The sequence below is a fragment of the Prunus persica genome, chromosome G8, assembly GCF_000346465.2.
Source record: "Prunus persica cultivar Lovell chromosome G8, Prunus_persica_NCBIv2, whole genome shotgun sequence".
In the NCBI taxonomy this organism is placed as follows: Eukaryota; Viridiplantae; Streptophyta; class Magnoliopsida; order Rosales; family Rosaceae; genus Prunus; species Prunus persica.
This window is the reverse complement of record NC_034016.1, coordinates 8,634,369-8,778,547: the sequence shown is the minus strand read 5'-3', so window position 1 is coordinate 8,778,547 and position 144,179 is coordinate 8,634,369. Positions and strand designations below refer to the sequence as shown.

Here is a 144,179-nt window from a genome sequence, read left to right as displayed (position 1 = left end):
TGATTTGTGGGATTGGGAATCCCGGGATCTGCCCCCCTTTGAATGTGGAATGAAAGTGGTATTTATAGGGGGAAGGAAGTGAGAAATCTGAATTGAGTATGGCTATCACCTATGACACCCACTTACCTAACACACTAATGCAATAGAAAATCAGTTCATTTTCTTATTTGGCTATTGTACTTCACCAACAAATCCCACCAGAAACCATAGGTCATGCATAGCTCATCATGACCAAGCAACAATTAGCTCATCTTTAGGTCAGCATGATATGTAACTTCAGGGGCTCACGAATTGGGCTTCTCTTAAGCAATTTATGACGTGAACCAAATTGCTAACTTAGTCTGCACATTTTTGCACCATTTTGCATCTTTACCTATCCAAAGCCACCATTACTAATTAAGGCTCAATGAACTGAATAATAAACACAAAAGAGATTAAAAGCATAAGTTTAACTGAAAAACACAACCAAATCATAAGCTAGAATGGTACAAAATAATATACAATTATGAACAGATCAAATACCTCGAGACCTAGATTTTGCTAGTCCTCGAGCAAAACAAAACAAAACAAAACAAAGATGAAAACAAAATAAAGTTAATTAAACCACTTCTGCAGGTAACTCGATTGCATTGAGCGTATACAACAAGCATTTAAACCTCTAGGCATCCCTAGTAGGAGGAGGGAGGAGTTGTGTCTCTTGAGTGTTTAACAGAAATGATACCCACAAACGTTTTACTGACTCTACAATACAAAGTGGTTAGAAAAAAAAAAACTTAGAAATCAACTAATGAAAATGAAAGAAAACTTTAGTCATACCTCCAACACCGTAGAGTTTCCAAGAAAGGTGATCAATCAGTGTGTAAAGTGGAAGCTATAGCTCAAATGCACACAGCTTCAAAGCAAACACACTCAAACCTTGAAGAAAGAACATGCTTTGACTCTAATTCTCTCATATAGCACCCAATCACTCAGAACCTATGGTTTTATTCTCTCAAGCAAGTATAAGTGAATATATGAAATAGAAGCACAATTTTTGGTCAGATCTCATGAAGGGAATCAAATACTAAGAATAGAGATACACACATACATACTAGCACCCACTAATACATCCTCAAAGATTAGCTAGGTCTTTCACAAGGTTGTAATGAGAGGCTAAGGTTAAGGGAAATGGAAGAATTGGAAGGAAAACTAGTAACTTAAGAACATACCAAGGTTGCATTCTTCATTGATTTGCAAGGTATCATTGATTTTGAATGGCAGGCTACAAACTTCATTGTATCACCTAGCATCAACCTTACTCGTCACACTTAGATCAGATCAAAACACTTTCTCTTTTATCTTTCTTATTTGCTGATTTGATCTGCTTCTTCTTTAACATCATTACACATATTCACACCAATTTTCATTTAGGTACATGGCAGCAACTTCCTTCCTTCAAACTTTATCTTCGCACATCTTGGTGTATTTCTAAGCTATAGGTATGATTACAATAGGTTAAATATCTCAGATTGAGATACAAAGGTAGGGGAATTATGAGGGTGATAGAAGAAAAAGGCTTGAAGTGTTTGGCTGCAAGAGAGTTGATGGAACACACATATAGGTAGGGTGAAGAGGAAGCACATAGAGTGGTTATACACACACAGCCTAGCATCACTTCAATGAGTTCATTCATGAGTGGGAGCAAGCACATGATATCTACAAAAGAGAATCATCCTTAGTATTCAATCAAAATGGAATGATGAGATCATTTAGAGTGAATTGAAGAAAATAAGTAGAGATGAGAAATAGAAACACTTTAAACCCTCTCAAGAAAGCGATTAGGCTTGATATAGCTCACCAAGGTAGTCTCCGCTATTCTTCTTCAAAAATGTGAGCATGGTACTTTAACCACCAGAATTCTAAGAGAAAAAGCTTTGTGAAGTGTAAAATTGCTGATATGAAAACCTCAATTGCAGTTCCATAGCATTGATTGTATGACATTCTAAATAATAAAAAAATTGTGACAAATGAACGAAAATTGAAAACATAAATGAATGAAAATTGAAAACATAAATGAACGAAAATTAAAATCCTTCCCCCCCCCAGACTTGAATAGAAAATTGTCCTCGATGTTAAAGCGTAGTAAAGATGATTGAGAACATGTAAATGATAAAGCAAAAAGTTAAGAAAAGGTATAGAAAAACTCCCCCTTTATGCGATTAGGTCGACCGCTACCAATCACCTTCTTCTTGGGTTGCCTTCCAAGTAGCACCTTGATTAATGTCTTGGCAAGACATTATGCAAGTTATGATGAGTTGGGGGGTTTTGGATCAATCGTCTCCTTATTCATTAAAAAGATAGTTCACCCAGCTTCTTCTCCACTTCCTTCGCTTCCTTTGTTTTTTTTCTTTTCTTTTTCTTCATGTGTGCAAGGAGTGTAACTTTGAATATTTGGGTGACATTGGATGGTTCCAATTTCATAGAGAGTGGTCCAAGAGGCTTGAGTGGTGGCCTAAAAATTGGTGGGTATGGCTAGAACACTTCTAGGGCAGCTACCACTTCTTGGAACTCCAGTTCAACTTGATCTTCCTCTTCTTGTGAAATGACAACTTCTATAGCATCATTGGACTGTTTCTACAAACTCTTGGATGAAACTTCATCATTCACAACATCAATTGAAAAACAAGTACAAAGAGAGAAACAAGGTTGAGATGGAGGATCAAACACTTTAAATTCAACAATTTCACCAAACACAGTCATGGAGAGGGTGCCATCTTTCATATTGATAACTGTGTTTGTAGTGGCCATGAATGGTCGTCCTAAGAGAATTGGATCAACACGATCTCCATTTAGGTTGTCCTCCATGTCCATCACTACAAAATCAGCAGGGAGAATTAGTGTATTAACTTGAACTAGAATATCTTCTACAATACCTTTTGGATATTTGATAGAATGATCAGCTAGTTCTAGACGAATTGAAGTCTTCTTCATCCCTTCTAAGCCAAGCTCTTGTTAAACTGAATATGGCATTACATTGATGCTTGCTCCCAAGTCCGAAATGGCTCTTCCAACCTTGTTGTCTCCAATGTTAATGGGAATGTCAACGCTGCCAGGATCTTCTGATTTGGCCTTAGGAGCAGATTTGGATGTTTTGGGTTGTAGCCCTTCTATAGCCGTGGTCTCCTCCTCTTCATCTTCATCCTCTCCAAACACAACATCCTTTGACGTATTAGAATCAACTTTGTTATCTACTATCTTAACTGATCTGGGCACGTGAATGGCCTTGACTTCGTGGTTCTTTAGATTGATCATAGTTTGGCTTGGCCATTTCCCAGGTTCTCTTTGGTTTATCTCAGCAGCTACTTGGCCTATTTGAACTTCCAATTTGGCAACGACAGCTTGTGTAGTTTGTTGGAAATTGGATTCATTGATTGCCATTTGCTTCACTATATCCTCCAATGATGATGATTGTTGTGGCCTTTGGAATGAAGGGGGATTGGCTTGATTTTGGGTATTCCTCCATGAAAAGTTTGGATGATTCCTCCAACCTGGATTATAAGTTTAAGAGTGTGGATCATTTCTTGGACCCTGGTTGTAGGAATTTACCAACTTAGCTTGCTCTTGCACAAATTCTAGATATGCAGCCCTAAGTGGAAAAGCCATGGTAGGATGATCATGAGTTTCATAGATGCTACACAGTTCCTTCAGAGGGTTTCTTGAGTTCAATGCAAGAAGAGCATCTAGTTTTTGTTCCAGTTTTGAAATCTGCACACTAGAAGCATCATTAGAGCTAGGCCTGGCAATGGGTCGTGTCGTGTCGAGATTTTAAACAGGTCAAAAATGGTGAACCCGAACACGACCCGTTTAATAAACGGGTCAGAAATTGTCAACCCGAACACGACCCGTTTATAAACGGGTTGACACGACCCAACCCATGTAACCCGCCACCTGTTCATTTTTTATTATAACTAAATCAATAATTTTAATAGTTTGATAAAACTTCCCCCAAATACAACCTAAGTAAATAATTAAATAGAAATATATATTCATTAATTCAAGTTCAACTCCAAATTGAATAGAAAAGTTCAAGTTCAACTCCAAATTGAACAGAAAAGTTCAAATCAAGTTACAAAAGTGAAATAATTACAACACAAAATACAAATACATATTCATCAGTTCAAGTTCAACTCCAAATTGAATAGAAAAGTTCAACTCCAAATTGAATAGAAAATTTTAAATCAAGTTACAAGAGTGAAATAATTACAACACAAAATACAAATAAAAACCAACTTAATAATAATCAGTCTTCATCTTTCATTCAACCACATCAACTCTGTCCACCAACAGTGACTGTATTAGAGCCCCCTGCAGAATTTGTAGCATTTATTTCCATCTTGCTAATATCCTCAGTCAATTCTTCTAGGTTGGGTGCTAAAGTACAATTTTCTACAAAGTAAATAATAAGGATTAAGCTGATGTTGAAAAGAAACAGATACAAGAAATAAGAATTAAAGTTTGAGCAAATATACCTTCGCCAAATATCCAATCAAGCGTACAAACTAGTGCCTCAACATTTTCAGGCTTAAGAGCACTACGATACTGATCAAGCACTCTACCATCAACACTAAATGTTGACTCAGATGCAACTGTGGATATTGGAATAGACAATAAATCACGTGCCAAAATTGATAGTCCAGGATATCGAAATTGGTTCACTTTCCAGAAATCAAGAACATTCAACTTTGTCTTCCTATCAATTTTGGCCTCATCCAAATACAATTGTAACTGAGTCTTTTGGGCAGAAGTGGTAAACTCTTCACTTTCAAAGTTATCAAATTCCTATAAAAAAATAATAATAACATTAATATGAGCACAAACAGTCAAATCTGTATTAAACTTTTATGTATTCATATAAAAATAAATAGTTATTTACCTTCATAACATCCAAGCATTCTTTAGAAACCATGTCATCAACATAAGAACGAGCACCATTTGAGGCACTTGAAGTACCAGAAATAGATTCAGAAGAAGAATATATCCGAAAATATAAATCAAAGAGAGAAAACAATATATCATGAACTTTAGTCATTTCTTCGGAGTTGTAACCATACAACCTTTTATAACAAAATTCTACAAATTGAATTTTGTATCTAGGATTCAATATTACAGCAATTGCAAGGATCAAACTATACTCTTTCCAATTCTTATCGAACTTTTTCATCATTTGAGTTGCCATAGATTTCATGAAACTATCTGAATCAACCTTTGCCTTTCTCAAAGTATCTTCCACCACAAAAACTTGAGGAAAATATAGATTTGCTGTTGGGTATTTAGTTCCAGAAAACAAACAAGTCACATCATAAAACACCTTAAGAAACTTGCTAAGTTTTTCCAATTTCCTCACTCATCTTGAGAAAGAGGATGTTTGTAATTAGAATCACTCAATTGTAAATGCAGAAACACACGTTGGTAATAAAGTGCACTGTCAATCATAAGAAACGTCGAGTTCCATCTAGTGGGTACATCTTGACGCAATCCCCCTTTTTACATTCTAAAGAAACTTGTGCAGCACAATTTAGGAATTTCTGTTTCCTCCCTTGTGAACCTCTAGCATACTTAATGCTTTCCCTAATTTTCCCCACAGAATCATCAATGTGTTTCAACCCATCTTGCACTATTAAGTTCAGAATGTGAGCACAACATCGAATATGAAAAAACTTTCCATTCATTAATAATGCATCCTTTAAATTAAGTTGCCCCTTCAACAACTCAACAAAAGTATCATTTGAAGATGCATTGTCTAAAGTCATTGAAAAAAGTTTCTTTTTCACCCCCCAATCAGTCAACAACCTATAGATTTTCTCACACAATGCAACACCAGTATGAGGAGGAGGCATAAAACTAAAATTCAATATTATTTTCTCCCATTTCCAATTAACATCAATAAAATGGACAGTGAGACAAAGATAACCATCTGTGGTTATAGACGTCCATAAATCAAATGTCAAACAAACTCTTCCAGGAACTGAACCCAAAATTTCCTTAAGCTTAGCTTTTTCTCTATTATAAAGACTCAACACATCAGCCTTTGCAATATTACGAGATACCAATTTAATATCAGCACAAACATAATTAAACAGTTGCCTAATTCCAGCATACTCAACAAACTGAAAGGGTAGGTCATGCATGATAATTGCCATCAATAATAATTCACGAAACTTCATAGGATCGAACTTGGAAGACCTTGTTAAGATAGCCCCATCATATTTAGATAATAATAACTGGCCTAAATCACGAGTATCAGTTTTCACACAAGATTCAATATGACGCTTCAAATTCCCAGTACCATATCTACTATCACACAAATATTTTTGACCACATTTCATACACTTTGCTCGTTGCTCATTATTTTCATCTATAGGAAGAATTTCAAATTGAGTCCATACCGCTGATGTGAGTTTTCTACGCCGCTTACCAATCTGAGTTACCACTGCATTGTTGTTGTTTGATGGATCTGAATCAACCACATTGTTTCTAACTTCTCCAACTCCAACTCCACCTTTAGCACTTTCAGATATACCGTCAAAAGTATCCATTCCACCTATATGAAACATAATAATTTTATATTAAAAATAATAACAATCAAGCAGAATCTGTGCAACAAAACAACAACGAATTTAACAAAAAAAACACTTACAAAATTATAAATTCCAACACCTCCAATCGAACCTGAAATGAAATACAAAAGTCCAATACCATAAATAAATTAGAAATAGAACAACAACAAAACACTATTAATCTTGATGCTATTGTCTACCAGTACATTATTGATAGGTTTCGCGGCCTTTATTTCACCACTATCATCATATTCACAATCTAATATTATAATAATTAGTTTCTCTTTAACAACCCCAAAAAAAAAAATTCAGAAAACCACCAATCTAAGATTCTGAGACAACCCAAACAAAATAATCAGGAACCAATAGAATAAACGAAAACTAGAAAAGGAATTCCGTCAAATGCAAACTAAGCACAGGAAAAAGAACCAACCTTTGAATCTGATATGGGTATCGAGACCAACCCTCTTGTTATTTGTTGAGAGGTAGACGAGAGAGAGTCAAGAGGTAGACGGAGATGAGACCAAAGGAGAGGGAGTAAAGAGATGAGGCTTGGATTGGACTTGGAGAGGAGGGAACTGGTTTGGTGAGCACTGAGCAGACTAAGGCTAGGCGGCTGTGTGGAAACTGGAAAGGTCGTTCGTTTGTATCCAGAGCGTATGAGTGAGAGGCTAGGGTTATGAACTTATGAATATATATGCGTGTTAATTTTTTTTTAAGAAGGTATTAAATGATTAATAAGTATAGGGTTTTAGTTTTTTAGAGTTTGCAAATAAAATGAGTTAATGGGTTCGATGCGGGTTGACACGACCCGTTAAATAAACGGGTTAGATAGGTATTATAGCATGTTAGCGGGTTGACTCGAAACCCATCCGTTTATTAAACGGGTCAGAACGGGTTGACCCAAAATTGACCTTTTTTTTATCGTGTGGGTTGAACCCGCTAATTTCTCATGCAGGTTTCTAGTCGTGTATTGGGTCGTATCCGAAATTGCCACTCCTAATTAGAGCCACTAACCACCTGGAAAATTAGTGACAATATTATGTCTAGAAGGGGTTGGTCCTTTATAAAACATACGCATTTGAAGTTTCAAAGGAATCCCATGATGAGGATATTGATTGAGCAGCCCATTGAATCTCTCCCATGCTTCACAAAACGATTCATCATCTTGTTGTGCAAATAACAATATGTTGTCCCTAAGGATGTTGATTTTTTGTGAGGAGAAGTAAATCTCCAAGAACTTCTTTTGAATGGCAGCCCAAGTAGTGAGTGAACCAGGCTTCAAAGAATTCAACCAATACTTTGCCTTATCCTTTAAAGTGTACGGAAACACTCTTATTCGAAGTTGATCTTCCGTCACACCTGTCAAGGGAAAAGAGTTCACAACATTAAAAATATCCTTTATATGAGTTAATGGATCTTCATTAGGTAAACCATAAAAGAAGGCAACATATTATGATGAGAAGATTTAAGCTCACAATTTCGAGCTATGGTGGGCAGTAAAATGCCTGAAAGGGATGCTAGAATTGTTGGGATATCAAGGTCTCCCATGACTCATTGGCAGTCATCATTTCTTCTTCTTCTTGGTCTGAACTTGCTTCCGAATTTGAAGGTGAGGAACCTGGAATATCAGTGTGGAGAGCAAGACTTGTAAATGTGGCAAGAACTTGCCTTTTGCAGTTGACAACTCTCTTTCTAATCGGTTATGAATTTCAGAGATCAAACGATTGGGTTGCAACGATGGTCATGCATTAAATGACCTCGAACGTTGGAATGAAGATCTCACTTGTTGAAAGAATGGCCTTCTAGACATAAACTACCTGAAACAAAAAAAACTTGAATTAATTAGTAGTACTAAAAGAATAAGGTAACCTTGGGCACATAACTAGGGAAGAGCTTTCGTTCAATTCCCGGCAACGGTGCCAAAATTTTGTTTAATAATATTAACTCACAATTATACGGGCCAATTAGTAGTATAGCAAGACAAGTACGAGGTCGTAGCCATGAGGACTGAGAAGTTAAACTTAGTTATGTACTTAAATTACCGAATTCAAGAAAGCAGAACGTTAAGTCTAAAATAGAATTTAAAGCGAGAGTGATTGCGATTGTTGAACAAATGAAACAAAATGAAATTGCAAACAAAAGCAAAGCAAGCAATTGTAACAAAGGGTGGTTTTGTAAGGCTAGAAAATAGATTTTGAGGCTAGGGCATTCGATTCACCATAACAATTCAATTCTGGGTTATAAGGATTCAAGTGACAAGTCTAATTCAGATTCAAAGATTGATTCTAGCTAAAGTACGATTAAGCCATGGTGTTTGGTCCTAACCTTGTATTCCTAATTCCATAATTTGATTATCTGTTGTCTAACCTAAAATTAAGCATTAGGAATCCATTAAGCTTAGAAGAACATTTTAAACAACCAAGCATGTATCTAATCCCTGTTGTCGAATGTCAATACATACTCTTCCTATTCATAGTTCCATTTGAATTAAAGCATGGTGTCTACTCTTAATTCCAACCAAGATACACAAATCTGAATGGTAGCTAGGCATTCCGATTAGCATAGGTCATGCATAGCTCATCATGACCAAGCAACAATTAGCTCATCTGTAGGTCAGCATGGCGTGTAACTTCAGGGGCTCACAAATTGGGCTTCTCTTAAGAAATTTATGACTTTGAGCCATCCATCTTGAAGTTCAGAATGTCATTTTTCTAATCACATGTCTTGTGAGCCAATCCAAGGTCGGATGAAGATGTTAAGGCCGAAATGAATTTCTAACTCAGTGTGCACGTTTTTGCACCATTTTGCATATTTTCCTATCCAAAGCCACCATTGCTACCTAAGGCTCAATGAGCTGATTAACAAACACAAAAGAGATTAAAAGCACAAGTTTAACTAAAAAACATAACCAAATCATAAGCTAGAAGGGTACAAAATAATATACAATTTTGAACAAATTACGCTCTTGGTCATATACTTCTCCTCCATTTTCATCCATAACTTCTTAGCAAAAATTTCTTTCATATACAGGTATTTCAACTCCTTAACAAGGAACAATAGAATAGAGGCACAAGCATGAAGATTAATTCGTGTCCACTGCTTGTCATCAATATCTTCGGGTTTATCCTCTAGAACCGTATCCAGCTCTTGTTGATACAACACATCCAAAACTTCACATTGCCACATATTAGAGCCGACAAAGATGATGCCAACTCCTTCTCCTTCACAGGTTCGTCTTTATCTCCAGTCATCAAATCCACTCGGCACTATTCACGGCTACTGTACGTAGCACGCCAATTTCAAACGGAAACCCCAATCGAAATTGGAGCTCTAACACTACTTGTTGTGTAGAAGTGTCAACCAACAGTGAGTGAAACTAAACCACAATCATTGGCAAGAGATAAGAGGAACAATAACAACACCAACAAGAACACCAAGATTTATACTGGTTTGGCAATGCCTACATCCAATTTGGAGACGGCGGAGTATTCCACTATAATCAATGAGAACATACAATAGTGTTTATCATTCAATTTCCCAAAGACCCAATTAACCCAAGCTCAGACGTTCACAACAAGAAGAGAAAAACGATAATACAAACGTTCACAACAAGAAAAGAAAAACGATAATACAAAGCAAAGAACAATTTGAGAGAATTTTCTTCTCTCTGGCCGAATGGCTTCTTGCTGTTTTCTCTCCCACTTCTCCACCATTGCACTTCACATATGCTATCTCTTATATAGCTCAACAATATTGCCCCCTCGTGTAGTCCAAGAGGCAAAAGCCATATACTTATGATGAAAGTGTTGCCACTCACTTTGCTTTCCACCTTATATGCCAATTAGCTTTGTCTGCCAATCAACTTTGTCTAACATTAGTGCTCCAATATTAGCAATACAATAAGGAAACTATAGATTATGAAAATAAACAAAGACATCTGAAGCAAACATGCATGTGGGTACAATTTGTGCCAATCTGTCAACAATCTCCACCTTGGCTCAAAATGTACCAACCTTTTGTGATAATACTCCAATGGTCGTGTCCTAATCCCCCACGAGGCAATCAAAAATTTTTACAAATTCCAATCAAGGCTAAGCAATGCTTAAACTTGAGCAACGAAACTAGCTTCGTCAACATATCTGCAGGATTGTTGGCGATCCCAATCTTCTCAAAAAGAATATCTCCCTCGTCAATAATCTCACAAACAAAATGGAACCTTACGTCAATGTATTTTGTTCGTGCATGATGAACTTGATTCTTTGTTAAATAAATAGCACTCTAACTATCGCAATGAACATCCACATGGTCATGTTGGACCCCTGAGTCATCAAGCAACCCTTGAAGCCAGATGGCTTCCTTTATAGCTTCTGTTACCGCCACGTATTCTGCCTCAGTAGTTAACAAAGCAATAGTACCCTTTTCATAGATTATGTATACATCTACTGATAATACTAACAACTTATGAAATATCAAGCCTAGTACACACCATAGCATACATCAAACTACCAACATCACTTGCATATGGAATTTGAGCCATGTAATGACTCTCTTCATTAGTATTAGGAGGCACAAAAGCACTAAGTTTGAAATGAAAGGCAAGAGGTGTACTAACTGGTTTTGAATTTTCATTCATCCCGAAACGTGGTAGTACCTTATTCAAATACCGCTTCTGACACATACTAATGTTGCCCTTCACTCTATCTCTTTCAATTTCCATGCCCAGTATCTTCCAAGCTTTTCCCAAGTCCTTCATCTCAAAGTCATTACTCAGTTGAGTCTTCAACCTTTCAATCTCCACTTTGCTTTTACATGCTATAAGTATATCATCAACATATAAAAGCAGATAAATGGAGGTTCCATCTTGTAGCTTGCGAAAGTATACACAGTGGTCATAATGACTTCTTGTGTTCTTCTCCCCGATCATAGACCTATCAAATCGGTTGTAGCATTGGCTTGGAGACTGCTTCAAGCCATACAATGATTTTTGCAATTTACAAACCCAATTTTCCTTGCCAGCAACCTTAAAACCTTCCGGCTGAGACATATAAATTTCTTCCTCCAAATCACCGTGTAAGAATGCCATCTTGACATCAAGTTCGAGGTCAAACTGCACAACCAAAGCCAACAAAATACAAATAAAAAAATGTTTTATTACAGGAGAAAATACCGCACTATAGTCAATGCCTTCCTTCTGAGCATAGCCTTTATCTACCAATCTGGCTTTGAATCTTACATTTCCTTTTCCCAAAGATTCTATCTTCTTGGCATAAACCCATTTGCAACCAATTGCTTTCTTCCTCTTCGGAAACTGAATCAGCTTCCAAGCCTCATTTTAATGAAGAGATTTCATCTCCTCATCTATAGATTTCTTCCACTCTACGTTTTATGAACTTATGACAGCTTCTTTTTAGGCAGATGGAATATCATCTTCAATAACGGGAAGTGCATATGTCACAATATCAGTAAACCAAGTAGGCTTCCGAATTTCCCTTCTCTGTCTTCTGGTTGCAATAGAATTTTGTTGCTGTGGAGGCTCTTGGGTAGGTGCCTCCTCTTCATCATCCTCATCTTCATTATCAGAATCAACTGTAGGACTAGTGTCTGTAACATCAAACCTCACTGGAACAACTAGAGTCTTTAATAACTCCACCAGCTTTGAACTACTCATAGTCTTGGTTGCTTCAGTTTCACCTTCATGCTTATTCTGATTAACCATAACAGCCTCATCAAAAGTCACATCTCTGCTTACAACAAATTTCTTCTCATCTGGACACCAGAGTCAGTATCCCTTCACGCCAGTGCAAAAACCCATAAATAGAGCTCTCTTTGCTCTTGGATCCAACTTGCTTTCCCTGACATGATAGTAAGCAGGACAACCAAATATATGTAAATACTTGTAATCAGTACTAGGTTTACCAGACCATACCTCCATAGGCGTTTTGCCCTCGTTCGCAGTAGTGGGTAACCGATTAATAAGATGGCTTGCATAAGTAATCACCTTAGCCAAAACACTTTGTCTAAACAAGCATTAGAAAACATACACCGGACTTTCGCAAGCAAAGTATGGTTTATGCGTTCCCCATTCTGTGGCGGTGTCTCCCTAACCGTGAAGTGCCTCACAATACCCCCATCTTGACAAACTTTCAAGAAAGGATCAGACTTATATTCGCCACCATTGTCTGATTTGAGAGTCTCGATCTTTCGACCTCTTTGCGTTTCAATCATCTTTTTCCACTTCAGGAATATCTTTGAGACTTCATCTTTACGCTTCATGGTGTACACCCATATTCTTCTAGAGAAGTCATCAACAAAGAAGGCAAAATAATGACTATCTCCCCAAGATGCATTCTTCGAAGGTCCCCAAACATCTGTATGGACATAATCTAGAATGCCTTTAGTGTGGTGAATAGTAGTGCCAAATTTCACTCTAGTTTGCTTACCCAGCACACAGTGTTCACCGAATTCCAATTTGCATGCCTTCACACCTTTCAATAAACCTTGCTTCACCAATCCTTGTAACACTTTTTCACCAGCATGTCCAAGATGCAAATGCCATAACCTTGTAGTGTCTGTACTATCTGAGTCAGCAGCTTCGATGACAATTGCTCCACCAATAAATGTACTCCCCTGCAAGAAATACAAGTTATTTCGTCTTGTACCTTTCATCACCACCAGTGCCTCATACACAGCTTTAAGAACTCCACCCTTCATGGTGATCTTAAGACCCTTGGATTCCAATATGCCCAATGAGATAAGATTCTTCTTCATATTCGGTACATACCGAACATCACTCAGTTCTCTGATTGTTCCATCATGCATCTTCAAGCAGATTTTGCCTATTCCTTGTGTTTTGCAAGCTTTATTATTGCCCATCAAAACAAGTCCACCATCCAGCTCCTCGAAGCTATAAAACCTTTCCCGAATGGAACACATATGATAGGTGCAACCATAATCCAAAATCACTTCTTAGAGTGACCATCAGTAGATAAACTAGCCAAAGCAAACTCGAAATCATCATCTCCAGGTTTTGCAACATTTGCTTTAGAACCCGCTTTCGCCTTCTGTTTGTTCTTCAATTTGGGACAGTCTTTCTTTCAGTGCCCCTTTTGGCGACAAAAGACACATTCATCTTTAGCAGGAAACTTCCCTCGCGACTTTGAACTAGATTTCCCCACTGATTTTCTTTCCTCTGTTTGACCTCTTGCAACGAGTGCCTCGATTTGTGAATTTTGAGTCTTCTGTTCCTCCTTGGGACACTCATGATTCACCAATGCCGCAGACACCTCATCAAATTTCACCTCGGATTTTTCATACAACAAAGTAGTTGTCAAATGATCATAATCATCAGGCAATGAATTTAACAAACATAGTGCCTTATCCTCGTCAGGAATTTCCACATCAAGGCTTGCTAAATCAGCAAGTATTTTATTATAATTATTGAGGTGTTCGTGCATAGAAATACCTTGATGATATTTTTATTTTTATTATAATCATTGAGGTGTTCCCCACACATTTATTTATTTTTATTTTTTATTTTTGTAACCAATTTGTGTTTCCTTTTGGTTTTGTTTATTCATTTGTGTGTTTCCATTGAGATTTTTATTTATTTATTTATATAGTCTTATTTTATTTTCTTATTTCCCTTGGCAATTCCATATATTATATCTTTTGTGCTTCATGATTGGAATCATTTCAAGCTGAACCTGGAAAAGCATTTTTCAGATAAGATGTTTCTTTGATTTAAATCTCCCATAGGGATGTCACCATATAGACTTGTCTACGGTAAGGCTTGTCACTTGCAAATTGAACTTGAACATAAAGCATATTGGGCAATTAAAATGTTTAATTTTGGTTTAAATGATGCAAGTTCAAATAGAAAGCTTCAATTGAATGAGTTGGCAGAATTGAGGAATGATGCTTATGAAAACTCTCGAATTTACAAAAAGAAAATGAAGGGTTTTCATTATAGAAATATTTTGAGTAAGAACTTTGAACCATCATAGAAAGTTCTCTTATATAATTCGAGATTGCATATTTTTCATGATAAACTTCGTTCTAGATGGATAGGTCCACTTGTGGTTACAAGAGTTTTTCCTTTTGGAGCAGTAGAGATTAAGGATCCAAAAAATGGTAAAGTTTTTAAAGTTAATGGTCAACACCTTGAACCATTTTTGGAGAATTTTGCTTTGCAAGATGACACGCTGTAGTATATATTTTGAAGAGTTTCTGTTTTTCTTTTTAGGTGATCTCTTCTTGCTCAGTTATAATCATTTCTCTCTCTTTAATGAATTATGCATGCTCACATTGAGGACAATGTTTCATTGAAGTTGGGGGGAAGTGGAATCATTTCTCGCAATTTGTTAGTTTCCAAAATTTAAACTTTTATTTATTGATAAATTAAAAAAAAAAACACCACACCATCCACTTCTAAAGCAAAGAAATCAAAGCTTCATTTTTCCACAGCAGAAGACTTCAGTTTGGTCCTCTCGATATCCTCTCTTGGGTCTTCACGCATCGCTTCTTGGGGCTCATCACTTGAGCTTCCTAAGATCACACCTTTCTCTCTTGAACTCTTCTCGTGATCTCGCTTGTGCTTTCCTGGGTTCTCTAAGGCCTCCAGCTACTTTTTCACGTCTTTAGAATAAATACTAACTATCTTTGATAATTTTTTATTCTCTTCCTGCAATGTTTGAAGTTGGCATCGGTTCTCCTCTACTGCCTTTGCCCTATCATTTTTCAATCTTTTAATGTCACGCTGATAATCATCAACCAAATTCCTCTCTGCTGCCAACTAAGCTCTCAGTACTTGCATCTTATGAGATTTCGCAATAAGGCGATACCCCACACTTGTGATAGATACCGCACTTTGTCATGCCCCATTCCTAGGACGGGCACATCCTTGGGAATCACCAAACTCCTCGCAACTCCAATAGCAATGTCGTTGTCAAGGAGTAACGAGTCGTTAACTGTCACTGGACCTAGTGAAGAAGTAAAGTAGGGCATTCAAACAGGTGCAGCTCCTTGCCCCCATGACTGTATGGGGAGAGCTAGGTTGAAATCTAGAGAAAATGAGAAGGAAGATGCCATTATATTTTTTATTTCTTTTTCTTCTCTTTTCTCTCTTCTTCTTTGTGGCTATGATTTTATCCCGTGTTCATTTTTTTTAAGACAATTATCATTAATAGAAAACCCCATAATCACGCGTTTCTTTTCTGACACAAGTCCCTTGATCTTAAAACATAACTTTCTCTGGACAAACTTTCAACAAAGTTGTCACAACTTCCCAAGACCCAATTGTGTTTGCTTGGGATGTATGCATGTGACTCACTAGGAACGAGAAAGCTGATGCTCTTCTACTATACTCTCTTGGATTCACTTCGCGTCCCAAAAAACTTTGTTTTGTCATTAAGGTCGGGGTTAACCAAGCATCTGTTTGTAAAAAAAAAAAAATTAATAATAATAATTAATAAATAAATAAAGAGCAAATTTTCCCCCACACATTTTTTTTTTTTTTTAACCAATTTGTGTTTCCTTTTGGTTTTGTTTATTCGTTTGTGTGTTTCCATTGAGATTTTTATTTATTCAGTCTTATTTTATATCTTTTGTGCTTCATGATTGGAATAATTTCAAGGTGAAATTGGAAAAGCGTTTTTCAGGTAAGAAGTTTCTTTGTCTTATCCTTTCTAAATTTTTGCATTTGTTATGATTTAATTTTAAATAACACATTTAGGACAATGTTTCATTCAAGTTGGGGGGGACTGGAATTGGTTATCGCAATTTGTTTCCAAATTTTTCTCCCAAAAGAGAAGTTAAAAAAAAATTTAAAACAAAAAACAAAAAACTCTACGATACGATAACTAATCCAGTCTTTAGTCTTTTTCATTTATTTCCACTTAATGAGTGACTTATGAGCTAGGCATTGATACATTCATACTCACACTAGTACACTTGAGAAGAGTTTGAGATTGATTTTATTTATCTTTGTTTTCTTGGAAAAATAAATATAAATATAAATAAAAGAATAAAAGAGACTTTCACTTAGTAACTGGGCTTCTTGCGTAATCAGTAGTGAGTGTTCGCGTTAAACCGTGAAGTTTTTAAAAAAAAAATACCCAAAAAAAAAAAAAAAAAAAAAAGCATGTGTGACTTGTTTAGCTTTATAGCCATTTTAACTCGAGTTATTAAGCTCATTGGGGTGTTTCAACACCTAATGCCATAAAGCCTTTGTGTTTGAGAGTCATTAGCCTAACACTCGCTACATGGGTTAATTAGAAAGCTTAAGGGAGCTACATATTGCACAGTCCACATACTAAAAATATAAATAGCATGTAAATATTTATAAAATAAATAAATAAATTTCTAAGATAGCAAGGATGGTGTGATTAAGATTGAATTTTTGTTTTCTCAATTGTGTTAGTTCACTTCACACCAAAGAAAGCAATTGAAAAGTTTATTAATGGTAATAAATGACTTTGACTTCAGACTGGAAGAACTTAAAGTTTTGGATTTGTGTTCGCTCTTTTACATTTGTTCATGAATTGAGAATCTTGGTTTTTGAGCTTTGACATTTGAGGGAACAAATTTCCCCACGAGAATATTCGTTCAAGATTCCTTCGTCTTCTCCGCCTTTCTTTCTCCCTGTAAAACAGATCGGAGTAAAAGACCACACCCGGGGGGTGTTGGCCAAAGGCCCTCCGATGCCTAAGTTAGGTAGGATAATTCAAGGAAAACCGGGTGGCCGGAGCCGTGTGTAGTGGCTGAAGCCTTGTGTGAGAGAGAGAAAGAGAGGAGGTGGCTAGGGTTTTTGAGAAATAATTTTTGCAGAGCTTTAGTAAGAATTTAGGCGTACCTCAACCATTGTGTGTGGCTATGCTTTTATAGTAGTCTCGGAGGCTAGGGTTTCAGAGGAATAATTCCGTAGATGGAAGGGAATTATTCCTCCCCTTTTTGGAATTGATTTGATTAATTAGGGATTTGATTAATTAGGGTAAATCAAATTCCTAATTGTGGTAGGTATCAAATCAAATCCTAATTCAATTAGGCAACTCCTTATTTAATTGGGGATCGTGGTAATTAACCAAATCAATTCTCAACCTAATTAGGTAACGTTCAATTTAATTGGGTAATTCCCAATTAAATTGAGTAACTCCCAATTAGGTTGATTAATTCCCAATTGGGTCAAATAATCCCCAAATGGTAGGAATTATTTGACCTAGGGTTTGATTTAATTAGGTTCCCACAAATGCCCCCCAGCTTCTGCATGGCGCATGGTGGCATGTAGGAGATGTAAATTATCCGTTGGGCTGTCCAGCTGTAACTGGGTTTCCTTCGTGGACTCGGGCTCCTGAGTAGAGGAGGTGTTTGACTTGCCAATTTTATGAACTCCCAAGTTGGAAAGAGTTTGCGATTCCTTGTATGTCAAGGAATTTTTATCCTTATAAATGTAGGGCTCCTCCAATTTATTCTTCACATCCAAAATCCATTCCGATTTCATTAGTGAGATAGTAAGCTTTGGAGAATTTTTCCGTTGTTCTTGAGTTCTTGTCTCCACCGCGCACCCAAGGTAATTAGACTTGGGTTGTATATATATTTTTTTGTGTGTCTTTGTTCCGATTTTTGGCAGCTTGGATCATGCCTTCTAGTCGAAAGGGAGCTGAAAGGAGTGCATGTCTATGCCTTGAAACATGGCTGGAGACTTGGGTGGCTGGCAGACTTGAGGCTGCACACTTTGGGTTCGCATTGGAGGTCTGGAGTCGCTGGGCCAGGAGCTGGAACAAGGTGGCGTGAGGCCCTGCACTGGAGCTGAACCGAAATTGGGCCAGCACGTCACTTGGGCTTGCGCTGGTGCTGGAGCATGCGGGCTGCAGCTGAGGCAAGGAGACGCTGGGCTTAGCGCGTGGAAGATCCAAGCCCAAGGCGCTGGGCTTCGGAGCAGCGACCTGGAGACACGCTAGGCCTTGCGCGAGACGTGGGCTCGTGCCAGCCAGGAGGGCCTTGGGTGCTGGAGCTGGAGAACAGGCCTAGCTGGGATGTGCGTTGGGCCTCGTCCGCTGCTGGGCTGCCTCCTTTTGACTTGGGCTGATCCAAACAGCTCAAACTCCTTTTTAATTTTTTTCCTGCTGCTGCTGCGTTTTTTTTTTTTTTTTTTTTTTTTTGCATTCTAACTTGTAGAAATTTTTTTTTTCCAGCTACTAGTTGATCACCCATGTCTTCCGGAGATGGTAGCAAAGCTCCAAGCTCTCAGGTCCCTCTGTATTTATGGGGGGGCTCCATAGTGCACGGCAAGAAGTTCGTGGCTAACTTGCACCGCGTCACGACTGATGCTCAGTTCCAGAAGTGGCGGGCTGCTTATGCGTCTGCCATTCCAGATGACGTGCGAGTCAAGCTATTGAAGTCTCGGAAGGACAACCAGCCTTTGGTGGATGCGAATGATCTTGATTCTAGGATCATCACCTTCCGTCCTTTTTACTTCTCCTTGGGCTTCAAATTCCCACTGTCAAAGCTTTTCAAGGAGGTGTTCTACGCCATGGGGTGTGCTCCGATCCAGTGTACTCCAAATGCTTATCGGGCGATCATGTGCTTCGAGAATCTGAGTCGTTTCTTCACGTTGGAGCTGACGGTGCGAGAGTTCTTTTATTTCTTCGAAGTGAGGCACTTTGAGCAGTATGCCCAAGTTCTCGTCTACAAGGCCAAGCTGTTCAACAATCTTAGTCAAGGGGATCACGCTTGGCATGACGACGTGTTGGAGGTCAGCGAACGGTGGGAAGGCGACGTCGGTGATGGCCCACTTATTCCCATCACCTATTGCGATGGTATGTCTCTTTGCAATTTTTGATGCGCTCATTTCATTTGAATTTCTTGAAGTGTGGCTGACTAACTTCTGTCTTCTGCTTACAGTGAGTGACATCAGCAAGCAATTGGAGCTTGGGCCGGACATGGCTAAGGTCCGTCGTGCTTTGAACATCCCTCTAAGGTTTCGCGAGTGGCGCTGGCTGTTGAGTGAGTACCGGGAGGAAGACGGCAGTTTGCCCCCTACCGAGGATGTCGAAAGGTGGAAGCAGAATGGTCCTGACCCTGATGATCTGCTTGGCGGACAGGAAGAATGTTCTGCTGAATCTCTCTCAAAGAGAAAAGTTGCTGCCAAATCTTCAAGAGGTGAAGCTACTTCTACGCACGCGAAGGATAGGTCTCCATCGAGGAAGAAACCAAGGCTTCCTTCTGCTGAGAAGACTCAAGTGGGGTCTGCTCCCTCATCATCTGCCAGGGTCAAGCATCTCGTGGGTGCAGATAGCACGAAGGTTGGTGGTATGCGCGGTATTCGAGGTGTTCTACCCGAGCCTCCTGTTGACACGCTCGACAACCATGATATGTTTCGTGAAATGGCTCGTGCCCGACCTAGTTCTGTCGAGTGTCAAAGAGATGCAGACATTCCTCCTAGAAGTTCAAGTCGTCTGCATCTGTGAAAAGATGGAGATCGAAACGGGAGGTCTGCTCATGATCCAGCATTATTGACTCATTTGGAGATGAAGTTAGCGGAGGCTAAGAAGATGAGAGAGTCATGAGCTTCCTATCACTCGGCAGTTGGTCCTAAGGTGAACAAGCCTAGCTCTGTAGAGGATGCATGCGTATCTGATCTGCTCAAGACGAACTTCCTATCAAATCTGTCGTCCTGTGCTGAGTTGGTTGATCACATCCGTCAGGCTGGCGATCTTGGCACTTTCTCGTGTCTTTCCTTGGAAAAACAAAGGGAAGCGTCATTCCATCTGATTCAAAAAGGACTGATTTTTGCTGCTGAGACTATTCGGAACTCATCTGCTGTTACCCCCTATTCTGTCCAGCTCAGCGAGTTGGAGAAGAAGAATGCTGAATTGGCCAGCCAGCTTTCTGCCGAGTAGGCCCGCTACGAGAAGAAGACGTCTGATTTGAGGGCGATGATATCTGGGCTGAAAAGCTCCCTTACCGAGAAGGATTCCGAGCTCAACTCTTCCGCTGCTGATTTGGCTAGTCCAAAAGATGCCTTCTTTCGTCTTGAGCATAAGAATGCGGACATCTCCCTTAGCTATGACAAACTCCTGGCTAGATTTCATGCCTATCATAAGTCTGCTAAAGAATCCAAGTCTGAAGCCACCATAGATGCGTACAAGTTGGGCTACCTGCATTGCGCAAATGGGACTGATTCCTTGTATGCGATTGACGATGTAGACATCGAGATGCTCTGCCCTAACTCACCCCCTATGGAAGAGGGAATTGGAGAGCAGGTAATCAGAGAGGATGAAGCAGAGGTAGACGCAGTAGACGAGATGATGGCAAATGTCATGATTCAGGCAGATGGAGTTGCTGAAGACGTAGCTAGTCAGGTGGATGCCGAAGAGGCTGCAGCTTAAAGGTCTTCTGCTGGCGTCTCCAAGTAGACGAAGACTCTTTTTTGTTTCTATTCAGCTTTTGTCGTTTTCTTTTTTGTTTAGAATAATTGGTCTTATTTGACCATCTTCTTTTTGTTAAACTTGGCCGGTTGGTCTGTTTGTTATGGAAATTTCAGTTACATTTTCCAACTTCAACTTGCATATTTGACTTGTGAACTGCTTGAGTAACCAGCCTATGTTTTGATTGCATGTCCTCCTTTAGAGATTTGTGAGTACCAGGGTCCCCCTTGAAGGACTCCGGGCATGCACTGCATATCCCATAGGATGATTCCCCTTAGGAAGTTGGCGAGCACCAGGGTTCCCCCTGAGGGACTCCGGGTGTGTTCTGCACATCTCTAAGATGATTTCCCTTAGGAAGTTGGCGAGTACCAGGGTCCCCCTTGAGAGACTCCGGGTGTGTTCTGCACATCCCGTAGGATGATTCCCCTTAGGAAGTTGGCAAGCACCAGGGTCCCCCTTGAGAGACCCCGGGTGTGTTCTGCACATCCCATAGGATGATTCCCATTAGGAAGTTGGCAAGCACTAGGGTCCTCCTTGAGAGACTCCGGGTGTGTTCTGCACATCCCATAGGATGATTCCCCTTAGGAAGTTGGCTAGTACCAGGTCCCCCTTGAGAGACTCCGGGTGTATTCAGCACATTCCGTAGGATGCCTTGGTCATCGCCCTGAGTCTCCCGTAGGACGCTACTTATGGGTAACTACATGATTATCCTGCCTCCCTTAGGAAACGGATAGGAACCTGAATATTTCCCGCAGGAAGCATGGAGACCTCCTTTTAAGAAATTCCTGGCGCACCCTGCGTCTCTCTTAGGACTCTTTTTTTAGAGGGCTACGTCTCCAAACGGACGCGTTTTGTCGTCACCCTGCGTCTCCCTTAGGACGCTCCTTATGGGCAACTGTGTGACTATCCTGCCTCCCTTAGGAAACGGATAGGAACCTGGATATTTCCAGCAGGAAGCATGGCGACCCCCTTTTAAGAAACTCCTGGTGCACCCTACGTCTCACTTAGGACGCTTTTTTAGCGGGCTGCGTCTCCAAACGGACGCTTTTAGTCGTCGCCCTGCGTCTCCCTTAGGACGCTCCTTATGGGCAACTGTGTGACTATCCTGCCTCCCTTAGGAAACGGATAGGAACCTGGATATCTCCCTTAGGAAATTCCTGGCGTACCCTGCGTCTCCCGAAGGACGCTGCTTATGGGCAAATGTTGTGTTTCGCGGGCAGATGAGACATTTTAGAATGAGAAACTGAACTTATATTGATATTCATAAGATTATAGTCCTTTATTCGAAAATGGAAACAACTTGGTACAAAACTTAGAACTTCTAGCAGCTATGAGGAGGTGCTATGGATAATACTTTCGAAGATGGTGAGCATTCCATTGTCGTGGTATTTCCTTCCCCTCCATAGTGTCGAGTGTGTAGCTTCCTCTGCCCCCAGACCGGCTGATCATGTAAGGACCCTCCCAGTTAGGATTCATCTTTTTTGACCCTTGCCTCGGTGCAGTAATGAAAGCCTTTCTTAGCACGAGGTCGTCTGGTTGAAACTGTCTGACCTTAGCTCTTTTGTCGTCGTAAGACTTCAACTACTGTTGATAGAAGGCGACCCGAATAATGGTCTTCTCACGTTCGCCTTCAAGTAAGTTGAGGTTGAGCCTCATCTGCTCGGAGTTCTAATCAACACTGCCCACTTCCAAGCTTATGTAGGGGACAGTGATGTGAGGTGGTATGATCGCTTCTGTTCCATAGGCGAGGGAAAATGGGGTTTCACCAGTCGATCTTCGTTTGGTGGTGCGATAAGCCCATAGTACTCCGGGGAGTTCATCCACCCATTTTCCTTTGGCGCCTTCCAGCCTTTTCTTCAAGCAGTCCAATATGACTTTGTTGGATGCCTCGGCTTGTCCATTTCCTTGTGGATACCTTGGGGTGGACAAGTGTTGCTTGATCTTGTATTTCGCAAAAAAGGCGGTGATCTGCTTGCCAATGAACTGTGAGCCATTGTTGGTAACCAGCGACTGTGGGCAGCCGAACCGGCATATGATGTTTCTCCAGATGAATCGTTCCACATCGGCTTCTTTAGTAGAGGATAGAGCTTCGGCCTCGATCCATTTAGTAAAGTAGTCGGTGGCGACGATTATCATTTCTTTCTTGGCTGGCGCTGGTGGCAAGGGTCCCACTAGGTCGATGGCCCATTGCATAAACGGCCATGGACTATTTTGCGGATGATAGACTTCGGCAAGCAGGTTAGGGATCGGCTTGTATCGCTGACAGCGATCACACTTCTTGACATATTCAGCGGAGTCGTGACGCATGGTAGGCCAGAAGTAGCCTATGTTTAGAGCTTTCTGGGCGAGCGACCTGCCTCCATAGTGGTTGCCACACTCGCCGTCCTGAATTTTGCAGAGAACCTCAAGTGTTTGAGGGTACTTTATGGAGGTGAGATGAGGGCCGGAGTATGATCTGCGGATGAGCTTGTTGCTGTGCATGTAGTATCTCGCGGCCTTCTGCTGGACCTTTCTAGATTCGAACTTGTCCGTTGGCAGGTTTCCATTCGTCAAATAGTCGATGATGGGGTCTTGCCAACTGGGGTCCTCGTCAATCTGCATGGTATCGATTAGCTCTATTTCTTCAATGCTTGGTTGGTCAAGGTGTTCGACCGGGCTGGAGCGTCTGAACTGGGTATCCAGCGCTGATCCTAGGCTTGCTAGTGCATCTGCATGAGCGTTCTCTGCCCGGGGCACTTGTTGGATGGTGAAGGTGGGAAATGCCTTCAACAACTCTTGGACTTTGTCAAGGTACAAGATCATCCTTGGGTGCTTTGCCATGTATTCACCTGAGGCTTGATTCGTGATCAATTGTGAGTCTGAGTAGATGGCTAGCTTTTTGATTGTGAGCTCTTTTGCCAAGCGTAGGCCGGCGAGCAATGCCTCGTATTCTGCCTCATTGTTCGAGGCCGAAAAACCAAGCGTAATAGCTTGCTCCAACAGGGTTCCATCCGGAGTGGTGATGACGACCCCTGCTCCAGCTCCTTTTTGGTTCAACGCCCCATCTACGCGCAACTGGCACATGTCTCTGGGTTGGCTAGGTTCTGCGGAGGTCCCGTCTGCTTTTGAACTTTCCTTCTTTTGGTTGACCAACTTCTCTTTTTCGGCTGATGGGGTGAATTCTGCGACGAAGTCTGCTAAAGCCTGGGCTTTTATTGCAGTTTTTGGCCGGTAGAGGAGGTCATATTGGCTTAGCTCTATAGCCCACTTCATGAGTCACTGAGACGCATCAGGGCTGTGGAGGATTGATCTCAAGGGAAAGTCGGTCATGACGATGACTCGATGAGCTTGGTAGTAGAACTTTCTCGCAAAAACTACAAGAGCCAAAATAAGTTTCTCCAACTTCGGGTAGCGAGTTTCTGCATCGAGGAGAGCTTTTGACGTGTAGAATACCGGATGTTGGGCCCCCAGCTCTTCTCGGATGAGAGCTAAACTGACAGCTGAGCTGGACACTGCCAGGTATACAAACAAGTCCCCGCCAGGGGCTGGCTTTGAGAGCAGAGGAGGTGAGGTGAGGTAAGTCTTCAGACTCTGGAAAGCTACTTCGCACTCCTCGTCCCATTTGTCTCTTTGTCCTTTCTTCAAAGCTTTGAAGAATGGTCTGCACTTGTCAGTTGATCTCGAGAGAAATCGGTTGAGGGCCACTGCTCTGCCCGTCAGACTTTGTATTTCCTTCACCGTGGAGGGCGATTTCATCTCGAGAATGGCTTTGATTTGACGTGGGTGTGCCTCAATACCTCGTTGCGTGACTAGGTATCCCAAGAATCGACCGGAGGATACCCCAAACGTGCATTTACTTGGATTCAACTTCATGCGATACTGGCGGAGCAAGCTGAATGACTCAGCCAGATTTCTAATGTGATCTGCATGTTTTGGGGCTTTGACCAGCATGTCATCCACGTAGACCTCCATAGTTTTGCCGATCTGCTCCTTGAAGATTTTATTTACAAGCCTTTGATAGGTTGCTCCGGCGTTTTTCAGCCCAAAGGGCATGACCTTGTAGCAGTAGGTCCCTCTCTCGATGATGAAAAAAGTTTTCGCCTTGTCATCCTCGTGCATTAGGATTTGGTTATAGCCGGAGTAGGCGTCCATGAAGCTGAGCAGCTGATTGCCAGAAGTGGAATCCATGAGTTGGTCGATTCTCGGCAATGGGAAGTTGTCTTTAGGGCATGCCTTGTTGAGGTCTTTGTAATCGACGCAAACTCTCCATTTGCCCTTTTCTTGTTTTGCCACCAAGACAACGTTGGCAAGCCATTCTGCGTAGGAGACCTCTTCGATGAAGCCGGCAGCTAGGAGTTTGTCAATCTCGGCTTCGATGATAGTGACTCGCTCGGGTGCGAAGTTGCGTTTCTTTTGCGCCACTGGCTTGCATGCGGGGTTGACGTGGAGTCGATGACAGATGATGTTCGGGTCGATGCCAGGCATGTCTGATGGCGACCATGCGAACATGTCTTTGTTGCTCTGGAGGAATGTGGTAAGCTCCACCTTCTCTTCTGGGCTTAAGCGCGAGCCGATCCGCCCTTTCCTGTCTGGCTGGTCAGGATCCAAGGGTACTAACTCGACGTCTTCCTCGGGTTTCCATCCTTCTTCCGGAAAGACCTCTGGATGGATTTCCTCGGCTTGGTCCTGACGCTTTGATTGCTATAAGATAGAAAGATTCGGTTGCTCAACCTCCTCCAGATCTGCCTGGCTCACAGGGAGAAACTGAGCTTGTTTGCCTTTCTTCAGCCCTTGGGCGGAGCATTTCCTCGCCATTGCTTGATCACTGTTGATTTGGCCGATACCACCCCCAGGGATTGGGTACTGAATTTTCTGATGTGTGGCGGAGGTGATGGCATTGATCTTGCCAATCCATGGTCTGCCCAGGATGCCGTTGTAGGGTGAGACCTCATTAATGACCATGAATGTTTGCAGGCTAATCACAGTTGGGGAGTAGACTTCGAGGTCTATCGTGCCCACGGTAACCGTTGTTGCACCATTAAAGCCAGTGAGCGATCTGGCTAACTTGTTGATCTTTGTCTTCAAGCCCATTTTTTGGATGACCGCCAGTTGTAGGATATTGGCTACGCTGCTCATCTGCATGGATTCGGTCGACCATGGCCAGAGCGATTTGAATGCTGATGACAAGGGCGTTGTTATGTGGCATGTTGAGGCCGATCAGATCTTTCTTTTGGAAGCCGATCACAAGATCGTCTTCTGCTGGTGGAGGGTCGGTCGAGACTTGGGAGATCACAGTGGCCTGTTTGATCTTCCTCTTCTTTTCCTTGCTGGTCAGCCCAGACTCCTCGGAGTCGGCTAGGATTGTGTTAATCCTTATGACCTTCTGAAGCGGCTCCTTGGCGGTGTCTCGATCTTCAATCCGTTGGATGGCCTGCTTCGCAACGAATTTAATGCAGTGGCCTTCTCTCACGAGTTCTTCAAGATGCGCTTTCCAAGCGAAGCAGTTGTTCGTAGTGTGTCCGTGCGTTCCATGAAAGGCACAGTATTTGCTAGTGTCTCTCTTGTCCGGATCTCCCTTCAAGGGTGGTGGTCTTCTTACCCAAGGTTTGTTCTTCACTTGGGCCAAGATTTGATGTATGGGGATGGTGAACTTGGTGTAGTTCTCTCCTACCGTAGCCTCCCCTTGTGGGTGCGACCTGCGCTTGTCTTTGTTTCGGTTGTTAAATCTGTCGCCTCTTTGGCCTGCCCGCTTAGTTGGCTGATTTTCCTGCTTTGTAGACTTCTTTGCGGCGATTCGATCGTCATCCCAGAGTGCGTAGCGTTCCGCAGTCGCGTAGACCTCTGCTAGCGTCTGGCTGGGAGTGATAGTCAGCTCGCGGTACAAGTCGTGCTTAGCTGGAAGGCCTTTCTTGAAAGCGGAGGACGCGATTCGGTCGTCACATCCTACAATGTTCGCCTTTTCTGCCTTGAATCTCTTGATGTAATCTCGAAGGGATTTGTCAGACTTCTTGCGCAGGTTGTACAAGTGGTCAGGGTGCTTCTTGATTGTCCGATAAGAGGTGTATTCTTTGGTGAAGACGTAAGCTAGCTCCTTGAAGCTGCTGATCGACCTAGATGGTAGGGTGTGGAACCAGTTTTAGGCTGCTCCTCGCAAGGTTTTCGTAAATACCTTGCACATTAGCGCGTCGTCAGCCTGGTGGAGGATCATAACACTTTTGAAGTGTTTTAAGTGGCTCTAGGGATCGGAATTCCCTTTGAAGTGTATGAACGAAGGTGTCAAGAATCGCTTCAGGTGAGCGGCCTGCTCGATATCGAGGGTCAAAGGCGTAGAGCTCACCTGGTCCATCTCCTTACGTAGTGAATCCTCGAAGTTTCCTCCGGTCTTCAAGTCTCGAAGTCGGTCATTCACGAGCTTCTCAACGTCTTCTGCGCACATTGCTGATCGGTTACGTTGGCAACCTCCACGATATTGACTGACTTCCTCATTGTCCTCCGAGGGTCGACCTTCTTGCCTGGGCTGCCTAGTTGAAGTGTTGGTGGACTGCGCCTGCAAAAGATTCTCTGTAGCTTGTCGACGAGAATTGGTTCTCCGAGAGTGAGTAATGGAGCATCTTTCCTCATGGTCCTCATTGTGAGGGTTGTCCAACTGGCCTCCCTGGGGGCCTAGCCTTTCGAAAGCGCTTCTCTGTGAGTTGACAGCTGAGCGCCTTTCTTCGTGATCCTCGTTGCGATGGTTGTTTGGCTGACCTCCTTGGGGGCCTCGCCTTTGATGTACATCTCCCTGCGGGCCCAAGCCGGCACGGACGTTGAGTCGTCTGCTGGCTCGTTCGTCCATCCTTCTCTCCTCGCCCGGTTGTCCAAGGCCAAGGTTTTGAGCAAAGCCTATTTGGTTGAGGAGCTGCCTCATTAGATTGCTTTGGTCGTCCATTCTCAGAGCTAGCTGTGCCACCATGTCGATCACGGGATCGTGGGTGGAGTGGCTTTGGGTCGTCGCGGATCTAGCCATCGCGGCGGCTTTGCCTCTCGTGTTCATGCTTCCAACCATGGTTGTTTGGAAGGCTTCAGTGGATTGAAAAATAGGAGGAACGGATTCCTTGAGCACGCGGTCAGTATACCTCGTGCTCTCAATGAAAGCACCAATTTGAGGGAACAAATTTCCCCACGAGAATATTCACCCAAGATTCCTTCGTCTTCTCCGCCTCTCTTTCTCCATGCAAAATAGATCGGAGTAAAAGACCACACCCGAGGGGTGTTGGCCAAAGGCCCTCTGATGCCTAAGTTAGGTAGGGTAATTCAAGGAAAACCGGGTGGCCGGAGCCGTGTGTGGTGGCTGAAGCCTTGTGTGAGAGAAAGATAGAGAGGAGGTGGCTAGGGTTTTTGAGAAATAATTTTTGCAGAGCTTTAGTAAGAATTTAGGCGTACCTCAACCATTGTGTGTGGCTATGCTTTTATAGTAGTCTCAGAGGCTAGGGTTTCAGAAGAATAATTCCGTAGATGGAAGGGAATTATTCCTTCCCTTTTTGGAATTGATTTGATTAATTAGGGATTTGATTAATTAGGGTAAATCAAATTCCTAATTGTGGTAGGTATCAAATCAAATCCTGATTCAATTAGGCAACTCCTTATTTAATTGGGGATCGTGGTAATTAACCAAATCAATTCTCAACCTAATTAGGTAACGTTCAATTTAATTGGGTAATTCCCAATTAAATTGAGTAACTCCCAATTAGGTTGATTAATTCCCAATTGGGTCAAATAATCCCCAAATGGTAGGAATTATTTGACCTAGGGTTTGATTTAATTAGGTTCCCACAACATTCTTGATGATGATTTGGCAGGAGAGTTACTTTAAATTTAAGATGTTTGGGGGTATCATATCTGAAAAGCCTCACGAGACTATAACTTGTCCATTAGGGCTATCTAGGGGTTTAAAGGCTTGTTGCATACGTTAAATACAATCGAAATCCCTACAAAAGCGGCTTAGTTGTTTTGTTTATTTTTATATTTATTTTTTGAGTTGGATGTGATAATATTACAATAATACATGTTTATTTCCCTGGGGGGAGGGGGTTTGGGTGTGATAATATTACAACAATACATGTTTATTTCCCTTAACATTTATGCATTTATATTTTTACTTGCACAAATTGGTTTAATGATGTTTTATTAACTTTGACTAATGACTTCGTATATAGGCTTGTATGCTGTGAAAACCAACTCAATTTGCATGCCAAGAAGTGTGCCACCCAAAGATAATATGCTAGTGGCCAATTAAAGAACTTCAACATATCCATGCAGCAATGATGATGAAAGAAGAAGTGCAATGAGCAGAAGAAGAAAAGAAGTGAAAAGAATGCATGAAGTGCCACACCCATGCCAAAAAAAAGAAAAGAAGTATGGGGAGCAGCAGCAAACTAAACAATGAAAGCACTTGATGGTAATTTGCTTAGTGGCAAGATGGGAGCAAGAAAGCAATGTAAAAAGCAATGAATTTGAGTAACAAAAGCTGGAAGTGGGGCATAAATTGAAGAAAATAAGAAACAATGAGGAGATGGGCTACGATTTTGCATTGAAAGGGATTAGAATTTTGCATTGTTCTGTCTCAACCCTATTATTTTCTTGACACTGTTCTCTGTGGATACAACACTCGGACTTCCTAGCTACACTACTATACAACACCTTCGTTTGGATTTTACAAAGTGGTACAAATCAATTGGCGCCATTGCCGAGGAGCTGCTTGTCAGAGAATACAGAGATCCCCTTGGTCGAAGATTTGATGGTTATGTGAAAATTTTCACATCTAGTACACTGTTTCCAAACTCATCTCATTGTTAATTTACTTTATATGACTTAGAGCTCATTTAGGAAGATTTGTTAAAAAGATTGAAACTGTTAATTTAGAACATTCTGCTTTAACTTCTTCAACTGAAACATCTGACAAATCTGAAAGCATGGCAGAAATTGTGAATAATGAACAAGAAAATGTGAATAATGAACGAGGTTAATGCTTAGATTGTGAATAATGAAATTCTCATAAGAAAAGAAGTAGTTGCACCTAGAATTTTAGAGACATTATTGCATCCTATTCGTGCACCAAATCCTTCATGCATCATGTTTCCACCTAACATGCCAAATTATGATTTCAAACCTGGAATGATTCAATTGCTACTAATTTTTCATGGTATGGAAAGTGAAAATCCTTACGTGCATTTTAGGTAGTTTGAAGAGGCTATTGGCACTTTTTACAATGGTCAACTTGATAGGATTAATTTCATAAGGTTAAATTTTTTTCCATTTTCTTTAATAGAAAAAGCGAGAAGTTGGCTATATTCATTAAGGGCTAGGTCTATAGGTTCTTGGGCGGAGATGACTCAAGCATTTTTTAACAAATATTTTTCTAATTACAAGACAATTGCTCTTAAGAAAAGAATCTCTAATTTTTCTCAGAAGGAAAACAAAACTTTATATCAAACTTGGGATAATTTTAAAGAGCTTCTGAATTTGTGCCCACACCATGGCCTTGAAAACTGGCGTCTTGCTAGTCATATATGTGGGAACTTAATTAAATCAAAACTCTAGGTCAAATAATTCCTTTCATTTGGGGATTATTTGATCTAATTGGGAATTATTCAATTTAATTGGGGATTACCCAATTAAATTGAATATTACCTAATCGGGTCGAGAATTAATTTTATTCCTACCCCAATTCCCAATTAAATGAGGAGTTACCTATTTAAGTTAGGAATTGATTTGATACCTACCCCAATTAGGGATTTGATTTACCCTAATGAATCAAATCCCTAATTAATCAAATCAATTCCAAATCGGGGAGGAATAATTCCTTTCCATCTACGGAATTATTCCTCTGAAACCCTAACCTCTGAGACCACTATAAAAGGATGGCCACACACAAAGGTTAAGGTACGTCAGAATTCCTACTGAAACTCTGCATAAATTATTTCTCAAAAACCCTAGCCACCTCCTCTCTTTCTCTCTCTCACACAAGGCTCCGGCCACCACACACGGCTCCGGCCACCCGGTTTTCCTTGAAATACCCTACCTAACTTAGGCATCGGAGGGCCTTTGGCCAACCCCCCCGGGTGTGGTCTTTTTACTCCGATCAGTTTTGCAGGGAGAAAGAGAGGCGGAGAAGACGAAGGAATCTTGGGCGAATATTCTCCCGTGAGATTATTTGCACAAACAAATTGGTGCTTTCATTGAGAGCACGAGATATATTCAAAGCGTGCTCCAAATCCATCTTTCACACATTTTTTCAAACAACCATAGTTGATACATGACGTACGAAGAGTAACGCCACCACGATGGGCCCATCTCATGGTTTCGTGGTGGAAACCTCAATGCAACCGCACGGAATCGTGGCTGCCAACACCTTGCAGTCGTCCTCTAGTGCTTTGCAGCCGCCTTCAGCTGCTGGAATTGCAGAACAGCCGCCACAAGACGCTGGGACCTCCATAGCCTTGCAGTTGCCAGCGCCGATTACCGGAGCTACTCTGCCTCGCTGTCCTGCCGTCGGATCACAGCAGCAGCCACACCACTCAACTACCGGATTTGCTGCTCAGCCCCATGGCTACTCCGACGTCATCCCAGTCTTGGAGCAGATCCATTCTCTCCCTCCTCTGCGATCACACTCGACATATGCACCTGTGTACGCGTCTAATGGAGCCATAGCCCATTTGTCGTTGGGCTCGATGCACAGCACTCTACTTGACCCGCGCAGTCAGGTGGACCTTAACTCACGGGTCGATCAACTCACACAGAAGGTCGATGATCAGAACAACCTAATTGGCCAGCTACTCAGGCAGATCAACTTGAATCAAGGCCCTAGCCTTGGACCCCGTGACGAGGAGATGAGGGCACACCAGCATGTCGGCGAGCAGTTCGAGAGGTCCCAAGCTGGTCAGACAAGGGCAAACCGGCAGAGGAGAGATCGAGATCGAGTAGATGAGACGCAGACAGGCGCGAGCCGTACTCTGAGCCGTTCGGGGCTAGAACCAAGGACCAATGTGCTCGAGAGGCTAGGCCCACAGACTAATGTCCACGCCCGCTTAGGCCCACAATCTAATGTCCACGCCCGTTTGGGCCCACAAGGAGCTCGAGTTCGTGAGCAGTCGCGTGACGAGCGCCACGACCGACGCCCACCAACCCGCTCGAGGGCCAACACGCGACGGCAAGCTGTAGAGGGATCCTTCCAAGCTCAATCTCCAAATCTGCCCCACGGGCAAGGCACCCAAGGGGATCGACCCTTGGGAACCGAGGAAGGAGTTAGCCAGTCACGCTCGAGACACCAAAGACGTCGACCTGAGCGACCCTCCTTGTGGGTAGAAGATGATGATCGACGCTCACCAACCGGCTCGAGGACCAACACGCGGCGACAAGATGTAGAGGAATCCTCACAAGCTCAATCTTCTAATATGCCCCATGGGCAGAACACACAAGGGGATCGACCCTTGGGAACCGAGGAAGAAGTTAGCCGGTCGCGCTCGAGGCACCGAAGACGCCGGCCCGAGACTCCAGTCCTGCGAGCAGAGGACGTCGAGAAGCTAGTAAATGACCGACTCCAAGCTCTCCAACTTAAAGGAAGCGCGGAGGAGGCCCTGCATAAGGAAATTGATCGAGTTGACTGCTCGCCCTTTACCGACAAAGTGGAACGAGCTCCTCCACCAAAGCGGTTCACAACGACATCCATCACTCCATTCAAGGGGGACTCTGACCCTGAGAGCCATTTGAGGCACTTCAAGAGCGCCATGATCCTGTACAAGGCAGATGATGCCCTGATGTGCAAAGTGTTCGCGATGACCCTGCGAGGAGCAGCTCAAGACTGGTTCCACACTCTACCGTCCGCGTCGATAGGAAACTTCAAGGAGTTGGCCTTCATCTTCGCAAAGGAGTACACCTCCTACAAGATGGTCAGAAAGCATGCAGACCATCTGTTCAACCTGCGCAAGAAGCCAGACGAGTCTCTACGAGACTACCTGAGACGGTTTAAGGCTGAAAAGGCTAACATCATAGGATGCAATGACCAAGTTGCATCCTCAGCTTTCAAGAAGGGCTTGCCAACCGAGCACGAGCTATATCGGGAATTGGCCATAACACCAAGTCAAACCTTGGCAGAAGTGTTCGCGACGGCAGAACGCTACGCACTTTGGGACGATGATCGAATCGCCGCAAAGAAAGCTAGCAAGCAAGTTGATCACCCGACGAAGCAGGCAAGCCAAAAGAGCAACCAGTTCGAGCAAAAAGCCCGAGATAAGCGCAGATCGCGGCCCCGAGAAGGAAGCTCAGAAATTGGGACCTTCACTGAGTTCGCTATCCCAATTCATCAGATCCTGGCTCAAGTGAAGGACAAGCCGTGGGTGAGGAGACCGCCACCCATGAAAGGAGACCCCTCTAAGAGGGACACCAGTAAATACTGCGCATTCCACGGGGAGCACGGTCATTACACCAACAATTGCAATGCCTGGAAAAGGCATCTGGAGGAGTTGGTCAGAGAAGGTCATTGCACAGAATTCGTCGCAAACAAGGCCTTCCAACAGATCGAGGATCGTGATGCGGCTGCCAAGGAACCTCTCCAAAAGGTCATTCGAATCAACACCATTCTAGCTGACTCTCAGGAGTCCGGGCTGTCCACCAAGGAGCGCAAGAGGAAGATCGCGCAGGCGACTTATGTCTCCCAAGTCACAACGGGAGTACCAGTTATCGTGGATACACCCATCATTGGTTTCCAGAAGAAAGACTTGATCGGGCTTGACCTGCAGCATAATGACTCCCTAGCCATCTGCATTCAGATTGAACAAGCTATGATCGAGCGAGTTCATGTGGATGAGGGCAGCGCAGCCAACATCCTGCAACTATCTGTCATCCAACAGATGGGATTGGAGCCTAAGATAAGCAAACTTGCAAGGTCGCTGACTGGCTTCAATGGGGCCACATCAATCACTGTTGGACAGATCGACCTTGACGTCCACTCGCCCCCAGTAGTCTGCTCACAAACCTTCATGGTCATCGACGAGATCTCCCCGTACAACGGAATCCTGGGCCGACCGTGGATCAGCAAGATCGAGGCTATCACATCTGCTCTACACCAGAAGATTCGCTACCCCATCCCTGGAGGCGGAATCGGGCAGATCAATAGTGACCAAGCCATGGTAAGAAGATGCACAGCTCACGGACTCAAGAAGAGCAAGCAGATGCAGTTCACACCAGTAATGCAAGCTGCCAACGAGGAACGAAGCGCTCCCAGCAGACAAGCAAGCTCGAACGAGAAGGGAGCTGTTACCTAACAATAGCAATTAATGAGCCAGGATCAAGGCGAGGGAATCCGCCCGGAAGACTCCCCTGAAAAGTGTTGGAAGTCTGAGGATGACGTTGAGTTAGTACCCCCTGATCTTGGCCAGCCAGACAAAGAAGCGCAGATCGGCTCGCGCCAGAATCCAAACAAGAAGGATCGAGAGGAGGGAATCCGCCCGGAAAGCTCCCTTGAAGAAGGTTGGAAGCCTGAGGAAGACGTTGAGTTAGTACCCCCCGATCCTAACCAGCCAGACAAGAAAGCGCGGATCGGCTCGCGCCTAAGCCTAGACGAGAAGGTGGAGCTTACCACCTTCCTCCAAAACAACAAAGACATGTTCGCGTGGTCACCATCTGACATGCCCGGCATCGACCCAAACATCATCTGCCACCGCCTCCATGTCAACCCTGCCAGCAAGCCCGTGGTGCAGAAGAGACGCAACTTCGCTCCCGAGCGAGTCGCGATCATTGAAGCCGAGATCGACAAGCTTCTAGCCGCTGGATTTATTGAAGAGATCTCCTACTCAGAATGGCTGGCCAACGTTGTTCTGGTAGCAAAACAAGAAAGGGGCAAATGGAGGGTGTGCGTCGATTACACCGACCTCAACAAAGCATGCCCTAAAGACAACTTCCCATTGCCAAGGATCGACCAGCTCGTGGATTCAACTTCTGGCAACCAGCTGCTCAGCTTCATGGATGCCTACTCCGGATATAATCAAATTATGATGTACGACGATGACAAGGCAAAGACCTCTTTCATCATTGAGAGAGGGACCTACTGCTACAAGGTCATGCCCTTTGGGTTGAAGAACACTAGAGCAACCTATCAAAGGCTCGTGAATAAGATTTTCAAGGAGCAGATCAGTAGAACCATGGAAGTCTACGTGGATGATATGCTGGTCAAAGCCCCCAAGCGTGGAGACCACCTCAAAAACCTCGCCGAGGCATTCAGCCTGCTCCGCCAATACCGCATGAAGCTGAATCCAAGTAAATGCACATTCGGTGTATCATCCGGCCGATTCCTGGGGTACTTAGTCACACAACGAGGTATAGAGGCACACCCACGCCAAATTAAAGCTATTCTCGAGATGAAGTCACCTTCCACAGTGAAGGAAATACAAAGTCTAACGGGCAGAGCAGCAGCCCTCAACCGATTCCTCTCGAAGTCTACCAACAAGTGCAGACCATTCTTCAAAGCTTTGAAGAATGGGCAAAAAGACAAGTGGGACGAGGAGTACGAAGTAGCTTTCCAGAGTCTAAAGACCTATCTTACTTCACCTCCCCTGCTCTCGAAGCCAGTTCCTGATGAAGACTTGTTCGTGTACCTGGCAGTGTCTAACTCGGCCGTCAGCTCAGCTCTCATCCGAGAAGAACTTGGGGCCCAACATCTGATATTCTATACGTCAAAAGCTCTCCTCGATGCAGAGACTCGCTACCCAAAATTGGAGAAGCTCATTTTGGCCCTTGTCATTTCTGCGAGAAAGCTGCGACCTTATTACCAGGCTCACCGAATCGTCGTTATGACTGAATTTCCTTTGAGATCAATCCTCCACAGCCCTGATGCTTCTCAGCGACTCATGAAGTGGGCAATAGAGCTAAGCCAATATGACCTCCTCTACCGGCCAAAGACTGCGATAAAAGCCCAAGCTTTAGCAGACTTTGTTGCAGAGTTCACACGATCAGCCGAAGAAGAGAAGCTAGTCAGCAAAAGGAAGGAAAGTTTGAGAGCAAACAAGACCTCGGCGGAACCTGACCAACCCAGAGACATGTGGCAGCTACGCGTAGATGGAGCATCAAACCAGAAAGGAGCTGGAGCAGGCGTCGTCATCATCACCCCTGATGGAACCCTGTTAGAGCAAGCTATCACACTCGGCTTCCCGGCTTCAAATAATGAGGCAGAGCACGAGGCATTGCTCGCTGGCTTGCGCTTGGCAAAGGAGCTATCAATCAAGAAGCTGGTCATCTACTCGGATTCCCAGCTGATTACAAGTCAAGCCTCAGGAGAGTACATGGCAAAACACCCAAGGATGATCTTGTACCTTGACAAAGTCCAAGAGCTATTGAAGGCGTTTCCCACCTTCACCATCCAGCAGGTGCCTCGAGCAGAGAACGCGCACGCAGATGCACTGGCAAGCTTAGGATCAGCACTGGATACCCAGTTCAGACACTCCATCCCAGTCGAGCACCTTGACCAGCCTAGCATAGAAGAGGCAGAACGACCGGACCTAATGCAGATCGACGAGGATCCTAGCTGGCAAGAACCCATCATTGACTACCTAGTGAATGAAAACTTGCCCGATGACAAGTCCGAGGCCAGGAAAATCAAGCAGAAGGCTGCAAGATATTACATGAAAGGCGACACGCTTATCCGCAGATCATACTACGGGCCTCATCTCACTTGCATCAAGTACCCGCAAACGCTCGAGGTTCTCTGCAAAATACACGACGGCGAGTGTGGGAATCACGCTAGAGGCAGGTCGCTTGCTCAGAAGGCTCTTAGCATCGGCTATTTTTGGCCTACCATGCGCAAAGATTCTACGGAGTATGCTCGAAGATGTGATCGATGCCAACGATACAAGCCGATCCCTAGCTTGCCAGCTGAGGAATACCATCCGCAGAACAGTCCATGGTCGTTCATGCAGTGGGCCATTGACTTGGTGGGACCTATGCCGACAGCACCTGCAAATAAGGAGGTGATGATCGTTGCCACTGATTACTTCACCAAATGGATCGAGACCGAGGCCTTATCTTCTACCAAGGAAGCTGACGTTGAACGATTCATCTGGAAGAACATCATTTGCAGATTCGGTTGCCCGCAATCGATAGTTACCAACAATGGCACACAGTTCGTGGGCAGGCAGATCACTGCATTCCTTGCGAAGTATGGCATCAAGCAACACCTGTCAACCCCCAGATACCCGCAAGGCAATGGCCAAGCAGAGGCATCCAACAAGATCGTGTTGGACTGCCTAAAGAAAAGACTGGAAGGCGCAGAAGGAAAATGGGTCGACGAGCTGCCAGGAGTTCTATGGGCTTATCGAACAACCAAAAGGAGATCGACCGGAGAGACACCGTTCTCCTTGGCCTATGGGACGGAGGCAATCATTCCCCCACACATCACAGTCCCTTCTATGAGCATTGAGGTGGGCAGTCTCGACCGAAACTGCAGGCAGATGAGAATCAACCTTGACCTGCTCGAAGAAGAACGAGAAAAGGCCATTGTTCGAGTTGCCGCCTACCAGCAGCAGTTGACATCTTACTACAATAAGAAGGCCAAGATCAGACAGTTTCGCCCTGGAGACCTTGTGCTCAGAAAAACTTTCATCACATCACCGAGGCAAGGGTCAAAGAAGATCAAGCCAAATTGGGAAGACCCTTACATGATCAGCCGATCTGGGGGCAGAGGAAGTTACACCCTAGACACTCTAGAAGGGAAGGAAATTCCAAGACAATGGAATGCCCACCACCTTCGGAAATACTATCCGTGAAGCTCTTCGCTTACCAACTCGACTCCTAGCAGACGACGAGCCTCCCGTACTTCAATTGAAGACAAACTGCTTTCGATGTTGCCTATGTTGTTAATTTACTTTATTCAATAAAGCGATGTATTCACACCAACATCAATACAAGAGCAAGCTTTTCAATGAAGTACTTTTTCGAGCATTATGCCCCACAAACATATACATGCAGGCAACAAGCCTTACCTCCATTGCAGACAAGCTGCTCTCCGGAGCACAAACTCAATGGAGTCTTTTTCAAGCGCTATATCCCCGACATACGCACACAGGCGACAAGCCTTAGCTCCATTGCAGACAAGCTGCTCCCTGGAGCACAAACTCAATGGAGTCTTTTTCAAGCACTATGTCCTCGACATACGCACACAGGCGACAAGCCTTACCTCCATTGCAGACAAGCTGCTCCCCGGAGCACAAACTCAACGGAGTCTTTTTCAAGCGCTATGTCCCTGACATACGGACACAGGCGACAAGCCTTACCTCCATTGCAGACAAGCTGCTCCCCGGAGCACAAACTCAATGGAGTCTTTTTCAAGCGCTATGTCCCCGACATACGCATACAGGCGACAAGCCTTAGCTCCATTGCAGACAAGCTGCTCCCCGGAGCACAAACTCAATGGAGTCTTTTTCAAGCGCTATGTCCCCGACATACGCACACAGGCGACAAGCCTTAGCTCCATTGCAGACAAGCTGCTCCCCGGAGCACAAACTCAATGGAGTCTTTTTCAAGCGCTATGTCTTCCAAGTGCTATGTCTCCGGACACACACTTACAAGATACAATGAGAATTGAAGTTCGAAAAACAACTGAAAATTCCATAACAAAGCGGCCAATCAGCCAAGTTCAACAAGAAGTAAGATGGTCAAACAAGAGACCACTTATTGAAAGAAAATAACAAAGTTCAAAAATAGCAAAAATGAACTACAACTACTAGGGAACTTCAGCAGGTGACCCTTAGCAGGTCACATCCTCAACTGCACTGGCAACAGCCTCATTCTGCCCAGCCAGCACAACTTGCTCAACTGCCTCGGCTGCTTGCTCCTTCGCATCCGCTTTAGCCTCATCAGCTGACCCACCTTGGCGTTTGTCTTCCTCAATTGCGGCTTCATCTGCTATCTGCTCTTCAACTGTTTCTGCATCCATAGCATCCACCTGCCCACTCTGAGCAGGGGGCAGGTCAAGACCAGACTACTCACCGTCATCATCTTCGAGGGGGCAGCAAGGAGAAGCACCATTCTGGCAATCCAGGTACCCCAGCTTGTACGCATTAGCAGCCATCTCGTGCTTGGATGCCTCCGTGGCTTTCACATGGGTATCAAACTTGACCAGCAGTTTGTCATGATCCTGGGCCAAAGCGGCATGCTTACGTTCGAGGCAGAAGAAGGCTTCCTTACGTTCGAGCAGGGTAGCCATAAGAGACTTGAGTTCACCATCCTTTTGGCCAACTGAACTCTTGAGCACGGACATACTCTCCTTTATCTCGGAAATCTTCGCATCATGGCGAATCCACTCGTTCGAGAGCTTGTCAGTCAGGTCGGAATTCTTCTTCACCAGTTCGTCGAGCAGGGCAGAAGAGGGGGCAACATTACGCAAGTTCCGCATGGCCCCAACAGCAAAAACCATTCCCTTTTGAAGGTGATACATGGCAGCTTCTTCTTGCTTATCCAAGGGAAGGCTCGAGAAAGCACAAAGGTCACCAGCTCGATACACGTGATCAGCTAGCTTAGCGCAAGCAGATGGACTTGACAGAAAGCCCGTTTTCAGCAGATCAGACACTGGCTCGCCCCCAGCAGAGCTATCACCAGTTCTCGGACCGGCAGTTCGTGCAATTGGAGGACTCTTCGCTCGAGCAGACGACTCTTTAGCTCTTTTGGCTGCAACTTGCAACATTGAGTCAGCCCTGCGCTTGACTGTTCGTGGCCCCGCAAATGAGTCGTGGTTGCTAGACAGAGGTACGGTCCTCTCAGCTTAATTCCCAGATCGGCACAGACGACCCAAACCTTGCTTCCCAGCGGCTTCCTTGCATGGCAGATCACGGGTCTTAGGCAGTACGGGCAAAGACTTGAGCAGAATTTCCCGAACCTCCTGCATGCCGTTGGCATTCTTGCTGTTCGCGCTGACGAGGCGTTTGATCCCGCAGACGAGGCAGGAGCAACTCCCATATGGGCCTTCTGAGCAGGCGAGACCTCCCTTGTAGAAGACTTGTTCGTGGCAAAAGAAGATCTCGACTGCCTTCGTTGTGGAGATGTATCCACTGATCATGAAACTGTAGCTTCATCTCGAGCAGAGCTACTGCATGCTTTCCCACCCTCGGGGGACTCAGTCGATGACTCCTCCCGCTTAACTGGCAAGTCACTTAGCTCCAAGTAGCGCGACTTCCACCTTTCAATATCTTCAGCAGGGGGCAGGCCATCGACTTCCTTCCGATGTTCGCTCAGCAGCCAGCGCCATTCACGAAACTTGGCGGGGATGCTCAAAGCTTGTTGAACCTTCGTCATGTCCGGGTCGAGAACTAGCTTCTTTCAGATGGCATCATCTGCAAGCATGAGACAAAAGTTAGTCAGACACAGCAAAGAATTCCATGGCAACAGTAGCAGATTAGAGGGATGCGACTTACCATCGCAGTAGGTGAGAGGAACGAGCGGACCGTCGCCAACCTCCCCTTCCCATTTGCCGCTGACCTCCAGCACATCCTTGCTCCACACATGATCGCCTTGACTCATACCGATCCTAGTTCGTGGTACAAAAAGAAGAAGGAATTGAAGCAATTTGGATCAGCCACAAAAAAGATGACCCAAACTGCCACCTGCTCCAGCAGCAGATCACGCACCTCCAACCCAGTTACAGCTGGACAGCCCGAGTAAAAAGCCTCCTCCACGCAGGAGCCCAATTCAAAGAAGGAAGCCCAGTTGCAATTGGATGGCCCAACGGTTAATCCACATCTCCTACATGCCGCCACACGCCACGCAGAAGCTGGGGGGCATTTGTGGGAACCTAATTAAATCAAAACCCTAGGTCAAATAATTCCTTCCATTTGGGGATTATTTGATCTAATTGGGAATTATTCAATTTAATTGGGGATTACCCAATTAAATTGAATATTACCTAATCGGGTCGAGAATTAATTTTATTCCTACCCCAATTCCCAATTAAATGAGAAGTTACCTATTTAAGTTAGGAATTGATTTGATACCTACCCCAATTAGGGATTTGATTTACCCTAATGAATCAAATCCCTAATTAATCAAATCAATTCCAAATCGGGGAGGAATAATTCCTTTCCATCTACGGAATTATTCCTCTGAAACCCTAACCTCTGAGACCACTATAAAAGGATGGCCACACACAAAGGTTAAGGTACATCAGAATTCCTACTGAAACTCTGCATAAATTATTTCTCAAAAACCCTAGCCACCTCCTCTCTTTCTCTCTCTCACACAAGGCTCCGGCCACCACACACGGCTCCGGCCACCCGGTTTTCCTTGAAAACCCTACCTAACTTAGGCATCGGAGGGCCTTTGGCCAACACCCCCCGGGTGTGGTCTTTTTACTCCGATCAGTTTTGCAGGGAGAAAGAGAGGCGGAGAAGACGAAGGAATCTTGGGCGAATATTCTCCCGTGAGATTATTTGCACAAACAATATCGATGAGGGACTTCTCCTTCGTAATCGCCAATTTATTGAGTCTATGTGTAATGAAAATTTTATGCAAAAAGACCCTAATGATGCCCTAGAATTTTTGGATGAAATTGCTGAAAAAGCTCATCAATGGACTATCCCCAGTCCAGTTGAGACCACTAATCGGTCAAGAATTGCCACATCTTCTACTAATAAAGGAATTCAATTAAAAGAAGAAGATGATTGGAAATTAAAATTTAAGGTTTTGACTAAAGAGATAGCTGCTTTGAAAATGGAAAAATCAAATTTGCATCAACCTGTTTATCAAGTATGTGATTCTTGTTATGAGATTGGTCATACTGTTAAAAATTGCCCAATTTTTCAGGAAATGAAAGGAGATTATGAGGAGCGTTGGAAACTTTAAACAACAATATTATCCTGTTTCCCACACTTACAATCCAGCAACAAGGAATCATCCAAATTTTCGTTGGAGCAATGAGCCACAACCTCAAGTAAGTGATAGAAATTCTTTCAATCATCATTTTCTTGCAACTAATACATTTAATGCTAGACCTTCTTCGAGCGATACTCTTCAAGCATTTATGCAGGAACAATAGAAGCAAAATCAAAGGTATGATACCTTGTTTGGTCAATTGGTTCAAGAAAATAATGAAATTAAAAGCTAAATTTCTAATTTGACAAATTCTTTTGCAATAAATTGAAAAAGGAAAATTTCCTTCTCAAACTCAACCAAATCCAAAGAATGTTAATTCGTGTGAAACCAAAATTGAACATGCTAAGCCTATCATTACTCTTAGAAGTGGCAAAATAATTGATAACACACCTTCACCAAAAGAAGTTGAAAAATCTAAGAATAATGATGAACTAAACCCTAAACCCTATCAGGACATTGAGTGGAGAAACTTTTGTTCTTGGGCCATGGCCAAAAAGTCGTCAGAGATAGTCGAAATTACAAGCCAAAACAACCAAAACTTTAAACAATAATTTGAGTTTCAAAATGTAAAAATCAATTCTAAACAACTCAACTATCGGCTAGAACATATTGAGAGGATGAAAAAGAATATCCAGATCGAAGAAATTGGTGGCAGGAATCGCCAGAATTAGCGATGGAAACTTTGGGTAAAAACCGGCGACTTTTTGGTATTTTTAGGCTAAATGCAACTGTAATGGCGGCAGCTGAGGGGTGGGGTAGGAAGAGGACAACGTGCTTGTTCTTTTGGTACCAACCTCGTCGCGTTTGGTGGTCGGAAGTGGTGGTTTCGACCCAAAAATAGGTCGGATGAACAGAAATCCCTAAATTCATTCCCGAACAAAAAGTCAAATTTTAAACCCATTAAAATATTCCCAGGGTAAAATTGTCTTTTATTTAAATACTTTAATAATTAAATATTAATTCATGATCAGGTTATTACAATGAAGCTTTATGGTTTCTGTGCACATAAACAACACTAGTTTTTGGTGTATGAGTATCTCGAAAGATGTAGCTTGGCCACTGTGGAAGCAAAATATCTCACCCTAGGTCAAATAATTAGGCCAATAAATTTGGAAATTATTTGACCTAATTGGGAGTTACCTAACCTAATTGGGAATTACCTAACCTAATTAGGAGTTACTTGAATTAATTGGGAGGTTACATAATTCAAATTGGATGTATTTGATCCTCATCTTAATTAGGGATTTGGTTAAATCCCTAATCCCTAAATACACCAGCCTCACCAACTACACCAACCCCACCAACCTCGTCGAGGCCCCCTATAAATACTTGGCTATGCACAAGGATTAAGGTACGTCTGAATTCCTACCGAAACTCTACATAAGTTATCACTCACAAACTCTCACACAAGGCTTCGGCCACTACACACGGCTCCGGCCACCTGGTTTTCCTTGAAACACCCTACCTAACTTAGGCATCGGAGGGCCTTTAGCGAACACCCCCCGGGTGTGGTCCTTTTACTCCGATCTATTTTGCAAGGAGAAAGAGAAGCGAAGAAGACAAAAGAATCTTAGGTGAATATTCTAGTGGGACGAAAATCACTCCCACAAATTGGTGCTTTCATTGAGAGCGCGAAATAATACTCAAAGCGTGCTCCAAATCCATTTACAACACTTTTTTTTTCAAACCACCATAGTTGATACAATACGTACGAAGAGTAACGCCACCACGACGAGCCCGTCTCATGGTTTCGTGGTGGAAACCCAAATGCAACAGCACGGAATCGTGGCTACCAACACCTTGCAGCCATCTTCTAGTGCTTTGCAGCCACCTAGCTGCTAGAATTGTAGAACAGCCGCAAGTGCCAATTGCCAGAGCTGCTCTGCCGCGCCATCCTGTCGAAGCTGCTCTACCTCGCTATCATGCCGTCGAAGCATAACAGCAACCACACCACTCAGCTGCCGGAATTGCTGCACAGCCACATGGCTACTTCGATGTCGGCCCAGTCTTGGAGCAGATCTATTCTCTCCCTCCTCTGTAAGCACACTTGACGTATGCACATGTGTACGCGTCCAATGGATCCCTAGCCCATATGTCGTTGGGCCCGATACACACTACTCTAGTTGACCCGCACAGTTAGGTGGACCTTAACTCATGGGTTGATCAACTCACATAAAGGGTCGACGATCAAAACAACATGATTGGCTAGCTACTCAAGTAGATCAACTTGAACAACTTGAATCAAGGCCCGAACCTTGGACCCCGTGACAAGGAGAGGAGGATGCTGGTCAGATAGGAGCAAACAAGCAGGGAAGAGGACGAGATCGTGCAAACGAGACACAAACAGCTGCAAGCCGTACTCTGAGCCATTTGAGGCTAGGTCCAAGGACCAATGTGCCCGAGAGGCTAGGCCCACATTCCAATGTCCACGCTCGCTTGGGCCCACAAGGAGCTCGAGTTTGTGAGCAGTAGTGTGACGAGCGCAACGGTCGACGCCCACCAGCTCACTCAAGGACCAACATGCGGCGACAAGCTGTAGAGGAATCCTTGCAAGCACAACCTTCTCATCCCGCTCCAGGACCAAAACGCGACGGCAAGCTGTAGAGGAATCGTCACAAGCTCAATCTTCTAATCTGCCCCACGGGCAGGGCACCCAAGGGGATCGACCCTTGGGAATCGAGGAAGAAGTTAGCCGCAAAACCATGGAAGTCTACATAGATGATATAATGGTCAAAGCCCCCAAGCGTGTAGAGCACCTAAAAAACCTCGTCGAGGCATTTAGCCTGCTCCGCTAGTGTCGCATGAGGCTGAATCCAAGTTAATGCACGTTCAGTGTATCGTTCGGCCGATTGCTGGGGTACTTAGGCACATAACGAGGTATTGCGGCACACCCACACCAAATCAAAGCCATTCTCGAGATGAAGTTGCCTTCCACAGTGAAGGAAATACAAAGCTTGATGGGCAGACCAGCGGCCCTCAACGGATCCCTCTCAAAATCTACTGACAAGTGCAAACCATTCTTCAAAGCTTTGAAGAAGGGACAAAAAGACAAGTGGGACGAGGAGTGCGAAATAGCTTTCCAGAGTCTAAAGACCTACCTCACTTCACCTCCCTTACTCTCAAAGCCAGTTCATGGTGAAGACTTGTTCTTGTACCTGGCAGTGTCCAACTCGGCCGTCAGCTCAGCTCTCATCTAAGAAGAACGTAGGGCCCAACATCCAATATTCTACACGTCAAAAGCTCTCCTTGATGCAAAGACTCGCTACCTGAAATTAGAAAAGCTCATTTTGGCCCTTGTAGTTTCTGCGAGAAAGCTGCGACCTTATTACCAAGCTCACCGAGTCATCGTCATGACCGACTTTCCTTTGAGATCAATCCTTCATAGCCCTGATGCTTCTCAGTGACTCATGAAGTGGGCTATAGAGCTAAGCCAATACGATCTCCTCTACCGATCGAGGACTACAATAAAAGCCCAAGCCTTAGCTGACTATGTTGCAGAATTCACACCATCAGACGAAGAAGAGAAGCTGGTCAGCAAAAGAAAGAAAGTTCGAGAGCAAACAAGACCCCTTCTGAACCTGACCAACCCAGAGACATGTGGTAGTTATGCGTAGATGGAGCGTCGAACCAGAAAGGAGCTGGAGCAGGCGTCGTCATCGTCACCCTGGATGGAGCCCTATTAGAGTAAGCTATCACGCTTGGCTTCCCGGCTTCAAACAATGAGGCAAAGTACAAGGTATTGCTCGCTGGCTTGCGCTTGGCAAAGGAGCTATCAATCAAGAAGCTGGCCATCTACTAAGATTCCCAGCTGATCACAAGTCAAGCCTCAAGAGAATACATGGTGAAGCACCCAAGAATGATCTTGTACCTTGACAAAGTCCAAGAGCTGTTGAAGGCGTTTCCCATCTTCACTATCCAGCAGGTGCCCTAGGCAAAGAACGCGCACGTAGATGCACTGGCAAGTTTAGGATCAACTCTGGATACCTAGTTTAGACGCTCCATCTCAGTTGAGCACCTTGACCAGACTAGCATAGAAGAGGTAGAGCAACCGGACCTGATGCAGATCGACCAGGATCCTAGCTGGCAAGACCCCATCTTTGACTACCTAGTGAACGAAACCTTGCTTGAGGACAAGTCAGAGGCCAGAAAAATCAAGTAGAAGGCTGCAACAAACTACATGAAAGGCGACACGCTTATCCTCATATCATACTCCCGGCCTCATCTCACTTGCATCAAGTACCGCCAAACGCTCGAGATACTCTACAAAATACACGATGGCGAATGTGGAAATCACACAAGAGGCAGATCGCTTGCTTAGAAGGCTCTCAACATCGACTATTTCTAGCCTACCATGCGCCAAGACTCCACAGAGTCTACTCGAAGATGTGATCGATGCCAATGCTACAAGCCGGTCCCTGGCCTGCCAGCTGAGGAATACCATCCGTAGAACAGTCCATGGCCATGCATGCAGTGGGCCATTGACTTGGCGAGACCTATGTCGATGACACCTGCTAATAAGGAGATGATGATCGTTCCCACTGATTACTTCACCAAATGGATCGACGTTGAGGCTTTATCTTCTACCAAGGAAGCTGATGTTGAACGGTTCATCTGGAAGAACATCATTTGCATATTCGGTTGCCCGCAATCGATAGTCACTGACAATAGTACACAGTTCGTGGGCAGGCAGATCACTGCATTCCTTGTGAAGTATGGCATTAAACAGCACCTGTCAACTCTCAGATACCCGCAAGGCAATGGCCAAGCAGAGGCATCCAACAAGATAGTGCTGGACTGCCTAAAGAAAAGACTGGAAAGCGCAGAAGGAAAATAGGCCGACGAGTTGCCAGGAGTCCTATGGGCTTATCGCATAACCAAAAGGAGATCGACCGGAGAGACACCATTTTCCCTAGCCTATGGGACAAAAGCAATCATGCCCCCATACATCACAGTCCCTTCCATTAGCATTGAGGTAGGCAGTCTTGACCAAAACTGCAAGCAAATGAAAGTCAATCTTGATCTGCTCGAAGAAGAACGAGAAAAGGCCATTGTTCGAGTTGCAGCCTACCAGCAGTAGTTGACGTCCTACTACAATAGAAAGGCCAAGATTAGACGGTTTCAGCCTGGAGACCTTGTGCTTAGAAAAACTTTCATCACAGCACCGAGGCAAAGGTCAAAGAAGATGAAGCCAAACTGGGAAGGCATCTACGTGATCAGCCGATCTGGGGCCAGAGGAAGTTACACCCTTGACACTCTAGAAGGGAAAGAAATTCCAAGATAATGGAATGCCCACCACCTTCGGAGGTACTATCCATGAAGCTCTTCGCTTACCAGCTCGACTCCTAGCAAGCTACTCCTCGAGTACAAACTTCGTGAAGTCTTTTCAAGCGTTATGTCCCCGATATATGCACAAAGGCGACAAGCCTTACCTCAATTGTAAGCAAGCTACTTCACGAGTACAAACTCAATGGAGTCTCTTTCAAGTGCTATGTCTCCGGACATACACTTACAAGATATAACGAGAATTGAAATTTGAAAGACAACTGAAAATTCCATAACAAAGCGGCCAACCAGCCAAGTTCAACAAGAAATAAGGTGATCAACCAAAGACCACTTATTGAAAGAAAATTACAAAGTTCAGAAATAGCAAAAATGAACTACATCTACTAGAGGACTTCAGCAGATGACCCTTAGTCAATCACATCCTCAACTGCACTGGCAACAGCCTCACTCTGCTCAACCAGCACTATCTGCTAAGCGGCCTCAGCTGCCTGCTCCTTCTCATCTGCTCTAGCCTCATCAACTACGCCACCTTGGGGGTTGTCTTTCTCCATTTGAGTTTCATCTGCTACCTGCTCTTCAACTGCTTCTACATCTAGCAGGGAGCATGCCAAGATAGAGCTGCTCACAATCTTCATGTACGAGAGGGCAACAAGGAAAAGCACTATTCTTGTAGTCCAAGTATCCCAGCTTGTATGCATTAGCAGCAATCTCATGCTTGGATGCCTCCATGGCGTCAACATGAGTGTCGAACTTGACCAACGGAGCTATCACCAACTTCCGGATCGGCAGTTCGCGCAACTCAAGGACTCTTTGCTCGAGCAGACGACTCTTTAGCTCTCTTGGCTGTAACTTACAACATTGAGTCAGCTCCGCGCTTGAATGTTCGTGGCTTCGTAGACGAGTCATAAATTCTAGACAGATGTACAGTCCTCTCAGTTTAATCCCAGGATCAGCACAAGCAACCAAAACCCTGCTTCTCAACAGCCTCCTTATAGGGTAGATCATGGGTTTTGGGCAGTTCGAGCAGAGACCTGAGCAGAATATCTCGGACCTCCTGCATGCCATTGATATTCTTACCATTCACACTGACGAGGCGCTTGATCCTGGCAGATGAATAAGAAGAAACTCCCATAAGGATATTCTCAGCAGACGAGACCCCTTTACGGAAGACTTGCTCGTGGCAGAATGAGGAAGCTTGGTCGAGGACTTCTCCCGCTCAGCTGGCAGATCATCTAGGTCAGAGCCATGCAGCTCCCATCTTTCAACATCTTCAGCTGGGGGTAGAGCACCAGCCTCCTTCTGATGTTCACTCAGCAACCAGTGCAATCCACAGAACCTGGCAAGGATGTTCAAAGCTTGATGAACATTGGTCATGCTCGAGTCGAGATCGAGCTTCTTGTAGATGTCATTTTCTACAAGCAGGAGACAGAAGTCAGTCAGACACACAACAAAGAATTCCATGGTAACTGCAGCAGATCAAGGGGATGCAACTTACCATCATAGTAGGTGAGAAGAACAGCAGACCATCGGCAACCTCCTCTTCCCGTCTGTTGCTGACTTCCAGTACATATATAGGCCACACATGATCGCCTTGGCTCATACTGCTCCTAGTTCATGGCACCAAAAAGAAGAAGAAGGAATTGAAGCAATTTGGACTAACTGCAATTAAGCCGGCTCGAACTGCCACCTGCAAAAGCAGCAGGCCTCCTCGCCTCCAGCCCAGTTACAGCTGGACTGCCCAAGTTAGAGACCAATTGACAAGTCAAAAGCCTCCTCCATTCAGGAGCCCAAGTCACAGAAAGAAGCCAAGTTACAGGTGGACAACCCAACAATTTATCCACACCTCCTACATGTCACCACGTGCCATGCAGAAGTTGGGGGGCATTTGTGGAAGCAAAATATCTCACCCTAGGTCAAATAATTTGGCCAATCAATTTGGGAATTATTTGACCTAATTGGGAGTTACCTAGCCTAATTGGGAATTACCTAAACTAATTGGGAGTTACTTGAATTAATTGGGAGGTTACCTAATTCAAATTGGATGTATTTGATCCTCACCTTAATTAGGGATTTGGTTAAATCCCTAATCCCTAATCCCTAAATACACCAACCTTACCAACCTCGCCGAAGCCCTTTATACATACTTGGCTACGCACAAGGATTGAGGTACGTCTGAATTCCTACTGAAACTCTACATAAGTTATCCCTCACAAACTCTAGCCACCATATTCTTTCTTTCTCTCACACAAGGCTCTGGCCACCACACACGACTCTGGGCATCCGGTTTTCCTTGAAACACCCTACCTAACTTAGGCATCCGGGGGCCTTTGGCCAACACCCCCCGAGTGTGGTCCTTTTACTCCGATCTGTTTTGTAGGGAGAAAAAGAAGCGGAGAAGATGAAAGAATCTTAGGCGAATATTCTAGTGGGACGAAAATCGCTCCCATAGCCACAACGCTAAGCAATGATCATGAAGCTAAAGAACTGGGGTGGAGTAAAAGGGTGAATATAAAGGTTTAGCTAATTACTTGTCCTACATGCACCATGATTGCTTGCCACCGATTGTACATCGTGACATGTCAAGTAAGAATGTTTTGTTGGATTCTGAATATGAGGCCTGTGTTTCAGATTTTGGCACTGCCAAGTTTTTAAATCCAGGTAATGTTTTGACCACTAAAATCTCAGTCTTTTATACTTGGTGTGTACGATTTATGCATGATACAATTTCTTGTGTGAGTTGTTTTTGAACAAAGCTTGCATATACAATGAAAGTGACCGAGAAGTGCGATGTTTATTGCTTTGGAATTGTCACACTAGAAATAATTATGGGAAGATATCCAGGAGATGTTTTCTCATCTTTATCATCCGGGGCGTCATCGTCATCCTCATATGCATCACCTACTCCGAAAATGCCAATTTTGGACGTTCTGGACCAACGCATCTCGCCACCTATTGTTAATATAATAACTCGCAATTGCACGAGGCAATTAGATGGGCCTGTGTTCAAAGATGTGGAATGTTGGAACGAAGACCTCACTTGTTCAAGGAATGCCCTTCTAGCCATGAACTACCTGAAACAGAAAATTTGAAATAATTAGTAGTACTAAAAGAATAGGGTAACCTTGGGCACATAATCAGGGAAGAACTTTCGTTCAGTCCCCGGCAACAGCGCCAAAATTTGTTGTTAATATGTTAACTCACAATTGTACGAGCCAATTAGTAGTGTAGCAAGACAAGTACAAGGTCGTACCCACGAGGACTGAGAAGTGAAACTTAGTTATGTACTTAGATTACCGAATTCAAGAAAGTAGGGAGTTAAGTCTAAAATAGAATTTGAAGTAAGAGTGGGTTTGGAAACAAATGAAGGAAAATGAAATTGCAAACAAAAGCAGGGTAAGCAAGTGTAACAAAGAGTGGTCTTAAGGGTTGGAAAATAGATTTGGAGACTAGGGCATTGGATTCACCATAACAATTCAATTTCAAGCTACAAGTTAACAATCACCTAAGTTGATTAATTCAACTTCTAGAGTTCGTTCTTTCTCATGTATGATTATCCATATGGTGTTTGGTTTTAATCAAGTACTCAGAAAACACAAGTTAGCTATGGTGTTTAGTCTAAGCTATGAATATGAATCCATTAAGCTTAAGAAGAACACTAAGGAACCAAGTAAACATTGGTGTTTGTCCTAAATGCATTACCTACTCATTCACTAATCAGTTCAAGAGTCATATGGTGTTTATGTAAACTTGAACTAGATAACCAACATCCATGTTAATAGTGGCCAGTTATTTAAACACGCATAAAGATTCAACTAAGAACAAGTGAATGAGACCAGAAAATTAGAAGTAATCAACAAGAGTAACATTAACTTGAAAACATGAAACTGTCTTGTTAGGTTACATCGAAGCCCTAGTTATGGATTTAGCTGCTCAGAAAAGGAAAGAAACTTAGACAGAAATGAGAAAACATAATGAATACAATAAGAGTAGAAAAACCGCTTTTCTGAAGTTCTTGTGGTGTCTAAGGCTTCTCCAAGTGCTTCTCCACTTCTAAATGCTTCTCCAAGAGCTTTCCCACATCTAGAAGGATGTATGATAGCTAAGGAGGTGATTTGGGATGAGTTTTGGGTGAGTTGTGATGGTAGAGCAAGAGGAAATTTGTAGGAAAATGGAAGGAAGGCTTGTTGGAGCTGTTGTGGTGATTTGAGGCTGTTTAGAGTGTTGGGAAGATTTCTAGAGTGTTTGGGGTTGATGGGAGTGTTTGAGGATGGATGGAGTGGGTTTTGTGGGATTGTGAATCCCAAGATTTGCACACCTTAAATGTGGAATGGAAGTGGTAGTTATAGGGAAAGGGAAGTGAGAAATCTGAATTGAATATGGCTAATGCCTACAACACTTGCAATTGAAAATTAGTTTCTTTTCTTGTATGGCTGCTGCACTTCCCCAAACAAATCCCACCACCATAGCTCATGCATAGCTCATCATGACCAAGCAACAATTAGGTCATCCTCAGGTCAACATGACCAAGCAACAATCAGCTCATCCTTAGCTCAGCATGACCAAGCAACAATGAGCTCATCTTTAGCTCAGCATGATGTGTAATTTCATGGGCTCACGAATTGGGCTTGATCAATTGATGACTTTCAGCTATCCATCTTGAAGTTCAAAATGTCTTCTTTCCAACCACATGTGATTTGGCCCAATCCAAGCTCGAATGAAAAAGATAAGTCCGAAATGAATTTCTAACTCAGTCTTCAGTTTTTACACATTGTTTTCACCATTTTACTTCAAATGCCTCAAGTGGTACCTAGAGCTCAATGAACTGAATGACAAACACAAAAGAGGTTAAAAACACAAGTTTAACTCAAAAACATAACTAAATCATAAGGTAGAAGGGTACAAAATGATATACAATTGTGAACCGATCACCACCCACAAAACAAGAAGTAGAGGAGGTGGTGTCTCTAGTGAAGATAGCATTTACATCCTTGAATCCCAATCAGCAGTGTCGTCCAACGTTGAAGAAATTTTCTCAGCTCCTCTCATCAACTCAGAGGCTGCATTTGTCAAAGCATTGCATATGACAACATTTGTTGAATTGCTTGCTCTTGATGGTTTCACTTAGGGGTGGGCACGGTTCGGGTTGGACCGGTTTTGCCCCAAATTAGAATCGATCTGGTACTATTCATCCGGTTTGGTTCGGTTCGATTTTAAAAAAAATTCAAAAACTATCCGATTCGAGTTGAACCGGTTCCGGTTTGGTTCGATTTTGAACCGAATTATAAAAATTAATTTTTAATACAATTCTCAACTGAAATATTATTATTATTACTTGAAAATTAATCAATTATTCAATTTGATATAAAAGTAAATATTAAAGTTATAAGAGAGAGATATTTTGAAATTGAACTTGAAAAAATATTAGTTTTTTTTTTTGGTGAAATTAAAAATATAGCATTAAATATAAATATATATTTTTCAATTTGACCGGTTCGGTTCGGCCCGGTCTGATTTTTGAAGACATGGAACTGGATCCAAAATCGGTCAGTTTGGTTTTTGACCGGTTGTTGACTTTTTGATCAACTCGGTTTTTTTCGGTTTGGTTCTGTGCGGTTCGATTCGAATTTTTGGTTTGTCGGTTTAAGTGCCCACCCCTAGTTTCACTACCTGATTAGTATATGTGCTGCTTTCTCTGTATTTCACTTCATTTGTGTCTGCCTTGTTCTAATGCTTCTTAGATGTTTGTACTTGTAAATGTTGACTACAAGAAGAAAGGTGAATAGTGACCAAATGTATAATGGTCACAAATAGGGAGTCTACGTTTTTTTTTCCTTTCTACATTATGAATCTAAGAATTAGGTGGTGATGATGTAGACAAAGGATGTATCCTTGTAGCAAATGAGTTAGTGGAAATGAAGTTGAGTTCCGATGCAGCAGTTATCCTCGACTTCATCAAGGTTAGCATATAACTCTCCTCTTTTGAAAGCCATTTTTGTTTGAACCTAAGTGAGATTTATGAAAGTGAAGAATGAAAAATAAAATAAGGATATGTAGCAGGTTTTGCAGCATTAGGTTCCAATCCACACTGTCGTTTTTTTTTTTTCTTTGCTTTTATAGTGTCATGCATTTTTAGTAGCAGATAATTCATAGGATTAGGTCCTAACATCACACTTGAGCAACTGATCTATGCTCTGAATGGGCCAACCGACTCTTGCATTCAGCGCCGATCTGGTCCGAGCCTCGAAATTCATTAAAAAATCATCACAAACTCCAAAAAATTCAGCGAAAAATGCTATGGAGTTTTTGTATTATATGCATTTTCATGTTATAACCTCAAATTCACAATTTGACTCCAAGAATATTTCATTTTCAAGTTTTACATAAAACTGAAAACTGAAAACATTTATCAAACAACTTATAAACAATTTTCAATTCATTTTTTATTTGAAAATTGAAAACAATTACCATATGAGTTTCATATTTTTAATTTATTTACAAATAAAAATTGAAAGCTAAAATGGTTATCACACTACTACATTTTACACTTTGCGCGACGAAGATAATTTCGTCGCGCAAAATAAATTGTGGTCGCACAAATTTCAGCGCCACAAAAACTTCGTCGCGCAGAATCCGTCGCGCAAAGATCGTGAAGAAAAACTTTGCGCGACGAAGTTTTTTCATTGGTCGCGCAAAGTGACTTTGCGCGACGAAAAAATATTGGTCGCGCAAAGTGACTTTGCGCGACAAAAAATATTGGTAGCGCAAAGTGACTTTGCGCGACGAAAAATATTGGTAGCGCAAAGTTTTGCGCGACGAAATACATTGGTCGCGCAAAGGTTTCCGCGACGAAACACATTGGTCGCGCAAAGTCTTAAAAAAATTCCCGCTTCCAATTTTTGGTACCCGCCCAAATTTTTAGAGTTTTACGCGACAAATAGTAACGTCGCGCAAATATTTGCGCGACGAAATATTTTTTGTTTTAAATTTTTTTAATTTGAAATAAACTAATTTAATAGTTTGCGCTACGAAATATTTTTTCTTTAGTATGAATTTATTTATATGAATTTTTTCAAATTTTTACTTTTTAAATTTAATTTAATTGTATGATTTCTTTTTAAAATTACTTTAATTTAAATTGATATTAATTTTTTTCAAATTTTTACTTTTTAAATTTAATTTAATTGTAAGATTTTTCTTAATTACTTTAATTTAAATTGACATATTCAAAATAGTGATCAAATTATCCAATAAATATATATATATAATATTCAAAATGTACTTATAAATTAACAAAGTACAATAATAAAATCCTAATACAAGCGTATTGTGGTGGTAGTGGCGGAGGATATGTTTTGATAGCTTCCTAATCCTCAACTTTAGCCGTCAAAGTCTCGATGATTCCCTACAAAAAAACAAATATAGTCAAATAACAACAACAACAACAAAAAGAATGCACAATCTCCCCTAAAATTGTTATACCACAAATCCAACCCAAACTCCAATCTCTCCCCTTTACTCAACCCCAAACCCCACACAAACTCAAAACTAACTCCAAAAACACATATTAATGAAAAAAAATTTAAAATTTGGAGAGAATATACCTTTTGGCAACATTGAGAGTGAGTGAGAATGAGAGGGAGAAGTGAGTGTGAGAGAATTAGAAAAGATAGTGATAGAGAGATGAGAGAGTGAGAGATAGTGAAAAGATAGATGAGAGAGTGAGTGAGAGTGAGAGATAGTGAAGATAGAGATGAGAGATTAAGTGAGAGGAGTTAGTGTGAGAGAAAGGGTGGGATTTGGGGAAAGGGAAAGAGAGAGGAGAGGTAAGAGTAGAGAAAGAAATTGAGAAAATGGTGGAGGAGTTATTTCAGTTTTAAAAATCGTATCACTTTGCGCGACGAAAATATTGTTGGTCGCGCAAAGTTTTGCGCGACGAAACATATTGGTCTCGCAAAGTTTTGCGCGACGAATAGAGGAATATTGGTCGCGCAAAGTCTAAAAAAATTATTTTTAAAAAAAAAAATTCCCGCATCCCATTTTTGGTACCCGCCAAAATTTTTAAATTTTTGCGCGACGAAAAATACTTATTGGTCGCGCAAAGTCTAAAACAATTATATACAAAACAATTCCCGCGTCCCATTTTTGGTACCCGCCCAAATTTTTGCGCGACGAAAAATATATATTGGTCGCTCAAAGTTTTGCGCGACGAAACATATTGGTCTCGCAAACTTTTGCGTGACGAATATAGGAGTATTGGTCGCGCAAAGTCTAAAAAAAATTCCCGCATCCCATATTTGGTACCCGCCAAAATTTTTAAATTTTTGCCCGACGAAAAATACATATTGGTCGCGCAAAGTCTAAAACAATTATATAAAAAAATTCCCGCGTCCCATTTTTGATACCCGCCCAAAATTTTTGCGCGACGAAAAATATATATTGGTCGCGCAAAGTTTTGAGCGACAAAAAATATTGGTCGCACAAAGTCTAAAGTTTTTTTTTTTAATTTTAAAAACCCGCGTCCCATTTTTGGTACTCGCCCAAATTTTTTGAGTTTTGCACGATGAACTGTTGGTCGCGCAAACTTTTGAGAGACGAAAAATTGGTTCGTAGCACAATATTTATAAAAATAATTGTTATGAATAATAAAAAAAAAATAAATTATTTTATGATTTAAAATATAATTAAGGTGAAAGCTACTTAATAAATGTATATACTATTCAATTTCTTAAGTGTTATACGTACAAAATAAATAAATTTAAAGCTACTTAATAAATGTATGTATATAAATATATATATATACACACACCATTCAACGATCCAACCATAAGACTTGTTTGTATATAGTGCAAGATCGTATACCCCAAAAATCACAAAAAACAAACATTCAGAGATCTAGTAACAGGACAAAACTTTTCGATAGTTATAAATGAAAAATTACGATTTAACGGTTATTTTAACTCCGATTTTGATAATTTTTTACAGCTACACTCCTTGACCCTATATGAATACAATGACTGAATTTGATCTTCAATTTAAAATATTTACACTAGTGGATACCACAAAATCTTATGTTATATTTAACGAAAATATAAATAAACTCTTAATTGTTAGTGAACATATTGTTTTGATGGCATATGCATTCTACGAAACTAGTTTCAACGATCCAACCGTCAAACTTATTTGTTGATCATATATGCCAAAAATTGGAAAAAATAAACATTCATTGATCAAGTAACGGGACAAAATTTTTTGACGGTTATAAATGAAAAATCATGATTTAATGGTTATTTTAACTCCGATTTTGATAATTTTTTATAGCTACACTCCTTAACCCTATATGAATACAATGACTGAATTTGATCTTCAATTTAAAATATTTACACTAGTGGATACCACAAAATCTTATGTTATACTTAACGAAAGTATAAATAAACTCCTAATTGTTAGTGAATATATTGTTAGTGAACAAAAAAAAACTAGTTTCAACGATCCAACCGTCAAACTTGTTTGTTTATACTTCGAGATCATATACGCCAAAAATCGGAAAAAATAAACATTTAGAGATCAAGTAAGGGGACAAAACTTTTCGATGGTTGTAATGAGAAATCACGATTTAATGGTTATTTTAACTCCGATTTTGATGATTTTTTACTGCTACACTTCTTGACCCGATATGAATACAATGAACTAATTCGATCGTCAATTTAAAATATATATTTTCTAACAAAAACCCAATCCGAACAACAATAATATATTTTTCTAATAAAAATCCGATCCGATCTAAAATAATAAATTTAAAGCTACTTAATAAATATATATACCGTTTAATTTCTTAAGTGTTATGCATACAAAATAAAAAACAAAAATAAATTGGTTTAGGTGACAAAATGTTTGGATTACGTCATGCAAAGATTTTAAAAAATACTTTTTTTATTTTATTTATTTTTGTAAGGACTTTGCGCGACGAAGTTTACTTTTCGTCGCACAAAGTCACTTTGAGCGACGAATTATTTTTCGTCGCGCAAAATTGGTCGCGCAAGACTTTGAGCGACGATGTATTGTCGTCGCGCAAAAGTTTGTCTCGCGAAGTGACTTTGCGCGATGAATTATTTTTCGTCGCGCAAAATTTGGTCGCGCAAGACTTTGAGCGACGAAGTTTCAAGTTTCGTCGCGCAAAGTGACTTTGAGCGACGAATAATTTTTCGTCGCGCAAAATTTGGTCGCGCAAGGGGTTTTTTTTACTAGTGTCAAACGGGCCCTTAGAATGTCACAAATGTTAAATCAAAATTTCGAATAGGAAATTGGAGTAAAATGTACACAACTATCATTACTTTTGAAGGGTTTAGGGTTTAAAACACATTCAAGATTTGAGGCTAATCACTTGTGGAATGCTCATGAAATCAGGTCATATAAGCCACAAGTTAGCTCATAATAAATTCATCAGGGACTAAATTTGGATAAAAGTGTAGATTATGACACAAACAGTGCGTGAAAGTCAAAGCGCTTGAATAAAAATTTAGAATGTCACAAATATTATCAAAAATGCACCCATCAAAATTTAGGAAATGAGACTAAAATGTATACAACTATCATTACTTTGAAACTTATTCTTCACGTGATGATTTAGATCATAAAGAAAGAAGAAGAAAAAAAGGATGGAAATGAATGGCATGAATGGCGTGGATCCTCTTCAGATTTGTTGGGGATAGTGGAGTGGATGAATTTTTCCTGCAAAGCAAGAAGCATGCTTTGTTTGAATTGTTCTAGTCGTGACAGGACTATACCATTTCCTCTGTCTGGCTACCGCACTTTCAGTGTTAATCATGCTTTGAGAAAATGCAAAAGTTGCAATTCCAACTTCAAAGAAAAGGGACAAAGACTTTCAGTGCGGAAACCCCAAACCGTTGTTACTTAGAAACAATAATTTCATTGTCCAATGCCATGGGTTAACGTTTTGTATGTATAATGTGTATTCGGTTCTAGCCACAGTGGAGGAAGTAAGTCAGTGGGAGTTTTCTTTGGCTTTGTGAGAGAGTTGTGCAAGTTTGTGAGTTTGGGTTCATCAATAACTTTTCACTGATCTGTTTTTTATGTTTTGCCAAAGACTCTTCACTGTTCTTTACTCGTTACTCCTTGTAAAATCGCATAAATATCCAACCCACTTTCTGTAAAACTAATTATTTTGTTTTGAAATATATAGGGCCACAACTACCCAGGTGAAGTGACAGTCACTCTCAGGTCTCTTTGGCCATCAGTACAGTAAAGCGCATGCGACGATCCATCAATAACATCCTTATCAATTTCATTCCATTCAGTTCCAACACAAATTGCAAAGTTTCCAAAGAGACTCTGACTCTGACTCAAGGGTGTGAAATCCCCAAAAGTCTTCCCAAACCGTCTTCCAATTAAGAAAATGAAAAAAAAAAAAAATGGAAAGACCTTTCCAAGTCTTGGATTTTATTGTGGAAAAGAGAATAGGCCACATAATAAAATCATGAGACTTGGATTTTATGACATATCATTAAGCTCTCTAGCAGTTCTACACAAACAATATCTTATAATATAACAATGAAATCTTTGACTTGTTATTAAGTATGCTCTCTAGCTTATTGCCTTCTCTTGTATATTCAGCTTCTTCCATCACCAACATCACTAGGTGATTTTGACAGACCTCACCATTCTCTATCTCCATAATAATATTGTTTCTCTCTTTTCGACCGAGGTGGCGACGAAAGGAACTTTTGGTCATTCTTCTCTTAGCTTGCGTAGGTGTGCCACCACCAAGCCACTAGTTGGCTTGAATGGAAAAAGTTGGATTGTTGTGTTCGCACTTTTGATTTCTATCAAGAAATGAACCTCCTCTTGGCCTAGGTTCTTTCACTTCCTCAGGGGTCGAGGATGATTAGGTCTCGTATGAGTATTTTTATTATTTTTTGGGATTTAATGATAATGATGCAAATTAAATTAAAAGGGGATTAAACTAAATAACAAGAAAGTAAATGTAAAAATAAGATCGAAGCAACAATAAACGTAACTTTAAGTAAGAATGAAACAAGAACGATATGAACGATAAAAGAGATAAATAAATCTGAAATCAAATTAAACTTAAAGTAAGTTCTATTACAAAAAGTAAAGCAATAAACTTGAATCTTAAAACAACGTAATGAAAAATGCAAGAAATTAAAGTTACACTAACGAAAGTGAAGAACCGATCTAGTCTACTTGCTTGGAAAAAAAAAATTTAGTCTAGGGATAGAAAAGTGAAAGACAAAAAGTATGTTTTTGTGTCTGATGTCGGGGTCCCCTTTGAGTTGATTAAGGTATAAGCCAATGTGGCAACCATAAGCGATCAAAGAAGAGCTATATGTATGTGTGCCCAGAAAAAGTTTACTGGTTGATGACCTAGATTTTATGTTTGGTAAGTAGTAATGCACGTATTCACTTCTTCTTCTAAATTTAAAACATTAGGGAAATTTTATTAATAGGGTTAAACTTGAATTTAAATGTTTTTTTTTAAAAAAAAAATATTGTTGGGTGAACTTGAATATTTACAGGGTTTAATTAGAACATCTATAAATATGACAGAACCGAAATTTCTTTTTACACACCAAATAACCGATTTTTTAATATAAAAAATCTGAAGAAATAGCTTTCATTCAACTACAAAGCAAGCAAGCTAATAAATAACCGATGTATTTTGTGTTGATAAATTAAAAAATTAAGTTGACTATTAATTATCGGTAGTGACATCGGAGGAGCACAATAATCAAATGAATTTATCCAATAAACGACAAAACAAACCATCAATTACTCATGCCAATTGCTATGTACAGTAAACGACTCTTCAATTTATAGATGAGATTCGAAAGACTTGTTTTATTTATTTTTATTTTATATAAATAGCTCTGGTCATGTTTGGTGAGAGATTAAAGAGAAAAAAAAGAAGAAGTTGAAAATGGGCCATTAATGCTGCTAAGGAGTAAAGCCACGTGTAAGGCACGTGAGTTTGATCTTTTGAGTCGCCTAAGGCAATTTTCGTTGAGGATAGCCATGCACCAAGAAAAAATAATAAATAATAATGTAGTCCAGAAAATGCCAGTGATGAGCTCTCACTTCCATCCATTTCATTTCATTATGCAGTCCAGAAAATGCAAAATTGAAAACAGATCAGTTTCATTTCTAAACCCCTATGTCATGCATATAGTTATTTCTCATCTCCATCAATTTCATTTCATTATTTTATCCAGAAAATACAAAATTGGCATTTAAATTTAGAGAATGAAAGACTGAGACCTTTATTTAAAAGAAAATTGATTATAGAGATGAGATCCGAAAGACTTTTCAATGCTCAACTGAACCCTAAAGACTAACCCACACTATATATAAGTAGTAAGGCACCTCCCATACACAAACAATAACCATGACATCTTTAATTTCCGCTAAATTATGCTTCCTGCCTTATTGCCTTGTCATCTTCTTGTATGTTTCATCACCAAATTGGGTTGTTTTTCTTTCTGCTACTTCTACTTCTCATACTGAAGCAAAGGCTCTTCTCAAATGGAAAGCCAGCTTATTTCCAAATAAAGCCCTCAATCATCTCACCTGGTACCCTCCCACTTATAATATTAATGCCACCAATTCTTCCAGCACCAATCCAAAACCAAGAACAAGCCCATGCACTTGGACTGGTGTTTCATGCAACGCAGCTGGAAGTGTCAGCAAGCTAAACCTTTCCACTAGTGGTATTCAAGGTACGCTACATGAGTTTTCATTCTTGTCCTTCCCTAATCTTGAATATCTTGACCTCAGCTTCAACAAACTCTTTGATGCCATCCCACCTCAAATTAGCTACCTCTCCAAACTCCACTATCTTGATCTCTCCCAAAATCAGTTCTCTGGGAGAATCCCACCAGAAATCGGCAACCTAAAATCTCTTGTGGAACTATATTTGTGTCAGAATCAACTCGATGGTTCAATTCCAAGATCACTAGGCAATCTAACAAGCCTTACCCTTCTCTATCCCTATCGTAATAAACTTTCTGGTTTGATTCCCAAGGAGATAGGGAACTTGAAATCTCTTGTAAATCTAGAGTTGTCCCACAACAATTTAAGTGGTCTCATCCCTCCAAGTATTGGTAACTTAATAAAGCTAAATACTTTGTACTTGCATTCCAATCAACTTTCTGGTTTCATTCCCAAGGAGATTGGGAACTTGAAATCTCTTGTAGATCTAGAGTTGTCCTACAACAATTTAAGTGGTCTCATCCCTTCAAATATTGGTAACTTAATAAAGCTAAACACTTTGTACTTGCATGACAATCAACTTTCTGGTTTGATTCCTAAGGAGATAGGGAACTTGAAATCTCTTGTAGATCTAGAGTTATCCAACAACAATTTAAGTGGTCTCATCCCTTCAAATATTGGTAACTTAATAAAGCTAAACATTTTGTACTTGGATGACAATCAACTTTCTGGTTTGATTCCCAAGGAGATAGGGAACTTGAAATCTCTTGTAGATCTAGATTTGTCCTACAACAATTTAAGTGGTCTCATCCCTCCAAATATTGGTAACTTAATAAGCCTAAACACCTTGTACTTGCATTCCAATCAACTTTCTGGTTTGATTCCCAAGGAGATAGCGAACTTGAAATCTCTTGTAGATCTAGAGTTTTCCTATAACAATTTAAGTGGTCTCATCCCTCCAAATATTGGTAACTTAATAAACCTAAACTATTTGTACTTGAATAACAATCAACTTTCTGGTTTGATTCCCAAGGAGATAGGGAACTTGAAATCTCTTGTAGATCTAGATTTGTCCTACAACAATTTAAGTGGTTTCATCCCTCCAAATATTGGTAACTTAATAAAGCTAAACATTTTGTTCTTGACATCCAATCAACTTTCTGGTTTGATTCCCAAGGAGATAGGGAACTTGAAATCTCTTGTAGTTCTACAGTTGTCCTACAACAATTTAAGTGGTCTCATCCCTCCAAATATCTGCCAAGGCGGAAAACTCATAAACTTTTCAGTAAGCGCAAACTATTTGACCGGTCCAATCCCCAAAAGCTTGAAAAACTGCACGAGCTTATTCAGAGTCCGTCTTGACCGGAACCAATTGACAGGCAACATATCTGAAGACTTTGGTGTTTATCCGAATCTTGATTTTATGACTATAAGTCACAACAACTTGTATGGAGAAATCTCACACACCTGGGGACAATGCCCAAAGTTGACAACCCTACAAATGGCAGGAAACAACCTTACTGGCAGCATCCCACCTGAGATAGGCAACACAACCCAAATTCATGTGCTCGACCTTTCTTTAAATCACTTAGTTGGGGTGATTCCAAAGGCTTTTGGGAGACTGACATATTTGGAGAAGTTGATGTTGAATGGAAATAAACTTTCGGGTTCTATACCCTCAGAATTCGGATCATTGAGTGATCTTGAATATCTTGACTTGTCAGCAAACAAATTCAATGAGTCAATTCCGAGCATTCTAGGTCACTTGTTCAGATTGCACTACTTGAATTTGAGCAAAAACGATTTGTCTCAAGCAATTCCATTGAATTTGGGGAAGTTAGTACAATTAAATGACCTAGATTTAAGTCACAACTCACTTGAAGGTAAGATACCATCAGAAATGAGCAACATCCAGAGTTTGGTGACACTTAATCTTTCCCACAACAATCTTTCGGGTTTCATACCAACGAGTTTTGAAGACATGCATGGCTTGTCGTATGTTGACATATCCTATAATCATTTGGAAGGTCCCCTTCCCAACACTCGCACATTTCGAGAAGCTCCGCCAGAAGCATTAAAAGGGAACAAAGGATTGTGTGGCAAAGTTGGAGCACTGCCACCCTGCAATGAACATGGGACAAAAACTAATCGAAAACGGGTTTTTGGAATAACATTCTCCCTTCTAGCAGTATTTGTACTTCTATCTGTTTTGTTTACAATTGTCTTTGTAGTGCAAAGGAAGAAGAAGCATCAGGATAAAGAACAAAACAACATGCATGAAGAGATTTCCTTTTCAGTTCTAAATTTTGATGGAAAATCAATGTATGAGGAAATCATAAGAGCAACAGAAGATTTTGATTCCATATATTGCATTGGGAAGGGAGGACATGGAAGTGTCTACAGAGTGAATTTGTCATCTGCCAGTGCCAACATAGTGGCCGTGAAGAAACTCCATCTCGTGTGGGATGGTGAGATAGAATTTCAGAAGGAGTTCTTAAATGAAGTAAGGGCACTAACTGAGATAAGACATCGGAATATTGTGAAGCTCTATGGTTTCTGCGCACATAAACGACACTCGTTTTTGGTATACGAGTATCTTGAAAGAGGTAGCTTGGCCACAATCTTGAGCAAAGAGGAAGAGGCTAAAGAGTTAGGGTGGAGCAAAAGGGTGAATATCGTAAAAGGTGTAGCTCATGCCTTGTCTTACATGCACCACGATTGCTTGCCACTGATTGTACATCGTGACATCTCAAGCAAGAACATTTTGTTGGATCCTGAATATGAGGCCTGTGTTTCAGACTTTGGCACTGCTAGGTTTTTAAATCCAGACTCAACTAATTGGACTACCGTTGCAGGCACATTTGGCTACATGGCACCAGGTAATTAGTATTGTCATTCTCTGTTCTTTGTGTTTAAAATATTTAAGCGTTTATTTTTAGACCAATGATTAACATTAACAAATTGCACTTCTTTGATTTCGAATATATAACTATTAGATATTTTTATGATGAATGGTGATCCAAACTTCTCTTCTTTATTTATTTATTTTTTTCATTAGCCAGGTTTTATTAAATTCGATTTGCGTAAGCTATTTTATTTGGTTTTCAAATAGGATAAATTTCTTCGAAATTGTAGGTTGTGTGTTTCAATGAATTATTAGTTTGATTGGGAAATTGTCACTTCCTCACTGTCCTTTTTCTTTGAACACTTAAATCTCAATCTCTTGTACATGTGTACAATTGGTGCATGATACAATTTCTTCTCTGAGTATTTTTCTAAGCAGAGCTTGCATATAAAATTTCTTCTCTGAGTATTTTTCTAAGCAGAGCTTGCATATACAATGGAAGTGAACGAAAAGTGCGATGTTTTTAGCTTTGGAGTTGTCACACTAGAAGTAATTATGGGAAGACATCCAGGAGATGTTTTCTCATCTTTATCATCTCGGGCGTCATCGTCATCGTCATCTGCATCACCTGCCCCTGAAATGCCAATTTCGGATGTTCTGGACCAGCGCATCTCGCCACCCTCAAATCAAGAAGCAGGGGAGGTGGTGTCTCTTGCGAAGATAGCATTTGCATCCTTGAATCCCAGTCCGCAGTGTCGTCCAACAATGAAGAAAGTTTCTCAGCTCCTCTCATCAACTCAGAGGCTGCATTTGTCAAAGCCATTGCATATGACAACATGTGGTGAATTGCTTGCTCTTGATAGTTTGACTTCCTGATGAGGAGATGTGCTGCTTTTCTATATTTCACTTCATTCGTGTCTGCCTTTATTTAATTCTTCTTAAATGTTTGGTATTTCGAAATGTTTTTCCTTATGAACTGTATGTCTCAGGTTGCCACCTAAAGTACTATGAATATATTAATGATTGCCACCCAAACTTCAACAAAATCATAACTTAGAGGACAGTGGCGAAGCCAGGATTTCATGTGTGTGGGGGCCTCCTATAAATTATAAAAAATAAAAAATTCGAATTCACAATACACATAAAAAATAGTGTATATATATATCACATATGTCAAGAATTATATTGCTTATTGGTTGCAATTATAATTGTTCTCGACAAAGGGATAGACAAATACATTCTAAGCAAGAAAAATTACAAGAGATAGACAAAGAGTGGCGATTTAGCAAATATCTTTAAAGCTTTTTCCCCCATTAAACCCAATAGAAAGAAAAAACAATCAAAATTTCCCAAATAAAAAAAAAATCTTAGGCCCCTTCATGCATTCATATCATACATGAAAAAATATTGACTAAGTATGAAAAATGGTTTTTCAGAATAATCATTTTCTCAGGATAATTTTTGGCGGCTTTAATTCCTTACACATCAAATAAGAAAACTTGATTTTATGAGATTTTAGTATGAAGTATATATTGACTTAATGAGCCATCATTTTTAGCCTAAATCGTATTTTATACTAAAATCAATTTTTCATATTTTGATTTGGTAGGAATTTGATTTTCTAGTATTTTTATTTGAATCCAAATAGGGGGTACTTCCTTATTTACATTGTAAACTTAAGAAAATGGAGTAATATAAAAATAAATTAAAGTAAAAGGACAAAGACATTTACTTAAATGTTGAAAATGGAAATAAGGTAATTTGTACACTTGGAGTGCACCGCCACCAGCTGAGGAAAGGTGCAATTTGAACTACCTCCTTGTGCCTTAATAGGTCCGCTACAACACATGTGGGTACATATCAAAACGTAAAGTATTTGAAATAATATACATATAAAAATACATAACAGTATATTACTTTTAAAATATAAAAAAAAACTTGAGTGACGGCTCGGGACCACACTGGTCCCAGTGTGGCTCCGCCCCTGTTAGAGGACAATTAATGTGATGAATCAATATTATGTTGGAGGGACACATTGAGACACGACACAACATTCAAGTGACATTGTGTGCGTTTCCCTTTGAATCAAATTTAGTTTCAAAACAAAAACGTCGGTTAATGTTTGGATGGCTAATCGATATATATAATGGTGTATTTCCTTTTTTTTTTCCCCCTTGATGGTCCAAACTCAAAATAACATAGAAAAATAAAATTTTGACTTGCAATAGGTTCTGCTTTTTTGGTGGAAGGCTCATGATTTGCTTTTGACTTGGAGATAAGCAGCCAAAGAAATGGAATAGGAAATTGGACTAAAATGTATACCGGGACATATCAAGCAAGAACATTTTCGTGTACTAAAATGATTTGCTTTTGCTTGCTCTGGATGGTTCAACGACCTGATAAGAGAATAAGCTTGTTTTCTAGATTTCAGTTTATGTCTGCCTGCGTTATTCAAATTATTTTTAAATGTGTTGCCTTAATATGGTACTTTATCTTATGCCCACTTGTGTGTCTTGGCTCATACTTTAACAAAGGTTTTTCCTTGTGAGAGGGAAAGAAAAAATGAAACAATAATTTCCTCGTAAAATGACACGGTTTAACGTTTTGTATGTGTGTGTGTGTTCGGTTCTTGCCACAGTGAAGGAAGAAAGTCAGTGGGAGTTTTGACTCAAGACACAAAATGCAAAATGCAATTACTTCAACTTCTTCAAAGTTAACAGACAAAGACTTTGACTCAACTCTGTGAAAACCCCAAGAGTCTTCCCAAACCGTCTTCTAATTATGAAAATAAGATTTTGGAAAGAGAGTAGGCCACGAACGCTTGCATGGATTGGTGATATGAGAAATCTTACACATATCAATCTGTTTGGAAATACACTTTCCGGTGCTATTCCTAAAGAGGTAGGGAACTTGAAATCTATGGTGGATCTAGACTTGAGCCAGAATCAACTCAACGGTTCAATTCCCACTTCATTTGGTGGCTTGAGAAACTTAGAAGTCTTATCCCTCCATGACAACCAACTCTCTGGCTCAATCCCCCGAGAGATAGAAAATCTAGTGAAGTTGACTCTGTTGTATTTAGATACTAACCAGTTTTCTGGTTATTTGCCCCAAAATATTTGCCAAGGTGGATCACTCACAGAATTTACAGCAAACAACAACCATTTTGTTGGTCCAATTCCCAAAAGCTTAAAAACCTGCACCAGTGAAAAAGGCTTTGACTTGCACATCAAAGGTCTCATGTTCGAACCCTCATGACATCAATTGTGTGCGTGTGTGTGAGAAACCCCTCCCCTCCTCTGCATTTTTTTTTTCTTCTTGGAATTAAGTTTCATTAATAGAAAGCCAATGCCAATTATATATAAAAAAAGAATAAGTTGAAGCAAATGCAACAGTAAAAGTCTACTAAAAAAACTCAAACATGCATAAAGAATGTGACAAATGTTAAATCAAAATATAGAATAGGAAATTGGACTAAAATGTATATAACTATCATTACTTTGAAACTTCAATTCTTCACGTTCATAATGATTTAGGTAAGAGATAATAGAAAGAAAGAAAAAAGGATAGAAATGCGCGGATGAAATTACACTGACGAGTTATTCTTTTTCAGATTTGTTGGAGACAACTGTTCGTGATAGGACTACCATTTCCTGTGTCCTGCTAGCGCACTTCCAACTATAAAGATAAGGGACAAAGACTCCCACTCAAGTCAACTGTGTATGAAATATTATAGCTATTGCACTGCTCTATAAGTAAGGCACTACCCTAATATGTGCTAAAATATGAATATGGTTTGAATGTATTAGGTTATTTTTATTCTTCTTCATAAGGAGGTATATATAAGAGTTTACAAGGTGTTATACAAGGAATTAGATACAGTAAAGAATTAGGAAAGTATCTCCTAATTATACAATGATTTATCAACTATATAAAAATAGGAAAATAAATCCCTTAATTAATCAAGGAAGTAAATCTCCTTTATTAATTAGGAGACTCACGTCAACACTCCTCAAGTTGGTGCATATATGTCACCAATGCCCAACTGGTAAGTGAGTCATAAAATACTCTTCCACAAACAGCTTTGGTTAAGATATCTGCCAACTGATCTTCTGATTTTACGAATGATAGGCGGATGATCTTCTTCTCAAGTTTTTCTTTGATAAAATGTCTATCCACCTCAACATGTTTAGTTCGATCATGTTGAACTGGATTATGAGCAATATCGATGGTTGACTTGTTATCACAATGTAACTCCATTGGCTTTTCTAGCTTGAACCCCAATTCTATCAATAGTCTTCTAATCCATGGTAATTCACAAACTCCTTGAGCCATTCCTCGATACTCTGCTTCAGCACTAGATCGAGAAACTACATTTTGTTTCTTACTCTGTCAAGTGACTAGGTTACCTCCCACAAAAGTGAAGTAGCCTAAAGTAGAATGCCTGTCAGCAACCGAGCCAGCCCAATCAGCATATGTATATCCAACAACTTCGAGATCTCTATTTTTGGAGAACGTTAACCCTTTCCCAGGTGCTGACTCTTAGTATCTTAAGATCTGATCAACTGCATTCCTATGGGACACACTGGATGAGTGCATAAACTGACTAACCACACTCACAACATATGCAATATCTGGTCTTATGTCACTACTACAAAAAGTGAAAAAGATGACCAGAAAACAACGACGGTCTAAGTGAAAACCGTCGTGGTTTTTAAAAAGACGACGGTTCTAAAAACACCGTCGTGTAATACAACCTTAGACAACTAAAAAATGGAGATTCAAATGGCTGTTCAAAAACAACGACGTACATAATTAAACAACCGACGTCTATTTGAAACAGATTTCCGCAGTGTAAAATCAATGCCAACAAAGAACGGCAGAAGTTATGAATCGACCGACGTAGAAAGTAAAGACAACGATTTCAATAAAAACCGCCGTTTTTACTCATAAAATAACACGACGAGGTTTTCGTATAAGACGCCGTATAATTACAAAAAAATCCACGGCTTTAAAATACAAAATATCGCCGTATTAAATTAATGTACAACGACGAAAAATATAAATATATGGACGTCATTCTCGTATAGTTCTACGACGTTATCTTTAAATCGTACAATAAAATTTAACGTCGTATTTATTCATTTTATACGTCGTACATTTAATTTTAACCGTCGTCTTAATAAGAATTTTTGTTAACAATTTTTTTCTTTGATTTTCTTATCCTACGTCGGTAGATCTACTTAATGACAAGAATTGAAATAACCACGACGATTTATATAGAAAACCGCCGACATAATCAGATTTGTCTGAGATCCCAAGGGTTACGAAATCTTACCAGATGGAACTCTGTTCCACATCATAATCTTAACAGATGACACAGATTTGCAATCAGAGAGACACTTTTTTGGAAGTTGATGATGTGTGTGCGTTTGTGTATCTACAAATATTATACCTAACGTCGTTGCAAATTTGCAATCAGAGAGACAATTTTCAACGACGGTTATATTATACCTAACGACGTTTAAAAAACAAATCAACGTCGCTAAACAAATATATTACGTCGTCTTAGTTTTACTTAAGACGACGAAAAACGACGACAGTAATAAAAAACAGTCGTTGTTTTTATATTCTTATTTTATTTAAATCTGTCCTCCAAAAAAGAAACTTTACATAATCCAGAACATTAATTTCCTTCATTTTAAATTTCCTCCGGAAAAAAAAAATCTATTTATAACGCACTGTAATTGAAAAATAAACTGAAAGGTCACGGGAAAAAAAACTCTATTCATAATTTAAAAATTCAAATCCACGTCGGTTATATTAAACATAACGACGTTAAATGAAAAGATTCCACGTCGCAAAACAAATATTGCGTCGTGTTAGTTAAAAACGACGGCATAACAAAAAACCGTCGTTGTTTCAAACTGAATTAATTTAAAATTTATTCGGGAAAGCAAAATCTATTTATAATTTCCTCGGGTTAGTAATATTGCGTAGTGTTAGTTTACAAATTCTAGAACATTAATTTCCCTCATTTTAAATTTCCTCGGGAAAGAAAAAATCTATTTATCACGCTTTGTAATTGAAAACTAAAACTGAAAGAATTCGGGAAAAAAAACTCTATTTATAATTTAAAAATAAAATCCACGTCGGTTGTAGTACACTTAACGACGTTTAACAAAATAATCTACGTCGGTAATTATAAATCTACCGCCATCTTACCTTAATATAGACGACGAGAAAAGACGAAGGTAGAACAGAAAACCGCCGTTGTTTCAGTTTTTTAACAGTTTGGTCCTTTATCTTTCTGCAGGACTTGTATAGTTCAAAGCATTGACAATGTCTTCATCATATCTCCCAGCAACTACTGATTCGATTGCTCATGCTTTAGAGGCCATCTGAAGCCATTTCTATTCTTTATCGCATTCTTGAAACCCATCTTCTTCTTCTGAAGCTCTACGGATAAAGGAAGAGGCTATCACAAATCTGACGGAACTTCTTAGCCAAGAAAATCAAGCAGATTTCCCTGAGAAGCCAACTTTCCTTCGACAGCGAGTGGAGGCCAGGCTTGCATCTCTTTTGATGGAAAGCAAGGAGTATTCAGAAGCACTAAGTGTCCTATCAGGCTTGATCAAGGAAGTGAGAAGGCTAGTTGACAAGCTTCTTCTTGTGGACATATATTTGATGCGAGTAAGCTCAATTTCTCTTTGAGAAAGACATCCAAATTATTGTCTTTGAGACGTGAGAGACTGAGAGAGGAAGAACTTGAATGTAAACCGAAAATGAATGAAAGCGACAAATTTATAGAATAAATTTTTAAAACCAACGGCGGTCCTTACAAAAAAACCGCCGTTTAAATTGTAAAATCAACGTCGGTATGACCGACGTATATTACAGAAATCCACGTCGGTACATTAATAAAAACGACGTGTTAAATAATCTACCATGACGCGAGTTATTACTTATGTACTTTAATTTTTGAGTTTACTACGACGGTACCTACAACACTACTGTCGTATTTATTTACCACGTCCGAAGTTAAATGTACCGTCGTATTTTTTAATTTATACATCGTAGTTATATGTAACCGCCGTATTATTTTTTTGAAATGGTTTTATATGTAAGCAACTTTTCGTCTACCTGACATACACATGCGCTGTTTCCAAACCCGATTAAAAATTTCAATCTCCCAGAGAAAACTTTTAGACTTTTTTCCTTGTCAGAGCACTGTCAGAGTATCTCATCGTCTTCCTCTCGTCTTCTTCGTCGTCTCTGAACTTAAACATAATCTTCCTCTTGCTTTCATTGCACGCAAAAGGTAAGCTTTCATTTTCACTATTTTGGTTGCTATTTTGCATGCTCATACGTTTTTTGTTTGAAAAATCTTTTTACCTTTTTTCTGGCCAAAATCATTTTACTTCTTTCCAAGTTCGATAAAATATACAGACAAAGAGGGAAAGTTTCCAACTTCGAAGACAACTACCTCAACTAAATAAGACGACGGTAGCTTCTTATTTACGTGGTTAAATATGTAGACCACGACGGTTCGTCAGTCGTTCTAGCGTCGTCTGAAAATTGACAAAGTTGTTTTTAAAATTATAGTCTTTTTTTTATTTGCTTGTTTAATTGCAGGTTTGATTTCTCTGAACAATAGTTTTTGTTTTTTCCTAATTTGATAAAATATAAAGAAAAAGAAAGTAGGGTTGGTATCTAATATAGACGACAGTATCTTATTGTTTTACGTCATGTGAATGTTAATACCACGACGTCATATTAAAATACCGTCGTCTATATAAGATTCCAAAACTTTCTTTCTTGGCCTTGTATTTTATCAAATTAGAAAACAAAAACCATGGTTCAGAAAAATCAAATCTGCAATCAAACATTCACAGAGAAAGAAAGAAGGGTTTTGGATCCTTATATAGACGACGGTATATTACTACTGACGTTGTGTGAACATCAATACCACGACGTTATATAAATATTTCGTCGTTTATAGTTAATTATCACGTCGTTTATAGTTAATTATTTCATCGTTGTTTAATTACCTTGGTTTTAAACATTTATTACGTCTGAGATTATTTCATTGCGTCGTTTAAAATCATATCATACGTCGTATTTTATTAATAACCGTCGTTTGTGTTCTTAATCTTTTCCTGAAATAATTTCACTTGCAGTTTTGTCTGTAAAAATGGTTTCTCACCAAGACCAAAGTAAGGATTCTGGCTCCAAGAAAAATGGAGATAAGGAGCTTGGAATGGTACCTCCTCAAGTGAAGCCTTCGAAGAAGATGAAGTTTGCTTCATCATCTGCTGAGACAGAACCAACCAGCACGACAACAATCTCTGATGATTCAAAGTCTGGTCGAGGTATGAGCACAATGCCTCGTGTTGTGAAGAGAAAACTTCAGAAACTGAGGCCAATTGTTGAGTACAATAAAAGGGGGAAAGGAATTGGCCAAGCACATAGTGAGATGCAGTCCTACATTGGTGTGTTGGCACGCTCCAGAGTTCCACTTGTGGACATGAAATGGGCTCAAATCCCCAAGGATATAAAGGAGCAGATTTGGGAAGCAGTTGACATTGCTTTTGTGGTAGGTCAAGGGGGCAAGAGCTCTGTGTTAGCTTCTGCTGCCAAGAAATGGAAGGATTTCAAGTCTACACTAACGAGGCATTATATCCTTCCGTACACCAATGACAGGGACTGACTTGGAACTGTTGATAGAACTGTTGAAACTTGGAACTGACTTCCCCTTTTGTTTGGAGAAGGGAAACCCAGTTCATACGTGTGCAATCATCGATAAACGTGACAAACCATCTAGCTTCCCCTAGAGTGGTAATTTTAGTCGGGCCCCAAATATCAGAATGAACAAGAGAAAAGGGAACCAAACTTTTATGTGAACTTAAGGAAAAAGGAACACGATGGCTCTTCGCTAGTTCATAGATGTCACACGTAAAACTGGAGATATCTAACTGGGAAAATAAGGAAGGAAATAGCTTTTGTAAATATCCAAACAACGCATGTCCAAGACGTCGATGCCATAACCATACTTCGGAAGTTTACTTCTGAACACTCGTACCCCCAATTTTGTAAGCTTGACTGAGGCTGGCTTCACTGTCAGAGGCCAAGTCCAGATAGTAGAGTTTGCCCCTCCTAGTACCACAACCAATCGTCTTGCTGCTGAGGATGTCCTGAAAAACACAATGAGTAGGCCAAAAGGTTACAGTGCAATTCAAAGCCGTAGTAATTTGGGCAACAGACAAAAGATTATGATGTAAGGATGGAACAATCAACACAGAATCCAAAGTGAGGGAGTCATAGAGAGAGAGGGAACCCTCCCCAATTACTAGGGAAGGGGTACCATTGGCATTAGACACCACTGATTGAGAAGACGGTGTATGAGAGGTAAGTTGTTTAGGATCAAAGGTCATGTGATAAATGGCTCCCGTGTCAATGACCCAGAAGTGTTTCTTTGAAGAACTATGCAAAAAATAACCGTGGGAACCTGTTGTGGCAATTTTTGAGGATGGGGAAGTGAAGGCAGTGGTTTGGGAAGATGAGACGATATTCATGGTAGCGGAAGGATTTAAGAATAAGAGAACAAAAACAAAGAATTTGTGTTTAGGTTTTGTGATAAGAAGATATGAGGATTCGGGTATGAAGATCTGAATTTGAAGCTGTGAATATGAGGAATTTGATTTAGGGTTTGGGTGTAAAGAAATTTGATATGAGGATTTAGGGTTTGTGTTTGAAGAAATATGATATGAGGATTTAGGGTTTGTGTTTGAAGAAAATTTGATATGAGAATTTAGAGACAACCAAGGATCGATTGCTCTGATACCATGCTAAAATATGAATATGGTTTGAATGTATTAGGTTATTTTTATTCTTCTCCATAAGGAGGTATATATAAGAGTTTACAGGGTGCTATACAAGGAATTAGATATAGTAAAGAATTAGGAAAGTATCTCCTAATTATACAATGATTTATCAACTATATAAAAATAGGAAAGTAAATCCCTTAATTAATTAAGGAAGTAAATCTCCCTGATTAATTAGGAGACTCACATCAACAATATGTAAGGTACTGCCCATACGTTTAGTACACAAACAATAACCATGAGGTCTTCGACTTCTGCTAAAGTATGCTTTCTAGCTTATTGCCTTATCTTGTTATATGTTTCATCACCAAATTGGGTTGCTTTCGCTTCTGCTACTTCTACTTCTGATACTGAAGCAAAGGCTCTTCTCAAATGGAAAGCCAGCTTATTTCAAAATAAAGCCCTCAATATTCTCATCTGGTACCCTCCCAGCCCAGTCATAATAACGCCACCAATTCTTCCAGCAATCCAATACCAAAAACAACCCCATGCACTTGGACTGGTATTTCATGCTCTAGAAGTGTCAGTGGCGGATCTAGGAATTTCCTCTTCGGGAGTCAATGTATAAAAGTTCACAATTTTTTTTTATACAAATCTAGAATCCACCATATTATTATTAACCAATCTATAAAAATTTAAGACCATATTATTATTAACCAATCTTACAAAGATTCAACGCCTAGAGTAAGCAACTTTAAATTTATAAATGTTGCAGCTCTAGGACAAAAATATGTGGTACCCTACGAGTCTTTAAAAGCAATAAATTCATCAATAAAATTATAATCTACAAGTCTTTACACGTGTTTGTAAAACTTGCACCAGTTCAGCAAAGTCTTGATTTTTTCAGTTTGATTGTTTGAGGAGCTTCTGCAATTCTGCAACTTCAGCCTTCAATGAAGCACATTCTTGGTTCCTTGCTAGCAGACGCAATCTTAAATTTGCCACCAAAGCAGCACTGCGAGCATTGAGAAAGTGGGTCTCTTCCACTGCAGTTTTGTCAAACCTCCTTGCCATTTCATTATGCAAGTGCATACTTGATAGAATTTCATTATGCATGCTTACTGCTTGCACAAAAGTAGAACCGGTATGGAAATTGGAGTATGGAAACACAACATTTTCATGTGATGTTTCTTGGGTTAAAGGAGGAGCAAGAGATAAATTCAAATCTGATGAGCTTTTAGGAATCGAAAGGAATTCCATTTTGATTTTGTTTTCAGATTGATGGAAGTCCTGTAAGAAAATTGGCGGATTTTTTTGTTGAGGTTTTTTTTTTTCCCTGAGTTGTGATTTTGTGTTTTCCTCTTGTTTCATTTTATAGACGAAGTTGTCACCCGGGATTTGTGAGTATTAATTATAAAATAAGGAAAAGAAAGATAATATTATAACAAAGGCTTTTTCATCAAAAAAGAGGAGAAAGAGAGAGAGAGAGAAGAGAGAAGAGAGAGAAAAGAAAAGAAAAAAAATTAAAAAGAGAGAGAAGGAAAAGAAAGAAAGGGAAGGAGGAGAGAGGTATTGTTGGGTAGCAACAGCAATTACTGCCAGTTTTTTTGTTTTTTTTAAATTGTGCCAAACAACGTCGTTCTGGCCCGGTTTTAAAAATAAAAAATAAAAACTTAAGTGCAACGATGTCGTTTTGACGTCGAGTGAAACAAAAAAAGAAGAAGGGCGTGCGTGCTGTGCCAAGCAGCACGCTCAGACTAGTTGCCCCTTTGGGGCATTTCATCGAACAGCTTGTGAGGGTCAAGTTTTGCTCCTCTAATGGTGGATTTTAGAGGTTGCAAGGGTCAATTGACCACCCTTGCTCCTCTGTGGATCCACCCCTAAATGTCAGCATGATAAACGTTTCCCAACGAGATAGGTAACCTAAAATCTCTTGTAGATATCGAGTTGTCTTCCAACAATTTAAGTGGTCCCATCACTCCAAATCTGGGTAACTTAAAAAAATTAAACTCTTTGTACTTGGATGACAACCAACTTTTTGGTTCTATTCCGAAAGAGATAGGGAACTTGAAATATCTTGTGGAGCTATGCTTAAGCAAGAATCAACTCAAAGGTTCTATTCCAAGATCTCTAGCTGATCTAACAAGCCTTACCTATCTTTCTCTCTTTGATAATAAACTTTATGGAACTATTCCTAATGAGATAGTTAATGTGAAGTCCATCGTAAAATTAGAGTTGTCCTCTAACGCTTTAAGTGGTCTCATCCCTCCAAATATTGGTAACTTAAAGAAGCTAAACATTTTGCACTTGGAAGGAAACCAATTTTCTGGTTCTATTTCAAGATCACTAGGTGATCTAAAAAGCCTTACCCATATTTATCTCTATGGTAATCAACTTTCTGGCGCTATTCCCAATGAGATTGGTAACTTAAAGTCTCTTGTATATCTAAAGTTGGGCTTCAACACTTTAAGGGCAACTCCACCAATGAGCTTAGCCCAAGGCTGTGGGGGAAAAAAAAATAAAATTACGTTCCAGCGGTGAGCCCAAGCCCGGGCTGGGAGTGGGTCCCACAAAGTCGGGCTGGCCCGAAGGCCAGTTCAGCCTGAAGTCGAGCCCACGTTTTGTGACGTCATGCGCGACGTCTCGCTGCAATGCACGCGCCAACGGTAAAAAAAAATTTAAACCAGCGCGACGCAACCTCCAACGGGCAAAAGCCAAGTGTCACGCCCCCAGCACTCCGATCTACTTCTTCGAATCCAATCCAACAGCTGGCATTTTTTGGGCAATAAAATTATGAAAAAAAATCGAAAATTTTTTAAACAAATTCTAAAAAATTCTGATTTTTTTTTCTATAAATACCTATCAATACCCTTCACTTTCAACACCAATCCTCATACATTTTATTATACTTCTACTATTATTCACTCTTTACTCAACATTTTCCTCTCTTTCACCTTGTATTTTTATTTCTTAATTTTATGGCTTCTTCTATCGAAACCAGAGGGGCGTGGAGCACCATGGAAGATGTTTCCTTGTGTGAGGCTTGGCTCCAAGTTTGTCATTGTCCCGTGTCAGGCAATGAGATGAAATTTTTTCATATGAGGAAAAAAATTCATGCCGAATTTTGTGAAAAAATTCCAGAGTCAACTCATACGGAGATGACATTGTCTAGTAGGTGGAAAATTCTCAATAAAGAGTTGGGAAAATGAAGAGATGCCATGGCAAAAGCGATGAACAACTATAGAAGTGGAGAAAATCGTACTAACGAGGTAAGTATTTTGTAATTTTCATTTTATTAAGTTTAATCTCCTAATATATATATTTTGTTAACATTTATTACATTTTCAATATTTTGTTAATATTTCTTGCATTTTCAATATGTTGTTAATATTTCTTGCATTTTCAATATGTTGTTAATATTTCTTGTATTTTCAATTATTTCTTAATATTTCTTGCACTTGCAATTTATTTGTAAGGTTAATTGCATTTCCATTAAATTTTTTTTTTGTTACTTGCATATCCAATATATTTTAAATATTTCTTGCATTTCCATTTTTTTGTTAAATAGATGATTCAAGCACAAATGTGGTTCGGTGCAACCGAGGGTGGCAAAAAAGGTTTCAACCATCATGAATGTTGGGAGGTGGTGAAATATTGCAAACGCTTCATAATTATTCCGATGGGTCCCGCCGTTGTGTTAAACGAGACGCCACTCCGTGATTCAATGACATCAGATTCACCTCTCGATTCCCCTATGAGTCAAGACTCACCCATCGAAAAGGAGCCAAGGCCCATTGGCCGAAAGGCTGCGAAGGCAAAGAAAGCGGGTAATTCAAGCAATAATAATTCAAAGTTTTTGGAGGAAATTGTAAGGCAGAACGGCATAAGAATTGAAATGGAGCAGAAACGCCAAGATAACGAGATGGCAATTCAAGCCGAGTATGCACGACAAAGGGAGTATTTGCGCAAAAAAGATATGGACAAGACGGATCGGGAAACCATGGCGATGGATACAAGCATGTCCCCTGAAACAAAACAATTTTGGAAGCTAGAACGAAGGGATGTTATGAGAAGAAGACTTTTCCGGGATGATGGGCCTAGCAACACGGATTGGTTAAATGATGGAAACCATTAAATTAGTTGGCATACCTTTTATGTATTTGTATTTTTCATGTTTTCTATTAAAGTGGTTGTAATTCATGTATTTTATTTTAGTAGTAGTAATTCTTAATGACTTGTATTGGATTTCTTTATTTAATAAACAAAGCATTGAATAAAATACCTTTTTATTCAACATATTCCATACATCAAACAAAACAAAATAAAAATAAAAATAACTACAAACAAAGCACAATAATAATAGCAAACCACAACCAAACCATAATAAATAAATAAAACAATACAACCAAACCATAACTAAATAAAACATAACCAAAGCATCTATGCTCCATCATTCATCTTCATTGCCTTTCACCGCCCATAGATGCTCCATCAAGTCAACTTGACATATTTCATGAATATACGAAGATTGCATCTCTGTATATCGATCTATCATCCGGGTCATGAAACGACCATCCCTCACCAACGGTTCCGGCTTAAACTGTTCTCCACTTGGCCCCATGGGCCTTTCATAAATCTGTGTCAAGGCCGTGTTCATTGGATCCGGTTCGTAGACCTCTAAAGCATCATAATCGTACTCATCCTCCACAATCATATTATGGAGGATGATGCAAGTCATCATAATGCTTCTGAGGATCTCCTCATCAAACATACGGGGAGCACCTCGAATAATCAACCACCGAGCTTGAAGGATGCCAAAACACCTTTCGACATCTTTCCTGTATCCTTCTTGATAGGTAGCAAATAATTTTTGCTTCTGGGATCGGGGATTCGGAATGGATTTGACAAAAGTGGTCCACCTTGGGTAGATGCCATCAGCTAGATAATACCCAGTCTGGTAGACTGTATTGTTGACTTGATAGGTGATATTGGGGCCTTGGCCTCTCAATACATCGTTGAAGACCGGGATTGACCCAACACGTTGAGGTCATTTTGGGATCCGGCAACTCCAAAGAAGACATGCCAAACCCATGTGTTGAAGCCAGTAACTGATTCCAGGATGATACTTTTTTGGCCTTTTCTATTTTCGTAATCACCTTGCAAGGCAGTTGGGCAATTCTTCCAGTGCATGCAATCGATGCTACCAATCATTCCTGGAAATCCTCGAGCTTCGGCTTTTTGTAGAAGCCGTTAGAGCTCCCTGGGAGTAGGTCTACGCAGGTAGTCCCTAGTGTACAGAGTTTCAACTGCTTGACAAAATCTTACCAAAGGCTCCAACGTAGTGGACTTCCCCATCCGGGCAATCTCATCCACCTAGTCAGCAGATGCACAATACCCAACATTCGTATAACAGTTGTAAGCTTTTGCTCCGGAAGAAGCCCCAAAACCAAAGCAGCATCACACTTTTGAACAAAGTATGCATCATAATTGCAAATATCATGCATGACTTTATTGAACAAATGGGGTTGCATTCTAAATTGCCTTCGAAAATCAACATCAGAGTACAAAGAAGTTGGGATAAAATAATCTTCCAAAAGATTCTTACCCCAAGAATGCCTATGTCTGTCCACATTCCGGCGGCGGCCAACTTGTGAACCACGGCGGCGACCTTAGTTCTCTTCATCTTGCAAAGCCACTGCTATGACAACTTGTTCATCGACTTGTCTCTGCAACTCATTGATTTCATCTGCTCTACGGTTTCTCTCATTTGTTTCTCGCTCTTGCCTCTCCTCCTAAAATCTTCCATTGAGAATGAATGGAGTATGAATTCTAAACTCTGAGAAATGAAAATATATAAAGATATGGTGTGAGAGGTATGAGCTGAGCCTCTAGTTTTATAGAAAATTTTGGCAAGATAGACATGCCACGTGGCTTGATTTGATTGGATGAAAATCTTATCTGAAATTTGAACCCAAATTTGTATGAAATTTGAATTTTGAAATTCATCCGAAATTTGAATTTTTTGAATTTTGAAATTTGAAATTCATCCTAAATTTGAACCCAAAAATTTATCTGAAATTTGAATTTTGAAATTCATCTGAAAATTTTATCCAATTATGAATAGTCTTGACACGTAGTAACCCGGAAATCTTATCTGAAAATATTATCCAAATTAATTATTGAGGTAAAAAAATTTGTGAAAAAAACAAAAAAATGAATAGTAATTGCCCTTAGCCATGGCAATGGGTGGAAACACAAAATACTATTTGCAAGGGCAACCACTATTCACATGAATAGTGGCTGCCCTAGCTCCCCCCTTGCCATGACTAAGGGAAAATGGGTGGAGTTGCTCTAAGTGGTTCAATCCCTCCAAATATTGTTAACTTAAAAAAGTTATAAAGTTTGTACTTGGATGACAATCAACTTTCTTGTTATATTCTCAAACAGATAATAAATTTGAAATATCTTGCGGAGCTATTTTTGAAAAGAATAAACTCAATGGTTCAATTCCAAGATCACTAGGTGATCTAACAAGCCTTACCCATCTTTGTCTGGCTGTTAATATACTTTCTAGCATTATTCCAAAAGAGATCGGTAACCTGGAGTCTCTTGTAGATCTAAAGTTGAGCAAGAATCAACTCCATGGTTCAATTCTTGTTTCATTTGGTAACCTGAGCAACTTGGAAATCTTATACTTACGGGATAACCAACTTTCCGGCCCCATCCCCCAAGAGATAGAGAATCTCAAGAAGTTGATTGATCTTCAATTGGATAGAAACCAATTTTCTAGTTATTTCCCCCAAAATATTTGCCAAGGTGGAAAACTCACAAACTTTTCAGCAAGCACCAACCATTTAACTGGTCCAATCCCCAAAAGCTTGAAAACATGCACGAGTTTATTTATGTCTTCAAGGTAACCAATAGACTGGAATATATCTGAAGACTCTGGTATCTATCTGAATCTTGATTTTATAGATGTAAGCCACAATAACTTGTATGGAGAAGTCTCAAACAACTAGGGACAATAGGCACAACTAAAAACCCTGCGACTTGCTGGAAACAACCTTACTGGGACCATACCGGCTGAGATCAGAAATGTAACCCAAATTCATGAGCTGGATCTTTCTTCAAATAATTTAGTTGGGATGATTCCAAAGGAATTCGGGGAGTGACTTCTCTGGTGAAGCTGATGTTGAATGGAAATCAACTTTCGGGTCATATACCCTCGGAATTCGGATCATTGTCTGATCTTGAATATATTGACTTGTCAACAAACAAATTTAATGAGTCAATTCCAAGCATTGTAGGAGACTTGTTCAAATTACACTACTTGAATTTGAGTAGAAGTTGGCTCAAGCAATTCCATTGGAGTTGACGAAGTTAGTTCAATTGACCGACCTGGATTTAAGTCATAACTCATTGAAGGTAGGATACCTTTAGAAATGAGCAACATGGAGAGTTTGGTGACGCTGAATCTTTCCCACAACAATCTTTCCGAGCCATGCGCGGCTTGTCGTATGTTGACATATCCTACAATCACTTGGAAGGTCCCCTTCCCAACAACATCGCATTTCGAGAAGCTCCACCAGAAGCATTAAAAGGGAACAATGGATTGTGTGGCAAAGTTAGAGCTCTGCTGCCACCCTGCAATGAACATGGCTCAAAAAAGCACCTAAAACTGGTATATGGAATCACAGTCTCCCTTCTAGCAATACGTGTACCTCTATCTCCTTTTTTTTTTTTTTTTTCAATTGTCTTTATAGTGCAAAGAAGGAAGAAGCATAAGGATAAAGATGAAAACCACAAGCATGAAGAAATTTCCTTTTCAGTTCTAAATTTTGATGGGAAATCATAAGGGCAACAGAAGATTTTGATTCAACACATTGTGGGGGACATGGAAGCATCTACAGAGAAAATTTGTCATCTGCCAATGTAGTGGCTGTGAAGAAACTCCATATGTTATAGAATGACCAGAAGAATCTTCCAAAGGAATTCTTAAATGAAATAAGGGCACTGTCTGAGATAAGACACCGAAATATTGTGAAGCTTCATGGTTGTGTATGAGTATTGTGGGAACCTAATTAAATCAAAACCATAGGTCAAATAATTCCTTCCATTTGGGGATTATTCGACCTAATTGGGAATTATTCAATTTAATTGGGGATTACCCAATTAAATAGAATATTACCTAATCGGGTTGAGAATTCATTTTATTCCTACCCCAATTTCCAATTAAATGAGGAGTTACCTATTTAAGTTAGGAATTGATTTGATACCTACCCCAATTAGGGATTTGATTTACCCTAATGAATCAAATCCCTAATTAATCAAATCAATTCCAAATCGGGGAGGAATAATTCCTTTCCATCTACGGAATTATTCCTCTGAAACCCTAGCCTCTGAGACCACTATAAAAGGATGGCCACACACAAAGGTTAAGGTACGTCTAATTTCCTACTGAAACTCTGCATAAATTATTTCTCAAAAACCCTAGCCACCTCCTCTCTTTCTCTCTCTCACACAAGGCTCCGGCCACTACACAAGGCTCCGGCCACCTGGTTTTCCTTGAAACACCCTACCTGACTTAGGCATCGGAGGGCCTTTGGCCAACACCCCCAGGGTGTGGTCCTTTTACTCCGATATGTTTTGCAGGGAGAGAGAGAGAAGCAGAGAAGACGAAGGAATCTTTGGCGAATATTCTGGTGGGACGGAAATTTGCTCCCACAAATTGGTGCTTTCATTGAGAGCGCGAGATATATTCAAAGCGTGCTCCAAATTCATCTTTCACACATTTTTTCAAACAACCATGGTTGATACAAGACGTACGAAGAGTAACGCCACCACGATGGGCCCATCTCATGGTTTCGTGGTGGAAACCTCAATGCAACAGCACGGAATCGTGGCTGCCAACGCCTTGCAGTTGTCCTCTAGTGCTTTGCAGCCGCCTTCAGCTGCTGGAATTGCAGAACAGCCGCCACATGACCCTGGGACCTCCACAGCCTTGCAGTTGCCAGTGCCGATTACTGGAGCTGCTCTGCCTTGCTGTCCTGCCGCTGGAGCACAGCAGCAGCCACACCACTCAACTACCGGATTTGCTGCGCAGCCCCATGGCTACTTCAACGTCGTCCCAGTCTTGGTGCAGATCCATTCTCTCCCTCCTCTGCGATCACACTTGACATATGCACCTGTGTACGCGTCTAATGGAGCCCAAGCCCATATGTCGTTGGGCCCGATGCACGACATTCTACTTGACCCGCGCAGTTAGGTGGACCTTAACTCACGGGTCGATCAACTCACACAGAAGGTCGATGATCAGAACAACCTGATTGGCCAGCTACTCAGGCAGATCAACTTGAATCAAGGCCCTAACCTTGGACCCCGTGACGAGGAGAGGAGGGCACACAAGTGTGCCGGCAAGCAGTTCGAGAGGTCCCAGGCTGGTCAGACAAAGGCAAACCGGTAGGGGAGAGAGTGAGATCGAGCAGATGAGACGCAGACAGCCGCAAGCCGTACTCTAAGCCGTTCGAGGCTAGGACCAAGGACCAATGTGCTAGAGAGGCTAGGCCCATAGTCTAATGTCCACGCCCTCTTGGGCCCACAAGGAGCTCGAGTTCGTGAGCAGTCGCATAACGAGCGCAACGACCGACGCCCACTAGCCCGCTCGGGAGCCAACACGCGGCGGCAAGCTGTAGAGGAATACTCACAAGCTCAATCTCCTAATCCGCCCCATAGGCAGGGCACCCAAGGGGATCGACCCTTGGGAACTGAGGAAGAAGTTAGCCAGTCGCGCTCGAGATACCAAAGACGTCGACCTGAGCGACCCTCCTTGCGGGTAGAAGATGATGATCGACGCCCACCAACTCGCTCGAGGACCAACACGCGGCGACAAGATGTAGAGGAATCTTCACAAGCTCAATCTCCTAATTTGCCCCACGGGCAGAATACCCAAGGGGATCGACTCTTGGGAACCGAGGAAGAAGTTAGCCAGTCGCGCTCGAGGCACCGAAGAAGCTGGCCCGAGACTCTAGCCCTGTGAGCAGAGGATGTCGAGAAGCTAGTAAATGACCGACTCCAAGCTCTCCAACTTAAAGGAAGCACGGAGGAGGCCTTGCACAAGGAAATTGATCGAGCCGACTGCTCGCCCTTTACCGACAAGTGGAACGAGCTCTTCCACCAAAGCAGTTCACAACGTCATCCATCACTCCATTCAAGGGGGACTCTGACCCTAAGAGCCATTTGAGGCACTTCAAGGGCGCCATGATCCTGTACAAGGCAGACGATGCCCTGATGCGATGACCCTGCGAGGAGCAGCTCAAGACTGGTTCCACACTCTACCGTCTGCGTTGATAGGAAACTTCAAGGAGTTGGCCCTCATCTTCACAAAAAAGTACACCTCCTACAAGACGGTCAGAAAGCATGCAGACCATGTGTTCAACCTGCGCAAGAAGCCAGACGAGTCTCTACGAGACTACCTGAGACGGTTTAAGGCTGAAAAGGCTAACATCATACGATGCAATGACCAAGTTATATCCTCAGCTTTCAAGAAAGACTTGCCAACCGAGCACGAGCTATACCAGGAGCTGGCCATAACACCAAGTCAAACCTTGGCAGAAGTGTTCGCGATGGCAGAACGCTACGCACTTTGGGACGATGATCGAATCACCGCAAAGAAAGCCAGAAAGCAAGTTGATCACCCGACGAAGCAGGCAAGCCAAAAGAGCAACCAGTTCGAGCAAAAAGCCCGAGATAAGCGCAGATCGCGGTCCTGAGAGGGAAGCTCAGAAATAGGGACCTTCATTGAGTTCGCTATCCCAATTCATCAGATCCTTGCTCAAGTGAAGGACAAGCCGTGGGTGAGGAGACCGCCACCCATGAAGGGTGACCCCTCTAAGAGGGACACCAGTAAATACTGCGGATTCCACGGGGAGCACGGTCATTACACCAACAATTGCAATGCTTGGAAAAGGCATCTTGAGGAGCTGGTCAGAGAAGATCATTGCACAGAATTCATCACAAAGAAAGCCATCCAACAGATCAAGGATCGTGATGCGGCTGCCAAGGAACCTCCCCAAAAGGTCATTCGAATCAACACCATTCTAGCTGACTCCCAAGAGTCCGGGCTGACCACCAAGGAGCGCAAGAGGAAGATCGAGCAGGTGACTTATGTCTCCCAAGTCACAACAGGAGTACCAGTCATCGTGGATACACCTATCATTGGTTTCCAGAAGAAAGACTTGATCAGGCTTGACCTGCCGCATAATGACGCCCTAGTCATCTGCATTCAGATTGAACAAGCTGTGATCGAGTGAGTTCATGTGGATGAAGGCAGCGCAGCCAACATCCTGCAACTATCTGTCATCCAACAGATGGGATTGGAGCCCAAGATTAGCAAACTTGCCAGGTCGCTCACTGGCTTCAATGGGGCCACATCAATCACTGTTGGAATGATCAACCTTGATGTCCACTCACCCCCAGTGGTCTGCTCGCAAACCTTCATGGTCATCGACAAGATCTCCCTATACAATGGAATCTTGGGCCGACCGTGGATCAATAAGATCGAGGCCATCACATCTACTCTACACTAGAAGATTCGCTAAACCATCCCTGGAGGCGGAATCGGGCAGATCAATAGTGACCAAGCCATGGCAAGAAGATGCACAGCTCAAGGACTCAAGAAGAGCAAGCAGTTGCAGTTCACACCAGTAATGCAAGCTGCCAACGAGGCACGAAGCGCTCCCAGCAAACAAGCAAGCTCGAACGAGAAGGGAGCTACTACCCTACAATAGCAATTAATGAGCCAGGATCAAGGCGAGGGAATCCGCCCGGAAGACTCCCCTGAAAAGGGTTGGAAGCCTGAGGATGACGTTGAGTTAGTACCCCTTGATCTTGGCCAGCCAGACAAAGAAGCGCAGATCGGCTCGTACCAGAATCCAAACAAGAAGGATCGAGATGAGGGAATCTGCCAGGAAGGCTCCCTTGAAGAAGGTTGGAAGCCTGAGGAAAACGTTGAGTTAGTACCCCTCGATCCTAACCAACAGACAAGAAAGTGCGGATCGGCTCTCGCCTAAGCCCAGACGAGAAGGTGGAGCTTACCACCTTCCTCCAAAACAACAAAGACATGTTCACGTGATCACCATCTGACATGCCCGGCATCGACCCAAACATCATCTGCCACCGCCTCCATGTCAACCCTGCCAGCAAGCCCGTGGTGCGGAAGAGACGCAACTTCGCTCTCGAACGAGTCGCGATCATTGAAGCCGAGATCGACAAGCTTCTAGTCGCCGGATTTATTGAAGAGGTCTCCTACTCAGAATGGTTGGCCAACGTTGTTCTGGTGGCAAAACAAGAAAAGGGCAAATGGAGAGTGTGCATCGATTACACCGACCTCAACAAAGCATGCCCTAAAGACAACTTTCCATTGCCGAGGATCGACCAACTAGTGGATTCAACTTCCGGCAACCAGCTGCTCAGCTTCATGAATGCCTACTCCGGCTATAATCAAATTATGATGTACGACGATGACAAGGCGAAGACCTCTTTCATCATCGAGAGAAGGACCTATTGCTACAAGGTCATGCCCTTTGGGTTGAAGAACACTGGAGCAACCTGTCAAAGGCTCGTGAATAAGATTTTCAAGGAGCAGATCGGCAGAACAATGGAAGTCTACGTGGATGATATGCTGGTCAAAGCCCCTAAGCGTGGAGACCACCTCAAAAACCTCGCCGAGGCATTCAGCCTGCTCCGCCAATACCGCATGAAGCTGAATCCAAGTAAATGCACGTTCGGTGTATCATCAGGCCGATTCCTGGGGTACTTAGTCACACAACGAGGTATAGAGGCACACCCACGCCAAATTAAAGCCATTCTCGACATGAAGTCACCTTCCACAATGAAGGAAATACAAAGTCTGACGGGCAGAGCAGCAGCCCTTAACCGATTCCTCTCGAAGTCTACCGACAAGTGCAGACCATTCTTTAAAGCTTTGAAGAATGGGCAAAAAGACAAGTGGGACGAGGAGTGGGAAGTAGCTTTCCAGAGTCTAAAGACCTACCTTACTTCACCTCCCCTGCTCTCGAAGCCAGTTCCTGGTGAAGACTTGTTCGTGTACCTGGCAGTGTCTAACTCGGCCGTCAGCTCAGCTCTCATTCGAGAAGAACTTGGGGCCCAACATCCGATATTCTATACGTCAAAAGCTCTCCTCGATGCAGAGACTAGCTACCCAAAATTGGATAAGCTCATTTTGGCCCTTGTCGTTTCTGCGAGAAAGCTGCAACCTTATTACCAAGCACACCGAGTCATCGTTATGACTGACTTTCCTTTGAGATCAATCCTCCAAAGCCCTGATCCTTCTCAGCGACTCATGAAATGGGCAATAGAGCTAAGCCAATACAACCTCCTCTACCGGCCAAAGACTGCAATAAAAGCTCAGGCCTTAGCAGACTTTGTTGCAGAATTCACACCATCAGCCGAAGAAAAGAAGCTGGTCAGCAAAAAGAAGGAAAATTCGAGAGCAGACAAGACCTCCGCCGAAGCTGACCAACCTAGAGACATGTGGCAGTTACGCGTAGATGGAGCATCGAACCAGAAAGGAGCTGGAGCAGGCGTCGTCATCATCACCCCGGATGGAACCCTGTTAGAGCAAGCTATCACACTTGGCTTCCCGGCTTCAAATAACGAGGCAGAGTACGAGGCATTGCTTGCTGGCTTGCGCTTGGCAAAGGAGCTATCAATCAGGAAGCTAGCCATCTACTCGGATTCCCAGCTGATCACAAGTCAAGCCTCAAGAGAGTACATGGCGAAGCACCCAAGGATGATCTTGTACCTTGACAAAGTCCAAGAGCTGTTGAAGGCGTTTCCAACCTTCACCATCCAGCAGGTGCCCCGAGCAGAGACCACGCACGCAGATGCACTGGCAAGCTTAGGATCAGCACTGGATACCCAGTTCAGACGCTCCATCCCAATCGAGCACCTTGACCAGCCTAGCATAGAAGAGGCAGAACAACTGGACCTGATGCAGATCGACGAGGATCCTAGCTGGCAAGAACCCATCATTGACTACCTAGTGAATGAAAACTTGCCCCAGGACAAGTCCTAGGCCAGGAAAATCAAGTAGAAGGCTGCAAGATATTACATGAATGGCGACACGCTTATCCGCAGATCATACTACGGGCCTTATCTCACTTGCATCAAGTACTCGCAAACACTCGAGGTTCTCTGCAAAATACACGATGGCGAATGTGGAAATCACGCTGGAGGCAGGTCGCTTGCTCAGAAAAACTTTCATCACATCACCGAGGCAAGGGTCAAAGAAGATGAAGCCAAACTGGGAAGTCCCCTACATGATCAGCCGATCTGGGGGAGAGGAAGTTACACCCTCGATACTCTAGAAGGGAAGGAAATTCCAAGACAATGGAATGCCCACCATCTTCGGAGATACTATCCGTGAAGCTCTTCGCTTACCAGCTCTACTCCTAGTAGACAACGAGCCTCCCGTACTTCCATTGAAGACAAACTGCTTTTGATGTTACCTATGTTGTTAATTTCCTTTATTCAATAAAGCGATGTATTCACACCAACATCAATACAATAGCAAGCTTTTCAATGAAGTACTTTTTCGAGCATTATGTCCCCACAAACATATACATGCAGGCAACAAGCCTTAACTCCATTGTAGACAAGCTGCTCCTCGGAGCACAAACTTAATGAAGTCCTTTTTTAAGCACTATGTCCCCGACATACGCACACAGGCGACAAGCCTTACCTCCATTGTAGACAAGCTGCTCCTTGGAGCACAAACTCAATGGAGTCTTTTTCAAGCGCTATGTCCCCGACATACGCACACATGCGGCAACCCTTACCTCCATTGCAGACAAGCTGCTCCTCGGAGCACAAACTAAATGGAGTCTTTTTCAAGCGCTATGTCCCTGACACAGGCGACAAGCCTTACCTCCATTGCAGACAAGCTGCTCCTCGGAGCACAAACTCAATGGAGTCTTTTTCAAGCGATATGTCCCTGACATACGCACACAGGCGACAAGCCTTACCTCCATTGCAGACAAGCTGCTCCTCGGAGCATAAACTCAATGGAGTCTTTTTCAAGCGTTATGTCCCCGACATACACACACAGGCGACGAGCCTTATCTCCATTGCAAACAAGCTACTTCACAAGTACAAAATCAATGGGGTCTCTTTCAAGCGCTATGTCTTCCAAGTGCTATGTCTCCGGACACCCACTTACAGTATACAATGAGAATTGAAGTTTGAAAGACAACTGAAAATTCCATAACAAAGCGGCCAATCAGCCAAGTTCAACAAGAAGTAAGATGGTCAACCAAAGACCACTTATTGAAAGAAAATAACAAAGTTTAAAAATAGCAAAAATGAACTACAATTACAAGGGAACTTCAGCAGGTGACCCTTAGCCAATCATATCCTCAACTGCACTGGCAACAGCCTCATTCTGCCCAACTGACACAACTTGCTCAACCGCCTCGGCTGCTTGCTCCTTCGCATCCGCCTTAGCCTCATCAACTGACCCACCTTGGCGTTTGTCTTCCTCAATTGCAGCTTCATCTGCTATCTGCTCTTCAACTGCTTCTGCATCCATAACATCCACCTGCTTACTCTGAGCGGGGGGCAGGTCAAGACCAGACTGCTCACCGGCATCATCTTCGAGAGGGCAACAAGGAGAAGCACCATTCTGGCAATCCAGGTATCCCAGCTTGTACGCATTAGCAGCCATCTCTTGCTTGGATGCCTCTGTGGCTTCTACATGGGTATCAAACTTGACCAGCAGTTTGTCACGATCCTGGGCCAAAGCAGCATGCTTACGTTCGAGGCAGAAGTAGGCTTCCTTGCGTTCGAGCAGGGTAGCCATAAGAGACTTGAGTTCACCATCCTTTTGGCCAACAGAACTCTTGAGCACGGACATACTCTCCTTCATCTCAGAAATCCTCGCGTCATGGCGAATCCGCTCGTTCGAGAGCTTGTCAGTCAGGTCGGCATTCTTCTTCACCAGCTCGTCAAGCAGGGCAGAAGAGGGGGCAACATCACGAGAGTTTCGCATGGTCCCAACAGCAAAAACCATTCCTTTTTGAAGGTGATACATGGCAGCTTCTTCTTGCTTATCCAAGGGAAGGCTCGAGAAAGCACAAAGGTCACCAGCTCGATACACGTGATCAACTAGCTTAGCGCAAGCAGAGGGACTTGGCAGAAAGCCTGTTTTCAACAGATCAGACATGGACTTGCCCCCAGCAGAGCTATCACAAATTCCCGGACCGGCAGTTCGTGCAATTGGAGGACTCTTCGCTCGAGCAGACGACTTTTTAGCTCTTTTGGCTGCAACTTGCAACATTGAGTCAGCCCCGCGCTTGACTGTTCGTGGCCCCGCAGATGAGTCATGATTGCTAGGCGGAGGTACAGTCCTCTCAGCTTGATTCCCAGATCGGCACGGACGACCCAAACCTTGCTTCCCAGCGGCTTCCTTACATGGCAGATCACGGGTCTTAGGCAGTATGGGCAAAAACTTGAGCAGAATTTCCCGAACCTCCTGCATGCCGTTGGCCTTCTTGCTGTTCGCGCTGATGAGGCATTTGATCCGGCAGACGAGGCAGGAGCAACTCCCGTATGAGCCTTCTGAGCAGGCGAGACCTCCCTTGTAGAAGACTTGTTCGTGGCAAGAGAAGATCTCGGCTGCCTTCGCTGTGGAGACGTATCCACTGATCGTGAAACTGCAGCTTCATCTCGAGCAGAGCTACTGCACGTTTTCCCACCCTCAGGGGACTCAGTCGATGACTTCTCCCGCTCAACTGGCAAGTCACTTAGCTCCAAGCAGGGTGACCTCCACCTTTCAATATCTTCAGCAGGGGGCAGGCCATCAACTTTCTTCGGAGGTTCGCTCAGCAGCCAGCGCCATTCACAAAACTTGGCGGGGATGCTCAAAGCTTGTCGAACCTTCGTCATGTCCGGGTCGAGAACGAGCTTCTTTCGGATGGCATCATCTACAAGCATAAGACAAAGTTAGTCAGACACAGCAAAGAATTCCATGCAACAGTAGCAGATCAGAGGGATGCAACTTACCATCGCAGTAGGTGAGAGGAACGAGCGGACCGTCGCCAACCTCCCCTTCCCATCTGCCGCTGACCTCTAGCACATCCTTGCTCCACACATGATTGCCCTGACTCAGACTATCAAACAACATGGGTTCGCGTGCTCGAAGTTGGGCATATTTCTCGAAGCGTCTCACCTCGAAGAAGTAGAAGAACTCCCGCACGGTCAAATCCAGCTTGAAGAAGCGGCTCAAATTTTCAAAGCAGATGACCGCCCGATAAACATTCGGAGTACACTGGCTCGGGGCACATTCCATGGCGCAGAACACCTCCCTGAAAAATTTCGACAGCAGAAACGTGAAACCCAGCGAGAAATAGAAGGGGCGGAACGTGATAATCCTGGCACCTGGATTGTTCGGATCCACACGAGGTATACTGTCAGACGAGGGCTCTGCCAACTTGACATGCACATCCTTGGGTATAGCGAAGTTGAAAAGGGCACGCCACGTTTTGAACTGGGCTTCGGTGGTGACACGGTGCAAATTGGCCACAAACTTCTCTTTGGGAACTTGAGAACCGCCCCACAGTACAAGGGCACTTGTGAGCTTGGTGGTCGGCTCTTTCTTTCAGAAGACATGGTCATTGAGCAGCTGCAAAAAAATAGCGAAGAGAATGGCGTAAAATTCCTAGTTCGTGAAAAAAAAAACACAACAAAAAACAACAAAAAAGGGGTCCAGCAAGCTGCAGCCCAATCTGCAGAGGAGCCCAGCGCCTGCTAGCTCGAGCCCACTTGGCGCACAGCACACGAGGCCCATCGACGCAGCAGCCCAGCTCACGCCTTCAGCCCAGCTCGCATCCCATTCCAGCACGGGCTACTCCTGTTCGCTCTAGTTCTGCAGCCCAATTAGCGCACAGCTCACGCCACTAGCCCAGCGGTCATCCAACTCCAACCGAGGCCTGCTTTGCTTCCTCCAGCTCGAGCCCAAGAGTGTAGCCTCAGTCCATGCAACGCTAGCCCTTGCGCACTTGTTCTAGCCATGCCTACCCTTGGCCACCAAGCTCGCCAGCAGCAGGCACGCTTCAAGTTGAACCCAAGCTTGCGACAGCACCTCTTGCTGCCATCTTGGCTCACAGCGCACACCAAGCTTGCATGCCTCCCTTAGCAGACCACTTCACCTTGCTGCCAAAGCTCCCCATGCTGGACCCGCAGCCAAGAAGACAAAATATATATATACTTATATATATGTACATATATATATCTTACCTAAAGATGCACTCTCTCCCTTAGCAAGCAGACGATTTTCAAAGAACCTCTCTATGGAATAGGGGAAGTGTTTCTTGCGGTTTGAAGACAAGCAAGGGAGAGCCTCATATTTAAAGCGATTGGGGTTCCTTTACCTACAAGGAATCTCAAGCCCATTCCAACTAGGACTCTAATTTCAGAAAATTAGCAAGTAGAAAGCCTCCTCCACGCAGGAGCCTAAACCAAAGAAGGAAGCCCAGTTGCAATTGGATGGCCCAAGGGTTAATCCACATCTCCTACATGCCGCCACACGCCACGCAGAAGCTAGGGGGCATTTGTGGGAACCTAATTAAATCAAAACCCTCGGTCAAATAATTCCTTCCATTTGGAGATTATTCGACCTAATTGGGAATTATTCAATTTAATTGGGGATTACCCAATTAAATAGAATATTACCTAATTGGGTTGAGAATTCATTTTATTCCTACCCCAATTCCCAATTAAATGAGGAGTTACCTATTTAAGTTAGGAATTGATTTGATACCTACCCCAATTAGGGATTTGATTTACCCTAATGAATCAAATCCCTAATTAATCAAATCAATTCCAAATCAGGGAGGAATAATTCCTTTCCATCTACGGAATTATTCCTCTGAAACCCTAGCCTCTGAGACCACTATAAAAGGATGGCCACACACAAAGGTTAAGGTACGTCTAATTTCCTACTGAAACTCTGCATAAATTATTTCTCAAAAACCCTAGCCACCTCCTCTCTTTCTCTCTCTCACACAAGGCTCCGGCCACCACACACAGCTCCGACCACCCGGTTTTCCTTGAAACACCCTACCTAACTTAGACATCGGAGGACCTTTGGCCAACACCTCCCGGGTGTGGTCCTTTTACTCCGATCTGTTTTGCAGGGAGAGAGAGAGAAGCAGAGAAGACGAAGGAATCTTTGGCGAATATTCTCGTGGGACGGAAATTTGCTCCCACAAGTATCTTGAAAGGGGAAGCTTGGCCTCAATGTTGGGCAAGGATGATGAAGCTAAAGAGTTGGGTGGAGCAAAAGCGTGAATATTGTGAAAGGTGTAGCTCATGCCTTGTTGTACATGCACCACGATTGCTTGCCGCCAATTGTGCATCGTGACATATCAAGCAACAACATTTTGCTGGATTCTGAATATGAGGCCTGTGTTTCTGACTTTGGCACTGCCAAGTTTTTAAACCCGGACTCAGCTAATTGGACTGCTGTTGCAGACACATATGGCTACGTGGGGCTAGGTAATGTTTTTGCTTCTTTTACTTTCTTTTTTTTTGGTTCTATATACTTAAACAGATTTTACGCGCAGGCAAGTGATTCTCTTTCTTTCCAAGATCCAGTTTTTGTAAACTTTCATAACAAGTTTATTTCTGCGACTTGTTTCCTACTATATATTGTTGTCTGTACATGGTAACTGATTTTGATTTATAACTTAACTCTTTGAATTGGAACTTGGAAAGTAAATTTTTACAGAATTGCGTCGGAGACTTTTTTTTTTGTCAGGTATTAGAGACTCTAGCTTTCAAAAAAATTTATGCATGATACAATTCTGTAAACTCCATTTGAATAGTTATAAATATGCCAATAGTGCTGCTTCTATGAGCTTTTATCTTAGCAGAACTTGCTTATAAAATGGAAGTGAACGCGCAATGCAATGTTTATAGCTTCGGAGTAGTAACACTGGAAATAATCATGGGTAGGCATCCGGGAAATTTTTTCTCCTCTTTGTCATCACGATCGTCTTCTTCGTCGTCATCTGGATTACCTGCCCATCAAATGCCAATTGTGGATGTTGTAGACCAACGCATTTCCCCTCCAACAAATCAAGAAGCAGGGGAAGTGGTCTCTCTTGTAAAGATAGCGTTTGCATGTTTGAATCCCAGTCCGCAATCTCGTCCAACAATGAAGCAAGTTTCTCAACGCCTCTCAACTGAGAGGTCTCTTTTGTTGGAACCATTGCATATGATAACATGGGGTGAATTGCTTGCTCTCAATGGCTTTGCTACCTGAAACGTGCCTCTTTCCTATAATGTTTTCACTCTGTGTCATCAAGTTCTTCTAATTCTTTCTTAGATGTTGCGTTATGTGTAATCTATTTCTTGTTATAAGTGCTTTTGCTTGTGAGAAAAATAAAAAAAAATAAAAAAAGAAGAATATTCCTTACCATTTCTTTGTGCTTTTGCTCATCACTGCTTACAAGAATAAGGTGTTAGTTTTATACATTTGATGTTTTCTCTTCCCTCAGTTCTATTTCTCACAAAAAAATAGAAAAATAGTGTTCGTCACAAGAACTTGAAGCAGAAGCAAATTACAATCTTCGCATCCTTAAGTGGCCATATACTTGAAAGAGTTATGGATAACGAAAGAAGAAAGGTTTAAATAACCCGCTTTTAGTGTGGATTGGAGAAGAATGATGTGAACTGAAACAAGACGCATTAACAAAATTGACAAAATTGAAAGGTGATTTCGAATGAAGACAAAGTGACAAAAATTGTAGTTGCCCTTTTTTCTTCTTGATACGAAGCGATATTGGTGGATCAAACCCAAGATCTCGGATGCATGAGTACTTGCTCTTAATCACTTCCTTTTATTTATATTGGCAAACACAAACTACATAATCTCCATGGAATTTGAGATATGTCTTTCTTTGCCTTCTTGAAAATTAACTCATGCTTATGAGTTATCTGCCAGGTTTAATGAAGTCCCTGGTTCTCCTTGGAAGTTCATTTGGAATTTGAAGATCCCTCCTCGTGTTAAAATGTTCACTTGGCTTCTCACTCAAAAAAAGATCTTAACTAATGTGCAGAGAGTAAGAAGGCATCTTTCTAGAGGCCCTTCTTGTCCTCTCTGTCATTACCATGAGGAGTCTTTGCAGCATCTCTTTATTTTCTGTCCTCGTGTTCTTGCGCTTTGGAGATCCTTTTATTTACCTGAAGGATTGATCAACTTCTTTTCCTCTGATTTTGATAGTTGGTTTGAAGGAAAATTTGTGTTACAATGCTGGGCATATAAGGAATTTGAAGTGGTCTAGTATTTTTGCTGTTGCTTGCTGGTTCATTTGGAAGTGGAGGTGTCGTTCTATCTTTGAGCCTCATTTCCAAATGCCTTGTCGTCCTAATCAGATTATTGTTGAGTATCTCCTGGAATGAGATAAGGCTAATAACCTTTTAAAGAAGGCTACCTCTCTACCCAGATGTTTCTTGCTTGGCAGCCTCCTCCTTGTGTCTTCTTTAAGCTTAATATTGATGGCTCTAGAGTGTGAGTGACTCTGGGTGCATTGCTGCAGGAGGTATAATTAGGAATTCATATGGTGTCTGGATAGCAGGTTTTTCTGCTAATCTTGGTCATGTTGAAGTCTTTGTGGCTGAAGCCTGGGCTTTATACTATGGTCTTAAACTTGCTTGGCAGCTGGGTTTGCATCAGATAGCTGTTAATTCTGATTCTGCCCTTGTTGTTGATATGATTAATGGAGATTGGGTGGACTCTCATCCTATGTATGTGTTACTTACCAAGTGCAGAAAGCTTTTGAAAAACCAGTGGAATTGCAGCATTATTCATGTCTATAGGGAGACCAATTTTGCTGCTGATTTTCTAGCTAAGATGGGTCATCATAAGGATTTGGGTTATCATGAGCTCTCTTCTCCTCCTGTTCAGTTGCAGCCTATTTTAGATGATGATAAGAATGGTCTCTTGAGGCCTAAATTTGTTCCTGTGTATTCTTTTTGGTTTGGGCTTTGCCCCCTATTTTACCAACAAAAAAAAATTTAACCAATGTTGCGACTTAAAAATATTAAAAATATGTTGCAATAACTGCAACTTCATCAAAGATTCTGTTCAAAATTGAATCACAATGTTTTGTTTTGGGTTGAAATGTTTACAAAGAAAAAATTAAAAAGAACGTGGTGTAAAGCATCCTATTGGAGCAACTATTCCTTTAAAGTCCCAAAGATTCCTATTGGGCTTCAAAAGGAGGCTAATGCAGTGGATAGAACCTCAGTTTTGAGGCCCCAATTGGGGATGGCACTAGGTGCCTCTCCAAAAAGCACTGAAAAATTGTTTCATAGATTAAGCACTACGAGAAAGCTCTTTATTAGTGGTTGAAAGAGTAACAACGTTTAAATCTGCTATCCTCCCAAATCCAATCCTTAGTGTCATGAATCATATATTCATAGTAACTATGAGACAATCACTTATTGTTAAAAATTGTTGTGAGAGAAAGCTATGAGGGAAAGCAGCTAATGAGGTGCTTTCATTTTCTGATTACGCAGGAATCAGTTTCGAAGGGGCTCTGGGATTAATGATTATGCTGTAATCATTTTCTAATTATGTGTAAAATTAATACCAACAATACTTTTAACAAAAATTTTACCAAACGCCAAACTGCTTTCTCTCACAACAAATTTGACAGTGATTATTTTCACAGCACAGCAATGCTAAACTGGAAATATTCAACATTTTTTTTTTGGCCAAATTTAGGAAGGAGAAGGGGGTTTTCTCAAACACACACAACTAATGGGTCATGAGAGTTCGAACATGTGAACACTGATTTGCAAGCAAGATCATTTTCCACTCGCTAGACCCATTGGCCCCAACCTTAGTTCAATTAATGAAAATTCAAGTATACATATACAAATAGAATACTCCCGAGAAATTCACAATCTTATTCTCTGTTCTGAAATATGTAGGGTTGATTTGGAAAAAAATTGAGATTGAGGAGTGTTGAGGCCCAAAAATCCAGGGTTTGGCCCAAATAAATTCCTGGCCCAACGCAATGCCTTATTAAGAAAAAAACCTGATTTGGAGCACACGAAAGTTCGTCATTCACACTCTCACGAGTCATGATCCACGTGCCATGCCAAATAAATATGCAATCTGTCATGTTAAGAGTTGAAATAAGCACTGGCTTTATGATCCCAAGCTAATTATCCCGTCAAGCGTCATATCCCTCTTCAAAGTGACAAAATTCAAGCACGCCAAGCGACATGCAATGCCAAGCGAAAAATTATTATTATTACACCTAGCCACACTACAAGCTTAAGTGGGCCCAAGCCACACAAAATGTCCGGGGCTTACTTGAGTGGGTTGTGATATGGATGGTAACAAGTTGTCATGAGGCCCATTGATGGGCCGAGAAATGGAAGTCTTGGGCTGCTTGGGAGCCTCAAGACTCAAGTCTATTTCTTGAGCCCAAATATATGGGTGAGCATAAAAGAAAGAGAGAAAGTAGCCCAATACCCTAGAAAAATTAGCCCATCACCTGAACCAAAATAGCCCAACACTTGATGAAGTTAGCCCATTTACTTAATAAACCAACTTATTGACCTAGAAAGCCCAGGCAATTAAAATGAGAATCTGCAAAAGCCCCAGCATTTGGCTGGAGAACAAGGGTTACAAGATATCCACGTATGCAAGGTTGTTGGGAGGCTCCAACACATGGGGGGGAACGAATTTCAAGCAAGAGCATTCAAAGAACCTGGGGGTATTGGTGCGCGCAGACCGCTAGGAGGGGAGGCACCCTTCAAACCAACATTGTTGATGCTCAAAATGGCCCGGCCAATATTGAGTCCAACTTAGTGATTAGATGTGCTGGGTCTTCAGCAGGGAAGAGGGCTGAGGCCCTTGGTGAAATATAGGTTGATGGGAAACCTGCAGAAGACAAAGTGGGAGAAGCAATCGTTAAGCTTCGGACACCGGTGTGGTGCCGGCCGAAGGCTCTCCGATGCCTAAGTCAGTTACAAGTAGTAATTCTGGCAGAGCAACAGTAAAAGTGGGAGAATAGTTGTCCTTTGTACCTGGGTACTGTTCCCTATTTATAGGGAGGTGAAAGTAGGAGTTTTGCACAAAGTTCCAATGTGGGACTTTGTGCAAGCCGTTGTGGTGGCGACACGTGTCCTGGAGATTAGGTTTGGCAGCTGGGAGCTTCGGTAGGTGTCTGGCACCTCGGAAGTGTGTCTTCCTTCGGCACAGGAGAAGGCGTGGCTGCCTTGGTGCTAGTCACTTTGGTGCTGGGTCTGCTCGGTTCATTATGGTGTAAACAAACATACATACCCATTTCTTTCCCCACTAGATCTAGCCATGAAAAATGGAAGAAAAGAAGGAAATGAGATGGTTGAAAATAGGAGTCCTCTACTAAAACAACTGCGGGAAAAGCTTAGAGCTCCCAAAACCTTGTTTTTGTGCGATTGGGTAGAGAGAATTTCACCAAATAGGATGAGTCAAAGGAAGAGAAGAGAAATGAAAGGAAAGACTTGGCCAAATTGGATAGAAACTATTAGGGTTTCTTGGAAATGATGAGCTTCCAGCGGCTATAAATGAAGCACCTCCTGCCCAACAACCACACCCACTACTTCACCACTAGCTACAACACATATCCAGAAAGCAAGTTTCATCTCTCATCCCAGAAACCTCTGCAATTTCGAGCCCCAATTCCTTCATCTCTTCCATTTTCTTTTCTGGTAAACTGTTCCAGAGCTTGACATAGCCACCGTCAAGCTACCGGAAACTACTCAACACACCCATTATTCCCCCATCTCTCTCTCTCTCTCTCTCTCTCTCTCTTTAACAAACCTGCTTAGAATCCCTTCCCCTTATCCTTAGAACCCCTGTTTCTTATAGGAACTCACAGTTCTCTCTCTCTTTAATGCTAAACTCATGACTACTTTACTTCCATGCCACAAGTTTCTCATACCAAGCTAAGAATCTACCTGTAAACAACTGTTAGTTTTGCTGGTGAAGGTAACCAATGTGCTTCCTAAGGCTCAGCAACCCTTTCGAAGCATTCTTGGGGTTTGATTATTGAACTCAGACCCATGGGCAATTTTCACACATTTGGCTCTTTACAGCAGTCTATGCCCGCAGTAACTGCCGGAACGAAAAAGTCCCCACAAGGAGGAATGCCCAAAAAAAAAAAAAAAAACCAACGCGGACTGCATGATCAGGTTTTCCCTCAATAAGCAGGACATGATAGGACCCAAGCAGAATATGTGGGAACCTAATTAAATCAAACCCTAGGTCAAATAATTCCTACCATTTGGGGATTATTTGACCAAATTGGGAGTCAATCAACCTAATTAGGAGTTACTCAATTTAATTGGGAATTATCCAATTAAATTGAACGTTACCTAATTAGGTTGAGATTTGATTTGGTTAATTACCACGATCCCCAATTAAATGAGAACTTACCTAATTGAATCGGGATTTGATTTGATACCTACCACAATTAGGGATTTGATTTACCCTAATAAATCAAATCCCAAATTAATCAAATCAATCCCAAAAAGGGGAGGAATAATTCCCTTCCATCTACGGAATTATTCCTCAGAAACCCTAGCCTCCTAGACTACTATAAAAGCATAGCCATACACAAGGGTTGAGGTACGTCAGAATTACTACTAAAATCTCTACAGAAAATTCCTCTCAAACCCTAGCCACCTCTTCTCTTTCTCTCTTTTACATAAGGCTCCGGCCGCCCGATTTATATTATAAACACATCCCGTACCTTATTTTAGCTATCGTTTCTCTAAAGATCGATTGAACTAACTTAGGCATCGGAGGGTCTTTGGCCAACACCCCCCGGGTGTGGTCTTTTACTCCGATCTGTTTTGCAGGGAGAAAGAGAGGCGAAGAAGACGAAGGAATCTTGGGCGAATATTCTCCCGTGAGATTATTTGCACAAACAAATTGGTGCTTTCATTGAGAGCACGAGGTATACTCAACGCGTGCTCAAGGAATCCGTTCCTCCTATTTTCCAATCCACCGAAGCCTTCCAAACAACCATGGTTGGAAGCATGAGCACGAGAGGCAAAGCCGCCGCGATGGCTAGATCCGCGACGAACCAAAGCCACTCTACCCACGATCCCGCGATCGACATAGTGGCACCGCCACCTCTCACCACCGCACCGGCCACTGCCGCCGAACATGGCGGGACTTCCCATCAAGGTGGACTCGTTACCACCGCCGACCTAGGGCCGGTCTTGGAGCAACTCCAAGCATTCCCTCCATTGCCTCCACGCGCGACGCACGCTCCTGCATACACCTCCAATGAAAACCTAGCCCGTGTGCAGTTGGGCTCCACACACTTCTCTCCTCCTGATCCACGAAGTCAAGCAGACCTTAATCTAAGAGTTGACCAGCTAGCTCAGAGAATGGAAGACCAAACCGATCTAATGAGGCAGCTCATCAACCAAATAGGCTTTGCTCAAAACCTTGGCCTTGGACAACCAGGCGAGGAGAGAAGGATGGACGAACGCGCCGGCAGACGACTCGACGTCTGTGCCCGCTTGGGCCCGCAGGGAGATGTACATCAAAGGCTAGGCCCCCAAGGAGGTCGGCCAAACAACCATCGCAACGAGGATCGCGAAGAAAGGCGTTCAGCTGTCAACTCACAGAGAAGCACTCTCGAAAGGCTAGGCCCCCAGGGAGGCCAGTTGGACAACCCTCACAATGAGGACCATGAGGAAAGACGCTCCGTTACTCACTCTCGGAGAACCAATTCTCGTCGACAAGCTACAGAGAATCTTTCGCAGGCGCAGTCCACCAACACTCCAACTAGGCAGCCCAGGCGAGAAGGTCGACCCTCAGAGGACAATGAGGAAGTCAGTCAATATCGTGGAGGTCGCCAACGTAACCGACCAGCAATGTGCGCAAAAGCTTCCTAAGACTTCGAGACTTGAAGACCGGAGGAAACTTCAAGGATTCACTACGTAAGGAGATGGACTAGGTGAGCTTTACGCCTTTCACCCTTGATATCGAGCAGGCCGCTCACCCGAAGCGATTCTCGACGCCCTCGTTCATACACTTCAAAGGGGATTCCGATCCCGAGAGCCACTTAAAACACTTCAAAAATGTTATGATCCTCCACCAGGCTGACGACGCACTAATGTGCAAGGTATTTACGATAACCTTGCGAGGAGCAGCACAAGACTGGTTCCACACCCTACCATCCAGGTCGATCAGCAGCTTCAAGGAGCTAGCTTACGTCTTCACCAAAGAATACACCTCTTACCGGACAATCAAGAAGAACCCTGACCACCTGTACAACCTGGGCAAGAAGTCTGACGAATCCCTTCGAGATTACATCAAGAGATTCAAGGCAGAAAAGGCGAACATTGTAGGATGTGACGACCGAATCGCGTCCTCCGCTTTCAAGAAAGGCCTTCCAGCTGAGCACGACTTGTACCGCGAGCTGACTATCACTCCCAGCCAGACTCTGGCAAAGGTCTACGCGACTGCGGAACGCTACGCGCTCTGGGATGACGACCGAATCGCCGCAAAGAAGTCTACAAAGCAGGAAGATCAGCCAACTAAGCGGGCAGGCCAAAGAGGCGACGATTTTAACAACCGAAACAAAGACAAGCGCAGGTCGCACCCAAAAAGGGAGGCTACGGCAGGAGAGAACTATACCAAGTTCACCATCCCCATACATCAAATCTTAGCCCAAGTGAAGAATAAACCTTGGGTAAGAAGACCACCACCCTTGAAGGGAGATCCGGACAAGAGGGACACTAGTAAATACTGTGCCTTCCATGGGACGTACGGACACACGACGAACAACTGCTTCGCTTAGAAAGCGCATCTTGAAGAACTCGTGAGGGAAGGCCACTGCACTGAATTCGTTGCGAAGCAGGCCATCCAACGGATTGAAGATCGAGACACCGCCAAGGAGCCGCCTCAGAAGGTCATAAGGATTAACACAATCCTAGCCGACTCCGAGGAGTCTGGGCTGACCAAAAAGGAAAATAAGAGGAAGATCAAACAGGCCACTGTGATCTCTCAAGTCTCGACCGACCTTCCACTAGCAGAAGACGATCCTATGATCGGCTTCCAAAAGAAAGATCTGATCAGCCTCGACATGCCACATAACGACGCCCTTGTCATCAGCATTCAAATCGCTCAGGCCATGGTCGACCGAATCCATGCAGATGAGGGCAGCGCAGCCAATATCCTACAATTGGCGGTCATCCAACAGATGGGCTTGGAGACAAAGATCAACAAGTTAGCTAGATCGCTGACTGGCTTTAATGGTGCAACAACGGTTACCGTGGGCACGATAGACCTCGACGTCTACTCCCCACCTGTGATCAGCCTGCAAACATTCATGGTCATTAATGAGGTCTCACCCTATAACGGCATCCTGGGCAGACCATGGATTGGCAAGATCAATGCCATCACCTCCGCCACACATCAGAAAATTCGATACCAATCCCTGGGGGCGGTGTCAGCCAAATCAACAGCGATCAAGCAATGGCGAGGAAATGCTCCACCCAAGGGCTGAAGAAAGGCAAACAAGCTCAGTTTCTCCCTGTGAGCCAGGCAGATCTGGAGGAGGTAGAGCAACCGAATCTTGCTATCTTATAGCAATCAAAGCGTCAGGACCAAGCCGAGGAAATCCGTCCAGAGCTCTTTTCGGAAGAAGGATGGAAACCCGAGGAGGACGTCGAGTTAATACCCTTGGATCCTGACCAGCCCGACAGGAAAGCGAGGATTGGCTCGCGCTTAAGCCCATAAGAAAAGGTGGAGCTTACCACATTCCTCCAGAGCAACAAAGACATGTTCGCATGGTCGCCATCAGACATGCCTGGCATCGACCCAAACATCATCTGTCATCGACTCCACGTCAACCCCGGGTGCAAGCCAGTGGCGCAGAAGAGACGCAACTTCGCACCCGAGCGAGTCGCTATCATCGAAGCCGAGATTGACAAACTCCTAGCTGCCGGCTTCATCGAAGAGGTCTCCTACTCAGAATGGCTTGCCAACGTTGTCTTGGTGGCAAAACAAGAAAAGGGCCAATGGAGAGTTTGCGTCGATTACACAGACCTCAACAAGGCATGCCCTAAAGACAACTTCCCATTGCCGAGAATCGACCAATTCATGGATTCCACTTCTGGCAATCAGCTGCTCAGCTTCATGGACGCCTACTCCGACTATAACCAAATCCTGATGCACGAGGATGACAAGGCTAAAACTTTTTTCATCATCGAGAGAGGGACCTACTGCTACAAGGTCATGCCCTTTGGGCTGAAGAACGCCGGAGCAACCTATCAAAGGCTTGTAAATAAAATCTTCAAGGAGCAGATCGGCAAAACTATGGAGGTCTACGTGGATGACATGCTGGTCAAAGCCCCAAAACGTGCAGATCACATTGTAAATCTTGCTGAGTCATTCAGCTTGCTCCGCCAATATCGCATGAAGTTGAATCCAAGTAAATGCACGTTTGGTGTATTTTTCGGCCGATTCTTGGGATACCTAGTCAAGCAACGAGGTATCGAGGCACACCCACGCCAAATCAAAGCGATTCTCGAGATGAAATCGCCCTCCACGGTGAAGGAAATACAAAGTCTGACGGGCAGAGCAGCGGCCCTCAACTGATTCCTCTCGAGATCAACTGACAAGTGCAGACCATTCTTCAAAGCTTTGAAGAAAGGACAAAGAGACAAATGGGACGAGGAGTGCGAAGTAGCTTTCCAGAGTCTGAAGACTTACCTCACCTCACCTCCTCTGCTTTCAAAGCCAGTCCCTAGGGAGGACTTGTTTGTATACCTGGCAGTGTCCAACTCAGCTATCAGTTCAGCTTTCATCCGAGAAGAGCTGGGGGCCCAACATCTGGTATTCTACACGTCAAAAGCTCTCCTCGATGCAGAAACTCGCTACCCAAAGTTGGAGAAACTTATTTTGGCTCTTGTAGTTTCTGCGAGAAAGCTGCGACCCTACTACCAAGCTCATCGAGTCATCGTCATGACCGACTTTCCTTTGAGATCAATCCTCCACAGCCCTGATGCTTCTCAGTGACTCATGAAGTGGGCTATAGAGCTAAGCCAATATGACCTCCTCTACTGGCCAAAAACTACAATAAGAGCCCAGGCTTTAGCAGACTTCGTCGTAGAATTCACCCCGTCAGCCGAAAAAGAGAAGTTGGTCAACCAAAAGAAGGAAAGTTCAAAAGCAGACGGGACCTCCGCAGAACCTAGCCAACCCAGAGACATGTGGCAGTTGCTCGTAGAAGGAGCGTCGAACGAAAAAGGAGTTGGAGCAGGGATCGTCATCACCACCCCGGATGGAACCCTGTTGGAGCAAGCTATTACGCTTGGCTTCCCGGCCTCGAACAACGAGGCAGAATACGAGGCATTGCTCGCCGGCCTGCGCTTGGCAAAAGAGCTCGCAATCAAACAGCTAGCCATCTACTCAGACTCACAATTGATCACAAATCAAGCCTCAGGTGAATACATGGCAAAGCACCCAAGGATGATCTTGTACCTTGACAAAGTCCAAGAGCTATTAAAGGCATTTCCCACCTTCACCATCCAACAAGTGCCCCAGGCAGAGAACGCTCATGCAGACGCACTGGCAAGCCTAGGATCAGCGCTGGATACCCAGTTCAGACGCTCCATCCCAGTCGAACACCTTGACCGACCAAGCATTGAAGAAATAGAGCGAATCGATACCATGAAGATTGACGAGGACCCCAGCTGGCAAGACCTCATCATCGACTATTTGACGAATGGAAACCTGCCAACGGAGAAGTCCGAAGCTAGAAAGGTCCAGCAGAAGGCCGCGAGATACTATATGCACGGCAACAAGCTCATCCGCAGATCATACTCCGGCCCTCATCTCACTTGCATAAAGTACCCTCAAACACTTGAGGTTCTCTGTAAAATTCACGACGGCGAGTGTGGCAACCACTCTGGGGGCAGGTCGCTCGCCCAGAAAGCTCTAAACATAGGCTACTTCTGGCCTACCATGCGTTACAACTCCGCTGAATATGTCAAGAAGTGTGATCGCTGTCAGCGATACAAGCCGATCCCTAACCTGCCTGCCGAAGTCTATCATCCGCAAAACAGTCCATGGCCGTTTATGCAATGGGCCATCGACCTAGTGGGTCCCTTGCCACCAGCGCCCGCCAAGAAAGAAATGATGATCGTCGCCACCGACTACTTTACTAAATGGATCGAGGCCGAAGCTCAATCCTCTACTAAAGAAGCCGATGTGGAGCGATTCATCTGAAGAAACATCATATGCCGGTTTGGCTGCCCACAGTCGCTGGTTACCGACAATGGCTCACAGTTCATTGGCAAGCAGATCACCGCCTTTTTTGCGAAATACAAGATCAAGCAGCACTTGTCCACCCCGAGGTATCCACAAGGAAATGGACAAGCCGAGGCATCCAACAAAGTCATATTGGACTGCTTGAACAAAAGGCTGGAAGGCGCCGAAGGAAAATGGGTGGATGAACTCCCGGAGTACTATGGGCTTATCGCACCACCAAACGAAGATCGACTGGTGAAACCTCATTCTCCCTCGCCTATGGAACAGAAGCGATCATACCACCTCACATCACTGTCCCCTCCATAAGCTTGGAAGTGGGCAGTGTTGATCAGAACTCCGAGCAGATAAGGCTCAACCTCGACTTACTTGAAGGCGAACGGGAGAAGACCATTATCCGGGTCGCCTCCTATCAGCAACAGTTGAAGTCTTACCACGACAAGAGAGCTAAGGTCAGGCAGTTTCAACCAGGTGACCTCGTGCTAAAAAAGGCTTTCATTACTGCACCGAGGCAATGGTCAAAAAAGATGAATCCTAACTGGGAGGGTCCTTACATGATCAGCCGGTCTGGGGGCAGAGGAAGCTACACACTCGACACTATGGAGGGGAAGGAAATACCACGAAAATGGAATGCTCACCATCTTCGAAAGTATTATCCGTAGCACCTCCTCCTGACTGCCAGAAGTTCTAAGTTTTGTACCAAGTTGTTTCTATTTTCGAATAAAGGACTGTAATCTTATGAATATCAATATAAGTTCAGTTTCTCATTCCAAAATGTCTCATCTGCCCACGAAACACAACATTTGCCCATAAGCAGCATCCTTCGGGAGACGCAGGGTACGCTAGGAATTTCCTAAGGGAGATATCCAGGTTCCTATCCGTTTCCTAAGGGAAGCAGGATAGTCACACAGTTACCCATAAGGAGCGTCCTAAGGGAGACGCAGGGTGACGACAAAACGCGTCCGTTTGGAGACGTAGCCCGCTAAAAAAGCGTCCTAAGGGAGACGCAGGGTGCACCAGGAGTTTCTTAAAAGGGGGTCGCCATGCTTCCTGCGGAAAATATCCAGGTTCCTATCCGTTTCCTAAGGGAGGCAGGATAGTTACACAGTTGCCCATAAGGAGCGTCCTAAGGGAGAAGCAGGGTGACGACAAAACGCGTCCGTTTGGAGACGTAGCCCGCTAAAAAAAGCGTCCTAAAGAAGACGCAGGGTGCGCTAGGAGGTTCTTAAAAGGGGGTCGCCATGCTTCCTGCGGGAAATATCCAGGTTCCTATCCGTTTCCTAAGGGAGGTAGGATAATCATGTAGTTGCCCATAAGTAGCGTCCTACGGGAGACGCAGGGCGACGACCAAGGCATCCTATGGGATGTGCAGAATACACCCGGAGTCTCTCAAGGGGGACCCTGGTGCTTGCCAACTTCCTAAGGGGAATCATCCTACGGGATGTGCAGAACACACCCGGAGTCTCTCAAGGGGGACCCTGTGCTTGCCAACTTCCTAAAGGGAATCATCCTACGGGATGTGCAGAACACACCCGGAGTCTCTCAAGGGGGACCCTGGTGCTTGCCAACTTCCTAAAGGGAATCATCCTACGGGATGTGCAGAACACACCCGGAGTCTCTCAAGGGGGACCCTAGTGCTTGCCAACTCCCTAAGGGGAACCATCCTACGGGACGTGCAGAATACACCCGGAGTCTCTCAAGGGGGACCCTGATACTCGCCAACTTCCTAAGGAAAATCATCCTAGAGATGTGCAGAACACACCCGGAGTCTCTCAAGGGGGACCCTGGTGCTCACCAACTTCCTAAGGAGAAATCATCCTACGAGATATGCAGTGCATGCCCGGAGTCCTTCAAGAGGGGACCCTAATACTCACAAATCTCTAAAGGAGGACGTGCAATAGAGGTGTCAAACGGGCCGTGCCGGGCCGGCCCAACCCATTTAAACTCGTGCCTTTAATGTATTCGTGCCGTGCCGTGCCGGCCCATTTAATTTATCGGGCCGTGCCGTGCTGGCCCATTTAGTAAAATCATTGATCCCAGCCCGGCCCAAAGCCCAAGTCCATATTGAAACGGGCCGTGCCGTGCTTGGGCCGTGCCCGTGCTCGTGCTCGGGCCATACTCGGGCCCAAGAACAAGCCCATTTAATTTGAATTTTTTTTACTTGATTTTTTTTTTCCCACTAGATAATTAAAATTATAAACATAAAACATATAACTAGAAGCAAGGAATGATGAACTATTTGAAAACATTAATAATCAAACATCCAAACAATATGAAAAAGGTGGAGGGCAAAAATGTGGCCTCGTTAAAACCTTGCCTTAAAAAACCCCCAAATGAGGAAAATCCGGTGAAGGAAAAAGAGTACCACTACCCTCCCAAATTACACAAAAAGGAAAATAAAATTAATCTAGGACACCGGGTAAAATATCAGCATTTGTCATCTCACGTTCCTGCATCAGTCAACCGAAAAAAAAATTTAATTATTTTCTGGAGTAAAATAAGATACTTAGAGCATCATAAATCTTCAAAAAGACATGCAGTCTGATCATCAACATACAAACCTGTAATTAAAGGTGGATCTGGCCCTCGTGTACTATGCAATATAGCAGTCCCAGATAACACAGTGATGAACCCTCAAAGTTTTGACGCTATGCTGGTCACGCTTTGACCAGAATAATCCTACCAAAAGATTACATACATTAGATTTATAACAAAGACTCACACACAAACACAACATGTTCACGTGATGATACTTTAAACATTATTGCACTGGCAAATATTGTAAAAGAGGTGAACATAGCATAATAGATAGGAGAAACAATTGCTGTGTTGAAAGTATCCAATGCCTGCAACCACACCAGAGTGAGAAACCAGCTAAAAAGTTCACCCGATTTCCAAGCTAGAAGAAATTAACAAAAATTCAAACTTGGAAAGACAGATCTCGCTAAAAAAAGTGGAACTCCAACCATTATTTAAGTAGGTATTTTGTTTGCTTAATAAGTTTGAGTATCAACATACAGCAAAAACAAAGTACCAACCTCAACAAACTTCATTAAGGGAACTTGTGCTGTCATCTTCAAAATATGAGAGATCTTCATCTACAAAACTTTGAGTTCGAAAATCAGCATCTTCCCAATCCTTCAAACACATAAGTGCCTCGCATATTTGAGGAGTAAGCCTCGTCCTCTTTTCGTCCAGCACACGACCACCTGCACTAAAAGCAGACTCTGAAGCTACTGTGGACACCGGAGTTGTTAGTACATCACGTGCCATAATGGAAAGCACAGGAAAGTTTTTTTCATGTGCTTTCCACCAATCCAAAATATTGAAATTATTTCTTTCTTCCTCAGTCATAAATTCAACAAATTCAGTATCCAAATACTTAAAAACTTCAGTACGAGAACTTATTACACTCTTTTGTTTTCCTTTGCTAGCAAGCATACCAAAAATAGCTGCACTACTAGATGAAGATGAACCAAATAAATGAACAGTTGGAGCACTTTGTGTAGCTATTGTACCAACACTATATTTCTTCTTATACAACAAATAAGTATCATTGAATGTCTTCTGAATATTGGATATTGTAAGTGGTAAACTAATTGATAAATTTCTTGAAATTTCAGTCAATATTACTTCCAAACCACTTACTTTAATTCTGGGATCCATTATTGCACCAAAACAAAAAGTATAAGGAATCTCTGTCCAATACTTTTTATATTTAGTTTCCATTTCTCAAAATATTTGTAAAATTACATGTAGTATCAAATCTGTATTTAGCAAAGGTAGCACTAATTGAAAATAAATCATGAAGTGCAATAGGAGATGTCGGATAATAAACACCAGAACAGTTACACGTAGCATCATAAAAAACTTTGAAAAAGTCCACCAAAGCAAAGCATACATTCCACTCTTCATCCCTCAACAGATTGTCATTCATTTTATTATTGTAATAAAAATTGATGACATTGGTGTAACCTTTACAACTTTTAAGCATGTGATAAGTTGAGTTCCAACGAATACGGATGTCTTTTTTCAATTTTATAGGTTTCAAGCCATGAGACATACAAAGGTGAGCAAAGTCTTGCTGCCTAGAGCTACTAGAAGAAATATAACCAATAGCATCCCTAATCAATTGAAGCTGGGTTTGAATAACTTTTAATCCATCTTGCACCATTAGATTAATTATATGACACACACACCTCATATGAAAAAATTTTCCTCCGTAAGGAGGATGTAAAACATGTTTAAATTGCTCAATAGCAGAAGAATTATTGGAAGCATTGTCAAAAGTAATAGAAAATATTTTATGAGTAATGTTATACTCCTTAAACACATTCATCATAGCATGAAAAATAGAACTACCAGTATGTGGAAATTCAAGAAGACGAAATGCAATAATTCTTTTCTGCAACAACCAATTTTCATCAATATAATGGGCAGTAACACAAATAAAAGGCAAATTATTACCACCATCCCACATGTCAGAAGTCACAGCAATAGAACCCTTTAAATTAGAGAAAACATTTATCAATTTTTTCTTTTCTTCATCATAAAGTTTCACAACATCACTCCTATTAGTATTGCGAGAAACTTTCTTAAATTCTGGTTGCAAAGCCACTTGAACAAATCTTTCGAAACAACGATTTTCAGCAAAACGAAAAGGCAATTCAGCACATGCAATAAATCTAGCTAACTCAACTCTCATTTTAGCTTGAGAGTACTTAAATGAAGAGATTCCAGTATTTGCAGATAGTTGAGACTGCCTAGCATGATTATGACCATTTTTTTTAAGACATGCATTAAAATGCCTATGAAGATGCCCAGTACCATTTGTAGTTTTACAAGTCAAAGCATGTTTGCAATAAATACACACAGCCTTTGGAAGAATAGTCCCATCATCAAGTTTTTGGTCACAAACTTTAAAATGTTTCCAAACTTCAGAAGTTTTTTTTCTTTTTTTAACCTCAGTTTGATCAATGTTTTCTTCTTGAGTGTTTGATTCAAGAGGCATATTAGCATGCATAGGTTGCTCCACATCATTAGAGGTTAAGTTATTCTCATTATTAGGCATGTCATCAGGATTAAGATGTTCAAAATTATTATCATAATGCTCACCAAAATCAATATAATCTCGAGGATCCATTAACAGAAAAAATAAATAAAAATAAAAATACCTCCCTTGGTGATTACAATAGAATTTCACGCCCTCAAATACTTGTTAAAAATGCACACCTCAGAACGTTGGCTGCATTAAAAATACACGCATCAGCAAAACAAAAACAATATGTTATAGTTCAAGATTTACGATTAAATCAATGATAGCATCCCACAAAACAATATGTTATTGTTCAAGCTTGTTAACATCTAAATCCTTTAAAAGTAGCAACACATTCATAAACAATTGGAACACATAAAGGAAAACAGAAACACACAAGTCCTACTCAACTTTGGTCTGTAATACCAATTTATTTTCTTTTGGGGTGTCGACATTGAATATGTTTTCCCGCTGTTCATGACTAATTATTAAGAATAAAATTTGTATCGCATTATTTTAAATAGAAAATTAACAACAATGGCACTGGAAAAAGAAGAAGAAAGAGAATGGCAGTTGCATGTTCTCTCTCTATTATTAAACCGACATTCCTGTGTGTAATAGGTCAACAAGATGAAGTTATATAAAGATGGGAAGAATAATAGAAACATTCTTATTATATACAAAAAGAGAGAAACGTTCTCTTAACATTGCTTGATGCATAAATCAAATCAAATGGTGTTTGATCTGCAAAATGTTTCATTCAATTATGAGCAACTACTATTATCTATATCAATGAATTCAAGAAAAATTTCACTATATACAACTCTCTATCCGGCTTTCTGTCAAATTTATTCTCAATGGGGTTAATGTGTTGAGCTTTTTATACATAATCTATTAATTATATTGAGCTTTTATACAAGTCCTACTCAACTTCTATCTGTAAAACCAATTTGAGCTTCTTCTATCTTTCAGATTCCAATTAACAGACTCGGTATTATGATCTTTTTGGGGTTAATGTATATAAGAACTCTCTCAAAAAGACTAAGAAAAGAATGTTTGAAAATCCAAACCAGATACTTACCATTCAATTGGACTGAATCTTCCTTCTTGTCTCCCAATTTGAACATAGAAGGTAAAATCTGCAAAACTCACACCAAAAAATCAAAAAATTTAGACTGTTGTCTTTGATAAATAATTAAAAAATAAAAATAAAAACAAGCTCAGACCCTACAATCAATGTTTCTCACAAAGTTTGAGCAACCAAATATAGAAACTATACGGTTAAAGCTCTTACCTTGTAAATCCAATTCTGTAGTATCAGAGAAAGCACGTAAGCCGCCAAATACAAGTATCGCAACAGTAACAGCACAAAAGAATTGATCGTTCGCAAGCTATTTAGATGCCTCCAACACAGGTTTTGGGTTTTTATGATGCTATATGGATCTTCCAACACAGATTTGGGGTTTTTATAATTGGGGGTATTTCCTAAAGATTTATGATATATTGGAAGACGAAGAGGAGATGCAGAAATCGAGAGGAAGAGGAGGAGACGCTGCTTTGTTTTCATTGCTTCTTCACGAATCACGCATGGCTCCTAGAGTCTAGACGCTTTGAGTTTGAGTCCAACTCCAACTCTCCAACTCCAAATCTATTTGTTATGTCATCAAGGCTGGGTGGTTGTTTATCAAGTGTTTTTATTAAGTCACTTAAGTCTGCCGGTAAGTAATTGGTCATTGCATCAATTTTTTATATTTTTTATTTTATTTTATTTACTTGCTGTTCCAAGTTCCAACTTGGTAGTGAAAAAATGCAGTAGATGATTTAAGTGGGCTCGGGCTCGTGTCGTGCTTGGAGCGGGCTCGGGCTCGTGCCGTGCTTGGAGCGGGCTCGGGCTAAGCCCGTCTCATGTCGGGCCACGGGCCGGCCCGGTCCATTGGACCTTTTTTTAAATCCCAGCCCGGTCCAAGCTTTCATGCCGTGCCGAGCACGGCCCATTAATATTCGTGCTCGTGCCGTGCCGTGCCTCATTTAAATGGGCTGGACTCGTGCCGTGCTGGGCCGGCCCGACCCGTTTGACACCTCTAACGTGCAATCAAAACATAGGCTGGTTACTCAAGCAGTTCACAAGTCAAATATGCAAGTTGAAGTTGGAAAATGCAACTGAAATTTCCATAACAAACAGACCAACCGGCCAAGTTTAACGAAAAGAAGATGGTCAAATAAAGACCAATTATTCTAAAAAAGCAAACTACAAAAGCTGAAAAGAAACAAAAAAGAGTCTTCGTCTACTTGGAGACGCCAACAGAAGACTTTTAAGCTGCAGCCTCTTCGGCATCCACCTGACTAGCTACGTCTTCAGCAACTCCATCGGCCTAAACCGTGACATCTGCCATCATCTCGTCTACTGCGTCTACCTCCGCTTCATCCTCTCCGGTTACTTACTCTTCAATTCCCCCTTCCATAGGGGGTGAGTCGGGGTAGAGCATCTCGATGTCTACATCGTCAATCGCATACAAGGAATCAGTCCCATTTGCGCAATGCAGGTAGCCCAACTTGTACGCATCTATGGTGGCTTCAGACTTGGATTCTTTAGCAGACTTATGATAGGCATGAAATCTAGCCAGGAGTTTGTCATAGCTAAGGGAGATGTCCGCATTCTTATGCTCAAGACGAAAGAAGGCATCTTTTCGACTAGCCAAATCAGCAGCGGAAGAGTTGAGCTCAGAATCCTTCTCGGTAAGGGAGCTTTTCAGCCCAGATATCATCGCCCTTAAATTAGACGTCTTCTTCTCATAGCGGGCCCGCTCGGCGGAAAGCTAGCTGGCCAATTCAGCATTCTTCTTCTCCAACCTACTGAGCTGGGCAGAAGAGGGGGCAACAGCAGATGAGTTCCGAATAGTCTCAGCAGCAAAAATCAGTCCTTTTTGAATCAGACGGATGTGATCGACCAACTCAGCACAGGACGACGGATTTGATAGGAAGTTCGTCTTGAGCAGATCAGATATGCATGCATCCCCTACAGAGCTAGGCTTGTTCACCTTAGGACCAACTGCCGACATGGAGGAAGAACCCTTAACCCGGGCAGATGACTCTCTCATCTTCTTAGCCTCCGCTAACTTCATCTCCAGAGGAGTCAATAATGCTGGATCATGAGCAGACCTCCCGTTTCGATCTCCATCTTTTGACCGATGCAGACGACTTGAACTTCTAGGAGGAATGTCTGCATCTCTTTGACGCTCGACAGAACTAGGTCGGGCACGAGCTGTTTCACGAAACATATCATGGTTGTCGAGCGTGTCAGCAGGAGGCTCGGGTGGAACACCCCGAATACCGCACATACCACCAACCTTCGTGCTATCTGCACCCACGAGATGCTTGACCCTGGCAGATGATGAGGGAGTAGACCCCACTTGAGTCTTCTTAGCAGAAGGAAGCCTTGGTTTCTTCCTCGATGGAGACCCATCCTTCGCATGCGAAGAAGTAGCTTCACCTCTTGAAGATTTGGCAGCAACTTTTCTCTTTGAGAGAGATTCAGCAGAACATTCTTCCTGTCCGCCAAGCAGATCATCAGGGTCAGGACCGTTCTGCTTCCACCTTTCGACGTCCTCGGCAGGGGGCAAACCACCGTCTTCCTCCCGGTACTCACTCAACAGCCAGCGCCACTCGCGAAACCTTAGAGGGATGTTCAAAGCACGACGGACCTTAGCCATGTCCGGCCCAAGCTCCAATTGCTTGCTGATGTCACTCACTGCAAGCAGAAGACAGAAGTTAGTCAGCGCCACTTCAAGAAATTCAAAAAAAAGGAGCGCATCAAAAATTGCAAAGAGACATACCATCGCAATAGGTGATGGGAACAAGTGGGCCGTCACCAACGTCGCCTTCCCACCGTCCGCTGACCTCCAACACGTCGTCATGCCAAGCATGATCCCCTTGACTAAGACTGTTAAACAGCTTGGCTTTGTAAACGCGAACTTGGGCATACTGCTCGAAGTGCCTCACTTCGAAGAAATAAAAGAACCCTCGCACCGTCAGCTCCAACATGAAGAAATGACTCAGATTCTCAAAGCACATGATCGCCCGGTAAGCATTTGGAGTACACTGGCTCGGAGCACACCCCATGGCGCAGAACACCTCCTTGAAAAGCTTTGACAGCGGGAATTTGAAGCCCAAGGAGAAGTAAAAAAGGACAGAAGGTGATGATCCTAGCATCAAGGTCATTCGCATCCACCAAAGGCTCGTTGTCCTTCCGAGACTTCAATAGCTTAACCCGCACGTCATCTGGAATGGCAGACGCATAAGCAGCTCGCCACTTTTGGAACTGAGCATCAATCGTGACGCGATGCAAGTTGGCCACAAACTTCTTGCTATGCACTATAGAGCCTCCCCATAAATACAAAGGGACCTAAGAACTTGGAGCCTTGCTACCATCTACGGAAGACATGGTTAATGAACAAGTAGCTGCTGCAAAGAAAAAAATTCTACATGTTAGAATGCAAAAAAAAATAAATAAAAAAATAGCAGCAGCAGCAAACAGGAAAAAAGAAAAAATTGAAGCTGCTTAGATCAGCCCAGGTCAAAGGGAATCAGCCCAGCAGCAGCTCCAGCACGCAGCCCAGCAGAAGTCGCGGCCCAACTCGCGCCTCTAGCCCAGCACGCATCAGCCAGGCCCATCGACTTCATCCAGCGCACGGCCCAGCTAGCGCCTCCAGCCCAGCGCGCATTGGCCAGGCCAATCGACTCCATCCAGCACGCGGCCCAGCTCGCTCCAGCCCAGCACGCTTCTTCCGCCTGGCCCGCTCGCTCCACACGCGCAGCCCGCGCCCAGTGCGAAGGCCCAGCTCGAGTCCACGTCGCGCCAAGCCCAGCTCCACCACTCCTTGCGCGAGCCCACGATCCGCACCAGGTCAGAAGCCTTTAGGCCTCCATGCTCGAGCCCAAGATGTGCAACCCCCAACCTGCTGACCTGCCAACGCCTCCAGCTATGCTCCAAGGCATAGACGTGCACTCCTTTCAGCTTCCACCTTTAGACTAGAAGGCATGATCCAAGCTGCCAAAAATCGGAACAAAGACAAAATATATATATATATAACCCAAGTCTAATTACCTTGGGTGTACGATGAAGGCAAGAGCTCAAGAAGAAGGGAAAAATTCTCCAAAGCTTACTCTCTCTCACTAATGAAATCGGAAAAGGGTTTTGGATGTGAAGAATAAATTGGAGGAGCCCTACATTTATAAGGATAAAAATTCCTTGACCTACAAGGAATCGCAAATTCTTTCCAACCTGGGAGTTCATAAAATTGGCAAGTCAAACACCTCCTCTACGCAGGAGCCCAAGTCCACGAAGGAAGCCCAGTTACAGCTGGACAGCCCAACGGATAATTTACATCTCCTACATGCCACCACGCGCCATGCAGAAGCTGGGGGGCATTTGTGGGAACACTACTACAAAAAGTGAAAAAGACGACCCGAAAACAACGACGGTCTAAGTGAAAACCGTCGTGGTTTATAAAAAGACGACGGTTCTAAAAACACCGTCGTGTAATACAACCTTAGACAACTAAAAAATGGAGTTTCAAATGGCTGTTCAAAAATAACGACGTACATAATTAAACAACCGACGTCTATTTGAAACAGATTTCCGCAGTGTAAAATCAATGCCAACAAAGAACGGCAGAAGTTATGAATCGACCGACGTAGAAAGTAAAGACGACGATTTCAATAAAAACTGCCGTTTTTACTCATAAAATAACACGACGAGGTTTTCGTATAAGACGCCGTATAATTACAAACAAATCCACGGCTTTAAAATATAAAATATCGCCGTATTAAATTAATTTACAACGACGGAAAATATAAATATATCGACGTCATTCTCGTATAGTTCTACGACGTTATCTTTAAATCGTACAATAAAATTTATCGTCGTATTTATTCATTTTATACGTCGTACCTTTAATTTTAACGGTCGTCTTAATAAGAATTTTTGTTAACAATTTTTTTCTTTGATTTTCTTATCCTACGGCGGTAGATCTACTTAATGACAAGAATTGAAATAACCACGACGGTTTATATAGAACACCGCCGACATAATCAGATTTGTCTGAGATCCCAAGGGTTACGAAATCTTACCAGATGGAACTCTGTTCCACATCATAATCTTAACAGATGACACAGATTTGCAAATATTGCGTCGTGTTAGTTTACAAATTCTAGAACATTAATTTCCCTCATTTTAAATTTCCTCGGGAAAGAAAAATCTATTTATCACGCTTTGGAATTGAAAACTAAAACTGAAAGAATACGGGAAAAAAAACTCTATTTATAATTTAAAATTAAAATCCACGTCGGTTGTAGTACACTTAACGACGTTTAACAAAATAATCTACGTCGGTAATTATAAATCTACCGCCATCTTAACTTAATATAGACGACGAGAAAAGACGACGGTAGAACAGAAAACCACCGTTGTTTCAGTTTCTTTAACATATCTTTCTGCAGGACTTGTGTAGTTCAAAGCATTGACAATGTCTTCATCATATCTCCCAGAAACTACTGATTCAATTGCTCATGCTTTAGAGGCCATCTGAAGCCATTTCTATTCTTTATCGCATTCTTGAAACCCATCTTCTTCTTCTGAAGCTCTACGGATAAAGGAAGAGGCTATCACAAATCCGACGGATCTTCTTAGGCAAGAAAATCAAGCAGAGGATCAGGCACATCTGATCTTCAGATTTCCCTGAGAAGCGAACTTTCCTTCGACAGCGAGTGGAGGCCAGGCTTGCATCTCTTTTGATGGAAAGCAAGGAGTATTCAGAAGCACTAAGTGTCCTATCAGGCTTGATCAAGGAAGTGAGAAGGCTAGTTGACAAGCTTCTTCTTGTGGACATATATTTGATGCGAGTAAGAGAGGAAGAACTTGGAACCTTAAATGTAAACCGAAAATGAATGAAAGCGACAAATTTATAGAATAAATTTTTAAAACCAACGGCGGTCCTTACAAAACAACCGCCGTTTAAATTGTAAAATCAACGTCGGTATGATCGACGTATATTACAAAAATCCACGTCGGTAAATTAATAAAAACGACGTGTTAAATAATCTACCATGACGCGAGTTATTACTTATGTACTTTAATTTTTGAGTTTACTACGACGGTACCTACAAACTACTGTCGTATTTATTTACCACGTCCGAAGTTAAATGTACCGTCGTATTTTGTAATTTATACGTCGTAGTTATATGTAACCGCCGTATTATTTTTTTGAAATGGTTTTATATGTAAGCAACTTTTCGTCTACTTGACTTACACATTTGTTGTTTTTATATTCTTATTTTATTTAAATCTGTCATCCAAAAAAGAAACTTTACATATTGCAGAATATTAATTTCCTTCGTTTTAAATTTCCTCCGGAAAAAAAACTCTATTTATAACGCACTGTAATTGAAAAATAAACTGAAAGGTCACGGAAAAAAAAATTATATTCATAATTTAAAAATTAAAATCCACGTCGGTTATATTAAACCTAACGACGTTAAATGAAATGATTCCACGTCGAACGAAAAATATTGCGTCGTGTTAGTTAAAAACGACGTAGTTAAATGTAACCGCCGTATTATTTTTTTGAAATGGTTTTATATGTAAGCAACTTTTCGACTTACACATGCACTGTGAAATCAAATTCTGAAAGATTTCGTTGAAATGCCAAACCCGATTAAAAATTTCAATCTCCCAGAGAAACCTTTTCGTCTTTTTTCCTTGTCAGAGCATTGTCAGAGTTTCTCTGAACTTAAACATCGATCATCTTCCTCTTGCTTTCATTGCACGCAAAAGGTAAGCTTTCATTTTCACTATTTTGGTTACTGTTTTGCATGCTCATACGTTTTTTGTTTGAAAAATCTTTTTACCTTTTTTCTGGCCAAAATCATTTTACTTCTTTCCAAGTTTGATAAAATATACAGACAAAGAGAGAAAGTTTCCAACTTTGAAGACAACTACATCAACTAAATAAGACGACGGTAGACCACGACGGTTCGTCAGTTGTTCTAGCGTCGTCTGAAAATTGACAAAGTTGTTTTTAAAATAATAGTCTTTTTTTATATGCTTGTTTAATTGCAGGTTTGATTTCTCTGAACAATGGTTTTTGTTTTTCCCTTATTTGATAAAATATAAAGAAAAAGAAACTAGGGTTGGTATCTAATATAGACGACAAAATATCTTATTGTTTTACGTCGTGTGAATGTTAATACCACGACGGTGTATTACTATTGACGTCGTATGAACATAAATACCACGACGTTATATAAATAATAGTTTACCACGACGGTGTATTACTATTGACGTCGTGTGAACATATATACCACGACGTTATATAAATAATGGTTTTAAACATTTATTACGTCTGAGATTATTTCATTGCGTCGTCTAAAATCATATCATACGTCGTATTTTTTTAATACCGTCGTTTGTGTTCTTAATGTTTTTCTGAAATATTTTCACTTGCAGTTTTGTCTGTTAAAATGGTTTCTCAACAACAAACTAAGGATTCTGGCTCCAAGAAGCTTGGAATGGTAGCTCCTCAAGACAAGTCTTCGAAGGAGATGAAGTCTTCGAAGAAGATGAAGTTTGCTTCATCATCTGCTGAGACAGAACAAACCAGCCAGACAACAATCTCTGATGATTCAAAGATTGGTCGAGGTATGAGCACAATGCCTCGTGTTGTGAAGAGAAAGCTTCAGAAACTGAGGCCAATTGTTGAGTACAATAAAAGGGGGAAAGGTGTTGGCCAAGCACATATTGAGATGCAGTCGTATATTGGTGTGTTGGCACGCTCCAGGATCCCACTTGTGGACAAGAAATGGTCCCAAATCCCCAAGGATATAAAGGAGCAGATTTGGGAAGCAGTTGACATGGCTTTTGTCATAGGCCAAGGGGGCAAGACCTCTGTTTTAGCTTCTGCTTCCAAGAAATGGAAGGATTTCAAGTCTACACTAACGAGGCATTATATCCTTCCATACACCAATGACAGGGAGAAATTAAGCCAACCCCCTGAAACATATAAATTCATAGAGAAAGCACAATGGGATGCCTTTGTAGCTTCAAGGCTATCCAAAGATTTTGAGTCTGTGCATTCTCAACATGCACAGATTAGGGAGAAACTCGAGTACAATCATCGATTGTCTCGAAAAGGATATGCTGGATTGGAGGATCAATTGGAGGAAACCATGCCTGGGGTAGAAATTGATCGATCTACCTTATGGAAGAGAGCTAGACAGGACAAACATGGTAACATCCCTGATCCAAAGGTGGCAGAGAAAGCAAAATTAATTGTAAGCCTACTATCACTCTGTTTTAAATTTTTATTAAACTGTGAATTATTCTTATTACGTCGTATGTTATATTTTTCGTCGTGTGAATGATATTACCACGTCGAAAAGTTTTTAAAAACGTCGTTAAAGGTCTAAATAGGAATCACTACTAATTTTCTGTAATTATAGCATAAGACGTCGGTGGTTCATTTTCGCGTCGTGTGAATGATATTACCACGTCGAAACTTTTTTAAAAACGTCGTTAACGGTCTAAATAGGAATCACTACTCTGTTTTCTTTAATTATAGCATAAGACGTCGGTTGTTTATTCATTTCGTCGTTTTAAATAAATAACCACGTCGGTATAACTACCGTCGTGATAAGTTATAATAACGTCGGTTTATACGTTATTGCGTCGTGTGAAATTATATAATACGTCGTTTGTACATAAATAACCGTCGTGTGTTTTTTTGTTTATCTTTTTTTAGGATGAATTGCAGAAACAAGTCTCGGAAGGCAAAGTCAGAGTAGATGGCAGCAATGATGTGCTGACCATGGCTTTGGGCCCCGAGCATCCAGGCAGACTGAGGGAGTTGGTGCTGGTGTTTCCCCAAGGCAATATTTCAATTTGCCCAAACCACAGAGGGTGAGCTTTGACGACCGTTTGAAGGACAGTTTAAGAGTTCTCCTTCAAGAAGAGACTAAAAAGATGGAGGCTAAGGCAAGGGAAGAGGCCTTAAGGATGGAGGCTAGGACAAAACAATTGGTAGAGGCTGAGAGGGAGCATTTCCTGAGTCAGCTTTCCCAATTAATTCCCAATTTTGATCCAAGCATGCTTAAACCAAGAATTAGCCAAAGCCCCAAAAATCCAATGTCTGACAAAGCTAGCTGCTCTGGAGGTGATGTGAGATCCCTACATTTGGAGGATGATACTGCCAAAATGGGGAAACATCAGCCAGATGAAGAGAAGGAAGAAGAAAAAAGAGATGAAGAGAAGGAAGAAGAAAAGGAGAAAGAAGATGAAGAAAAGCATGACGACAAGGTATGTTCACATAACTTTGCCTTTTTTATTTGTTTTTCAAAATTTCAGACGTCGATATTTTTATTTAATCCGTCGTTTGTTTAAAACTTAGACGGCGGACTTTTTTTAAGACGTAATAAAATATTTAAACGACGGTTTTTGCACCGTCGTTTAAATGGTTTCAGACGACGCTTTATTAATAAAACCGTCGTCTTTATTGAATTACCACGACAGTTTTTTCACCGTCGTTTAAATCCTTTTAAGACGACGTTTTATTCCTTAAACCGTCGTCTTTATTGAATTACCACGTCATTTTTTTTATTTCTTTAAACAGGTTATTGAAGTTGGTGCTTATTCAAATATGGAGGCGCCATCTTCTTTAAAAACCCTTTGTCGTTTTGTGGAAACGACACTCCTGCCTGAGGATAAGACACTCCAATTTACAATTGATAAGGAGGTGTTTGGTGGTGAGCGCGATACCTTCCTCCTGCCTGAAGATATTACACAATTTGCAGGCATGGAAGAAATTGGAGCTACTGTATTGGCTGTATATATGAGGTTTGTACTTCTAAGATAATAACTCGTTGGTTTATATATTGCGTCGTCTTAACTAACTAACCACGTCGTCTTAACTAACTACCGTCGTGATAAATATATTATAACGTCCTTATCTATTTCAGTACGTCGTGTGAAATATTATAATACGTCGTTTTTTTATACATAACCGTCGTGTTTGTTTTTGCTGACTTGTTTATATTATTTTATGTATTTAGGTACTTACACGATGTTTTGAAACAAGCCAATATATCTACTTTATTTCGTCGTGTGAAATACTATAATACGTCGTTTTTGTAAATAACCGTCGTTTTTATATTAATTTTGTGCAGCCGTCATTGGATCTTGCTGATTGTAAGAGCAAAGAAGGAGACCGTCTATTTTCTGGATCCTCTGCCAGGTCATCGTGTGGTCGACGAAGAGGCGAAAAACATCGTGAACAGTGCTTTAAAAATATATAATACCCACATAGGCCGAGCAGGACGTAAAAATGTAATTTGGAAAACTCTCTCAGGCACACCAAAGCAACCCAGCAATGTCGAATGCGGGTATTATGTGATGCGCTTCATGAGGGACATCATCATGGATCCTTCCTTGGGGTTTGAGAATAAGGTAAGAAGAAATTACCTTCATACATTTCACGTCGTTTTTTGTATTATCAACGACGGTCATGTAAAATTAACGTCGTTGAATGGATATACTACGTCGGTTATGAAAAATATCGTCGTCTGTGATTGAATTTCTTTTTATTTATAAACCCTAATAGTCATTGTTTATGCAGTATGCCAAGGGAAACCAGGAAGCTTCATACCCCCAAGAAGCCATTGATGAAGTCCGGAATGAATGGGCAGAGTTTGTTTTCCAAATTATTAAACAGGGCAATTATTGAACACTTGATATTTATGTATAATGTACAAATTTTCTCTATAATATGTAATGTAAAAATTTGTTGAGGTTTTCTTAAATTAAAAAAAAAACAAACATACAAATTGCTTAACCGACGTGTAATACTTTTCCAACGACCTAATAAAGTCAAAAACCGTCGTATTTTGTTGTTTCGTGTTTTAAACAAATACGACGTAAAAATATAGTTAGACGACGTTCTTTGAACAATTGAGTCGTTTATGGTTTACAACATCTTCAATTTCTTAAGGGTTCAGGGTATCATCGACGACGTTTATGTAACGACAGCGGTTAAGTCGTTGATATATATATTTTACGTCATATAGTTAAATAGCCGCCATGGTTTCTCATTTTAACAACGTCATTTTAACGACTTAGTAGTCTATTAAAATTTACAACGTCTACAATTTATTAACACCGACGTGGTTTGTTGTTGTGGTAAGAATATTTTATTATTTTTATATCAAAATATTCAAAATAAATTTAAAATAAATCAGAAAATTGAAAAGTCAACTCCTATGAAGTCATTGATATATTTTCTTCCACATAAACCTTGAAAAAATTCATTTTTAATAACAAAAATTTAAAATGACCATCCAAAACAAAATTGTTTTGATGAGTCATAAAATCACTTCTAGTTTTATGGTTTAGGGTTTAGAGTCTAGGGTTTAGAGATTAGGGTTGTTATTTATTGGGGTTTATTTTTAAAGTATAATTTTTGGGTAGTCTAGGGTATATGTTAGGCTTTAAAACCATAAAACCTTTTATAAACTTAATTTTTTAAATTGTATAATTTAGTTTTATGGGTTTAGGGTATTAATTTTTAACGACGGTGGTTGCGTCGTGGAATACATATTTTACATCGTACAGAAAAACATACGACATGGTTTACGCTTTAAACGACGTCATTTTAATATGTAAGTCGGTTTATATAATTTACAACGTCTTTAATTTCTTAACACCGACGTGGTTTTTCAGTCGTCGTTATATAAAAAATTCAAAATTAATTTAAAATTAATCCGAAAAATGAAGCTTCAAAATGAACGGCCTTACGTTCTTAATCCGAAAAATGAAGTTTCCGTCGTGGAATATTAAATTTACGTCGGTACGTGTAGAACTTTCGCCTTGGTTTTTCTTTCGACGTTTTAAAACGCGCGAACTCTAAAAATTTTCGCGCGACCTAAATTTTTTTAGATTTGGCTCTTATTCTTATACTTCGAACCCTGAAACCTAAAATTTTCAGATTTCGCGCGACATAACATTTCGCTCTCTCACTTCTGCTCTAATTAAAAGTTGCACTCTCCAGGCTCCGTCGAATCTTTGAGCTCGTCCAACCTGTAAGTACAAACCCTATCTTCCCCTTGTAAATTCATTGAATGATATTAGGTTGTTTTGTTAAAGGGTTTTATGTGTATGCTTTGCGATCTGTTAATAATGTGCTTATAGGTATGGGTTCATGGATTTTCTGTTTAATGGGTTCATGACAAGATCAAATAAAGGTGTACTTGGGAATGGATTTAATTTTGTCGTATCTTTTAATCACCCTATGTTATGTTGAATTGGGAATGGATTTATTGTTTTCATGCTTGGTTTAATGTATATGTTGGTTTCTTGCTTGGTTTCATATATATGTTGTGTTCTTAATGGGTTTTGTGTTCTTGAAAATAAACTGAGACACGACGAATTTTAAGGCATACGACGACGATTACACGACGGTGTTTTTAAACTACCGTCGTTGTATTACTTATACACGACGGTTTTTTCATAAACCGTCGTTTGTATTACTTATAATAGACGACGTCTGTTGAAAATCCGTCGTCTATATATGCCAAATACGTCTGTTTTTGTTTAAAACCCGTCGTCTCTGTTGTGTATTACTTGCGATTAGATCATTGTATAATCTGCTATAGTGATGGTCATTGCCTGTATTTTCACTTTATTATAGATAATAGGTTATAGTGTCGGAGATCGATAAGTCATGGATGCACTCGGATAGAAGATCGAAGGCATATGAATTTGGGGTGGAAGCATTTTTGAACTTTGCTGTAGAAAATCTTCTAACTACAACACATATCCGTTGTCCATGTGTTAAATGTGTTAATTTGAAGTTGTTTGGGGTTGGAATTATAAGGGATCACTTATACTTTAATGGAATTGACCAAAGCTATAAGAATTGGACATTTCACGGAGAACCTTGGGAAGCAACTACTAATGCTAGTAGAAATGTTGAAGAAGATGATGGCCATAGTAGGTACAGTTTTGTGTCTGAAGAAATTGATATGGATGATAATGATTTTGGTGATTTTGGTTCGGATCCGTATGAGTTTGCCAATGTGATTGGGGATGGAGATCAACCAGTGTACCCTGGTTGTAGAAAGTACACGAAGTTATCGGCATTAGTGAAGTTGTATAATTTGAAGGCAAAACATGGGATGAGTGATGTCTGTTTTACAGAATTATTGATACTTCAAGGCGATTTGCTTTCAGAAGGAAATACAATACCAACCTCCATGTATGAGGCTAAAAAGACTTTGTGTGCATTGGGGCTGAGTTATGAGAAAATGCACGCATGCCCCAATGATTGCATCTTGTATAGGAAGGAGTATGAGGATTCAACTAATTGTCCTACTTGTGGTATCTCAAGGTGGAAGGAAGGCAAAGATTCAATCTTGAAAGAGGGTGTGCCAGCGAAGGTGGTGTGTTATTTTCCCCCAATTCCAAGGTTTAAAAGGATGTTTCAATCACATGAGACAGCTAAGAGTTTGACTTGGTGGCATGCTGCTAGAAAATCAATTGACGGTCAGATGTCTCATCCGGCGGATTCCCCGTCTTGGAAACTTCTTGATGATAAATGGCCTGAGTTTGGTAATGAGCCGAGAAACTTGAGATTGGCTCTTTCATCTGATGGATTCAATCCCCACAGTTCTTTAAGTAGCAGATATAGTTGTTGGCCGGTTATCTTAGTTACATATAATCTCCCTCCATGGCTGTGCATGAAACGAAAGTTCATGATGTTAACCTTATTGATTTCCGGTCCTAAACAACCCGGAAATGATATAGACGTCTACTTGGAGCCTTTGATTGATGATTTAAAATCTTTGTGGGATGGGATTAGAGGAGTGTATGATGCACATAATGGAGAATACTTTACACTCAGAGCTGCATTAATGTGGACAATTAATGATTTCCCCGCCTATGGAAACTTATCTGGTTGTGTTGTTAAAGGATATAAAGCTTGTCCAATATGCGGCGATGATACACCTAGTCACAGGTTGAAAAATGGCCACAAAATTTGTTACATTGGGCATAGAAAATGGTTACCAATCAATCATCCATATAGGAGGCAACGTGCAGCTGTTAATGGGAAACCTGAATATGGCATACCTCCCGAGCCATTAACCGGAGAAGAAGTGCTGCATATGGTTGAAAATGGTGACAGAGTTTGTTGGAAGAAGAAATCAATATTCTTTGATCTCGAGTATTGGAAATACCTTCCTGTGAGGCATGCCCTAGATGTTATGCACATTGAGAAGAATGTTTGCGATAGTATCATTGGTACATTGCTGGAGATCCCTGGAAAAAATAAAGATGGGATTGCTGCTCGATTAGATTTATTGAACATGGGGGTCAAAACTGATTTGCAACCCGAGTATGGAGAAAGACGTACTCGTTTGCCTCCTGGGCCTTGGAATTTGTCAAGAGCAGAGAAGAGAGAGGTTTGCAATTCTTTCTATGGTATGAAGGTCCCTGAAGGTTATTCTTCAAATATTAAAAATCTTGTATCTTTACAAGATTCAAGACTTCTTGGCCTTAAATCACATGATTGTCATACCTTAATGCAACAATTGCTCCCTGTGGCAATTCGTTCTGTTTTGGAGAAGCCTGCAAGGTATGCAATAACTCGTTTGTGCTTCTTCTTCAATGCTATATGTGCAAAGACTGTTGATGTTTCCAAGCTAGATAAGTTGGAAGAAGATGTAGTAGTTACTCTGTGTTTGCTTGAGAAGTACTTTCCCCCTTCATTCTTTGATATCATGGTTCATCTAGTAGTACATCTTGTCAGAGAAGTTCGTCTATGTGGGCCAGTATATTTTAGGTGGATGTATCCGTTTGAAAGATATATGAAAGTGCTGAAGGGGTATGTTCAGAATCGTACTCGTCCCGAAGGTTGCATTGCTGAGCGGTATATAGCTGAAGAAGCGGTAGAGTGTTGTACTCAGCATTTATCTGATGTTAGTACAGTTGGAGTGCCTTCAAGCCAAAAGATGGGACTTTCAAAGCCATTATCAGGTTGCACAGTGAGCGTAGTTGATCAGGACCTGTTGAATCAAGCACATCTATATGTCTTGGAGAATACGGAGGAAGTCCTACCTTATATCGAGTACGTATGAGCTTTATTCTTTAAGTTTCCATTTTAAATTATTTCTTATGTTTATCTTCTATATTTAGGACCGTAATGCTTGAATTTTTCGTGTCATGTAGGCAACATATGATTCACATCAAGACTGCTTATCCAAAATTTAGAAAGAGAACAAAGTGGCTGCAGGATAAGCACAATAGCACTTTCATTCAATGGCTACGCTTCAAGGTATATATTGTTGAATAACATATTTCTCTTTTAATTTTCTTCTTATTTATATGTTAGATTGAATTAAGATATGATTAATTTGCAGGTTCAAAGTGAACTTGAGGAAGACAATCATGGCGTATCAGAAAATTTAAGGTGGCTAGCAGCTGGTCCAAACTTGTCAGTGCCATTATATAGGAGCTATCTTATTAAAGGTATTAAATTCAATATCAAGGCACAAGATGATGTGCGGACAACTCAAAATAGTGGAGTTTATTTACTTGCACATACCATGCAAGTTGCTAGTGCCAAGGATAAAAACCCAATTCTCTCAAATATGGGTCTCTATGGTGTCATTCAAGAAATTTGGGACCTTGACTACCAAAAGTTTACAATCCCAGTCTTTAGGTGTGATTGGATAGATAGTTCTGGTCTTGTAGTCGACGAACTTGGATTTACCCTTGTAGATTTGAGTAAAATTGGACATAGGAATGACCAATTTGTTTTGGCTTCTCAAGTCAAACAAATATTTTTTGTTGACGACCCGATGCATCGTGGTTGGTCGGTAGTGTTATCAATGCCTAATAGAGAATATAATGATGTTATTGGTGATGAAGTCTTAGGTGATGTGATAATTGAGTGTGAGCCATTTACTAGAGGGATGCCAAATGTTGACACATTTGATGAACTGGTGGGTGAGTTAGGCGGTCAAAATATTCGAGATGGGAGTGAAGATATATGGATTGAATGATGCTTATGTAATTGGCAGTGTATGACATTAATTTTGTAATATATTGTAATGTGATTTCTTAACTTTCTACGTTCAAATAAAACACGACGTTATTGTGAACCAGTTATTCAGCATATTTACCGACGTCTTAAAGCAACGTAACAATGAAGAACCACGACGCAATTGTGAAGCAATTATTCAGGATATCACGTCGGGGAAGGATTAAGAACCGCCATGTAATTCAAAATAACACGACTCCAATCCCATAATACCGACGTCTAAAAAACGAGATATATAATCTGAACGTTAAAAAATACGACGTCATCATACATTTTCCACGTCGCAAGTTCTTTTATAAACGAAGAGGAACGAAATGAATTCCGACGGAAATTCATTATAACCGCCGTCTAATAACAATTAAACGACGTTATTTGTAATACGGCTCTCATCATAATCAACGCCGTCTATATGTTCTGTAATACGGCTCTCATTTATTTGGAACCGACGTTGTTTAGAAGTTCAACGTCATCTATATTATTAAGTGCGTCGTGAGTAATGATGATAGATATAAATACAACGTCGACTATATAAATGCCACCGACGTTGTTTCGCATTTCAACGTCAACTGTATAAATACATACGTCGTAAATAATGACACTGACAACTATTTCCACGTCATCTTTTTTAGAAAAATCGAAGTGGAAAATTTATTTCACGACGGTTGTTTGTAAATAAGAGACGTAGTATATTTCAATAACGTCGTCTTCTCATGTATTTAAAGACGTCATATTTTTTCTTGTCGTGTAAATTATATTTAACGGCGTAAAATTTTAGTTGTCGTCGTTGTATGTATATCTTGCGGCCTTGTTCTTTTAACATGTGTCATATTTTTCCTTTTTAACGACGGTGATTTGTTTGAGTTGGTCGTCTATTCTCATCCTCGACTATTTTCTAGAACTTTAGCAGACTAAACACGTCTGTTTTTATTGTTTTCCGACGTTGTTTTATTTAACAACGTCTAATATTTATCGTCGTTGTTTGTTTCTGAAAATATGACGTATAAATTTTGTAATACGACTCTCATATATTTGTAACCGACGTTGTTTCGTTTTTCAACGTCTACTCAATAAATACATACGTCGTAAATAATGACACTGACAACTATTTCCACGTCATCTTTTATCGAAAAATCGAAGTGGAAAATTAATTTTACGACGGCTGTTTTTATATATGCGACGTAGTAGGTATCAATAACGTCGTCTTCTAATGTATTTAAAGACGTCAAATTTTTTATTGTCGTGAAAATGATATTTAACGGCGTCGTTTTTTTATTTCCGTCGTTGTATGTCTATCTTGCGGCCTTGTTCTCTTAATATGTGTCATATTTTTCCTTTTTAACGACGGTTTTTTTAGAGAGTTGGTCGTCTATTCTCATCCTCGACTGCTTTTTTAGATCTTTTTGTAGTACAAAGACGTCGTTTTGTATTTGTTGATGACGTTGTATATTTTAACAACGACGGTGATTTAGCGTCGTGGTATATGAGGGAAAAGATGACGGTGGATTCCACGACCATTGAAAAATCGAATACACGACGGTGATTTACCGTCGTCTTTTTGCTTTTTTGTAGTAGTGGAACCTAATTAAATCAAACCCTAGGTCAAATAATTCATACCATTTGGGATTATTTGACCAAATTGGGAGTCAATCAACCTAATTAGGAGTTACTCAATTTAATTGGGAATTATCCAATTAAATTGAACGTTACCTAATTAGGTTGAGATTTGATTTGGTTAATTACCACGATCCCCAATTAAATGAGAAGTTACCTAATTGAATCGGGATTTGATTTGATACCTACCACAATTAGGGATTTGATTTATTAGGGTAAATCAAATCCCTAATTAATCAAATCAATCCCAAAAAGGGGAGGAATAATTCCCTTCCATCTACAGAATTATTCCTCAGAAACCCTAGCCTCCGAGACTACTATAAAAGCATAGACATACACAAGGGTTGAGGTACGTCAGAATTACTACTAAAATCTCTACAGAAAATTCCTCTCAAAGCCTAGCCACCTCTTCTCTTTCTCTCTTTTACATAAGGCTTCGGCCGCCCGATTTATATTATAAATACATCACGTACCCTATTTTAGCTATCGTTTCTCTAAAGATCGATTGAACTGACTTAGGCATCGGAGGGCCTTTGGCCAACACCCCCTCGGGTGTGGTCTTTTACTCCGATCTGTTTTGCAGGGAGAAAGAGAGGCGGAGAAGACGAAGGAATCTTGGGCGAATATTCTCCCTTGAGATTATTTGCACAAACAGAATACATTTCCAAAAATAAAAGAAGAAAAAACACAAAATATTGAATGATCTTTTAAGTCATGTGTATGAGCCTGAAGGTGAAAACAAAGTCAACTAATCTGCTAAGTTCTTTACAGTGGCACTCTCATGCAATAATGACAAGAACTTGACCAAACCATTTGTTGATATCGTGACTAACGGACCAACTAGCTAAGCAAGATCAGCCATGTCACATGCTTTGAGAGGTCACCAACTTGCTAAGTAGATTACAGGTCCTTCCAACATCACCAACTTGGAAAATGTGCAAGAAGGCAGAGCTAAGTCAACCCAAGAACAAATTGATGAAGTTACAATACTACAAAAAGTGAAAAAGACGACCAGAAAACAACGACGGTCTAAGTGAAAACCGTCGTGGTTTTTAAAAAGACGACGGTTCTAAAAACACCGTCGTGTAATACAACCTTAGACAACTAAAAAATGGACATTCAAATGGCTGTTCAAAAACAACGACGTACCTAATTAAACAACCGACGTCTATTTGAAACAGATTTTCGCAGTGTAAAATCAATGCCAACAAAGAACGGCAGAAGTTATGAATCGACCGACGTAGAAAGTAAAGACGACGATTTCAATAAAAACCGCTGTTTTTACTCATAAAATAACACGACGAGGTTTTCGTATAAGACGTCGTATAATTACAAACAAATCCACGGCTTTAAAATACAAAATATCGCCGTATTAAATTAATGTACAACGACGGAAAATATAAATATATCGGCGTCATTCTCGTATAGTTCTACGACGTTATCTTTAAATCGTACAATAAAATTTAACGTCGTATTTATTCATTTTATACGTCGTACCTTTAATTTAAACCGTCGTCTTAATAAGAATTTTTGTTAACAACTTTTTTCTTTGATTTTCTTATCCTACGTCGGTAGATCTACTTAATGACAAGAATTGAAATAACCACGACGGTTTATATAGAAAACCGCCGACATAATCAGATTTGTCTGAGATCCCAAGGGTTACGAAATCTTACCAGATGGAACTCTGTTCCACATCATAATTTTAACAGATGACACGGATTTGCAATCAGAGAGACAATTTTTTGGAAGTTGATGATGTGTGTGCGTTTATGTATCTACAAATATTATACCTAACGTCATTGCAAATTTGCAATCAGAGAGACAATTTTCAACGACGGTCATATTATACCTAACGACGTTTAAAAAACAAATCAACGTCGCTCAACAAATATATTACGTCGTCCCGTCGTTGTTTCAAACTGAATTAATTTAAAATTTATTCGGGAAAGCAAAATCTATTTATAATTTCCTCGGGTTAGTAATATTGCGTCGTGTTAGTTTACAAATTCTAGAACATTAATTTCCCTCATTTTAAATTTCCTCGAGAAAGAAAAATCTATTTATCATGCTTTGTAATTGAAAACTAAAACTGAAAGAATTCGGGAAAAAAAACTCTATTTATAATTTAAAAATAAAATCTACGTCGGTTGTAGTACACTTAACGACGTTTAACAAAATAATCTACGTCGGTAATTATAAATCTACCGCCATCTTACCTTAATATAGACGACGAGAAAAGACGACGGTAGAACAGAAAACCGCCGTTGTTTCAGTTTCTTTAACAGTTTGGTCCTTTATCTTTCTGCAGGACTTGTATAGTTCAAAGCATTGACAATGTCTTCATCATATCTCCCAGCAACTACTGATTCTATTGCTCATGCTTTAGAGGCCATCTGAAGCCATTTCTATTCTTTATCGTATTCTTGAAACCCATCTTCTTCTTCTGAAGCTCTACGGATAAAGGAAGAGGCTATCACAAATCTGACGGATCTTCTTAGCCAAGAAAATCAAGCAGATTTCCCTAAGAAGCGAACTTTCCTTCGACAGCGAGTGGAGGCCAGGCTTGCATCTCTTTTGATGGAAAGCAAGGAGTATTTAGAAGCACTAAGTGTCCTATCAGGCTTGATCAAGGAAGTGAGAAGGCTAGTTGACAAGCTTCTTCTTGTGGACATATATTTGATGCGAGTAGGCTCAATTTCTCTTTGAGAAAGACATCCAAATTATTGTCTTTGAGACGTGAGAGACAGTGTCTCTGAGAGAGGAAGAACTTGGAACCCTAAATGTAAACCGAAAATGAATGAAAGCGACAAATTTATAGAATAAATTTTTAAAACCAACGGAGGTCCTTACAAAAAAACCGCCGTTTAAATTGTAAAATCAACGTCGGTATGACCGACGTATATTACAGAAATCCACGTCGGTACATAAATAAAAACGACGTGTTAAATAATCTACCATGACGCGAGTTATTACTTATGTACTTTAATTTGTGAGTTTACTACGACGGTACCTACAACACTACTGTCGTATTTATTTACCACGTCCGAAGTTAAATGTACCGTCGTATTTTGTAATTTATACGTCGTAGTTATATGTAACCGCCGTATTATTTTTTTGAAATGGTTTTATATGTAAGCAACTTTTCGTCTACCTGACATACACATGCGCTGTTTCCAAACCCGATTAAAAATTTCAATCTCCCAGAGAAAACTTTTAGACTTTTTTCCTTGTCAGAGCACTGTCAGAGTATCTCATCGTCTTCCTCTCGTCTTCTTCGTCGTCTCTGAACTTAAACATAATCTTCCTCTTGCTTTCATTGCACACAAAAGGTAAGCTTTCATTTTCACTATTTTGGTTGCTGTTTTGCATGCTCATACGTTTTTTGTTTGAAAAATCTTTTTACCTTTTTTCTGGCCAAAATCATCTTACTTCTTTCCAAGTTCGATAAAATATACAGACAAAGAGGGAAAGTTTCCAACTTTGAAGACAACTACCTCAACTAAATAAGACGACGGTAGCTTCTTATTTACGTGGTTAAATATGTAGACCACGACGGTTCGTCAGTCGTTCTAGCGTCGTCTGAAAATTGACAAAGTTGTTTTTAAAATTATAGTCTTTTTTTTATTTGCTTGTTTAATTGCAGGTTTGATTTCTCTGAACAATGATTTTTGATTTTCCCTAATTTGATAAAATATAAAGAAAAAGAAAGTAGGGTTGGTATCTAATATAGACGACAGTATCTTATTGTTTTACGTCGTGTGAATGTTAATACCACGACGTCATATTAAAATACCGTCGTCTATATAAGATTCCAAAACTTTCTTTCTTGGCCTTGTATTTTATCAAATTAGAAAACAAAAACCATGGTTCAGAAAAATCAAATCTGCAATCAAACATTCACAGAGAAAGAAAGAAGGGTTTTGGATCCTTATATAGACGACGGTATATTACTACTGACGTCGTGTGAACATCAATACCACGACGTTATATAAATATTTCGTCGTTTATAGTTAATTATCACGTCGTTTATAGTTAATTATTTCGTCGTTGTTTAATTACCTTGGTTTTAAACATTTATTACGTCTGAGATTATTTCATTGCGTCGTTTAAAATCATATCATACGTCGTATTTTATTAATAACCGTCGTTTGTGTTCTTAATCTTTTCCTGAAATATTTTCACTTGTAGTTTTGTCTGTAAAAATGGTTTCTCACCAAGACCAAAGTAAGGATTCTGGCTCCAAGAAAAATGGAGGTAAGGAGCTTGGAATGGTACCTCCTCAAGAGAAGCCTTCGAAGAAGATGAAGTCTTCGAAGAAGATGAAGTTTGCTTCATCATCTGCTGAGACAGAACCAACCAGCACGACAACAATCTCTGATGATTCAAAGTCTGGTCGAGGTATGAGCACAATGCCTCGTGTTGTGAAGAGAAAACTTCAGAAACTGAGGCCAATTGTTGAGTACAATAAAAGAGGGAAAGGAATTGGCCAAGCACATAGTGAGATGCAGTCCTACATTGGTGTGTTGGCACGCTCCAGAGTTTCACTTGTGGACATGAAATGGGCTCAAATCCCCAAGGATATAAAGGAGCAGATTTGGGAAGCAGTTGACATTGCTTTTGTGGTAGGTCAAGGGGGCAAGAACTCTGTGTTAGCTTCTGCTGCCAAGAAATGGAAGGATTTCAAGTCTACACTAACGAGGCATTATATCCTTCCATACACCAATGACAGGGAGAGATTAAGCCAACCCCCTGAAACATATAAATTCATAGAGAAAGCACAATGGGATGCCTTTGTAGTTTCAAGGTTATCCAAAGATTTTGAGTCTGTGCATTCTCAACATGCACAGATTAGGGAGAAACTTGAGTACAATCATCGATTGTCTCGAGAAGGATATGCTGGTTTGGAGGATCAATTGGAGGAAACCATGCCTGGGGTAGAAATTGATCGATCTACCTTATGGAAGAGAGCTAGACAGGACAAACATGGTAACATCCCGGATCCAAAGGTGGCAGAGAAAGCAAAATTAATTGTAAGCCTACTCACTCTGTTTTAAATTTTTATTAAACTGTGAATAATTCTTATTACGTCTTATGTTATATATTGCGTCGTGTGAATGATATTACCACGTCGAAATTTTTTAAAAAACGTCGTTAAAGGTCTAAATAGGAATCACTACTCTGTTTTCTGTAATTATAGCATAAGATGTCGGTGGTTCATTTTCGCGTCGTTTGTGTTGAATTACTACGTCGAAATGTTTTAAACAAGGTCGTTAAAGGTGTGAATATTGAATCATCCCTCTGTTATCTGTAAATAAAGCATAAGACGTCGGTGGTTTATTCATTTCGTCGTTTTAAAAACTAACCACGTCGGTATAACTACCGTCGTGATAAATTATAATAACGTCGATTTATATATTATTGCGTCGTGTGAAATTATATAATACGTCATTTGTATATAAATAACCGTCGTGTGTTTTTGTTCTTACTTTTTTATATATCTTTGTTTTAGGATGAATTGCAAAAACAAGTCTCGGAAGGCAAAGTCACTGTATCTGGCAGCAATGATGTGCTGACCATGGCTTTGGGCCCCGAGCATCCAGGCAGAGTGAGAGGAGTAGGTGCTGGGATCTCACCAAGGCAATATTTCAATTTACCCAAACCACAGAGAGTGAGCTTTGACGACCGTTTGAAGGACAGTTTAAGAGTTCTCCTTCAAGAAGAGACTAAAAAGATGGAAGCTAAGGCAAAGGAAGAGGCTTTAAGGATGGAGGCTAGAACGAAACAATTGGTAGAGGCTGAGAGGGAGCATTTCCTGAGTCAGCTTTCCCAATTAATTCCCAATTTTGATCCAAGCATGCTTAAACCCAGAATTAGCCAAAGTCCTAAAAATCCAATGTCTGACAAAGCAAGCTGCTCTGGAGGTGATGTGAGATCCCTACATTTTGAGGATGATACTGCCAAAAATGGAAAACATCAGGAAGAAAAGGTAACATATCTGAACTTTGAATTCTCTGTTTTTTTAAAACCATTAGACGTCGTTATTATTAATAAAACCGTCGTTTGAAATACATACCACGACGATTTTAAAAATAAATCGTCGTTTGTATTTCAATACCACGTCGTATTTAGTTTACTTGTTTTACACGCCATTAAACGTCGTTATTTTTAAAACTTTGTGGTTTTTAGACGACGGAGTTAGTCATTCCCGACGTAATAGATGAAGAGAAGAAAAAGAAAAACAAGATGAAAAGGGGAAAGAAGATGACGACCAGGTATGTTCACATAACTTTGCCTTTTTTATTTGTTTTTCAAAATTCCAGACGTCGATATTTTTCTTTAAACCGTCGTTTATTTACAACTTAGACGGCGGAATTTTTTTCTAAGACGTAATAAATTATTCACCACGACGGTTTCTTCACCGTCGTTTAAATTCTTTTCAGACGACGTTTTATTCCTTAAACCGTCGTTTTTATTGAATTACCACGTCATTTTTTTTATTTCTTTAAACAGGTTATTAAAGTTGTTGATTATTCAAATATGGAGGCGCCATCTTCTTTAAAATTCCTTTGTCGTTATGTGGAAACGACACTCGTGCCTCAGGATAAGACCCTGCACTTTACAATTGATAAGGAGGTGTTTGGTCTAGAGCGCGATACCTTCCTCCTGCCTGAAGATATTACACAATTTGCAGGCATGGAAGAAATAGGAGCTACTGTCATTGCTGTATATATGAGGTTTGTCATTCTAAAATAATACGTCGTTGGTTTATTTATTGCGTCGTCTTAACTATCTAACCACGTCGTTAGTATGTACCGTCGTGATAAGTATATTATAACGTCATTGTCTATTTCAGTACGTCGTGTGAAATTTTATAATACGTCGTTTTGTTATACATAACCGTCGTGTGTTTTTTTGTGCTGACTTGTTTATATTATTTTATATATTTAGGTACTTACACGATGTTTTGAAACAAGCAAATATGTGCAACATGGTTGGCTTTATCGACCCTGCTACAGTTAGTGCCAGCTCTGGCACAATAGCTGACAGATCACGACTACTAGCAGCTCGACTTCAGAGGACTGACGGTGAACAGATTTTCCTGATGCCTTACAATCCAAGGTTAGTCTCCTTAACAGGATTTTGTTTTTATGATTTTCAATAAATGACAGCGTATAAACTAACCACGTCGGTGTTTTATTTTATTGAGTCGTTTGAAACTACTAACCACGTCGGTAGTTATTTATCGTCGTGATAAATGTATAATGTCATCGATTGCTACTTTATTTCGTCGTGTGAAATATTATAATACGTCGTTTTTGTAAATAACCGTCGTTTTTATATTAATTTTGTGCAGCCGTCATTGGATCTTGTTGATTGTAAGAGCAAAGAGAGAAACCGTCTATTTTCTGGATCCTCTGCCAGGAAATCGTGTGGTCGATGAAGAGGCCAAAAACATCGTGAACAGTGCTATAAAAATTTATAATTCTCACATAGCCAGATCAGGCCGTAAGGCAGTAGTTTGAAAAACTCTGTCAGGCACACCAAAGCAACCCAGCAGTGTCGAATGCGGGTATTATGTGATGCGCTTCATGAGGGACATCATCATGGATCCTTCCTTGGGGTTTGAGAAGAAGGTAAGAAGAAATTACCTTCATACATTTTACGTCGTTTTTTGTATTATCAACGACGGTCATGTAAAATTACCGTCGTTGAATAGATATAGTACGTCGGTTATGAAAAATATCGTCGTCTGTGATTGAATTTCTTTTTATTTATAAACCCTAATAGTCATTGTTTATGCAGTAGGCCAAGGGAAAACAGGAAGCGCCATAACCCCAAGAAGCAATTGATGAAGTCCGGAATGAATGGGCAGAGTTTGTTTGCCTTCACCTGGAATAGGGGAATTATTGAACACTTGATATTTATGTATAATGTACAAATTTTGTCTATAATATATAATGTAAAAATTTGTTGGGGTTTTCTTAAATTTAAAAAAAAAACAAACATACAAATTGCGTAACCGACGTGTAATACTTTTCCAACGACCTAATAAAGTCAAAAACCGTCGTTTTTTGTTGTTTCGTTTTAAACAAATCCGACGTAAAAGGATATTTAGACGACGTTCTTTGAACAATTGAGTCGTTTATGGTTTACAACGTCTTCAATTTCTTAAGGGTTCAGGGTAGTACTTTGTAACGACAGCGGTTAAGTCGTGGAATATATATTTTACGTCGGATAGTTAAATATCCGCCATGGTTTCTCATTTAAACGACGTCATTTTAACAACTTAGTCGTCTATTACAATTTACAACGTCTACAATTTATTAACACCGACGTGGTTTGTTGTTGTGATAAGAATATTTTATTATTTTTATATCAAAATATTCAAAATAAATTTAAAATAAATCAGAAAAATGCAAAGTCAACTCCTATGAAGTCATTGATATATTTTCTTCCCCCTAAACCTTGAAAAAATTCACTTTGAATAACAAAAATTTAAAATGACCATCCAAAACAAAATTGTTTTGATGAGTCATAAAATCACTTCTAGTTTTATGGTTTAGGGTTTAGAGTCTAGGGTTTAGAGATTAGGTTTTTATTTATTGAGGTTTATTTTTAAAGTATAATTTTTGGGTAGTCTAGGGTATATATTAGGCTGTAAAACCATAAACCCTTTTATAAACTTAATTTTTAAAATTATATAATTTAGTTTTAAGGGTTTAGGGTATTAATTGTTAACGACGGTGGTTGAGTCGTGGAATACATATGTTACGTCGTGCAGTAAAATATCCGACATGGTTTCTACTTTAAACGACGTCATTTTAATATGTAAGTCGTCTATTATAATTTACAACGTTTTCAATTTCTTAACCCCGACGTGGTTTTTCAGTCGTCTTTATATCAAAATATTCAAAATTAATTTAAAATTAATCCGAAAAATGAAGCGTCAAAATAAACGGCGTTACGTTCAGTGTTTCCGTCGTGGAATATTACATTTACGTCGGTTCTTGTAGAACTTTCGCCATGGTTTTTCTTTCGACGTTTTAAAGAGCGCGCACTCTAAAAATTTTCGCTCGCCCTAAATTTTTTTATATTTGGCTCTTATTCTTATACTTCTAACCCTGAACCCTAAAATTTTCAGATTTCGCGCAACATAACATTCGCTCTCTCACTTCTGCTCTAATTAAAAGTTGCACTCTCCAGGCTCCGTCGAATATGTGAGCTCGTCCAACCTGTAAGTACAAACCCTATCTTCCCCTTGTAAATTCATTGAATGATATTAGGTTGTTTTGTTAAAGGGTTTTAGGTATATGCTTTGCGATCTGTTAATAATGTGCTTATAGGTATGGGTTCATGGATTTTCTGTTTAATGGGTTCATGGATTACATTATCTGTTATGTTGAATTGGGAATGGATTTAATTTTGTCGGATCTTTTAATCACCCTATGTTATGTTGAATTGGGAATGGATTTATTGTTTTCATGCTTGGTTTCATGTATATGTTGGTTTCTTGCTTGGTTTCATATATATGTTGTGTTCTTAATGGGTTTTGGGTTCTTGAAAATAAACTGAGACACGACGCCTTTTTAGGCATACGACGACGATTACACGACGGTTTATGAAAAAACCATCGTTGTATTACTTATACACGACGGTTTTTTCATAAACCGTCGTTTGTATTACTTATATTAGACGACGTCTGTTGAAAATCCGTCGTCTATATATGCCAAATACGTCTGTTTTTGTTTAAAACCCGTCGCCTTGGAATTTGTCAAGAGCAGAGAAGAGAGAGGTTTGCAATTCTTTCTATGGTATGAAGGTCCCTGAAGGTTATTCTTCAAATATTAAAAATCTTGTATCTTTACAAGATTCAAGACTTCTTGGCCTTAAATCACATGATTGTCATACCTTAATGCAACAATTGCTCCCTGTGGCAATTCGTTCTGTTTTGGAGAAGCCTGCAAGGTATGCAATAACTCGTTTGTGCTTCTTCTTCAATGCTATATGTGCAAAGACTGTTGATGTTTCCAAGCTAGATAAGTTGGAAGAAGATGTAGTAGTTACTCTGTGTTTGCTTGAGAAGTACTTTCCCCCTTCATTCTTTGATATCATGGTTCATCTAGTAGTACATCTTGTCAGAGAAGTTCGTCTATGTGGGCCAGTATATTTTAGGTGGATGTATCCGTTTGAAAGATATATGAAAGTGCTGAAGGGGTATGTTCATAATCGTACTCGTCCCGAAGGTTGCATTGCTGAGCGGTATATATCTGAAGAAGCGGTAGAGTTTTGTACTCAGCATTTATCTAATGTTAGTACAGTTGGAGTGCCTTCAAGCCAAAAGATGGGACTTTCAAAGCCATTATCAGGTTGCACAGTGAGCGTAGTTGATCAGGACCTGTTGAATCAAGCACATCTATATGTCTTGGAGAATACGGAGGAAGTCCTACCTTATATCGAGTACGTATGAGTTTTATTCTTTAAGTTTCCATTTTAAATTATTTCTTATGTTTATCTTCTATATTTGGGACCGTAATGCTTGAATTTTTTGTGTCATGTAGGCAACATATGATCCACATCAAGACTGCTTATCCAAAATTTAGAAAGAGAACAAAGTGGCTGCAGGATAAGCACAATAGCACTTTCATTCAATGGCTACGCTTCAAGGTATATGTTGTTGAATAACATATTTCTCTTTTAATTTTCTTCTTATTTCTATGTTAGATTGAATTAAGATATGATTAATTTGCAGGTTCAAAGTGAACTTGAGGAAGACAATCATGGCGTATCAGAAAATTTAAGGTGGCTAGCAGCTGGTCCAAACATGGCAGTGCCATTATATAGGAGCTATCTTATTAAAGGTATTAAATTCAATATCAAGGCACAAGATGATGTGCAGACAACTCAAAATAGTGGAGTTTATTTACTTGCACATACCATGCAAGTTGCTAGTGCCAAGGATAAAAACTCAATTCTCTCAAATATGGGTTTCTATGGTGTCATTCAAGAAATTTGGGACCTTGACTACCAAAAGTTTACAATCCCAGTCTTTAGGTGTGATTGGATAGATAGTTCTGGTCTTGTAGTCGACGAACTTGGATTTACCCTTGTAGATTTGAGTAAAATTGGACATAGGAATGACCAATTTGTTTTGGCTTCTCAAGTCAAACAAATATTTTTTGTTGACGACCCGATGCATCGTGGTTGGTCGGTAGTGTTATCAATGCCTAATAGAGAATATAATGATATTATTGGTGATGAAGTCTTAGGTGATGTGATAATTGAGTGTGAGCCATTTACTAGAGGGATGCCAAATGTTGACACATTTGATGAACTGGTGGGTGAGTTAGGCGGTCAAAATATTCGAGATGGGTGTGAAGATATATGGATTGAATGATGCTTATGTAATTGGCAGTGTATGACATTAATTTTGTAATATATTGTAATGTGATTTCTTCACTTTCTACGTTCAAATAAAACACGACGTTATTGTGAACCAGTTATTCAGCATATTTACCGACGTCTTAAAGCAACGTAACAATGAAGAACCACGACGCTATTGTGAAGCAATTATTCAGGATATCACGTCGGGGAAGGATTAAGAACCGCCATGTAATTCAAAATAACACGACTCCAATCCCATAATACCGACGTCTAAAAAACGAGATATATAATCTGAACGTTAAAAAATACGACGTCATCATACATTTTCCACGTCGCAAGTTCTTTTATAAACGAAGAGGAACGAAATGAATTCCGACGGTAATTCATTATAACCGCCGTCTAATATCAATTAAACGACGTTATTTGTAATACGGCTCTCATCATAATAAACGCCGTCTATATGTTCTGTAATACGGCTCTCATTTATTTGGAACCGACGTTGTTTAGAAGTTCAACATCGTCTATATTAATAAGTGCGTCGTGAGTAATGAATACATATAAATACAACGTCGACTATATAAATGCCACCGATGTTGTTTCGCATTCAACGTCAACTATATAAATACATACGTCGTAAATAATGACACTGACAACTATTTCCACGTCATCTTTTTTAGAAAAATCGAAGTGGAAAATTTATTTCACGACGGTTGTTTGTAAATAAGAGACGTAGTAGATTTCAATAACGTCGTCTTCTCATGTATTTAAAGACGTCATATTTTTTCTTGTCGTGAAAATTATATTTAACGGCGTAGTGTTTTAGTTGTCGTCGTTGTATGTCTGTCTTGCGGCCTTGTTCTTTTAATATGTGTCATATTTTTCCTTTTTAACGACGGTGATTTGTTTGAGTTGGTCGTCTATTCTCATCCTCGACTATTTTTTAGAACTTTAGCAGACTAAACACGTCTGTTTTTATTTGTTTTCGACGTTGTTTTATTTAACAACGTCTAATATTTATCGTCGTTGTTTGTTTCTGAAAATAGGACGTATAAATTTTGTAATACGACTCTCATATATTTGTAACCGACGTTGTTTCGTTGTTCAACGTCTACTCTATAAATACATACGTCGTAAATAATGACACTGACAACTATTTCCACGTCATCTTTTATAGAAAAATCGAAGTGGAAAATTTATTTTACGACGGCTATTTTTATATAGGCGACGTAGTAGGTATCAATAACGTCGTCTTCTAATGTATTTAAAGACGTCATATTTTTTATTGTCGTGAAAATGATATTTAACGGCGTCTTATTTTAATTTTCGTCGTTGTATGTCTATCTTGCGGCTTTGTTCTGTTAATGTGTCATATTTTTCCTTTTTAACGACGGTTTTTTTAGAGAGTTGGTCGTCTATTCTCATCCTCGACTGCTTTTTTAGATCTTTTTGCAGTACAAAGACGTCGTTTTGTATTTGTTGATGACGTTGTATATTTTAACAACGACGGTGATTTAGCGTCGTGGTTTATGAAGGAAAAGATGACGGTGGATTTCACGACCATTGAAAAACCGAATACACGACGGTGATTTACCGTCGTCTTTTTGCTTTTTTGTAGTAGTGTTAAGATCAAATTAGTAGAATTTGTGAGCTCCATTATTTCTAATTATAGGTAGGAAGTATGTATGTAATAGAATAAAGATTGGTTGACTATGTAATAACTATTGAGTCTTCAAGTTTTATGAAAGAAATCATTTTTGAGTGTATACATTCGTTAATAAAGAATTACAATTGGTTTTCTGGTTAAAATCGTTATATAGAATCATAGGAAACAAAAAACAAAAATGTAACAGCTCGGGAATTTATTAGATGAAAAATTTAAAGATAATAAAACGATGGTTTTATTGGAAAAACTGTCGTTTGTATATAATCAATGACCGTTTTTAACCCAATATTATTGTCTTTATAATCAACGACACTTTTTAACTAAATATCGACGTCTTTACCCATATATGACGACGGTTTTAACAAAATTCCGTTGTCTTTATCCTTAAATAACGACTTTTTTTTATAAACCGTCGACTTTACTCATAAACAAATACGGTTTTTAACAGAAGGTTATCGTAGTTACATCATAACAATGATGGTTTTATAAACGATGGTGAAAAGCCGTCGTAGTTTGATACACTAAAAGATGACAGTCAATATAAAAATAAAAAAAAGTCATTCACACAAGACAAAATGTTAAAATGGTCTAGCCCCTTTAAAATTGGACAAACCGGTCCAGTTATTGTCGGATAGTGACCCAAGAGTTGTTCAACGTCACTCTCAGTGAGTGACTTCAAAGTTTATTTCATGTCACCATTGGACAGTGACTGAACAGATTTGTCCAATTTTGGAGGGGCTCCACCATTTTATCTTGGGGCCCTCCTATTTGTCCTTATATGGTTAAGCCCAAAAAATAAACATACACACATATTGTCAATTTTCCTCATCGAAACTTAACAAGTCACCACAGGAGACCAATTTTTAGGTTAATTCTTCAGCAGCTATGTGAAGGAGAGCAATATGACTACTTCTCATCATAAGCTCAAATGGCAAAAGAATCTTTTACAAAAATGGCAGTGGCTGTTGACAAGGATTGAAATATCGATCGATACACCGATATATCTGCCGATATATTGGTATTTTCAACTGTCGACACCAATACTGGGGGGTAAGGCCATATCTTCCCCTGTATTGACGATATATCCCCGATAAGTGCGATATCCCCTATATTTTGCCGATATCCCCGATATTTTCCGATACCCATAACATAACCCAAAAAAAAATTTAGAAGTTTTGAAGGCAATTGAAGCAAATTGAAACCCAAAAATAGATAATCCTTGCTCAAAACCCTATAATTTATTAATATGAAGAATCTATGCACAGTCCAATGCCCACATACCTCCAATACATCTGAAGAGGACATGGCTATCAGTTTTGGATCTATGAGCATAGGAACTAGACCTAGTACTAACTCAAATGAATCTTATGATGGCTATGGTTATGTCATGTCTGATTATAATGGAACTAGTTATGGAGCTCAAGATGATAAAATAAATTATGGACCTAGTAGTTGGTTAATCTTAACTATCCCATATATGGGAGGACAATAGGGAGCTCAAGAGAGACCTATGTGCACCATGTTCAAACATGGCTTACAAACTGCTCGGGATACATGACTTGGTATGACTATTGTATGAATCTAGATGGTTGTTCCTCATTATTTGAACCTCATAGGAGCTTTTCATTTATGTAGATGGACACTTATCTAAATTGTAATCTAATGTTTAAACAAACTATGGATTTATGCATGGTTTATTCGTTCTAATTAACATTTTTTTTCAAACTTTTCATTAATGCGCATTACATACCACTTATATTTCATCATATGTATATCTTATTATTAGTAAATTTTGAGTTTTATTTGTTCAATACATTCATTGATAATGTACATAACATCTATGAAAGTTTTACACCAAAATTATGTGTTTCAATGCCTATATCTGTCATTTTTGTTGATTTTTTTCCGATACCTAAAACGATAACGATATATCCCCCAAAATATTCGTAAATTAGAGGCCCGATATTATCTGCATGGCCGATATTTTAATCCTTGGCTGTCGATGGTGGTAAAAACAAAGAAGGTGGGTATGATAAGTTTCTCGGACCGTAATGTTAACACCAATTAACGTTAGTTTCTCCTTCCATTGCAGTTATTGTCCATATGTCATCATTTCATTTGTCCGTACCACCACCTATACCAATGTCACATCGTACTACTGTAGTATTGTATAATTTCTCCTATTGAAGGAATGCATCTTCCCCAACAAATAAATACAGGCTTTTCACAAGAAAGTCCATTCTAACATGACATTTTATACAAAAACCCTAGGGAGCCTATTTGAAGACCTCAACTAGCCACTTGTCATTTTCTAATTTTTTCTTAGTGTGCTACAATTTTTTCACTTGAAAGTACAACATTGAGTTTTTTTTTAAAGTATTGGACTTGAA

At 41.0% G+C, this 144,179-nt stretch overlaps 7 protein-coding genes and 1 long non-coding RNA gene across 8 annotated transcripts; 6 read left to right on the top strand and 2 right to left on the bottom strand.

The window, feature by feature from the left end:
* LOC109950827 (zinc finger BED domain-containing protein RICESLEEPER 1-like) lies at nt 5,469-8,147 on the bottom strand. Its single transcript, XM_020570963.1, has 3 exons — nt 8,075-8,147; nt 7,674-7,958; nt 5,469-6,580 (listed from the first exon to the last, which is right to left on the bottom strand). Exons 1-3 carry the CDS (start codon nt 8,145-8,147, stop codon nt 5,469-5,471), a joined length of 1,470 nt encoding a protein of 489 aa, XP_020426552.1.
* Nucleotides 60,594-62,994, top strand: LOC18766225 (probable leucine-rich repeat receptor-like protein kinase At1g35710). The gene is made up of 2 exons (XM_020570962.1): nt 60,594-62,837; nt 62,944-62,994. Exons 1-2 carry the CDS (start codon nt 60,594-60,596, stop codon nt 62,992-62,994), a joined length of 2,295 nt encoding a protein of 764 aa, XP_020426551.1.
* Nucleotides 63,139-63,803, top strand: LOC109950826 (MDIS1-interacting receptor like kinase 2-like). Its single transcript, XM_020570961.1, has one exon. The coding sequence runs from the start codon at nt 63,189-63,191 to the stop codon at nt 63,801-63,803; it is 615 nt and encodes a 204-aa protein (XP_020426550.1). The 5' UTR covers nt 63,139-63,188.
* On the top strand, nt 63,980-64,721 carry LOC109950751 (MDIS1-interacting receptor like kinase 2-like). Its single transcript, XM_020570799.1, has one exon. The coding sequence runs from the start codon at nt 64,257-64,259 to the stop codon at nt 64,635-64,637; it is 381 nt and encodes a 126-aa protein (XP_020426388.1). The 5' UTR covers nt 63,980-64,256; the 3' UTR covers nt 64,638-64,721.
* Nucleotides 83,878-84,894, top strand: LOC109950825. The gene is made up of 2 exons (XM_020570960.1): nt 83,878-84,291; nt 84,409-84,894. The coding sequence occupies exons 1-2, from the start codon at nt 83,878-83,880 to the stop codon at nt 84,892-84,894; spliced, it is 900 nt and encodes a 299-aa protein (XP_020426549.1).
* LOC109950824 lies at nt 100,154-102,189 on the top strand. The gene is made up of 3 exons (XM_020570959.1): nt 100,154-100,510; nt 100,672-101,373; nt 101,482-102,189. Exons 1-3 carry the CDS (start codon nt 100,154-100,156, stop codon nt 102,187-102,189), a joined length of 1,767 nt encoding a protein of 588 aa, XP_020426548.1.
* LOC109950823 lies at nt 103,707-105,616 on the top strand. The gene is made up of 3 exons (XM_020570958.1): nt 103,707-104,786; nt 104,949-105,191; nt 105,290-105,616. The coding sequence occupies exons 1-3, from the start codon at nt 103,707-103,709 to the stop codon at nt 105,614-105,616; spliced, it is 1,650 nt and encodes a 549-aa protein (XP_020426547.1).
* LOC109950547 lies at nt 107,317-108,145 on the bottom strand. The gene is made up of 3 exons (XR_002272781.1): nt 107,993-108,145; nt 107,516-107,633; nt 107,317-107,404 (listed from the first exon to the last, which is right to left on the bottom strand). It is a non-coding gene; the product is annotated as an uncharacterized LOC109950547 (long non-coding RNA).

Coding starts and splice junctions, on each gene's coding strand:
- LOC109950827 (XM_020570963.1), bottom strand. CDS start 8,147: ATGGGAGACCTTGATATCCCAACAATTCTAGCATCCCTTTCAGGCATT. Junction 7,959..8,074: donor GCCCACCATAGCTCGAAATT/GTGAGCTTAAAT, acceptor TTCCCTTGACAG/GTGTGACGGAAGATCAACTT. Junction 6,581..7,673: donor TCCTTTGAAACTTCAAATGC/GTATGTTTTATA, acceptor TGTTTCATATAG/GTGGAATGGATACTTTTGAC.
- LOC18766225 (XM_020570962.1), top strand. CDS start 60,594: ATGACATCTTTAATTTCCGCTAAATTATGCTTCCTGCCTTATTGCCTT. Junction 62,838..62,943: donor TGAGCAACATCCAGAGTTTG/GTGACACTTAAT, acceptor ATCATTTGGAAG/GTCCCCTTCCCAACACTCGC.
- LOC109950826 (XM_020570961.1), top strand. CDS start 63,189: ATGCATGAAGAGATTTCCTTTTCAGTTCTAAATTTTGATGGAAAATCA.
- LOC109950751 (XM_020570799.1), top strand. CDS start 64,257: ATGGAAGTGAACGAAAAGTGCGATGTTTTTAGCTTTGGAGTTGTCACA.
- LOC109950825 (XM_020570960.1), top strand. CDS start 83,878: ATGACCCTGCGAGGAGCAGCTCAAGACTGGTTCCACACTCTACCGTCT. Junction 84,292..84,408: donor TTGATCACCCGACGAAGCAG/GCAAGCCAAAAG, acceptor CCAATTCATCAG/ATCCTTGCTCAAGTGAAGGA.
- LOC109950824 (XM_020570959.1), top strand. CDS start 100,154: ATGGACGAACGCGCCGGCAGACGACTCGACGTCTGTGCCCGCTTGGGC. Junction 100,511..100,671: donor CCTCAGAGGACAATGAGGAA/GTCAGTCAATAT, acceptor GATATCGAGCAG/GCCGCTCACCCGAAGCGATT. Junction 101,374..101,481: donor AAGTGAAGAATAAACCTTGG/GTAAGAAGACCA, acceptor TGCTTCGCTTAG/AAAGCGCATCTTGAAGAACT.
- LOC109950823 (XM_020570958.1), top strand. CDS start 103,707: ATGAAGTGGGCTATAGAGCTAAGCCAATATGACCTCCTCTACTGGCCA. Junction 104,787..104,948: donor TGCAATGGGCCATCGACCTA/GTGGGTCCCTTG, acceptor GGCTGCCCACAG/TCGCTGGTTACCGACAATGG. Junction 105,192..105,289: donor CACCAAACGAAGATCGACTG/GTGAAACCTCAT, acceptor AGTGTTGATCAG/AACTCCGAGCAGATAAGGCT.